Here is a 109,345-nt window from a genome sequence, read left to right on the forward strand (position 1 = left end):
CTCTCCCCCTTGCCCTCCTTCCCCTATGGGTGTCATAGCAAAATCACTACAAACTTAGCAGCTTGAACACATAAATATCTCACAGTTCTGGAGGCCAGAAGTCCAACAGAGGTGTCATGGGGCTAAGATCAAGGTCTCTCCAGGGCTGTGTTCCTTCTGGTAGTTCTAGAGGAAAATCTGTCTCCTTGCCTCTTCTGACATCTAGAGGCCTGCTGCACTCCCTGGTCACAGCCCCTTACTTCAACTTCAAAACCAGTAATGGCCGGGAGAGTCCTCATGTGGAAAGGCTCTGACACTGACTGCCCTTTTGTGTCCCTCTTCTGCTTTTAAGGACCCTTGTAAAGTACTTTGGGGCCACTTCAATTATCCAGGATGATGTTATCTCAAGGTCAATGAGTTAGCAACCTGGGTTAGTCACCTTTCTGTCACTGTGACAAAATTCCTGAGAAAACCAACTTAAAGGAGGAAAGGTTTATTTTACCTCATGGTTTCTCAGTACCATGAAGTCACTTGACTCTGTCGTCTCTGGACCTGGGATGAAGCAGGACATCATGGCGGGGGGCATGTGGCAGACCAAAGCTGCTCACTTCATGGAGATCAGAAAGCAGAGAGACAAAAGGGCACACTACCAGTAACCTCCTTCCTCCAACTAGGCTCCACCTCCTAAAGTTTCCACACCCTGTCCCAAAGTCCATTAAGCTATGAATCCATCAGGTTAACCCATTGATGAGGTCAGAGCCCTCATGATCCAATCACCTCCCAAAATCTCCACTGCTGAACACTGCTACATCGGGGACCAAGCCTTCAACACATGAGCTATTGTGGAGGGAGAGAGACATTTCAGATCCAAACAAAATAAACGGTGCTATGTAACCTCACACCTTCACAGGTTATGGAGACTAGGGTGGGTACATCTTTGAGGAGCCATTTTCTGCCTGTCACAGTCCTCCACAGTTTTCATCTGCACCTACCCTCTTGTTCTCTAGTTGCCAAGGAAGAGAAGTCCCCTTGTGGTTCCAGTTAATTCCCTCTCAGCCTGTGCTCTTTGGCTCAGCCCCACTCTGGAGCCTTGTTCCACCAGGTAACAACATCCTTTCCTCTACATGACTCTCACTCTCCACTGGCTTCTTCCTCCCAAATATATGGTGACATGAAGTCTCTTCCTTCCAAAAACCCATTCTGGTCTAATCTCTCAGTAGTTGTTACCCAATTGCTCTCCTTTCTTTATAGGTAACTCTCTAGAAAGAGCAGCCTACACTTACCTACTTTTCATTCATTCACTCACTTGGCCACCATGCAAATGAATACACACTGTGTGTCTGCCATGCTCTTGGGAAAGGGTCCTTGCTCTCACACAGCTCATAGCATAGTGGGTGAGAGAGACGTTGAGCATGTCATTTTTACCAAGTGTGCCAGGTGCAATGATAAGAGCCATCTAGAGCAAGAACATAGGTATGGAGGGGACAGTGGTGGCATTGAAGCTGGCAGAGCTCCAGGGTACTTGTATACCGAATGGATGACAGCACAGGCAGGGCTAGTCCTCTTTCATTTCTTTGTCCTCTACTCTCCATAGCACAGCTTCCTGACCTGGGGTCTCTGCAGGTCCTTGCAGCTTAGTGCTGCTAAAGCAGCTCATTTCTCAATTCAAACGCCAAGTCAGCCTTGTGTTTCCCCTAGCCGCTTACACTAGAATCCTGGCCAGGAATTTTTAACTCACTCGTATCTGGCTTCTGCCTCAATGAAACAACTCTCATGTGTCCTCTGCGGGCCTCCTACCGTCCAAATTGCACAACTTTTCACCCATAATTCACCAGATCTCCCAGCCCCAGCACTTGCTTCTTGAAATGGTCTTTCCCCTCACTTTCCGCTATGCAGTGTTTCCTTCTGCACTCCTGCCTTCCTTCTCTATCTCATTCCAGGTCTCTTCCTCTCTCTACTTACTTTCGCGACAAATGCCATCCACTTCCGTGGGTTTGTCCTCAGATCTGTTTCCATCTGACTTCTTTTGTGGGCTTTAAGCCTAAGCTCAGCCCTATCTTGGACACGTGACTTCCCCATATTCCGCACATTCCAGTTTGGCCTCAGCACTCTTCTACTTGATCCTCTGCTCATATTCCCTCTGTCTGAAAATGGTATCACTTGCCACCCAGTCACAGTAACCAAAAACCTCAATACAGGTTGAGCATGCCTAACCCAAAAACCTAAAATCTAAAATGTTCCGCTATCTGAACCACTTCTGGTCTGGAGCAGTTCAGGAAAAGGATACTCAACCTGTATCATCTTTGACTTCTCTCACCTCCAATTCCCAGTCACAAGATCCTGCAGATTCTTTTCGGCTTGTATCATCCCTTGCCTCTACTCCAGACACAGTCCTAATTGTTCTTTTTGTCCTCCACCTTGCTGCCCTGAAATCCACCTTTCACACATGACCCCCAAGGTGCTCCGTGACTAGCACCTACCTAGCTCTCAGTCATCTTCTGGTAGGCCTGGGTACACTGCAATTCAGGAATATCAATTTGTTTTGAGCTCCACACACACTGCATCCTGTTTTATGTACCAGATGCTTCTGTTCATATTGTTTTCTTCTCCTGATGGTTTCTTTGCTTCTCAGTGTTGTTTTACCACCTGTACATAATCCCCAAACAAGAGTTTAGCTTGGTTTTGAACATATATGAACGGAATGATACTGTATATATTCTCCTGTGCCTGGCTTTTTTCAGTCAACATGCTTATGAGACTCATCTTTGTTAGGTGTAGCTGTGGTGTGATTACTTATGCTGGGTGTGCAGTATTCTACCATAGATGGATATTTTTTATTTCCAGTTTTTGTTATTGTTGCTGGCTAAGACAAACAACTGAATATTTTTGTACCTCTCTTGGAGCGGAGACCTTCTTATTTCTCAAGGCTATCTCCATACCCAAGAGTAGATATGCTAGGTCATAGGGTAGGTATCACTTCAGTTTATCAGATAAAGCCAAGTATTCTCTAAAGCAGTGTATCAGAGTTGCTATTGGCACTATGACCTTGCCAATGTTTGGCATTACCAGACTTTTAAAAGGCTGGTGATATATGGGTGTGACACAGTATCTCATTGAGTTCCTACTGTTTTTCCTCTTTATTAGAATCTTTAAAATTTTTCTTATATATAAGAAATACAATATATTGGTTTTGATATACACAAAGTGAAATGGTTACTCTATTCAAGCAAATTAAGATATTCCCAATATCACACTCTTTTTTGACAAAAAATACATAAAGTCTATCATTTGAGCAAAGATCCCAAATGCAATCTTAACTGCCATCTTCTTGTTGTGTACTAGAACTCTTGATTTCTGTATTCTGTAATTTTCCCGTAATGTAAACTGATTTAAAGGTCTAGAAAATAGCCAGAGGCGTCCTTGTTGACTTGATACATACATCATTAGAAAGGTTTTTACACTCACTTAAGTGATGCTTCCAAGGTGAGAAAACCTTCTCTAGTTTGGTTGAGGTTTATGTATTACATGAGCTGGCATCAGAGTACTTTTTACTGAAGGTGTCTACTTCTAAAATAAAGATGCTGGATCTGTCAATGGATAGTAAATTCAGCTGGCCATTTCTCAGTCAAAAATGGAAACAAAGGTTTCTAATAAGATAAAGAACATGTGAAGTAGAGCCAGGAAAAGAAAATAAGCAATTAAGATGGACACCATGTACATTTCAAACACACAACACAGTTATATCCCTGAAAATAGAGTGTTACTGAGTTAATGTATTTATTACAGCAGGTCTTTAGTCATTATTGCCATGAAAATGTTTTCATCAAATTTCACAAAATCCTTTCAACTATTAGCTTTTTTTTTCATGGAGTAACACTGTTAATTTATGAAATATTTACAGAGTTTACAAAAGGCAAGAGAATATCTAATAAAATTTCTTATACTTACAAAATTCATACATTATACTACTATATTTGAGATGTCTTATTTGGTAGACCAATTAAACTATGGCATAAAATAATTTACAAAGATATATTTAATCTCTCTTAATTCATTGAAAACAAAACCATATTAGCTATAAATAGTCCTTTACAAATCACTGTAAAACACATTAATTGTTTTAACACTAGCTTTAGCTTTTACAAATATACTTACTAAATGATTTAGTTCAGATATCAAATAGAATTATATATTTAAAATTTCACTTCATACTATAAAACAAAATGTAACAAACAAACAAAAAAACCTGAAAAAAGCAAACTGCCCAGTACTTCAAGTAAAAATGTGTAGAACCAGTTTTTATGCACGCTTGGGAGGTGGGGAAGCCCAACACCATTTAAACTGAGATACAGAAACACAATACTTTCAAAAATATGCTCAACAAATGTACATCTGGGCATTCATTTGAAAGAATGATGCTGTAGCAATAGGCTCATACATCCAAGATGGCTAACCCTGCATTTTGGCAGATAAGCTGCATCGACTAGAGCCATGTTTGCGAAAATATTCACCTAAGCAGCAGAATACACCTGACATCCTTAAACAGTGCTAGATATGGAGTTTGCCATAACCTGAAAAATAGTCAAAATTTTCAGCAAGCCTGTGAAAGAATTTAGAGTAGAACTGACAAAGTTAAGAAAAATCAAATCATATTTAACTGGGCTTCATCATATAAAAATACATTTCTCTTGAAAATCATGGGAAAACCCTTTATATTCCAAAATAATGAAAAACTCATCTACACAGCTATTTCTCCTTAAGTCACCACTTAGGATGGGATAAAAGTTGGCAACTGTTTAAACCTGTTGCTTTTGGATAATGCTGGGGAGCTGAGCTCAATTTGGTTTGGGCAGGAATACCCATCTTTCACATTTGGGTTTATTTTAGATAATCCAAAGCAGCCACTACATGCAGTCTGAGGAAAACCACTTCCCAGACATACTCCCCCTCTGATTTAAAACAATGTTCCAATTAAGCCCACCAAATACATATTGTATACATAATATTTCTAGAGAGATAAATTAAATTTATAAGTTTATCCTTTAAAAAGTGCTTTATAAAGGTGTCAGCATTTTCCAGAACCTCCTTTTGGCTCCTTTCTTCTGATTGCCATGTGGACACTAGCTCTCTTATAATACATATTCTAGAAGGCACATATTCAAGAGTTTAAGATACTGTTAGTTCAACTTCTACATGGAGGCAGATGTTTTAATCTACTTTGTACAGATGTCCAAGATGAAAGCTATTTCTTTTACTCAGAGCTTAAAGGCAGTGCCAAGGATCCCCCTCAGAAGTGAGTTTGCACGTGGGGCATCATTTGTGATGGACTGGAAGGTGAAGTTGGGGGATCAGAAAGCTTGGCAGAGTTGGCAAGCTGCAGCTCCTCAAGCCGCTTTATGTAGTCGTCACGCAAGGCCAAGAGCTCCATGTAACGCTGCTCCACTGGATTTGGCTGCTGGAGAGAGCCACAGACAGGAGTTATGTTTTATGCCAGCTACTTTACATTTGCTGCAGCTGCTGCCTTCCGAACACCTTTTATCATGGGTTACCATATGTGCATACCTTCCTTACATACCACACCATCAATACCTAGGCAAAAGTACCAAGAATTCCAAAATACCCAGCTATTCACCAGCAAGAAATAACTGACGTATACATTTCCTCAGATGTGTATTGCATCTCTGAAACGTTCATCAACCTAGACATAGCTATGGACTCCTGTGCTGTCTGTCCCCAGGCCCAGTGCCCTCTTTTGCTATGAAGGACAACTCTTCTCAAGTTGGTCTTCCTGTGGAAATTAGTGACACTTTACCTATACAAGACTATCCATAAACAAAACTCAGTGTATATTACATTATAGCTCATTAAACATTAGAATATTGGTACCATTATATTTATTGGTTGACATTTTGACCCAACAGCATGCTTTTTTAATTTGATTCTTATTGAGGCCCACTGAAGGAATAAACCAGTCTATCTGCCCATTTCCACACTGAAGAAGGAGAACTAGCAGTTTCCAGGGCTCCTGAGTATCACCTGCAATGCAGTACTGAGTATCCTCGTACATCTGCCCGTGCACATAGGCCCCTACTTCTCTAAGGGCTCTTCCGAGCTATGGGGTCACTAAGTACAATAGAGTCTGTTCAACCTCACATGCTGCCAAACTGCCCTTGAGGTGGGGAATGCACTTCACACCAGTGGTGCTTAGCAGCTCCAGTTGCTCTGATCTTCACCGGAACTTGGGAGCATAAGACTTTGTTTGGCCAAGTTGAGGACTACACCATGGTATGTCTTGAGTTTGCATTGCTCTGCTATGTCATCTGTCCATGTGCTTACTGCCCATGTTAATATGTGGCTGGGAGCAGGAGCTCGCATACCCTCCACATGGGTATCACTTCTGGGTTTACGCTTACCAGCTGTTTAACTTGACCTTGTGTGCACCTCCGTTAAGCTTTCTATAAAATGGGTGAAGTGAGTTAAGGCAGTATCCCATGCAGTTTCATGGGAAAGTAGGGATTGGTGTTGATAGAAAGGCAGAAGTCACGTGGGAGTATAATGTGGTTCTCCTCAGCATGCTTCATTTTCAGACTTTCCACTGAGCCATAAATCCCACACAGCACACAAGTCATAAGATATGCAGCTCTGCGAATCTCTACATAAGCGTACACCTATGTAATCTCTACCCAGGTCAAGACACAGAACACAAGAACTCCCCAGAAAGTTAATGTGTCCGAGTGATCAGGGGCCAACTTTCTAGAAAGCTTAAGCAAGTTACAAAGAGATTAAGAAGAAACAGTAGTCAACAGAAGTGCCTTCTGTAAGCATATGTACTGACTTCCAGAACTATCCTGAATTGCACTTGCATTAAACTATCTGCCCAAACTGTGAGCACCAATAAGACAGCTGTGAGAACCTTGCACTGATGCAGAAAGCTGGTCTGATTTTGAATGCTGAGGAGAATGGTCTCTATCAGTAGCAGAATACCTTCCAAGACCTGCATCCCAGAGGAGTGACCATGCGCCCTGAGATTTAAGACTGTACTCATTTCCTTAATTGCCCTAACAAATTAATACAAACCTATGTGGCTTAAGACAACAGAAATTTATCCTCTCATTGTTTTGCAAGGCAGAAGCCCAAAATTCAAGGTGTCATCAGGTCTGGAGATTCTAGGGGAGAATCCTTCCTTGCCAGTCTCTTTCTCCATTCATCCTTTCTTCCTTCTAACCTCCCTCCCTCCCTTCTTCTATCTCTCTTTTCCTTTCTTTCTTTTTTTTTTTAATTGAGACAGGGTCTGGCTATGTAGCCCAGCTTCAGCCTCCTGGGTGCTGGTATTATAGGTATGTGCTACACACCTACCTTTTCTGAAATCACCCCTCCTTTGTCTCATGAGAATACCCATCATTGGATTTAGGGCCTACTCATTTGTGATAACTTATTTACATGTGCAAAAAACTAAGGTCATATTCCTGGTTTCTGGATGGATAACGGTCTTTTTTGTGGGAGGGGAGCCATTCAACCTCCTACAGGCTACCAAAGAGTGAATCGGCTAAGGCCAGGTGCAGCTGTAAATGCCCCACATTTCTACTGGGATTGGTGCCTCCATTGGGGCTGTGCTTGAAAAGATCCATAGGTTTGCAGAGGTCTCCTCCCAGTCCTGCCCTTCCCATACCACTGCTATTTTAGAGTGGGAAGTTGCAGTGTGTGGATTTTCAGAAAAGCATATCTGGTATTAGGGTGTGAATGCTTGGTGCCAGACCTAACAACCAGTCAGTGCTGCTCTCCAGTATCTTTTGTCCAGCTTTCTCTCTGTCTTCATCTTTGGGCCAGCTGCTGTTCTGGGTACTCAGGGTCAGTGAACAAAAAACCCCATTTTTATGGCATTTATCTTCCAGCAGAGGGAGACAAACAACAAACATAACAACCCTGAGTTAGAGCTTTGGAAAGTGATCAATACTAGGGAAAAATAGAGCAGGGTAAGAGAGAGTGGGGCAAGTGGGGTGACTTTTACATTCTAAATTGAGTATATGGAGTGAGCTTCATTGAAGAAAGAGGCTACTTTGGGGAAAAGGCTTGGAGATGAAGGAGAGAGCCAAGTGGCTATGTGAGTATCTGAGGAAGAGCAGAAGCCAGTGTGGCCAAAGCAGCGTATATGAGAAAGAGTTGTTGAGGAGACCAGGAGATGAGAAAAGTAAGGGAGGATGGAGGTCACCTAAGGCCTCAGAAACCATAAGTACTTGGGCCTTGAATCTGGGTAGCCAGTGTGGAGTAGAGGACAGCAGGAGCAGGAGGTTTGGGAAACTCCTAGGAGGTCTTTTTGGACATGTTGTATTTCATTTGCAGTCCAAACACCACTTACTGAATGAGGAGTTCATTCGTTTGACTGCCTTCTTACTATATCAAGTCTCCCCATCTGGGTCTGTTTCTGGGCGCTATTCTGTTCCATGTAAGTACTGACATAGAGTAGGGCAAGTTCTTCCACAGTATGTTCCCCCATAATTGTCTTGGCTATTTTTTAAATCTCCTTTTTCATATGAATATTAGAATTTAGAACCAGTTTGAATATTAGGATCAACATGTGTAATTGGAGAATAAAAAGAAATCAGAGATAACACAATCATTTTTGCAATGGTGTGACTGCATAATTAGAAGACTTGAGAGAGCAAGCAGAATATTTGATATAAAAAGATATTTCAGTCAAGTAATGGTTATAAAATATATAGAAGGCTGTAGACAAACAAAACCCCTTGGAAGAGAGTCATTTCTGAGACAAAATATAAGACAAAATGACAAGAAATGAAGTTAAAATCAAATGACTTTCAATATTATACCTCTACCTCTCACTTGGGAAATGAGCTGTGAAGTAAAGTACATGCAGCTCAGTATGGTACAGAACATAGGCAAGAGCTAGTTACAGAAGCATTTTAGGCCTGAAATGATTTTCATATTCATATGTCTTTTAACTTTTCTATCAGAAATGACTTAAATACCATACAGGTCAGCCTGTTAATATCTGATTGTCCCTGTTCTCATCCTTTACTGAGTTACTGAGATTTATGTCATAGCAAGGGCTAGTCGAGTTTGCTTTTAAAAACACACTAACTCTGTCTTTAGAAGGTTAACAGCTCATTATGGGGAGGGGCTGTAAGTTCTTTTGTATCTTTCACCATTGACAGTACAGCATTGTGTTGTGTGTGTTGTAGGTGCCCAATAATTGTCTGTAGGCCTTCTAGGTCACACAAGTGAATAACAATTTAACTTTAAAGTGGTTAAGTACATTCTTTTAGGTTTGTATCATATAATTTAAAAAGTCCTGTGTGACCTGACTTTAATCTATTTCTGTATGGAATAATGTTCTATCTAAGCAGATCTTTAAGAAAATCTCATGTACTTAATTCATAGCTTTATTATCAGATTCATCCCTGTGCACTGCAATCATCAGCTTAAGTGCCTGGCTGCCCCTGCCAGCCTGGGGGTTCCTTGTGGGCTGAGACCACCTCTTCCTAATCTCCATATCCCCTTAGTGTCTGACCCGTGGAACACTCAATATTTGGTAGATGAAAATATGAAGTCCCCAGGAACACGTGTACAGGAATGACACATTCAGAAAATCTACAGAGGGGGAAGATTTTCTTTTTTTGAGTTAATGCCAACAGATCATAATATACAGCAATTACTGTCTGAAAATATAAAACCTCGAGTGCTCCTATTTGGCCCAGTTACATCTTGCTAAACCCTATGAGACCAAGGGGATAAATCTATTATAGGAAGTTTTTCTAATGATGTGCCTTCAAACTTGCCTTATCAGAAACAACCAGTACAAAGTTGACTTGCCACCCAGTTGTCATTACTCTTATATATTCAGAATTGAACTGCTTGAAAATCCTTGAATTTTAAGAATTTCTCCAAGTACAAGTGGGTGAGAGTAGACTGCAGAATCTGTACAGAAATTGTCAATGCTTTCTAACTGGTAATGGTTTTAAAAAGCCATAGCAAATACAGAAAAGGCTTACTGAACAGGACAAACACAATGCTCATTTATAAACAATTTTTAATTGGAAAAGGAGCATGTCTTCCGTAACAGTGGTTAGAACCCTGGAAAAATCCCCATTTACTCTTCACTTGGTATTCTAAACACCACAACTACTGCTAAGCAAATTCCCTCAATGTGATTCTCAAATCCCAAACCAAACAAGTGAAAGTTCTCAAGCCCTGGAACCTGCCACTTTCCAAAAGAATACACATTTCAACCATTACTGAATTGCAAAAGCCTTTCATGCAAGCAGCAGAGATTGAAAAGAGGGTGCCAGCCTGAAATGGGCATTTCCCCAATGAGAAAGGACAGTACAGGCTGGCATGCAGCCAGTGCCTGAGTGGAATAAGTGATCTGAGAGCCAGATCACAGTCACAGGAGCGTGCAATTGTCAGCCCATTGCTAGTAGGATTAAAGCCAGTGCTCATGCAAGGATGGCCTGAGAGAACAGGTAGCTGACCACTAAAACTGCAGGAAAATAAGCAAACCTTTACAACATGCCATCACAAACACTGTAAGGCTCAGAACAAATCAATATGCACAGGTACTTCTGAGCCTTTACAAACAAGCTGGTTTTAATTCTGATTTTTGATGGAGTGGGGGTAGGAGAATGGAAAGCCCAAATGTCTCTAGTAAAATGTAGGGTCTTTCGCCTCAATATTCTGCTTCAATTTTTGATTGATAAATGTGCAGCTGAATGTACTATCCATTAACAAGATCCAGTACCTTTATTTTGTAGTAGGGACCTGATGCCCATTCACCTGGTACATATGCTTGAACCAGAGTGGAACTACATTTAATTCTTGTCCTGACAGGATCACCTAAGTCTACTCAGTGTAAAAAACTTTCTAATGATATATATATGGTGTGTAATCATGTGAAATGAATAAAAGAAAGCCCTGGCTGTGAAAATTCAAAACTTCCTAGAGCTTTAAAACAGCTTAAGTTATGAAAAACAATTGTAGCATTTGGATTGGCAGAGGAATTTAACTTCAAAATACATGGCTTAGCAATTTAAAAAAATTAAATTAAACTTGTGTTTTTAAAAAGTGTTTTTTTGAAGAACAGGAAGGCAAAACAGGTCTTGTTTGGGGAGCTGGTACAGTGGGAGAAGGGAGGATATAAGAAAAGGGTCTAGGAGGGTGAATATGGTGAAAATATTATGTACTTGTGTATGAAAATGGAAAGATGGGGAGGAGGGATAAAGGAGGATGGTGGAAGGGGCGAATTCAACTATATTTGATATAGTGTAAGAATTTTCGTAAACATCACAACGTATCCCCACCCAGAGCAACAATAAAAAATTTAAAAAAAAAAGAAAATGGAAAAATGAGACCTGTTGAAACTATTCCAGCAATGGGGGAGGAAGGATGAAGGAGAATGACGGAAAGGGTGAATTCAACTATGATATATTGTATGAACTTTTGTAAATGTCACAATGCTCCCCCAGTACAACAATAATATAAATAAAAAAGCGGTTTTTCTTCATGATTGTAAAAAAAAAAAAAAAAAAAAAAAAACAAAAGCAAAGCAAATAACATCTAAACCCAAAAGTAAACTTCAGTTATGTGGCTGTCTTTTACCAGTGCTACTTCACTTACTTGTTGCTTGATTCTAGGGTTCCATCTAATGTAGTAATTTACCCAGAGTTCCAAGTGGCGCATACTGGCAACTGGATATAAAACTCGATTGATTTCTTTTGTATAGAAGGGGTTTTTGAATTTCTCTTTACTGCTGTTGATCAAGGACCATAAAGAAACTGTTCTTTCTGTAACTTTCTAGAGAGAGAAAATAGAAAGCCTAAGTAGACACATACACACACACACAAAAGAACCATTTCGCAGCTTGTGGCAATATAGTATCAACCAGAATGACAAATTTCCATTATCCCCATTAATGGCTCAAAAAGCACCATGGGCCAGTGAGTGCTCATAAGCACTTACCAATATTTGCATAATGGCCTAGCTTGAGAGCCACTATTTCTGCCGGAAGACAGGGGCACAGGATGCTGTACCATTAAATGCAATTCACTGACCTAAGAAGACTATTCCCAGCTAGGCAAAACATTCATGAACAGATGGAGGGCATGCTCTTTTAAATTCAGTGAAAAGAAAAATTATTCTAAGATCTCACTGACTTTTAAAATTTTTATATTTGTTAGAACTATGAAATTTTAACCTGCATCTACTTGACAGCAGGTATTTGGAAATAAAGTTATTTTAATCAACCATCTAGATGATTAATCTACACATCAACATCCAGATTATCTGAAAACATCTAGATAACTGATTGCATCAAGTCTTCATTTTGAAACCTAGTGTCCAGGTTATAATAGTCATGCTTTTATTGTTTTTTTTTTCTAGCTTTTTACCAAATTTTCACCACAAACTAGAGAAAAACTGATGCTGAGAAATAAAAAGTACAAGAATTAAATTTATCAAAGGTGGTATTCGAAACTGTACCTTATAATGACTTCAATAAGAGCATAAGCTAAACCCAAAAGCTACAAAGAACACCCCAAAATAAATGGCTAAAGAAGTCTCTTTAACATGTCATTTCATTAATTTGAATGATAAATAATGACAGCAGTGTCCAGGCTTCTATTGAATCTCCCTAAAACTTCATTTACACCTTTCTGATGCCAAAATCTATACTGCATTATGTTTTTTGCATGTTACTTTATTTTTCTTTTACACATGCATGTAGTTTTAAAAGTCACAGTTTGACACTGTTTGCTATGAAACAAAGGAACTGTTTTTGATATTTTTCTGGCTTTATTGAGGTAGGATTGAAAAATATTGTTTAAGGTGTACACATGATTTTTATGGTTGATTTTTAATTTTTAAAATTTTTATTTACTTATTTTTTGAGGCAGGATCTCACTATGCTGCTCAGGCTGGGCTTGAACTCCTGGATTCAAGTGATCGATCTGCCTCAGCCTCTGGAGTGGCTGGGGCTACAGGTGCATACCATGCCTGGCCCACATGTGCTTTGTTATATGCATACACTGTGAAAGAACCACCACAATCAAGCTAATTATGTTATTTATGCTAATTATGTGACATGTTACCTCCTCCCATAGTTACCTTTTTTTGTGTCGAGAACACTTGAGATCGATCATGTTAAGAGAATTTCAGGTATATAACACGTTAACTACAGCTGCCACGCTGTACATTAGGTCTCTAGTGCTTGTCTTATAACTGAAGCTCTTTGTACCTTTGGACCACTAACTCCACTCCCCACCAGTCCCTCGTAAGTATTCTTGTACTCTAGTTACTACAGGTTTGACTTTTGTTTAGATTCTAGCTATAAATAAAAAAATTGTCTGTGTTTGGCTTATTTCACTTAACATGATGTCTTCCACTTCCATCTATGTTGCCTCAAATGGTGGGATTTCATTCTTTTCAAAGAATGAATAATACTCTATGACAGAATGGAATGGCACATTTTCTTTATTCATTCATCTGTGGACAGGCACTTAAGTTCATTTCCATGTCTTGGCTGCTGTGAATAGCACTGCAGTGAACGTGAGTGCACTTCTCTCTTCCATAGTGGGATTCTTCGATCATAGGGAAGCTGTATTAATAATTTCTTGAGAACAATGTTCTCGCATGCTTCTGTATTTTGGCTGCCACACATTCGCAATATATAGCATAGCACCAGTTAGCTCAGTGCTTAGCAGTAGACATCCATGATGAAGCAAATGCTATGACAGCTGAGCTGTTTCTTTCCTTTCCCTGCACACATTTTTTTGTTTTCCCTTGATTTCATAACTGTCTTGTTTTGCTTATTTTTCTTGGCATTTGTTTATTTTTCTTCTCAAATGTCCCTCGATAGACTCAGGGACCTGATATGTTCCTGGTTTCACCTTCGGAGGTCTCCAGCTCGCGCTGGTTGGCCTTGTGCCTGGTGCCTGCTCTCATCTAGGATCTCTGTGCTGGAGCTCTTGCTTCTGGAATTCTAAGCAGTCTTCTTTCTGGTGTTGATGGAGCACATACTTCAGCCACTTCCAAAGAAAGGGTGTGTTGTGGGAGGTAAATAATTCTAGATGCTATGCATGTCTGGGAGGATCTTTATTTTTCCTTCATATTTAGTTGACAGTTGGTAGCTACAGAAAGCTAGGTGGAAGCATTTTCCTTTAAAATTCTGAATGCAATGCTCTACTGACTTCTATCTTCCAATACTTCTATTAAGGAATCCAAGGTCTTCCTGATTTGTTTCTTTGCAAACACAAGTTGAGTATCTCTTAACAAAAATGCTTGGTATCAGAAGTGTTTTAGATTTAGGACATTTTCAGATTTTGGAATATTTGCATACGCATAATAAGAGATCTTGGGGATGGGATCTAAGTTGAAACGTTAAATTCACTTATGTTTCATACATACCTTACATGCATAGCTGAATGTAATTTTAGACTGTATTTTCATGTTCTTGCATTTTTTTTGAGACAAAGTCTTGCTATATAACCCTGGCTGGCCTCAAACTTGTGATCCTCCTGCCTCAGCCTCCTGAGTGCTGTGATTACAGGCATGAAGCACTACAGCTGGCTTGTAGCTGCTTTGTTTTTATTGTTACTCTTGGTTTTAGTGGGACTGGGGTTTGAACTTACAGCCTCATGTTTGCAAAGCAGGCACTCTACTGCTTGAGCCACACCTACAGTTCATTTTGTTTTAGTTATTTTGGAGATGGCATCTTGCAACTATTTGCCCAAGGCTGGTCTTAAATTGCAATACTCCCAATCTCAGCCTCTCAAGTAGCTAAGATTACAAATGAAAGCCACCAGTACCTGGCTGTGCCTGTGTTTTTGACTGCAAGTTGTCATGTGAAGTCAGGTGTGAAATTTTCTATTGGTGGTGCCATGTGGAAACATTTCATAGTTTGGATTTTCGGGTCAGGGATATTCAACCTGTAACCCATTCATTTTTTCTTCATCTCTGGTGTTTGGAAATTCTACAGAGTTCTTTTCATATAGGTCTGTTTTCATTCGCCCTGCTTGGTACTTTGTGAGCCTTTCAATATGGAAACTCATGTACTGCAATTCTGACAAATAGTCTCAAATTATTTTAGTGAATTTTCTGCTCTCTGACTTCCCCATTTTTCTCTTTATGGGACTCCTACTACTTGGACATTGGCACTCCAGAGCTGATTTAATCTTCTTACCTTCTCTCCATTTTTCTCTCTATTTTTATTCTCTACTTTCTGGGAGATTTTTTTCAACTTTATCTTCCAATTCTTCTGAGGTTTTTATTTGTGCTGATATCATACTTTTAGTTTCAAACTTCTTTTTCTGATCTCTAAATATTATTTTCAAGTAGTATCACATTTTTGGTATTAGCCTTTTCTTATTTTTTTCAGGATATTCCCCTTTCTTTCTACATGGGAACTATTTTTACCCAAGCTACTTTTGTCTTTCCTGGTTGTCTACTATCATTTAAGAGGATAGTGGTAAACATTTCATTGGAAGCACTGAGATCGTAAGGCCACTCAATTGTGATCTTCATTGTAGAGAGCCCCTGGTGGTTGGTATCTTTAGGTCCTTCTTAGGAAACTCAGTTTCCCCAGAAATGATTTTTTAAGTTGAGGCAAAAATTTACATACTATAAAATTCACCATTTTAATACTGTAGAATTCAGTGGCTTTGAGTTTATTCACAATGTCAAGAATCTACCACATCTCTAGAGTTCCAAAACATTTTTGCCATCTCCCCTAATGGAAAGTCCACACCCAGTAAGCAGGCACTTTTCATTCTCCCCTGCCTGTAGCCCTAGGCAGGCAATCTGCTTTCTGTCCCTATGGATTTGTCTACTAGAACAACTCATGTAAATGGAATCATATAATATATGGACCTTTGTATCTGCATTCATTTACTTCGAATGATTCAAGGTTCATCTACATTGTAACATGTCAGTTACTGTGGCTAAATAATATTCCATCACGTGGACATACCAGATTTTATTTAGTCATCTGTCCTTTGAGAGATATTTGGGTTGTTTCCATCTTTTGTCTACTGTGAATATATACGTGTACAAATTTTGTTAGTTTTTTTGAACATATACCTAGGAGTGAAATTTCTGGGTCCTATCATTCTGTATTTTACATTTTGAGAACTACCAAACCATTTTCCACAGCAGCTGCACCATTTTTCATCCCCATTAGCAATTTATGAGGTTCCATTTTTCTCCCCATCCTCACCAGCAGAGATGGGTCATTTGTGCTCCTACTTGTATGATAAGAACCTGCTTTGTGAACACTGGGGGTAAGCTGGAGAAGAGAGCTGGGCTGTCACAGGGCAGGATCTCTCCATTCACCCTCTCTCAGGAGAAAACCTACGCCAGTCTTCTGCTCCATAGAAGTATGGAGAGAATCTGGGCAGCTTATTTGAAATGGACCTCCATAATTTCTTCTCTTCCCCTTCATCGCAGATACCTGCCTGGTAGCATTCATCCTGGAGTCATCCAGGATTTCTGGGATGTAAAAGTGAGCCAATTCTTGGCTTCTCCACTGCTGGTTTGGTTTTCTCCTTAAGTTATTACCACTTATCTTTTGGTTCTCCAGTTTCTAAAAGTTTGTTGCTGTATCTTCTTTCTCCTTTTCCCTATTCTTACAGGTATGTGACCTTTAAACCTTCCCTTCACCAACATTTTTATGGAGTTTTGGGAAGGAGAACTTGTACACTTTTAAAGTCATTCTCACTCCTTGAGGGCTAAGTCAGTGCCTCACAAGCGATCATATCTTTCTTATTGCACAGCAGACTAGATGCATTTTGGCAAGGTTTTACAAAGCAAGATTAGCATTTGTACTCACTTGTCTTTCTCGAGCAGATTCACAGTTGAATAAGAAAGTACCAAATCGGCAACTATACAGGTGATCCAAAATTGTAACCAAAAATCGTTCATTGAATTCAAAAGCTGTAGGGAACTAGACAAAAACAAGTAAGAACTGAGACAAATCTTGTATTGGAGTGAAAGGATGCATTGTAGGAGTGGACGCCACACTATAGGGCTATGCAATCTGCACACACCCTCGGCCTTGTTTTGGGCACTTTATATAGGACAGTGTCAAGTCAAGGAATAAAGAGGAATAGGTGATAAGAGGCCAATTTTCTGGGTTATCCTGGTTATACAGTCGTTTAATTATTTAAGTAGTAAGAGTTAGCAGAAATGCCTACAAACAAATGCTAGTGTGCAATGCAAGTAAAAGACAATAGATAATTCTAGACATTAAACAGTAGCAACAATAAAAAATGAATCCCTACATACCTATCACATGGATTCAACAATTATTCATGCACGGCCAGTCTTGTTTCATCTGTGCTGCATTATTTTAGGAGCAAATCCCAGAGAGCATAATAAATGATTTAAACACTGAGTGTACTATCATCCCATATATTCCTTACCTGTTTTGACATCTGCCATACACAATCAATAAACTGAAGAAAAATAGGAGATCGGTCAGCATCTGCATGATTTTTATCACCATGACCTATTCTCTGAAATGAATTGATCAAGAGGATTTGTTTTAATTCATGGGTACAAAATTGAGAAAGTGCATAACCTACAAAATGTGACAATACAACTTAGCAATGTGCCTTCTAAATACCAAGTTCTTCAGATAGTAAATACTATGTTTCCTTGGACTATAGATAAGTAATAAATGGTTTCATAATAATAGAAATTAAGAATATAAACTTCAGGGTTGGGGATTTAGCTCAGTGGAAGAGTGCTTGCCTGGTAAGTGCAAGGCCCTGAGTTCGGTCCCCAGCACTGAAAAAAAAAAAAGAATATAAACTTCTATAAAATACCAATGAAACCTGACAAAGTGTCATCCCATGTGGCTGTTACAATTATTTCATGCAAATGAATTTTGTACAAGTCCTGGACAACTGCAGATAGGATGGACTGAATTATCCTGCACAGAATGGTACAATACATTGAAAGCAGTTCTTTCTGTTGTAAAGGGACCAATGACAAAGTTTCAAGGCTTAAAATCATGCCAAAATGTATGATTATTAGAATTAAAAGTTATTTCTCCATTGAAGACAAGACAAAACCCAAATCCTGACAATCATTTCCTAAACAATGATTGTTTCTACTTGAAAATCTTATTCACTCTATTTCTGAAATCTGGATGAAAGCTAAAAGGTGCCATAGCAGTGTTTCTGAAAGTGGAATCTATGGATCTCCTCGTGGGAATCACCAGGAAGCCGGTTTAAAATGCTTTTCAAAGGGCATCTGGAAACAAGACCTGAGACTATGTATTTCAGCATGTTCTTTTGATGATTTAAAAAATGTTTATCACTTTTTTTAAAGGAGAAGAGGGTAAAACAGTTCCTGTCTAGGGGTGGGTACTGGTGGGAGGGGGGAGAGTGTAAAGAAGTGGTGAAGGAGGGTGAATGTGGTGGATGTATTTTGTATTCATGTATGAAAACAGAACAATGAAACCTGTTGAAATTGTTCTAAGAAAGGGGGGAGGTGGATGAGGGAGAATAATAGACGGGATGAATCTAACTAAGATATTTTGTAAGTACATATGTAAGTATCACAATGAATCCCCCTGCACAGCTATTCTATGCTAACTGAAAAATAATCAAAAATGTGTATCAGAGAACAATCATAAAAAGCCTCAACTATGAGTCTAGTATTTCTATAAAATATATTTGGTCGTAACAGCCATACTATTAATAATGCTCAGAGAGAACTGAGATTTCAATGTCAGCATTTCTATGCAGACTCTCTGTATTAATATTAAGTGAAACTATAAATAATGCTATAAGTCTAAAAAGACTTTGATTAACCTAAGGCACCACACATTTTCAAACCTGTAAAGTGGGTTTTATTTACTCCTCAGATTTTCACCTTAGTACTGAATATATGCTTTAGCAACTAGTTTTTTTAATCTCAAATGGCAGTGATGTGATGTTTGTTTAAAAAAATAGCCTTATTGTTTACTTACAGATGCGAATTTATGCCCAAAACTTATCCATTCTTTCTGTACTAATATTTCGAACCCTTCGATGCTCCTGTAGAAACTGTCCAACATCAGCATGGCCAGGGACGTGAGCTGAGCGGTCCTGTCCCATCCGTCACTGCAGTGCACAAGCACCGAGCTCTTCCCTGAAGAAACTTTGTCTGCAACTTGAATAGCTCCTGTCAGAACAAGCTGCAGAGAGAATTGTGCAAGTCCATAGGGAGCATTAAGCTACTGCTTAAATTTGACAGCATAGTTTTTAACTCTAGACAAAGTCCCACTTTAAAATATCAATTAACATGTAGAACGTAAGAAGAAAATGAAGCACCAGGAACTGCAGGATCTGTTGCTCTTCTTGTCTAGAGAGACCACATTTGGATGTGCCTAGATATTAAAAAACAAAGCAAACAGCATTTCAACTGTATTTTCATGAATGTGACTGCAATAGTGTGCTGGCACTGACATAATGAAGTTCCACAAACTGAAGGCTTAAATAACAGAATTGTATTGTCTTATAGTTCTGGAGGCCAGAAGTCTGACATTTAGGTATTGGTAGGGCCCTGCTAGACTCTGAAGGAGCACTACAGGCCCCTTTCCCAGCATCTGGGAGTCCCTAGGCTTGTGGCAGTATAACTTCAATCTTCACTCAGCATTCTCCATGTGTGCATGTCTCTGTGTACAAATTTTCCCCTAGCATATGGACATCAGTCTTGTCCAAGCAGGGGCATACTCCCTAAGCCTCATTCTACCTGAGTTCCAAATAAGGTCACTCTCTGAGGTACTGGGGAGTCAGGACTTCAGCATATGAATTTGGGGGTGGACACCATTCAACCCACAACAGTGCTCATATTAAATAAATTACTGGCCAAACAGGTCTAGTCTGCACATTAATAGCCTGACAAAATGGAACTCACCTTTTGGACATTAAATTGACAAAATATGAACTCTTATTTGCCCCATGAATAACAGGATATTTATCCTAAAAATAAAGAGATAGCCTTCTAGTATAAATTTGAGCCTTAGTTGTACCACTAAACTCACATATATGGATTACTTCTATGTCATTTTTGATGATCCAGGTATTTACAGAGGTATACTTTACAAAACATAGAATTTATCTCTGGTAAGTGTGCAGTTCAATAAGATTTAGTAAATTTATGTAAGTGTGAAACCATCACCACAATCCAGTTGTAGAATACTCCCATAATTCAAAAACATTCATTGTGAAATCTCAGATCAACTCCTGTTCTCATCCTCAGTTCCTGGCAACCACTGATTTGCTTACTGTCTCTACAGTTTTACCTTTTCTAGAACCTGTATACACGTGGAATCAAACACTACATGATCTTTTACGTGACTTTTTTCACAAAGCATCATGTTTTCAAGGTTAATCCATGCTGTGGCATGGATCAGTGCTCCATTCCATTTTATGGACAAATAACATTGTATTGTGTATAGACCATATGTTACTTCATCAGCTGAAAGACATTTGGTTGTTTCTAGCACTTGTTAGAATAGTGTTGCTGTGAACTTTCACATATACATTTTTGAAGGGACACAGAATTTTTACTTCTCTTGGGTAAATATCTAAGAGTAAAATGGATAGATCACATGGTAAATGTATATTAATTTGTTTTTTGTGGTACTAGGGTTTGATCTCAGGCCTTATGCTTGCTAGGAAGGTGGTCTACCACTTGAGCCATACCCATGTTTAATTTTTTTAGTTTCTTTTTTTTTTATTGTTGTGCTGGGTGGGAGTACATGGTGGCATTTACAAAAGTTCTTACAATGTATCAAATATATCACACTTGAATTCACTCCCTCCACCATTCTCCTTCATCCCCCTCTTCCCCCATTCCTGCAATAATTTCAACAGTTATCATTTTTCCATTTGCATACATGTGTACAAAGTATTTGTACCATACTCATCTTCCTACAGCCTTTCCCCACATCCTTTTGCCTCCCACTGGTACCAACCACCCCCCTCAGACAGGACCTGTTCTGCCCTCCTGTTCAAAAGAAAAAAAATGACATTTTTGTTTGTTTAAGATAGCTACAAAGGGAGTATCCTTGTGACATTTCCAAAACTGAATTGGTTCATCCCCTCTATTTTTCTTTTTTTTCTACCTTAGTCTTCTTATGGTGGTTTCAACAGGTTTAAAAATTCTATATTCATTCTTGTATAGAGATTACATCAATCATATTCACCTTCTTAACTCCCTTGTTTTACCCTCCCTCTCTCATATCTGACCTCCCCTTAGCATAACCTGTTTTTCATAATATTGGTTGTATTTGTATCAGGTCTGTTTTCCACATATGAGAGAAAACACATGACTTTTGGCTTTCTGAATCTAGTTAACTTCACTTAAGATGATGTTCTCCACTTCCATCCATTTACCTGCAAATGACAAAATTTCATTCTTCTCTGTGACTGAATAAAATTCCACTGTATATAAACACCACATTTTCTTAATCCATTCATCAGTAGTGGGGCATCTTGGCTGTTTCCATAGCTTAGCTATTGTGAATAGTGCTGCAATAAACATAGGTGTGCAGGTGCCTTTACTGTCACTTGACTTACATTCCTTCGGGTGTATACCTGACACTGGCAAACTATTTTTTAAAATGGCTGTACTACATACATTCTCACCAGTAGCATATGAGGACTCCATCTTTTTAGATGATTATCATCCATTTCCATATATTTTGTCATTGTGAGTTAATTTTTGAAAGAATTATTCCATGGAGCTCTGAAAATTCTAACAGCCACGCTTACACATGTATTGTGATTATTTTAACTAAATCAAGGAAACTGAAGTATTCATTTGTTTAAACTAATTCAAGGAAAAGTCAAAGCATGTGAAAGATGTGACATATAGAAAGTTTAAAAAGAAATGTTACTTTAGTATTTTTACATAAACAATAATGAGAAATAAGTGGTTAGAGGAGTGATGAGAAAGATTAGGAGACCTAGGGATGACAAGTACTCATACAAAACTCATTGCTACTAAAATGACTAGTGAAGTTTATGTTTTCCAGCATGTTAAGTATTCTCCTTGCAATCCTGTAAATAATTTTAGTCTGAGGCACTTCTTAAGAAAGGGCTGTTGAGTCCAACCTAATGAAGTTGGGGTTCCAATGCATTTTTTACAAAGGGTAACTCTTGCCCAAGATCCCACTCTCATTCACAATAAAAAGGGAATCAATCTTTGTCTATTATTCTTTAAAAATTAGATGTTTTCCAATTAAGTATGAATATCTACAACAACTGCTGACAGGAACAGTTGCAAGTATCTAATGAACCTAAATCAGATTTTCAAAATCGTATCACTGAAAACTTAAATAATCTAATAGACTTGAGACTGAGAGGAAAAAAGGACTGTTATCAAGCACACGTGGTGATTCAGAGCACTGGCCCGGGAGCCAAAGGCCAGGATTTGAAACTTCATTCCACCACTTAGGATACCTCACTAGGGAGTCAACTGTGTAACCATGGTTTCTCTTGAATGCAGGGAGAGGAATGTCACATCCATCAGCTCATCTTGGACTAAAAGCTAATCTACATGAAGTGCTGGTGGTGAACACCTCAATGAATACTAGCTACCATCCATCCAGCAGAGAAAGGTGTCACTTTAAAACAAGGAGGACTCTAGGGCAAGAGTGTTGAAAAGGACAAAGTGGGAATTGTAAGCTCCAGACCCCACAGAGTCCTTCTTCTAGCTTGTTGAGGCTCTGTCCGTGGCCTAGAATGAGGATTTGGAAGGCACCCAAGAGTAGTAGTCTTTTTGCTGCAAAAGGCTTGCCCTGGTTCCATGCACTGAGTGGTGGGACTGTTTCACCAGAGTGCAGGTTAATGATGGACAGCTGTGCCTCTGTCAGCAGCTCCAACAGGGCTGAATGATAGAGTGGGAAGCTCAATAATGGTCACCAATGATGTCCAGGTCGTAACTTTTGGAACCTAGGAATCCCACCTTATACGGGAACAAGGACTTTGCAGATGCAAAAAAGTTAATGGTTTTGAGATGGGGAGATGGTCCTCCACTATCCACGTGGACCCTAAATTCCATGAGTCCTAGTAAGTGGGATACAGAAAAAGATCAAACACAGACAGAAGAGGGGAAAACAGTGTGACCATAGAGGCAGAGGTTACAGGGATGTAGTCATAAGTCAAGAAATGTCAGTGGCCACTGAGAAGCTAGAAGGGGCAAGGAAGGGACTCTCCCCTACAGCTTCCACAGGGAGCACAACCCGAGTGTTCCACCCCATCTGTGGGGCCCAGCTCAATGTTACACACATCTGCTCTGCTGCCTCAATGGCTACAATCTGACTGATGCTTGAGAAGCTCTGAGATAGATGTTGCCACATGTGTCCATCTGGACTCCCCAGTTTCCTCTGGTCTCATCAGAGAGCAGTGCCAGTTTCTTTCAGTTGCTTTGTATCCCCCTCACTATGGACAGAGGTGTAAAATCTAATAGGGATCTTTTACAACATTATCCACAAAAGTCCAAACTTTTGCATGTCATCTTTTTCAAATGGCCTTGCTTCCTAATTTCCTTAGACACCTGAGCCACTGAACAAGATGTGCTTTCGCCTAATCTTTCTTCCCTATCTGTAACTCAGAGTAGGAGCTGACCTACCTTGCCCATACCTCCTGTGCCTATGCTCTCTCTTCAAAACAAAGCTTTCCATCTTACGAAATTATGTATCTCCCTATTAGAAAAATGGGGAAAGCAAAAAGGACAAAGAAATGAAAATTATCATAGTCCTATCACTCACAAATAATAATGAACAAGTTGGTAGACAATTTTCTAAATTTCACTGTATACAATCATATCTTCCCTTTAATTGGGGCTTTTGAAGCCATTTTCACTGAACATTTACTAATGTTATTAGATACTATATTACACAATTTTTACCAACTGAAAAGCACTTTAATATATAAGTTTTCTTGTACATTTAGGTTATTTCCAATATTTTCCCACTATTATAAAAATCCTAGTATATTCATCTTTTCAGAACTGTGTGATTTTATTTCCTTTAAAAATACCTAAATGGAATCGTTTTGCTCAGTCTGCAAAACATGCTGAAAATTCCAAGCCTTGAAAAAACCATTCTCACAATTGCAATGATGACTCTCTTCTCCTTTAACTATCTGGCTTTGCAAAAAGAATAGTCAGATGTTCACTACTTAATGTCCTCAGCTCTCACCCCCCACCTCATCACTAGCCATCCATGGAGGTCCACCCTCCAAAGTCATCAAGGACCTCCCTAGTGAACTTTTGCCACGTACCACTGAGCCTTTGTTCTTAAGCTCTTTCCTGACATTCCAGGATCTTTTGATCTCCTGATTTCTCTCTTATGCCTCCTTCACTGAACTCCATTTCTTACATCTTGCCCTGAATACAAACATGGCTAACACTCCACTCCAAGTTCTGTGATCCTCTCCCCATATGTCCTCTCTCTTAGCCTGCTTATTAAAGGGCTCAGCCTGATTTGTTGCTCAATAGCTGAATCCAAAACCAACATCTCAGTCCTAAGCCTCTATTTGGAATTCTACTTTGCATGAAAATCTGCCTGTTAGACACCACCAGGGGATGGCTCGCCACTACCCCAGATGCATGTTGTTTTTCTTGATCATGGTCCTAAGCAGGCTGCCCTTCATCTGCAAATGGAGGCATCGCTCTCCCAGCCAGTCAGACCCACCCTATTGGTGGTATTCTACACTTCTTTAGATCCTACATCCAGCTAATCATCAAGTATCACATATGGGCCCTTCCTTGGAAATAACTCATGTCTGTCCCTTTGGTAGTCCCTCATCCCTACACTGGTTCTGCCTTCTCTGACTTCACAGTTTTCCCTCCCCTAGCTCTTGTATAAGGAGCTCCTAGAACATCTTCCTAAAATATGTGGCTATTTCCAAACCTCTGAGAGCTGCCTACAGCCTAATGTGACAGTCAGGGTCCCCGGACACCGGGTTTCTCCTAGATCTCTAGATTAACCTTCATCTATGGAAATCCCCACCCATTTTTAGAGACAGAGTTTCACTATGTAGACCAGGCTAGCCTTTAACTCTTGATCTTCCCGCCTCTGTCTTCCAAATAGTGGATTACAGGTATGTACCAGCACACTCAGCCTTAGAAATCCCTACTCTTGCTATCTCGGTTCCACTCATTCCCATTTCTGGTTTGTTTTGCCTCAGCTATCTTCTTTCTCTACAATGGATTCCTCCATTCCTCTGCTTTCTTCAAGAACTAGATCACATCACATTGATTCCCAAAGGGGCTATTATTCCTTCAGTTGACTTTGCTACAAGACCTACTTGGTACTGGATGCATGGTACTTTAAAATATTATGTCTCTTCTTATATATACATATCATCTCTTCTCATATATAAACCTCATTAGATAGAAAATGTATATTTTCCTTTTGTCCACTCACAGGGTCTAACATGATGCTTTGTGCACAAAAAAGTGTGCATTCCTTTTTTGAAATACATTTTATCTTAGAATACTATCAGCTGCACAGAAAAGTTGCAAAGGTACTATAGAAAGTCCCATATACTTAACCTGGTTTTCCCTCTTATTGACCTCTCACAGTACATTTGTCATAGCTATAATATACCACATTGCATGGCACATCTGTCACAACTAATGAGTCAATATTGATACATTAGCTTATTATTAACAAACATTACTTGAAAAGTCCATACTTTGTTCAGATTTCCTTAGTTTTTAACCTAATGTCCTTGGTCTGTTCTGCAATCCAATCTAGGATATTACAAACTGTTTTTGCAATTCATTTTTGAGGGTGATAAATTTAAAAACTGAAAGTTAGATAGGCAAAATAAAAATACTATCATAACCTCACTAGGAAACAATCTATCTTAAATTCACCTATTTACAGTAGGCTTTCTGTTTGTTTACAGAACTGAATCTTATCTAATGTGTTGGTTCCCTCAGATAGCTTCAAGTACTTGTACTTTTAAAAGACTAGAAGAGTTTTTATCCTTCCATCAGGATGAAGGATTTAATATATTAAAAGCTTTTTCTTTAAAATTAGTTTAAGATATGTTTCAGGAACAAACAAATCACCTCTTCTAGGTCCATGATGGATATGCCCAGTAATGATTAGATAATAAATTGGCATCATGAAACTATTTGCTACTGACAAGACTGAAAGAGAGCTCTCCACAAACTTTAAAACTAAGTTAGAATGATAGTATGAAGTCTTTACCTTAGGTAAACAAACTATAAAGAAACATAAACTCATCAAATGTAGAATCTTCTAATATAAACAGTTTCTTTTCCAGTTTTCAATTTTTAAATATTTAAGGATAAACAAGTAATTTCTTTTATATATGGAAATATTTTTAAAAATATATACTTGCCTTGATATGTTCTAACCAATGAGTAGACTCCAAACTGGACAACCAATGAGATTCTTCTACATTTGGATAAACAATGTCTTTCACTTTTTTTAAAGATTCCCGCATAACATGAATATTATGAATGTCTAAGAAAGAAAGTTCGGCGTTATGATATGCATCATCACTTTCATATCCTCCTCCTGTAGCCTAAGAAACAATAAGATTACAAACAATCAGTTGGGCTTTCTGTTTCATCAGTAACTTTTCAAAATATCTCAGAAGTTATTTGTCCTCCAAATGTCAATCTAAAATGCCTGAAATTTAAATAAATAATTGATGTGACTTGACTTCCTAACCAACACTAAGCCTCAGTAACATTAATCATACTTTCAGCTAAAAAAAGATGGAAGACTGGCAATTTCCTGGGGTGGGACTCTGAACAAAAGTTCTTTTCAAAATTCTCTATAATTACTGGCTCTTCTAGATCTGGAAAGGCAAGAACAGGTTCTGAAAGGTCCTTGTCCTCCATCAATTTTGCTGCTATTACAGTATTCTGGATGAGGGGAAAAACAGCCAAATTTAGGCAGCAGCAGCCACCCCAGCTTTGTAATAGCAATCACATAGGACATGATATAGGAGGTAAACAGGCTTTTCAGTCAGAGAGAGCAGGCCAATATCTCAGCTTCCACCTCTCCTCACCATGTGATCTGGGGCAGAACACTTAACCTCTCTAAGCTCCAGTGTTCTCTCCTACAAAACAGGGTTCACTCCCTAGGTATCACAGGATTAAAGGAGCCATACTCTACTGCAACAACTAACACCAGCCACCACTTAATGAGTTTCTATGATGTCTCGGGTATGATTCTTGTTTTATAAAATTTTATTTCATATAGCAATGCTGCATTTTGCAAATGAGAAAACAAACTCAGAGATGCTATTTCATTCCCAAAGTCACACAAGTAACAGGTGGAACTTAAGTCTAATCTGACTTCAAAGTCCAAACCTATCCCACTGAATCATGACTATCTTTCTGCTAAGCAAATACCAAGAACAGAGCGTTGTACATGGTAGGCCCTCAAAGAATACAAGGTTCCAAGAAGGAGGGGACAGGATGGCAGTGCTCAGGACGGAATCCAGGGATTTGCACATGCTAGGTAAAGCGCTCTATCTCTGATCCGCATTTCCAACAGCACCTACAACCATTAACTTGTCAGGGCAGGCTTTGTTTCACCTCCATAGCATGGTGAAGAGGGCCTATGTTCCATATTGATGAAAAGAGACAGTATGGTTTTGTTTAGGAACCTAGCTGCACTCTACTTAAATGTTCTGACATGCCACAGGACAGGTGGCCTCTGGCCCTTTAAGAAAAGGTTAGCCTTGTAAAGAGAGCAACTTTATGATTGCCTACAGAAAGAGGGCAGGGAAACACCTGCCTGAAACTGAAGAGGAAAGCAGAAGTCCCCAGACACATGTGCCATCACTACAATATGACTCTCTTCTTTTTCTTTATAACAACTGTGGCTTATACTATGGCTTATAGCCACAGTTGGAAGGAACGACAAGGTAACCTAGCGTTTTTGTTTTTTTTTTTTTTCCGGGATTAGTCACAGGGAAGGTTCCTAGCAGGAAAAGTATAGCTAGCACTTGAATCTCAAATCCGGACACCTATATGGCAAGCCAGAGGGCTTGTCCTCTATAGACTCTAGGCGAGAAAACATACTAAGACACAGATATTTCTTTAAATCTTGTTCTAAATAACATCAGTAGTAAGTAGACAGTAAACATTCACTTTGCTGTTTTTAAAGTTATTACCTAATACATAAGCAGACAAGTAGACTATATTCCCTCTTCCTGGTTATCCACACCTTGGGGAAGAATGCTAGAGATGTTCCTGTATGCCTGGCAGCCACCTTTGCAAACTGCAGGCACAGGGCCTGGGAAAAAAAGGGCCAGTTTATCTTTTGCTAGATCTGAAGCCTATAATGCAATGTCACATGTCACCCTCCCACAGACATATCACCTGCTTCTCTGCACATGTGACTTTTAAATAATTACTGTGATTTTCAAAGAGATGTTTGACACTAGTGCTCCTTTCATAAATAACTAAAAATGATATGTGAAAAATACAAAAGGAAAAACACATTAAGTTTCTGGCAAAAACCACATTAATGCAGTTCCATTTTAACTTATCACATGTACACATACTACAAAAATAGAAGTACCTTGGTACTAGATCTTACCAACCCCTGGGTTTTGTTTGTTTAAAATAATGTGATGTTGCTGGTTACATCTGGGGTTGTAGATTCCACAAGGAGAGAAACAAGGGAGAAACAATTAGGGCCAAAGAGAACAGAAGTCGTAAAGGGTAAAAATCAATTAGTCAAGCATAGATTAAGTTCCCCAAAGTTCACGTTCTCCATCTCTGGCTACTTTTGAAGTCTTCTTCAGTATTCTTTTTTCAACAAAAAAGAACAACCGAAATTACCCAGTACAATGATGTAAAGTTCCAAGAGCCTGTTGCTATGGATATAGACAACGAGCAGAGAGAGAATGCTGGGGGAGAAGGGGAACCAAGCGTGGTTTTAAAAACAATGACCCAGACTGCTTTAAGGTTTAGGATTTTTTCTTTAATATTTTCCTTCTTTTTGTTCCTAGAAGGACTGGAAACAGAAGCTTATTTTCCAAGTGTTGAAAAGGCATTTAAGAATTCTATTGCTAGAATAAGTTTTAGAGTTAACATAATTAAGGTATGCATTTCACACATTTTAATATTTTAAACTATTTCTAAATACTTCATTTTAAGGTTGCATCATATCTATTTCAGGCTATATCTGTACGTGGAAATAGTGTATTTCATCCATGTATCCACTCTGAATTATACATGAAGGATAACAGGAACAGAAATAAATGAAATTAAGGATAATCCAAGAAGACATTTAGATTTAATTTCTTAAATGTTTTACTTACAATTCCTAATTGACTTCTGTTTTAACTTCCTGATTGCTTTACAGGTAATTTCAAAATCATTTTTAAACGAAAGCCAATTATTACAAATAGCTAGTGTAAGAGCATGCATGGGGCAGGGGCGGGCAGCCCAGGATGAGTATGTAGGACAGATGATCCATGTGCAAATAACGAATAGCAGAGTCCCCTTCACACCCAGTCTGACACACCCCAGTGGAGACAGAGGCCACACAGATTCCATTTAGGGAAGGTGCTGCATCTATCTGGGCTGCTCAAGGACTTGCTTTGCTTTTAGGTTCTAGTCATGTGTTTTGAATGACTGAAGATGTCAGAAAAGTGGTCTTGGCATAAGCAAAGAATTAAAGATGAAATCTAAGCCTACAGCTGAAGACAGTAAGTCTGAAAGACAGAATCTGGGAGTAAGCAACTTGGTGCAGACCCACAGTAAGTGTTTGGTAGCAGCATCTGGGAATGATGGGAAAATCAAAAATACAAAAAGGAGAAAGCAAAGGTAAAAAACCTATCATTCTGGGGCTATTTGGTACAGGGGCAAACAGCTTTCTACTTTGCAGCAGCTTCTGAGGGCAATAGCATATAGTCACTGCTGTTTGAGGGGATGACCCTAATCAACTTGAAGTATATTTGATATATTCTGCTTAAGAAGACAAAAAGTGCTAGGCAAGCACTTTACCACTGAGTTACATCCCCACCCCTCATTTCATTTTAATGTCAGTTTTCTTTTTATTAAAACTACTTTCTATTTAAGAATACTAGTGTTCTTCACTATGAATTTAAACTTTCCACATGCCATCAAGTTACAGCTACTCAACAGGCTGAGGCAGGAGGATTGCTTATACCCAGGAATTTGAAACCAGCTTTGGTAACATAGCAAGACTCCACCCAAAAAATAGATAAAATATAAAAATACACCCATATGTTAATATACCATGGCAGAAGCAGTCACAGAACATACTGCACTCCATATGTTATGTTAAGTTCGTATCACATTATCAAATGCACTCACCTTGTTGGCCACTGCATTTACGCTGGGTCTTGCGTCGTAGATGGTGAGTTTAGAAGTTTGCCTATTAGTCTCTCTGATCACGTCCAGATATTTCTCATCATCTTTATTTCGCTTACCACTCATACCCACAAGAGGCTGACTGCAACGCACAATGACCATCTTGTTTTCTGGATGAATCCACGATAGCACCTATGGTTAGTTTGGAAAGTTTACGCTATCAAGCTTCAAATAAATAACTCAAACTAAAAATAAGGAAGTAAATCTGATTATGCTGAAATGAATACTTGCGCACTTACAGTTTCACAGTGTGCATATTGAGAAACATACATTTTAGCTCTTATAACTACTCAGAAACAATCACAACTGGTTGCTTTGCCAGTCTTTCTTTAATTAATATCACATCTAACAAAAATTAAATGCTTATTCCAAAAATGTTATGCCACTTAAAGGAAACAAAGTTTCTGATATTATTTTAATTTGGTAGCTTGCACTAGATTTGTTGTCATATGAAAACAACTTGAATAAAAAGTGAGACGTAAAGGAAATCATCTCTGATACAGAATGTTACTCATGTCTACAGGTCATTTCCCCAACACTCTCTATTCTGGAATCTAATGCAGGAGGAAAAAAATACAAGAGAAGTAAAGATTTTAGACTGCCAAGAGAGCTGCCAGTCTCCACGGAGAAGCTTGGATAGCCGATGCCTAGGAGAGCTCATGTGGTACACCCTCAGAATCAGTCTTCTTCAATTTACTCACAAGTCTAACCCATTTTATCCCTGGCTTCTCAGCTCACATGCAGCATATGAAAAACAATACACATAAAAAGTAGCTAATAACGCACTGTCCAGAAAACTACCCAGTGTACACTGCAGATGGGGAACTGTTCTGTATGTGAAACGGGTCTCTATAAAGCTGGTGAAAACAGAGGAGACCTAACTTCTCATGTTTTCTAGCATAGCTGGATAACTACAATAGACAGCAGTTAGTTGAACGTTTTGGAAGAGCTACTAGAGAGGATTTCATATGTTCCCAATGAATGATGAATGTCTGAAGTGATGGATATGCCATCATATCCTGATCTGATCAATATACAGTGTACCCCACAAATATGTATAATTACCATGTATCAATTAAGATAAACTGTGTATATATGTATCTACAAAAAACATGGGGAGCTGGGGTAGGGTAGGACAGTAAGTGACAATGTGGGACTGGGGTCAGGTGCCAGCTCTTCTGTGGCTCTACTCTCAGGCACTTAACTAACAGCCTCTCTGGCTTGCCTCTCCTCCTTGGTCAAATGAGGAAAATAGCAATGACCTCAGAAGGCTGCTGGGAGGACCAAAGAAAGAACACCAGTAAAGTAAGCTTGCATTAGCTTCTAGAAGTAGGCGGTAAAGTCAAGAAGGAATGAAGCATAACCACTTGGGCTCACTTAATAAAAGACCAAAAACTCTTATATCTCTAAGTCTAAGGCAAATGATAAACATGGATGTTCATAAAAATGATGTTTATTATGACAATGGACATTTGAGAAAAAAGATGACATGATAATAAGAATACTCCTTCACTCTCAGAATATTGAGTCCTTGTGTCATGCTAGAGACCACTTAAATGCCATTTTAGTCCCTGCCTAGGAGTCCAAAGCCTTGTACCCACCTCCTATGGCCCAACTCCCCCAGTGCCCACCTCCTGTGGCCCTTGTGTTAAGAGAGATCAAAGTCAGAAGATCACCTTTAAAAGAGTAAATTGCTACACATACAAGATTTACTGTTTGAGAAAGACCCTCATCAAATTTTAAATTTAAATGGGGTCATAGGCAAGACCTTCTGCCAATGCCCTCTCTTACCCCACCACCTTTCTCTCTGTGGTGCCATATTAGGAAATTCCACTCTTTTGAGTCATTTCATCTTTTAAGTTCTATTTTGACTATTTATTTATTTATTTTAGTGGTTTTGGGATTTTGAACTCAGGACCTCAGCTTGCTAAGCAGGCATTCTACCACTTGAGGCACACTCCCCACTACCTTTTCAAAAGGATACTTGCAGTACAGATGGATGGGTACAAACTAACGCTCATTTCAATGTATCAAGTACTATGAGTGCTGTTAAAATATATACTATTTTATATTAGTGTCATTAAAATTAATATTTAGAAGCCATAATTAAGATATACATAAAAATTTAGTCACTAAAAGATGTTTATTACAGCATGGTTTATAACAATAAAAGATTTTTTAAAACTTATGGCAATCGAAAATTGATTAAATAAATGGTACATCTACACACTAGTATATGAGTAAATCATATTTATCAATGTGGAAAGTTGGTTGGAAGACATTGCTAAGTAGAAAAAGTAGGACAAGATCTACATTATAGAAAAATTTCATTTTTTAAGTGAATAAATACATGCACAGAAGGAAGTCTGGAAGGATATGTAACAAAATGTTAACAGTGGTTCTTACTAGGTGGCAGACTCCTTTTTGCTTATTGGTATTTTCTAAAATCTCTGAATGAACATGTTCACTTATACTAAAGAATTAAGACGAACCTGTTTGAGAACAAAAGAATGTGAATGCATTAAAGCATGGAGATTATTTCTTTAACCATGGTATTTTATTATAGTTTGTATCGGATTTATGTGCAAAATAATGATATTGCTCATCAATTGTCTTTGTATTTTTATATGGGCTTAAAAAAAAACCTACCAAATACTAGTGGTTTCACATTTAAAGGCATTTGCTGGATGAAAGCTCTGAAACTTGCTGTCAGGAGTCAAACGGTTAGAAAGTATAGTGGAAAGAGCATATTACCAGGCCTAATAATATCAAATAGTAATCATTATAAATATAGAGAGGTGATAGAAAGCTTAGCCTTAGTTTTGTGTTTTAGGAAAATAAACTGAAGGTAAGAAGGACCAACCAAAGTAAAAAGAATCAATCAAATGGCTAGATAAAAGTTAAGAAATTCTATTTGTTCTGTAGCAGACTCTCATTCATTCAGAACAACAGGGACCACTGGACCAAGACAGAAGACTAAGGTCGTAGCTTGGTCACAGTTGTCCCATTTCCTTTCCTGCCCCATATCCCATGAAATTCACACATATAAAGACATACAACTTTGACACAGTAGACGCTCTATGAATATTAAGTGGATAAGTGAACAAAACCCATCCACAGTGCCCTAGCCCAGTTCTCTCTGTGGATAAGGCATGTACTAGCAAGACCTCTGGCTAGGGAGGGATGCAGACTGGCTTGGTAGAAAATCATGTCCAAATGTAGCACAAGAGGACTGAACTTGTAACCCAAGCTTCAGAAAGCATTGTATTCTAACAAAATGAGGTAAAGAACATACTTTCAAGTACAATATATGTATCATGAAGATATGAACTGACACCAATAATCAGAGAAGCAAGAGAATTTTAAAAGTTATAACTCATCTTAGGCTGACAGTATATAAATGTTTTTTACAAATATCCTTTGTTGTGGGATGGGGTTTGAACTCAGGGCTTTGTGCTTGCAAAGCAGGCAATCTGCTGCTTGAGTTACACCTCCACATCTCTGCTTGAGATCCCCTCAATCTCAGCCTCCCAAGTAGCTAGAATTACAGGCGTGAGTCACTGCTGCCCAGCTGCAAATCCTTTTAAGGATAAGAATGTCTGGACTTGGAAGTTAAAGGTAAGGTAATATTAAATCTTAATTTCTTCAACCTTTGCTTTTAAAAATCTACTAGTTTGAAACAAAACCCAATGTACTTATTATGACATACCCTGAAAACTAACAGAGAAAAAAACTCTAAATTTTTGGTCAACAAAATCTATGTACATATTAGAGTGCATGACATGTCCGTAAATATTTAAGGACTAAAGGGGAACTTGGTGAACTAGTTTCAGTGACACAGTAGGCACAGCGTCTGGAATAATGTGTTCTTGAATCCAGTATCAATAAGGCTACTGAGGCAGCTTGCAAACATGAGAATCAGTGCATCCTAGTAACAGCAAGGGTTCATAAAAGCCCATACTGACACACTCACATACAGCAAATAACATCTATTTTCCACCATTACTGGTCTGACACAAAGATGACAACTAGAAAGAGTTCTCCCTCCCCTCTCTTTCCTTCCTTCCACAAAGCACTTGGATTAATCATGATACCATCACCTGAACCCCCTCTCACAAAGAGCTCCTTTCCTGCCTGCCTCTCCACCCTTGATTTCAAACTCCCAGAGGGCAGGTATTGTCTTACTTCTTTTCCCTTTTGACAAGGTGCTTTGCCCTCAGAAGGCCCTTGATAATTACTTGTTGGAATGAAATTCCAAAAATAATGTTTCTCTGAATTACATGACTTTTGTTCTTGTGGAACAAAAGGCATTCTTTGACAGCAACATTAGTCATAGTACTCACAGGAATTCGGTTTCGTGATCTAAAAGTTGCAACTCTCCTGAGGTCATCATCTGAGGTACGATAGGGGACCACCAAAAGAGCTGGGTAAGTGTCACAGAGTTCATAGCACTTATTAATAAAAGTTATTCTCCAATGGTGATTGGGCAAGCCCTGCAGGAAAAAAAGAAGTCTAAGTGAGCAGGGCATAACTTCATCTTTGGATTTTTGTTAGGTCACTTTTCTTCTTTCTAGCATTAAGTATACATGCTTCTTTGACCACAGGTTGATGACAGCCTACCTATTTATAATAAGGATGTCAAATCAATAATCCAGACAGCATAAGAACATGGACAAAACATTGTGGTTTCCACATTTGAAACTATCTTTTGTAAATATAGATACTTCTGAATTGGAGATCTTCCTTTATTAGGCATCAACATATTTTTTACTATTAGTACAATACAAATAGGTCCAAGTTCATCTCCTACTCATGCACCCCTCGCCAACCCAAAGAAAAGTACCATGTGTGATGTTAATCAGTGTCTAACTGAGGGTAGAAAAGAGATCAGGCAACTTTTCCTCCCTGCTTAAAACAGAGTGAAAGCTTCAGACTGTTCCCAAGTGGAAAGAGGCTAGGATCATAAAGAAAAATCACAGAGGGGAAGTCAAAGAAAATCCCTCTGGGGAGGCTTATTTCGCCACCTCTTGTGAGTTTTTTAAAATAAGTCATTTGGGATCAATGACTGCCCTATAGTTTGTATGAGAAATATAATCGTTTGCATTTTAAGCAGACTGCCACTCTGACAGGTAGACACAGAAGATACCTCTCCTATCACCTACCCACAAAATTGTACCTAGTATGCACAAGGTCCAGAGGTGGAGGAATACTCTCTTCTCTTACTCACAAATGCACAAATACATACATGAAAGTGAGCTAGGTGGGTGTTTGCTTTGGGACAGACATTGTACCTTTTCTTTATGTCTGGCCCTATGTACCTTGGACTAAACAGATCTTGAGTTTGATGCTGAATCCAATTAGAGAGTTTTAAGTCCCATCAGAAAGTTTAAGAAAAAAAAGATTGAATATAATGGCAGTCTAGAACAAAATTCCTTCAAAAGTTCACATACACTTGCAATCTTAAAACAGAAACTGTTCAGTTTCAAGCTAGAAGCCTGGACTAAAGAAGTCTTACTATTGTCAGGAGCTCTAGAAATAAAGTAAAATACTTTGACACATAATGTTGCAGAGGTCTCTAAGACGTTTTAGTGGTCTTTCTTCTACCTCAGTAGCTGGTCCAGAACAGAGGTCATTAAAATGAGAAGTGTACACTGCTTTTGAAAACTGAATAATCTAAAGCTGACTTATGGAAACAATACGACATACCACCTCCCTCAAGTGTTCTAAAGCAAATCTCCTGTATCTAATCCCAGAGCATCAAATCTGCTTAGGAATACGCAAAGGACAGCTCAAAACTAAACATGGATGTCACCCAGGTTTTGGACATGGGAGTGGTAGGTAGGAAGTTCTTAAGCCTAGGGTTCTGTGATTTTACTTTACACTCACTACCTTTTTATTCAGAGCAACTGGGATTGATTTGGTTCTCGAAGCTCACTCGACAAAACTTCTCAATTATTTTAAGAGTTTTGTGGAAGAAGAATTAAAATTCCAATGCAAAACTCCTAGTTGTCCTACAGCTTTGGTTATACCAGAAGTCCAATTGTAGCTCTTGTTCCATAATTCACTTGCTTACTCTTGATCATCTTCACAAAAATGCTAGGAAAGAGCTTTGTCCCTGAACAGCAACCTTATATCAAGTCTCTTGCCTTTATTAAAGCAAATAAATATACATGACAGTGAGCTTTACATAACAGAGTAGTACAGGCAATTATAATGTACACTCATCAAAGCTTTTGTGGAAAAGTCACATTAGAAGAAAATAGTTCAAATTCATTTGAATCTGTAATTCAGAAAGAAAATATATAAATAAATAACATCAAGTCCCCAAAAAGTGAGGTATAGAGAGGTTTGACTTTTCTGTATCTTAAATATTTGACTCATTTCATAAACAATGCAAAACTTAGGCTCTTCATATATGGAAAGAAACAGAACTTAGTTGTCCAGCTTTGAACGCAGCTGGCATATGCCAATGGAATGAGCTTGTAAGTTACACAGTGATAGAATGAGCCACATTCCACAATATGTGGCCCGCAGAACTGCCATCAAAAGATACTAAGCCAGGATATTATTGGCTCGTAGAGTACGATTGGCGAGTATGCATGTTTGAGATTCAACACATAAACAACAGTATCTATCGACTTACCTGCCTTCTGTATTCTTCAACTGGATTATAAACAGTCCACCCATCCACATTAAACTTCTCTTCACTTAAAAATGCAAATAATGGCTAGAAAGGCAAAGAAAAGAATTTAAAGTTCAATGTGAAGAAATAGTCTATTAATAGTACATGCTTTCATTTTTCACAAAATAAGTTTCACCAGATTCTCTGACCATGAAATTACAACCAGACTTACACAACTGCTATTTTGAGTAATAATTACTTTTGAACATCAATTTTCTATGGCTACAAACCTCTCTTTTGATTTTTTTAAAAGGATGCTCCACAAAAAAAATCAGATTTCAACACCAAAAAAAAAATCTATCAATTTTAAACAATATTATCAACTGATTAGGTAAAAGCCACTAAAACAAGAAATTCAGGAATGATTATGAAACAGTATACCTGTCTCAAAAGAGTACAATGACATGTTTATCTATTTAAGGAGAGCCAGGATATCAGAAACTCTTAATTAGCTGTCCTCTGAATTCTGAATCAATATGCTAGTCTCTGTAAAATGACATGACACTGATTTTGTATCACTTCTCTTTATGCTTACTCTCGAGGGGCTATTGATGAATTTCCTTGCTTCAAATGCCATCTGTCCCCTCATGAACACTGCCTCAGGGGCACCAGGGGAGGGGGAAATGACTGGACTCTGAGGCTAACTCTCTGTCCCAAAGCCATACCCTTCACTTCACCTCACTAGTTCTGCTCTCCCCAGTCTGCCCATTTTGAGCTGACTGAGCTGAGAACTGTGCAGTCATTCTTGACACCACCTGGCTAGCACCCAGTCTAAGCCTCCGCCACCTCTTACTTCACTTGGTACAATAACTTATTTTTTTTGTGGTACTGGAGTTTGAACTCAGGGCCTCACACTTGCTAGGCAGGCACTCTATCACTTGAGCCAATCCACCAGCCCTTTTTTGTGTTGGATATTTTAGAGATAGGGTCTTGCGAACTATTTGCCCAGGCTGGATTTGAACCACGATCCTCCTGATCTCTGCTTCCTGAGTAGCTAGGATTACAGGCATGAGCCACGGGTGTTTGGCTTGGTACAACAACTTCTGACTGCTCCCCTGTTTTCATATTTACATCTCCCCTATGGCTTTCCATATGCTCCAGAGTAAAAGTAGGAGTCATTGCAATGGCCAATGTGGCTGTCTGCCATCTGGTCACCTCTCCCTGCCACATATTTCTGCTATGGGCCCTGCTCACCATGCTCCAGCTACACTGGCCTCCTGTGCTGCAACCTGGAAGCACCAAGAATACACCAGCCTTAGACCCTTTGCACTTACTGTTCTGTCCACCTGGAATCCTTTTCCCTCATGGTCTTCCTCTCTTACTTCTCTCATATCTCTGATCAAATGCAACTAATCAAGAAGACCTTCCCTGACATGTTATGGGAACCTGACATGTTACCCTTACAAGATCACACCCACTGTCTTTCCCCAGTCTTACTCTCCCACATTGATTATGAGCATCAGAGTTATTTTATATGTACTTGTTTACTGTTGGATCCCCCAGTGTCTCCTTCCTAGAATGCTGACTCCATGCAGGTAGACACTTGCTTTGTTCACATCCTCTAGACCTAGTAACTAGAACAGTGCCTGCTCCATGGTGAGCAGAACATGTATTTGTTGACTAGATGGCAACATGAAACCCTATAGCCCCTGTTACAATCCCTATAGTCTGTGGAAGTGCTGTGGCTGGACCTTTTGCCTTCATGTAGCTCCCTCCCCATCTATTTTCCTCTGTTAGCCTATCACTTTGAATGCCAGTGTTTCTCTCCTTCATTGCAGGCAGCTCTGGAGAAAGCTCACTTAGCGAGTTTTCTGTGTCTGAATGGCAAGAGGTTTAAGGTGAGAATTGATCAAGAACATACTGGAGCACTGTGTTCTCAAGTTTCTTGAAGTATGCAGCACCCTCAGCAGGTCTCAAGTGCTGTGTGGTCCACAAGAGACAGCATGTAGATCACACATTAGTAATGGCACTGACCTGGGTAGGCAATTCACTGAGGCTCTAGCCTGACACTGAATCCAGGGCAATGCTTAATTATTAAGTCACCACTGAAGAAAATAAATGAGCCCTTAATAGGGCTCATTTTATTAACAGAAGTTTCACTCAGATTTTTGGTGAGAACTAAGATATTTTGTTGCACTGCTTTATCCATAAACAATCTATGGAAAACACCTAATTATTCTCTTGGTGACACATCATCACTTTGAACATCTGATTCTACACTGGTCACTACCTTGCACGGGTGAATGCTTAATGTTGCTGAATACTATGCTACTGTCTGACATAGTTGTAGATGGCAGATGCTTGAGACATAAGAGTGGATGGCCAGCGATTTTAGAAGAAAACCTAGAATTTGCCTTCTGGAAATAATTCCTGGCCTCCACATGATTTTTGTTCCTTTGCTTTTATGTATTTGCATGTTTCTGATCAAGCTCAATTGAATATTGAAAACTTTAAAAAGCAAAGAAAATTCCTATTTGGATGAATCTCTTTCTAGAGACGAATCAAGGGCAGTGACGCTGTCAGTGATCTTCAACATGCAGGCAGCATTTTCAAGGTAAGTCACTATTTCTTGATCAGTGACGTTAAAGCACCATCTTATTTCCTCAAGCACTCTTTCTTGTATCTTGTGTGAAAATTACAATAAGTGTTATATAAGTTTATAAGTGCTATCAGAAGATGAAAATTATATTGCCCAAATCAAAACTATCTCTACAATTTCCTTAACATGTTTAAGAGAACTCAAGCATAAACAGCATTAATATTCTTGTCATTAGGGTGACTAGGCAACATCTCCACGATGGTTACCTATCAGGTGGCCTTTCTCATAAAATTACTTTTACAGTGACACTTCACATTGTGAATGAAGTCCAGAAGGAAGTAATAAAATGGCACCTTTTACCACTGAAACATGCTTATGACAACTTAGTGACAGAAACAGTTCCCAGTTTATTTTTGCTGTTAAGAGCCAGACTCAGACCTCAAATATTGTGGGAAAACATGAATCACATAACTGTCAAGTATTTCTCATCATGAAATAACATCGCAACCCATCTACTATTGCATCACAGCTCAGGAGGGAAAACATCAGTTGCTTAAAACACTATCTTCACCATCCAAATAAATTAGCTTGTAATTAATTACAGGAAAACATCTTCCAAAAGCATTACTGGCTAGTGTAAGCTTTCTATAAACTACTTGGCTTAACTGAAGCAAGCATTCTAAAAGAACTTATGGTCACATTTTCTAAAGTGGAATGCCAGAACTTACTTTCCAGCTATTTTAATTTTTCCTTTATTTTCTTAAAGATTCAGATAAGAGAACAAAGCAAGAAGTTTATAATACAAGCTCTCAAAAGAGTAACATGGAGGTGGACTATGTAAAAAAAAAACACTAAGCTTTATAAGGAGAGGCTAATAAAATGCATACATCTGTACATTATTATTAAATAGTGCAAAGGTCCCAAGACAAGTAGTGACTTGTAACAAGCCTAATTTAAATTCTTGCCTGAAAACCAATCAAACCTGAAGTAAATGGACTATTATCTGGAGGTTTTTTTTAACTGTCACTTATTTTCTCTTCTAGACAATATATTGTAAAGGCTTCAAGTTTTTTAGTACTTCATTAGTGGATTGACATTCCAACAATTGTTTCTTATATTACTCCAGGTGGGTCAATTTGACCCTCAGCTTGGGAAATGGAGGTCCCAGCTTGGGACAGCTGGTTGTGGAGCATTTCCCATTACACCCACCAAGCAGGGAGCTCTGTTTGCCAGAAGGGTAAGGCTAAAGTCCACTCTGTGAACCAGCCAAGCACTGAGTTCACTTCTTTGCTTTTAGAAACCAAAAGAATTTGCCCCGATTGAGCCATGTCTAGTGTTTTGTTAAGTGTTAGTGGTCTGTTGATAGTCAGTGAGCCTGTGTGGGTTCCTTGTGTGGTATTGTCCCTTCTCCAGGACTCAGCCTTGCAGGTCTGGGCTGGGCCCACTGCAAGATGGTCAAAAAGGATACCTGTGTCCCACCTCACCCCTACTGAACTAGAAATCTTTAGGGGGTGACTTCCTTACTTGCCTAGTCCTGGAAGGGCCTCTTGGAATACACCAGAACCCCTCGGAATTTGTATTCAAGCTATGTGGCTACCTGCTTTATTACTTTTATTTAAAGTTACATTGGAAAATTAGGGATTCACTAGAAGCTACAAATAAACATAAAGGGACATTCCATGCACCCTTCATCTGCCCTCTCCCAATGTCAACATCTTACATAAGTAGAGCATAGCATCAAAACTAGGAAACTAACAGAAAACATAAACTCTCAAATGCCCAGCCCTGGTTTCCTCAAGCGAGCAGATCTTCCTTTATTTCACTCTCTGTTCATATTCATATTTGGGCATTTCATCAGTTCTGATACCTACCAGTCAAGAGATAACACACATGAAGACTTAAAAAAAAAAGCAATCCTGTACATTTTTCCCAGATTATGATAGCACAATATAACGTTCCAAAAATGTTAAAGGACAAAGTTGAGATGAAAATCTCTCATTTCATGCTATGGATAAAAACAACTCTGACATAGAAAATATAATTTGTCATTTTAATTTAGCTACATTTAGCATTATTGTGTCCTGTGATGGAAAACTCTGAAATGACAACAGATTTTAGTTTTCATTTAATTAGCCATTGTTTTTAAATGGCAGTGATATAATGCACTGATTTGCTTAAAACAGTTAGATCAGATTTTTTTTTATTTAGCAAAATCTATAAATGTTGAGCAGCTCTTGAGTTTCCTTTGAGGATGGAGAGCTGTCCGTCACTGACCCAAGGATCCTCCATCTCATAAGCTCCTTCCTCAAAGACATGCAGTGTGGTGGCTCAGAACTGGAGGTTTGAGAGTCAGATTGGTCAAAATTCAATGTTGTTTTAAGTGGGAGACAGTCACAGGAGAAAATCATTTTTATAGTATTAAGAGGAAAAAATCGATTACCTATGTACATTCATAAGCAATTTTAAGTGATGTTACCATCATACAATAGCACACTCATTGAGGGAAATGATTTAGGAATATCAGCCCCTTTTTGTTATTTTTATCTTTTCTTTTCTCTGTACTGAGGTTTGAACTCAGGGCTTGAGCCACATCCCAGCTCTTTTTTTATTTAGTTATTTTTCAGATAGGGTCTCATGTTTTTTTGCCAGGGCTGGCCTCAACTGTGATCCTCCTACCTCCTCCTATTTGTAGCTGGGATTACAGGTGTAAACCACTGTACCCAGCCCACATGAGCCCCTTTATATGAAGCAAACCTATGTTTCTGAATACCTAATCTTAAAATTTCATGGAACCACTCATTGACTGCTTCTTTTCTGATTCACTTTGCTATGTTCTAATAGGGATTAAGTGAGCAATTATAAAATTGAATTTTTGAACTCTTTTTAAATTGAAGACCTATGTAAATGTTTCCATCTACCATTTAAGGATGTAGAACTACCTCAGTTTCACCTTTTAGATTACACTTAAGAAACAAGATCCTTTCATATAAGAAGAAATGCTTACATTAAAGTTGGGGGGAGAGCCAAAATTTTGAAGAACCATAGGAGGTACTGAAATTTGGCAAAGTCTGTATGTCTGACATCTTAATGCTAGATAATGCTTTCAGTATAAATATTTCATATTACTTGACACGTAAGTTCATATAAATTAGTTTGACACAATTATTCCAAAAACCTGACAAAAGCTTTATAGGTCAAAAGCAGTTAGCACATAAATTACCATTTATATTTCCATTTATACAAATAATTCTCCTGATTCTACCATTATACTATTTCTACTAAGTTCATAATCTGGGGCAAAATGGCTTAACTTTCCTGGTCACAGTTACCTTTATATATAAATATGCATAGTTATTTATTCAGGAAAGGACCACAAAATGTACTCGAAATGCATTTGAAACCATTTTGGAAGAAGGATTCTCTTCATATCTTGTCTACAATCTTTTCTTTTTATGGGATTGGGGTTTGAACTCAGGGCTACACACTTGAAACACAGGTGCTCTACCCATACCTCCAGTCCATTCTGCTCTGTTTATTTTGCAGATGAGGTCTTGTGAACTATTTGCCTAGGTTGGCCTTGAACCATGATCCTCCAGATGTCAGCTTCCCAAGTAGCTAGGATTACAGACATGAGCCACTGGTGCCCAGCTATACAATCATAATAATTTAAAGCTGACATGTCTCAGGGTCATCCACTGTACCTCTTTTTACTATAATTCTTTCTCCTGGCAATTTTGGTCTATGAAAATCCCAGTGATCACATCCAGTTCTACCACATAAACCTCTTCCCAGGCCACAGCTCAGGAACTACAGAATCACCTGCCTCCTAAATATCTATACCCAGTTGTCCCACAGACACCTGAGCCTCAACAGATCCCAAGTGGAACCCATCACTTCTTCCCATCTTAAGTCAGTGGTCCCACCATTGGCCTGGTTGGATTCTTCCCTGTCACCCCATTCCCCTCATACTATATCCAACCACCAAATTCTACTGATCTTACCATCTAGAACTTCCTGAAATTCATTTTCTACTGTCTCTCTTACTGCCCCAATTCACCACAGGCTGAGATGACTAACAAAGATCCCTAGAAATACTTTCTGTCCTGCCTCCACTCTTGCTCCCTCACTTACTCACCCTGCACACTACAGTCCAAGTAATCATTTTGAGATAGAAATCTAATCTATGTTCCTGCTTAAAGCCTATAAATAGCTCTCCAACCCCATATGCACATTGTGCCTGGACACTAGACCCTGTGTGGGTCCAGGTCCAGTCTGTCTGGCTTCTTCACATTTGCTGATTACTTCAGTTTGGCCTAGCCTGATTTCTTCCTGGTGAATGCTTCCAGTCATCTTTCAGGATTCACCTCCTATCGGAAGTGAATCCCCATAGCATCCCATGCACCACTGCACTGGAGGAGCGTTTGTGCATATAACCTAAGGAAAATGGCACTCCTTAGAGACAGGCAGTGGGTATTACCTCGAGATCCCTGAGCCTTGCCATAATGTAGGTATTCTGTAAATGCCTAAGCAAAAATAATGAAAAAGGAGAGGAACAAAGGAAGGTTGGCCCTATCAGACAGTGTAAAACTTCAACAGTTTAGACAATGTTACTGATGCATGAACAGAACAATAGATGCAGAAGAAAAACACTTAGAAATAAGATCAAGGAGAAATTCAGCATTAGATAAAGGTGTACGTCCTATAGGCAGACTAGTCAACAAATACTATTGCAATAACATGAGATCTATATAAACATTCTAACCCTGAATAAATTCCAAACTGGTTGAATATTTAAATCTTTAAAAAGAAACCAAAGTACTGGAGGAACACAAGATAATTCTTTTATAGCCCTGACTAGGGAAGACTTTCCTAATTGGGATATAAGACCCAGAAGCTATAAAAAAAAAGTATGCAGCACACAAGGAAGGGGTGAGGATAGGTAAGACACCTAAAAAACTAGCTAGCATTTGTTGCCCTTAACGCAGAGAAACTAAAGCAGATACCTTAAAGCAACTGAGGCCAATAGGAAAAGGGGAACAGGTACTAGAGAAAAGGTTAGATCAAAAAGAATTAACCTAGAAGGTAACACCCACGCACAGGAAATCAATGTGAGTCAATGCCCTGTATAGCTATCCTTATCTCAACCAGCAAAAACCCTTGTTCCTTCCTATTATTGCTTATACTCTCTCTACAAATTAGAGATAAGGGCAAAATAGTTTCTGCTGGGTATTGGGGGGGGAGGGAGAGGGCAGAGTGGGTGGTAAGGGAGGGGGTGGGGGCAGGGGGGAGAAATGAACCAAGCCTTGTATGCACATATGAATAATAAAAGCAAAATGAAAAAAAAACAAAAAAAAAAAGAAAAGAAAAGTATGCAGAAAAGAGATAATGCCACAAACCTGAGATTACTGTCCTGCTTCTATGGTTAGTCCTTGACTGGGGAGAGTTCCTACCAGTCCCTAACTGACTGTAGAAACAAAGTGGCTTACAATGAACCTCTGATTTCCTTTGGGGAGTCTGGTGTTTTGGTATGTGCTAGGCAGTGGGTATCTATGTGACTGGCTCCCAATAAATACCCTGGACTCTGTGTCTCTAATGAGCTTCCCTGGTTGACAACATCTCAAACACGTTGTTTCTTGGAGGAATTAAGTGTATCCTGTATGCTCCATTGGAAAAGAACTCTAGAAGCTTGCTCCCTGACTTTGCCCCATGCACCTTTTCACTTTGCTGGTTTGGTCTGTATGCTTTTGTTATAACAAATCATACCTGTGAGCAAAACTATATATTGATCCCTGTGAGTGCTGTTCATGAATCAATGTACTTGAGGTGGTGTTAGGGAACCCCAACACACATTCAATACCTTCTACCAAATAAATATTTAAAAATTCTCCAGAGCAAAACCACCACAGATACAGCCAAAAGACATATGGGGGCTGGAGTTGTGTTCAAGTAGTAGAGCACCTGCCTAGCAAACACAAAAAAGCACTCAAGTTCAGACCCCAGTACTGCTAAAAAAAAAAAAAAAGACATATGGGAAAATATTTGCAATCCATAATACAAGTCAATATATCTACTGTGTAAAGAATACCTAAAGTTAACAAGAAAAAGATCAAAAACCTACAAGAAAAATAAGCAGAAGATAGAAAGCATAGAAAAAAGAAACACAACAAGTGATTCACATCAAAAGATGCTCCATTAACTTATATAAGATACATAAGAAATGAAACTATCAATCTACATTTTCACCTATCATACTGCCACATATCAAAAAGTTAGAAGACACATTGAATTGTTATGGCAGGCAGAATAATGGTCTCCCAAAATGTCCATGCCATATCCCTGCAACTTGTGTTATGTTATTATATATAGTAAAGAGGAATTAAGGTTCCAGATGGAATTAAGGTCGCTATCAGTTGACATTAAAACAGAGAGTGTCTTGGATCGTCTTGGGTATGCCTAATATAATCATAATGGTCCCTAGAGTAGAAGAGGGAAACACTAATAAAAGTGGGAGTGGAAGAAGGAGAAGTAATGATGGAAGGCCAGAGTGATCTGATGTGAGCAGAACTGGACCCACTGTTGCTGGCTCTGAGAATAAAGGCTGAGGGCCACAATACAAGGAATACAGGTAGCCTCTAGGAGCTAGGAAAAGGCAAAGAAACAGATTGCTATATGGAGTCTCCAGAAGGACACACTCCGCTGACACCCTGATTCCAGCTCAGTGAGACCCAGTTTGGACTTCTCACCCACAGGCTACTGGTTTTTGAGCCACTTAGCCACTTAACAGTGATAGGAAGCTAATACACTGGAGAAGTTGTCTGGGAACAGGCACTGTGACTGGGAAAGCAAACCGGTACATCTACTATAAAGGGCAATTTGGCAGTAACAGTAATTCTACTTCCAAGCATTTAGACTAAGACATACAGGAACATAATATATGAAATGGCATATATGCAAAGCTAGTCACTGCAGAATTTATATAATAGCAAAAGATTGGAAACTATCAATAGAGGATTAAATAAATTATGACAATGTTAGCAGAATACTGCATAGCTGACAGGGTAAAGAAGCCCATTCATTAGGCAACCTCTTGGTAGATGAAAAAAAGCAAAATATAGGAGAGTATACACAGCACTCTACCATTAGGACCAAAGGGGCAGAGGCTATAAATAAGTTGTATGTACAGGTCAAACTTCCCTAACCTGAAAACTCAAAATCTAAAAAGCTCCATAATCTGAAACTTTTGGGGTATTATGTCAGTCCTCAAACATTTTAGATTTTGTAGATTTTAGATTTCAGATTTTCATATTATGAATACTCAACCTGTAAAGTTGATACAAATGTTCCAAAATCAGAAAAACACTAAAATTTGAAATACTCTAGTCCAAAGAAGTTTATATCAGGGATACTCAACCTGTAAAAAAGGCCTAAACTATTACTGGATAGATACGTAACTGACCTGATGAAAACTGTCTGTGGGGAAGGCATGGATTAGGGTGGTGAAGCATGGAAATAGAGTTATTTTGCTGTGTACCCTTTTAAACTTCCTGAATTTCCAATAAGGGGTATATAATAGCTATTTTTAAATTAAAATTTTAAAAATGCTTGTTGAATAAATGCCATCTAAGCAAAATATTTTTTGATGGTTCGGTTGCTAGTGGTTCCTATTTTTTAAATTCTATTTATGTTAGTATATTCACTTGGTCAATATTAACTAAGGATCCACTGTAAACAAGTTGTTAAATGGAGACAAAGACAAAGGAAACAAGGCAGTGCCTTTAAGGAGTTCGAAATCTCCAAAGGAAAGAGATGAAAAGGATACAACTATGGATCGGCTCAAGAGGAAGCCACAGTGAGAACTCCAAGGTTACTTCCTGATGCACAGGCCAGGGGGATGCTGATGACATTTGAGCTATCCTGGAAGGATAAAATGACTTTGGACAAGATAACGGCGATGACAACAAAAACTGAGAGAACACATGGCCATCAGCAAATACCTTGGTCTCTCTGCAGGAGTGGAGGAAGGTTAAAAAAAAATGGAGAGAGGTGGGGCCACTCCTTGGATGAGAGAGTTCAGTGGTTTGTGTTCATACTGACAGACAGGAAGGAAGAAGTTTCCAGGGCAAGGGAATCAGATAATCAGGGCTGCATCCCAGAGAGAGTAAGCTGACAGAAGGCATGTATAGGGCTGGAAAGAAGACAAAATGGAGTAGGAAAACCACCTGAAACACAGTTCAGAAGAGAGGGAATGAAGTCAGGCAGGGGAGCAAGAACCCCATGGATTCAGTAAACTTTAAGGAACAGAGAAAACTCCCATAGTCTTGATTTCAAATGCAAATGAAGAACAGGAGGAAGATGACATTAAGGAACACAGCCTAGTAGATTTGGAGGCAATATGAGAGTTATTTTAAACACACATTTAGGTGTCACTTAAAGCTCTGTAGTAGCTATGAAGAAATATGAAACTATAGATTTGGAACGCATGCTCAGAAAGGCAATGCTGGTACACACAAGAGTAAGAAAGACTGCTGAGGGGTAAGATAGAGCAAGTAGGAGAAGGGCGGACTTTTCTAGAAAACTCACATTTAGACAGCAGAAGGAAGCAGAGGAACCGGAAAAGAAGTGAGAGGTAGAAAGGAGCTAAGAGATTTAGGTCTGAAAAGCGACAGGTAAAGTTAAGTTTCAAAAACGAGGGAGATGTGTGTGGGAACGTGATGGTCTAGGTGGTATTATGAGACATCTATGGAACCTACCTAAAAGTACTGGATACAATAGAAATGGTTTTTCTTTTCTTTTCTAGTGGCACATATTAAATTGTACATACTAAGGGGTTTGTCATGACATTTACATACATGCATATGCTATACTTTGATCATATTCACCCCTTATTACTCTTTCTTATCCCCCAAACTCCCATCCATCCCTTTTTCTCCTTCCCTTCCACCTCCAGAATGTCCCCTTTTTACTTTCATAACCTTGGTTGTTTTGTAGAAACAGTTTTTAGATATGTACATTAATGAGCCTGTAAGGGAGGAATAAATACCAAGAAGACAAAAGCTAACCACAAACAAATACAGAGAGCAAGAGAACACACTGGCTTTCCTCTTCAGGACACTCGCACAACTGGTTTGCATGGCCTGTTGGGGTATGGGAGATAGCACAAGAAGTCCTGGGCCCACCCAAGAAGTGGTCAGATTGGAAGCCTCCTTCAAGGAAGCCTGGCCTCCAATAATGCTACCACTCAGAAGAAACATGAATGGGAAATAACTACTTTCAGGCTCCCAGAAAAACTTGTCTGTCCAGATGATTGATGCTGAGCAAGCGGGGGTGAAGGAAATTTACCACTGTCCCCCTAGGAATTTGTACTCACAAGTCAGACCTTAAGTAATTTGTAGCCAAAATCATAAAAAAACTGCTCTCCAAAAACATCAAGTGGAGAATTTATAATCTTCCCAAGCTGGTAGTGCCCCAAGATGTTTGACAAAAGAAAAATGTAAACCTTCTTCAATTCTGGTCTCTTGAGTATTTCTGCAGATAAAGTTCCAAGGAACAGGAGTTTTCAGGTAACAATCACAAAACACACCAGGAAACTAAACACCCTAACCAAGCCTTTTTTGTAGAAAAAAGCCACAAAGACTTTAGGTATTGTAATGATCCTACACTCACTATAAATTATGTTTAATGTGATTAAAAAAATAAAAGGGATGGAAAATCTGAATCAAGAGGAAGACATTATATATATTGGCCAACATATCTGAAAAGAGAACCAAAACGAACTTCTAAAATTGAAAAATATGATAATGGAAGGTAAAACTCGGCAAGTAAGACTCAGTCGATCAGGCATAGCTGAAGTAGAAGATGAAATGCAAGAAATTACCCAGTGACTGGTTGCCTGAGAGACCAAGATGGAGGATAGCTGACGGACGTTGCCAGATTTTCAAGGCAGCAAGGATCGGGGAACCCTGCTTTTTCTGCCAACTAAGATACTGTCAATACATAGGGGGCAGATAATATTCATTGACTGACCCTTAAATTAGCTTTTTATAGTGCATAACAGCAGGCACAGGGTCAGGCAACCACCAGCTCACCTGTCTGTCTGCTGGCTAGGAAGCCGCTTTTCTTTTTCTTTTTCTTTCTTTCTTATTTCCTTCCCACCAGGGTCAGTAAAGCAAAAACGTAACACAGAGAACTGTAGAAAGAGACCTGAAAGCATCTGGGAAGACCTGGACCTGCCAAAACACATGTAGACCCAGAACTTCTGACTGCCACCTGCCCGTGCTGTCCTGGAGCTGACCCATTTTCATCCGAGTGAGTCTGCAATCCCACCAGGTGAGTGAGATATTATCTATTTTGGAGGGAACCACACATTCTAGTACAGCTGGGGGGCCGACTGCATCCCCCCTGGCCAAAACTGGTGGCCAAATACAGAAGGTAACATTTCAGAAACCGGGAGCCAGCTGAAACTGACAGCCTTCCAAGAAAAAGCTCAATTCACAGGCTTTCCCTGTGAGTAGAAGGGGCTGGTGACTGCTCATATGCAGCTCCTCACATGACCACTTCTGAGAACCCACCCGCACCTGAGGGCCCATCCCACTAAGGAAGCCCAGCTCAAACACCCTGAGCTGATCCCCCACAAAGCTGTCCAACAGGGAGGGGTAATATCCATTGCCACACAGCCCAGCATACCAACCTTAAGAAGAGACAATGTCATGGTCAAAGCCTCTAAAGAGTGTCAGCACCTGAATGTGAAATCAGAGGAAAGAGTCCAGAACATTCATTGAACTGATATGTGTATGTGTCTGTGTGTGTATATGTGTCTGTGTGTGTATGTGTCTGTGTCTGTGTGTGTACATATATATATATATATACATATAAATTTTTATTTTATTTTCATTTTTCCTCCATTTTATTGTTACCTACCTCCCTCTTCCATTCTGTCCAAACAATTTGCTTAGACTTCTGTTGTTCCACTTTCCTTTCTCTCCCACAATTTTTTCTTTCTCTTCTTTCCTTCTTCTCTACCTTCCTTTTCTTTACCCTCCTCTCCTCTTCCTCCCTCTCCTCCCACTATCCTGACCACCTCAATACTCACCATCCACTGAATAGTCTATCAATTTTACATGTTACCCCATCCTTCCTATTAGTCAGCAATCCCTGACAATAGCACCCTCCCCTACGACTGAACTAAACCTTAACTAGGGACTTATTACCCTATAGCTCCCACGCCTCACACCCCTTCCCCCTCACTCTATCCTCCCTTTCTGCCCCCACCTCTAGCACTATCTTTTAAAATACCTAAGTATCAATCTCGACCCAAACAACCATTATCCCCCAAAATCCCACTGCTTATAGATAATATCACCAAGGGGCTCTCTATATATTATGTAAATAATTGGTCTGGCCTTGAATCAGTGAATTTGCTATTGCTAATTTATACCACCAGGTCAGGGAACAGCAATAGCACATCAACCCAGCTACCAACCAAGCCAGCCACAGCACAGTAATTAAGTTAAGGGAAATGTAACAGGTGATTAACAAGCCCAAGTAGCCAATCAATAACATAGGAGCACAGCACATCACAGAAACATGGGAAGAAGAAGGCAAGGAAATACAACCCATCAAAAGACTAACAATTTAATAGGTAATTCAGTGGAAAATGAAGAAACTGAACACCCAGGTGCTGACTTCAGTAGAATGATGATAAGTATGTCTAATGACTCTAATGAGGTCCATAAAGAGAAACCCAAAGAAGAGCTTTAAAACAAGCTCATAGAAACACACATGAAGGAGCTTCAAGAGAAGCTTAAAGAGAACATGCAAAAACAACTCAAAGACTATCAAGATAACACATATAAAAAACTTGAGAAGACAAAGGAACAACTAAATGAACTCAGACAGGACTTCAACAAGCTCCAAAATGAAACTAAGGAGATTAAGAAAAAAAGACATAAATGAAATAAAGAAGACAGCACAAGATATGAAAAAGGAGTTTAACAAAGATATGGAAAACTTCAGTAAAAAGAATCAAACAGAAATCCTGGAAATAAAAAGTTCCTTAAATCAAATAAAAAAATACAGTTGAAAGCCACTCCAGCAGACTAGAACCAGTGGAAGACAGAATTTCAGGGTGCAAAGACAAAATAGATATTAAAGAAAGAAAAGAAGAATCCTTAAACAAAAGACTAAGAGCTGTGAATGGAATATGCAAGAACTCAGTGATTCCATTAAAAGATCAAACCTGCAAACCATGGGCACTGAAGAAGGAGAAGAAGTATAAGCCAAAGGTATACATACTATATTCAACAAAATAATAACAGAAAATTTCCCAAATCTTGAGAAAGTGATGCCTATCCAGGTACAGGAAGCCTCCAGGAGACTTGACTGGACTAAAGCAGACATGACCAAAAATGAGCCTCTCTGCTAGCTGTTTATCATTACAACAGCTAGCAGAGAGAACAAGGAAAGAATACAGAAGGCTGTAACAGAGAAAAATCAAATAACATAAAAAGGTAAACCCATCAAAATAACAGCAGTTTTCTCAACAGAAACCTTAAAACAAGAAGGACATGGAGTGAGGTATTTCGAGTACTGAAAGAAAACAATTTCAGTCCTAGGATACTCTACCTAGCAAAGCTATCCTTCAAAATTCATGGAGGAATAAAAGTCTTCCATAATAAACAGAAACTAAAACAATACATGACCACCAAACCACCAGTACAGAAGATTTTGAAAGGAATCCTACACACAGAAGATGAAAACACACACATAACTATGAATGGATGGGAAATATTAAACCTCAAGAGAAGAACAGACAAGTACTCAGAGACTAGCAGAGAAATGGCTAGATACTCTCAAATCCTTAAACAACAAAAACAACTAAATGGCAGGAATCACCACATACCTCTCAATATTAACACTGAATGCTACTAGATTCAACTCTCCCATCAAAAGACACCATTTAGAAAACTGGACTAAAAAGGAAGATCTGACAATCTGTTGTTTACAAGAAACCTACCTTATTGACAGAAACAAACACTGGGTTAGGGTGAAAGGGTGGAAGAAGATTTACCAAGCAAATGGTCCCCCAAAACAGGCAGGAGTAGCAATACTTATATCAGATAAAGTGGACTCCGAATCTAAATTAGTCAGAGGAGACAAAGAAGGAGACTGAATACTAATAAAAGGAGCAATACATCAAGAGGAAATAGCAATTATCAACCTATATGCATGCAATGTCATTGCACCCAATTTCATTAAACATACACCAAAGGACTTAAAACCACATAGAGACCCCAACACAGTGGTAGTGGGAGACTTTAATACCCCTCTATCACCAATAGATAGGCATCCAGACAAAAATCAACAAAGAAATTCTAGAATTGAAAGATACCATAGATCTAAGGCATCAACAGACGCCTACAGAGTATTCCATCCTGTAATAGCAGCTCATGGAACTTTCTCCAAAATAGATCGTATCATAGGGCACAAAGCAAGTCTCAAAAAATATTACAAAATAGGAATAGCCCCCTGCATTCTATCTGATCACAATGCAGTAAAACTAGAACTCAACAACAAAAGCAACAGCAGAAAATAAGCAAATAATTGGATGCTGAATAAAACATTGCTCAACAATCAGTGGGTCATAGAAGAAATAAGAGGAAATCAAAAGTTCCTAGAATTTAATGAAAACACAACCTATTAGAACCTATGCGACACAGCAAAAGGAGTCCTAAGAGGAAAGTTTATAGCCATGAGAGCATATATTAAAAACACAGAAAGATCTCAAATAAACGACCTAATGATGCATCTCAAAGTCTTAGAAAAACAAGAACAAGCTAAACTCAAAACAAGCAGATGGAGAAAAATAATAAAAATAAGGGCTGAAATCAAGAAAATAGAGACCAAAAAAACATACAAAGAATGAATGAAACAAAAAGCTAGTTCTTTGAAAAAATAAGCAAGATTAACAAATCCCTGGCAAATCTGACTAAAATGAGTAGGGAAAAGACACAAATTAATAAAATCAGAAATGAAAAGCAGGAGATAACAACAAACACCAAGGTAATCCAGAGACTCATCAAACACTAACTGCTTTGAAAACCTATATTCAAATAAATTGGATAATCTAAAAGAAATGTCTAAATTTCTAGACACATATGACCATTCAAAATTGAACCAAGAGGACCCAAACAGTCCTATAACATGGAATGATACTGAAGCAGCAATAGAGTCTCCCAAAAAAGAAAAGTTCAGGACCTGACAGATTCTCTGCTGAATTCTACCAGACCTTTAAAGAAGAACTAATACTAGCACTCCTCAAAACTTCCCATGAAGTAGAAAAGGATGGAACAGTGTCAAACACATTCTATGAAGCCAGTGTTACACTAATCTCAAAACTGGACAAGGACACACAAAAAGAGAATTACAGGCCCACCTTTTTAATGATGCAAAATTTAATAGATGCAAAATTCCTCAGTAAAATAATGGCAAACTGAATTCAACAGCATATCAAAAAGATCATAAACCATGACCAACTCCGCTTCATCCCAGGGATGCAGGGATGGGTTCAACATATGCAAATCATTAAATGTAATATAGCACATTAACAGAAGCAAAGACAAAAACCACTTGATCATCTCAATAGATGCAGAAAAGGCCTTCGATAAAACTCAACATCCTTTCATAATAAAAGCTCTGATAAAATTAGGAATATAAGGAATGAACCTCAACATAATAAGGGCTATATGTGACAAACCCATAGCCAACATCATACTTAACAGGGAAAAACTGAAAAGGTCAGGAATGAGACAAGGGTAACCATTCTCCCCACTCCTATTCAATAAAGTCTTGGAATTCCTAGCCAGAGCAATAAGACAGGAAGAAGAAATAAAAGGAATATACATAGGTAAGGAAGAAGTCAAACTATCCCTATTCACAGACAACATGATCTTCTACCTAAAACACTGGAATACGCCACCAAAAAAAAAAAAAAAAAGAAAGAAAAAAACCCTCCTAGATATTACAAACAGCTTCAGCAAAGTAGCAGGATACAAAATCAATTTACAAAAATCAGTAGCCTTTCTATACACCAACAATGAACAGATTGAGAAAGAATATAGGAAAACAATTCCATTTACAATGACCTCAAGAAAAATCAAATACCTAGGAATAAACTTAACAAAGGATGTGAATGGCCTTTAACAAGGAAAACTACTACCACAGAAGAAAGAAATCAAAGAAGATTACAGAAAGTGGAAAGATCTTCCATGCTCATGGATTGGTAGAATCAAAACAATAAAAATGGCTGTACTACCAAAAACAATCTATATATTCAACACAATTCCCATCAAAATCCCAATGAGATTCATCACAGAGATTGAAAAATCAACCCTAAAGTTCATTTGGAAGCACAAAAGACCACAAATAGCCAAGGCAATACTGAGCAAAAAGAGCAATGCTGGAGGTATCACAATACCCATCTTCAAACTATATTATAGAGCCATAGCAATAAAAACAGCACGGTACTGGCACAAAAATAGATATGAACACCAGTGGAACAGAACAGAAGACCCGGTGATGAATTCATGCAGCTACACCCACCTAATTTTTGACAAAGGCACCAAAAACATAGAGAAAAGACAGTCCTTCAACAAATGTTGCCAGGAAAACTGGATATCTGCCTGCAGAAAACTGAAACTAGATCCATGTTTGTTACCCTGTATAAGTATCAACTCAAAGTGGATTAAGGACCTTAATATGAGACCTAAACCTTGAAGCTAGTACAGGAAAGAGCAGGGAACACACTGGAAGCAGTAGGCATAGGCAAGGACTTCCTCAGTAGAACTCCATTGGCTCAGCAACAAAGAGAAAGGACTGACAAATGGGACTACATGAAATTAAAAAACTTCTGCACAACAAAAAAAACTGTCTCTAAGTTGAAGAAGCTGCCCACAGAATGGGAGAAAATCTTTGCCAGCTATATATCAGCCAAGGGACTGATAACCAGAACATACAGGGAGCTCAAAAACCTAAATCTCAAAAAAATCAATGACCCAATGAAGAAATGTGCAAATGAACTGAACAGAGGTTTTTCAAATGAAGAAGTCCAAATGGCTAAAAAACACATGTAAAAATGCTCACCATCCCTGGCCATAAAGGAAATGCAAATCAAAACCAAACGAAGATTCTACCTCACTCTTGTTAGAATGGCTACCATCAACAAATGCTGGCGAGGATGTGGGGAAAAGGAACCCTCATACACTGTCGGTGGGAATGTAAGCTAGTACAACCACCATAGAAAACAGAATGCAGGCTCCTTAAAAAACTAAAAATAGAGCTGCCATATGATCCTAGGGATGTACCTCAAGGAATGTGAGTCAGTTTACAACAAAGACACCTGCACACCCATGTTTGTTGCAGCCCTATTCACAATAGCTAAGCTATGGAAACAGCAAAGATGCCCCACTACTGATGAATGGATCAAGAAAATGTGGTATTTTATATACAATGGAATTTTACTCAGCCACAAAGAAGAATGAAATTTTGTCATTTGCAGGAAATAGATGGAACCAGAGCTCATCTTAAGTGAAGTTAGCCAGGCTCAGAAGACCAAAAGTTTCATGTTCTCTCTCATATGTGGAATATAGACCTAAAACAAATGCAGTAATATTATGGGACGCTGGTCACACAGGCGTGATAGGGCAAGGGAAGGAAACTAAGAACTTGGATGTGGTTGATGTGCTTTCTGTACAGAAATGAATACAGAAATCTTAAACTGGCTGCGGTCACCATGGGAAGGGGACTAGGGAGGAGTGAAGAGGATTAGAGGAGATGAACCAATTGGGGTTGTAATACACATATGCATGAAAATATCTCAAGGAAACTCCCTGTTTTATCTCAAACTAGCAAAAACATCATGTTTTTCTTTTTATCTTTTTCCTTCTACAAAATCAGAGAACAGGAAGGTGGAAAAGGTCCTACCACCATAGGGAAAGTGGGTAGGAGGATGAATACTGCCAAAATATGTGTATGTATTTAAATGCAAAAATGATACCTGTTTAAACTGTTGCAGGAATTGGGGGAAGCAAGATAAAGGAAAGCAGTAGAGGGGCTGAATTCAAGTATTTGATACATTGTAAGAACCTTTGTAAATGCCACAATGTACCCACACCCAGCACAACAACAAATGAAAGAAAATAAAGATGAAAAACAAACTAAAAGAAAATAAATTACCCAGCATGCATCCCAGGTGTCAAAGGGCTGGTCTCCCTATTGATATTCTTTATATTTTACATATATTTTATAGTCTTTGATATCTACTCAATATTAAAACCATACAACTTTGAAAGGAAGGGGAGGTTAGAGTGATAAATGACTGTGCAGTTGAAGAGGGTAAGAGCTAAGCAGCTACCAGGTTTGATAATTTCTACTGTCTTTAGTCACTTTCAGAAAAATAGTTCCACTTGAGTAAGAGTGCTAGAAGTCCAGTTGCCATGCATTCTGGGGTGAGTGGATGCATGTAGGTGTAAGTGGGCAGTAGGTAGGCAGGGAATTCAGTGCTTCTGAACCAGAAAGCAATGTGTATGTATGGGGGTGGGAACAGGGAGAGCTCCAGATAGGATCACAGGTCCAGGAGATGGGCAGTGCAAAGCACATTCAAAGGCTTGTGGGAGATAGCAGGGGTGAGGGAGAGATCAAAGAGAATGGAAGGCCAAATCTTGGAGGAGGCAAGACGGAAGGAGATTAAAAACCTGATTAGTTCCTCAGTTAGCCCAGTTTACTGCTTATCCCAGGGAAAAAAAAGTCCTGGGCAAAAAGAAACTAGAAAACTAAGTCATACTTTAGTCCTTAGGCCACATGTATGCTGAAAGCAGGAATATGTGTGCAGGTACTTTCCATTTCAATTCCCATCTGAAAATGAGTTATTTCCTTTTGTCTGTTAATTCTGTAATCTGCCTAGAAAGTGAGAATTTAATGAGAATTTTAGCCTCATTAAAAAACTTAATGCAGCTTATAAAAATTTCTCCATTTCTGAGCTAAACAACAAAGTCACAGAATAAAATTCCCATGTGAATTCTCTATTCATAGGATAATTTCTACCTCTCATCCAAATAATCATAAAAGACATACACCTGCATTACTCACTTTACTAATCTTTGTTATTATTTTATAAATCAGCACATCTAGAGTAAGAGAGAACACAAGGTAGAAATGATTCAGTGTTTAAGTAAAACAACAAAGTTCGATGTCACCAAAGCCAGGCAAAAAGAAACGACTGATCTGATTATTACACATTGTACATGTGAATTGAAATGTCATGCTGTACACCATAAGTATGTACAATTACTAAATGCTGCTTAAAAACTTTAAAATACATTTAGAAAAAGCTAAGCAAAAGGAAATAAGCAACAAAGACTTAAAGCAAAGGCCATGACCAGTGTGACCAATGTTTGTGTATAACTGAGGAGGTGCTGTCAAAGACACTGCTTCTATCCTTTGGATGCAGTATACAGCACCCCATCCACAGCAAAGGCTTGGCAAAGTCAGTTGCTTCTCTCCTGCAATCTGAAGTAGCCAGAGAAAGTTCCCTCACCTGTGCCTATTTCTACCAACAGAAGAAGGTTAAATGCACCATCCTCCCAAACAAAACAAAAACTACAACTGCATGACTGCCAATCAGCTCATAAAGCAATAGGTGGGAAACAATGTGCTGCCCAAGCTTAATGAGAATGACACAGAAAAATGGGAGATGCAGAAACACAAATCTGAATGAGTCATGTTCTCCTGAAAGCAGTAAGCCCAAGCAGGGTCAAAGATCGAAGGAGGAAAATGGAAAACAACTCCCAAAGAATTCTTTTCATTTCATAGTACTCCTTCCCTTATTTCCCATTTCTAGTTCAGATGCTTTCTGGATTTAACACTCTGAAATCGAAGACTTTTGATGAGTCCTTTATCAAAGTACAACCTACGGTTTGTTAATACTACTACTAATCTTTATATAGTATCTTTCTTTTAAAGGGCTTAAAGTGTTCCACATGTTGTCACAATTACTTTATTAATAGTCTTGGGTGGAAGTGTATTGGGGTCATCATCCTTATTCCTTACACCTGCTGGGAAAATGGCACGCTAATAACAGAACAGCTGACATTTATTGGGCCCTTATCGAGTGCCAGGCAATGTCATAAGCACTTTACATTTAATCCTCACAAAAACCCTATGGGGTAGGGACTGTTATTATCCCCATTACAGATGAGAACACTGAAGCACATAAATATTATGTGACTTCTAAGGTCGCTGAGCAGGGAAGTGACTAAGCCAGATTTACACTCCCCGGCCCGTGCTTGTAACCACAAACTGGCAGGCCTCTGCAAACAAGTTCCCCTCAAGGATCTCCCCAGTGGCTGCTGAGTCTGGCACATAGGTCTTAAGCTTCACTTCTTCTAACTCTAGACTTCCCCTATATGAGTCTGCATCCCATGACTTCGTTTATAAACTCAAAACCTTTAAAAACAAGTCCATGTATAGCTATAGTTATAAATAGATTTTATTAACTTGAAATCCATTTTATCCTACATATTATTCCATTATCTAAAATACCATTTTCAAACTTTACTGACCATGATTAGGAATAAACAATGCACTGTGACACCACAATCCAATACATGTGCACATACACACCTGGAAGAAATGTTTCATGAAACCAGTTTACCCATATTATGACTCACACTCTTCATAATCCCTTTTCTATTTCAGTTAAAGGTGCTGGTTACAGCCTACTACACTGACTTTATGACTCATTAGCAAGTTGGGACTGACAGTTTCACAAACTCTCATCTAAGTTTTATATTATCTCTTATAGTTCCATTGAGTACAAAATGAACAAACAATAAAGGAAGTCAATGAACAAACTTTATTACTGAATGTATCACCCCAACAAACTATTTCCTGTAGTGCTATCACACTAAGTTCATATGTACACAATTTTGGTTTCTGCATTTAAAAAATTGTCATAGTATCTTAACAACTGTGACATTTCTAGGAAACATATCATTTACCTAAAACTAATATTGAGCTACATGCAATTTATGAGAATTCAGTACAATTTCTCATGTCTGGCATCAAAGCAAACATAAAAGCAGAAAAGTTTTGGTTGAAATAGAAACTGTTATCTAAAACTCATTTGTGTTGTATTGGATTGACATAATTCAGAAACAACCAGGTTGATGGTTTGGGGTGGACTCTGTGTTGCTCAAGTTCAATTCAAAGTTTAAACACTGACTTGAACACACTGAGTGGTGAAAATACTAATGGAGCAGGAGGCAAGATAGAGCCAAAGGGGTGGTCTGAAATAAGAAAGCCCACTCATAGTCCATTCATCCCACGGCCAGCTTTGGAGCCCAGCTCTCTTGTCCTCCAGACACCATTTCATGAACACAACAGCAAGTTTACTTCAGACTTCAAATGGTGATAAAAATCACTGAGCTAATCTGCAGCTAGGGTAAGTTTCACTAATATGAAGAGAGTGATATTTTTCAAGCTGGAGCCCTTTGTATTGTTCCATGCACTCAGGTATAGATTATGCTTCCAGGAAATGCCTTTTTGGCACACTGTCACATTCCCCACTGAGGCAGTTTGGAAATTTTTCTTCCCCTCCTGTCTCAGAGGAAGAACTGTCCCTTCTCCTTTCCAGAACTACCCCACAACTGGGGCTTGATACCATCCCCCTCTACCTTCTCCAAGATTCTATTCTAGAAAGGATCTTTTCTCCCTCTTGCCTTGAAAAGGGGGAAACTCCACCCATCAACCTTGTCCACAGTTATATGTCTTCACCTTTCTCAAATGCTAAGGGAAAAAAAGCTTCTTTCCTGGATATGGCTGCTAACCCTACTTTTTCTTTTTGTTTATTTTTTTTAAACCACCTACTTCCCTTTAAACTCCTGCAAGCTAGCTTCTGTCCCTTCCACTCTGAGATCATTTTCCTGGTCCATAAGAGTTCAACAAACTTAAACCAGGCACTAGACTAGGCTCTGGGAATACAATGATAATGACAGAAGGCTCCTCCTCCCTTCCACTTTCTTCCACCTGTTTCCCCAAAGGAAATCCTTTTCTGACTTCCCCATTCTAACAATGGTACCCCACCCTTCCCAACACTCAAGTCCCAAACCTTAGAGCCAAGTTGAATTCATCCCTCTTCCCCATCCTCTCTGACCAAAAGTGCTGCCCAGCTCTGTGGAGTCTCTTTTCTCAGGCCTTTATCCTGGTTCTGAACCTGCGGCCCTTGTGCCTGGATCTCTGATGCATCTCCCTGGATTCATTGGCTTTCCCCCGTTTGTTCTGCATAAGGTTGTCTTCATCCCTGTCACTTACTCAGTACAGTATGTCTGTACTTCCTGAGGCACAAGCTCCCCACCCCAGCAAGACTCTCCATCACATGATTCCAAATCTCCTCTCCTGTTCCAGCCAAATACCACTGGCCACTCTCTAAAACACCCTGTAATGAAGCTAGCTTTTCTCCTCTGTGTTGAGGGTCAGGTCTTATCTCTGCCCCAAATCCTACTTCCTCCACCTTCCTGGCCCACTGGAAATTATATCTATCCTTCAAGGCCCAACACTAACAACTATCAGTTCTACAGAGACTTTTCCAATCTCCTTCTTGTGAGCTTCGAGTGTACTTCCTCTGCATTTCTTTTGCACAACTGAATGCAAATGACACCATACTGGAACCATACATATTTGCCATGTCACTTCTGCCAGACTGTCAGCATACTGAATGGGGATAGGTATCACTCATCCTGCATCACTTATTCTCAGCTGCCCTCATTGTTCTCGGACACCACCTGACATAGGACTCTGATTTGTTTTATCTGCATATTGTATTTTGGTGACTAATTTAGACTTTTTTAAAATGGTAAGTTTTAGTAGTTAAAACTGAGATAATACAATTTTCCAAAATATCTGTATGAGCAATTCAGTTCACATTTTTTTCTCTGATGTGTCACTTGACTGACATCCTAAAGGAAGAAGTAGGGATTCTCAGCACAGTTATAAAAAAAAAATCCCTTTGTGGATGACTCCAATGAAAGCAATACAGAATTCTAGGTTCTGGTACTAGATCCACAACATTCAGAAACATCCGATCTGTTTGTTTCCATCACTTTCTACTAAAACTGAGCTCAATTTTAAAAACCTGTTGTTATAAAACTCCATGGATGAGAGAGACACATAGGTTGCAGATAAAAGGTGATAGCAAAATCAGAATGAAGATAGAAATGAACCATTAGATTTGGCCAGTAAGAATTCAAAATCTCCAAAAGCAACCAGAAATATAGCTAGATACTAGAATGTGCTGAAGGAATGAACAAGCTAAATATTCTTTCCAGAAGTTGGGCATTAAAATGAGAGATGAGATAGTAGTTTAAGAGGAAAGCTGGAATAACACTTGACTTTTAGGGGAATAAACCCATAAGAGACAGAAGATGCCAGACAAAGGGGATGGCTGATGGGTCAAGATCTTGTAGTTCAAACCTGCTATGTGAGCCATTCCTTAAGTTTCTGACAAAATAGGGCTAAATATGCATAAACCAACACATGATATGTTTCCTAACTGAACCTTTGTAAATTCAATCCTCACATTCATAATAATTAGAAGTTGTGTTCCTATAGAATTCTTTTTACCCTAATAAAGTTAAGAATATTAAACATGGAAATATTTTAAGTCACATGTTTAATCAGAGACTTAGAAAAGGTTGAGAACAGATTCAGTGATCTGCTAGCAATAGATTTGATTCAAAGCATTACACTTTCATCTGTAATGAACATGAGACTATAAAGTTCTCATCATGATCCTTCTTATCTCCATAGCCTCTGTGAAAGGCTACTCCTCTCTACCATGTACCAACTTCCTGCAACTGAAACAACTGTTGGTGAAATACACAGGCAGAGAAGTCTTGTCTCCCTAGAAATTCTAAGACCTTTAACCAAGTTCTAAACATATTAAAAGACAGCTACAGGAAGGAAAGCTCTTTTACTGTATGATCTCTCATCACCTTCAGTTTATTCTGCAGTATAACTGTTTTCTACTTAAAAGAAAGGTGTTCACCTCCAAGTGTGAGAGTCAAGCAGAGGAGGAGGAGAAAGATAAGAGGATGCAAGCAAGAAGCAAGGCATGATGGGGAAAAAAGCAAGGTGAGACCAAGGCAGAATGTGAAGATTATGTGAAGAGCAACACTCACATAGTCAAAGTAAATTTACTCCAATGGTTTGGTGAAAAGGAAAGAAAAGTTTTAGGTACACATAATACTGCATCATCGTTTGGAATAAGTCATACATTGTAACTAATTAAATGTAACAAATTCAACTTGCTGCTGGCTGTAGTACCACTACAGCACATTGTATTTTAGAAGTGCATTTGCTTAAATGACATTTAGGCTCAGAGGATCTGGTCCCACTTATAACTGGAGCACAGAAGCCTGGCATGCTTTGCTTGTTACTGCCAAAGTGAAGAGCAATGAACTCTGGGACGAGACCTCACAGTATTGTGCTAAGCTACCCCCATCTTCTCATCATCTCATAGGTTTTAAAGGGCATGCTCAGGGTTGAAGAGCACAGGTTGCCCCAGGTGAAGCTCTAAGGCTCATATGAGGTTCCCACTAGCCTCTGGGTCTCACCCAGACCAACAGAAGGGAGATCTACTGCCTTATGAAGTGATGAAATCATAGTTAATCAACACTCCTAAATACATGTTGCACCAGGAAATGCAAAGCATGGAGTAAAAGAAAGAGAATCCAGCATGTGGGCATTTTTCACAGAGGAGGCATGAGAGAACCTTCTGATGCTTAGGTAAGTCCTGGAATTTACCAGACTGTGGGCCAGAGGAAAGGCGTATTTGGTGAGGATCTCAAACATATCTCTTCTGCTGTGGCCTTCCTGTTTCAATGCAAACCTCAGGTTTCTCATATCCTAGAGGCAAAGGAGAAATTTGATGGGTCAGTCTTCAAATAAAGTTGCATTAATTAGTTTTTAAAAATCTATTTGATTAAGGAAGTAGAAGAATCACTTACCTAAAAGGGCAATTATTCTAGACTACTAAGAAAATTACATTGTTTTATATAATATTTTGAAATATCAAGTTTAAGAACACCTGAAAATATTCCCATTGTACCCATAAAAATAAAGACAAAGTGACTAGTGCTAAAGAGAAGGTAGAGATAAAAATAATTTTATAAAAAGAAAAAAGAAAAAAAGTTAAACCTTGCCTGGTACATCATCTACTGTGTCTATGTTCACTGTTTCCAAGGTATTTTGAATTATCAAACAGTATTTTAGTCATGCAATGTTTCAAGAGTACCTGCTATCAAATATAATCTCAACATTGTTAAACATGTCATTAAAAGACAAATGTTCTCTCCCTAAATGGCAGTCATTCTAAGCTTTTATACAAGTAATGTAAGTAATATATTTTTACTATCCAATTTTACTTTCACAGAGCTTTATATAAACCACATTAAAGTACTCAGGATTAGTAGTAACTTTACTTAAATTAATGATCAAAACCAGATTTTAAAGGTAGCTTCCAAGGACACATTTCCTTAATAGACAAGAAAGCCTTTGAAATGAAATCCAAATGAAATAAGCTTCTTTAAATATCAATTTGTATTCGATATGAAAATATAGTATTCTATCTTACTTCAAGGCTGGAGGGTTTTTTTTTAGGCTGTCTCTTTAAGGCAATCAATAACCATGTTGTGACTGAGTGCTGGCTAAGCACTGAGAACTCTTACTCTGCACCATACTTTCATTTCAGAAAAGCAAGCATTGTATTGGACACTTGGGCTATCTCAGGAGTGAGACAGGACCAGCCTCTGCCCTTTTAGATATCATAATATTCATATTTTTCAGTTACACTCTTAAGAGTACTTTTAAGCTTCATAATTCTTCAGCCGAAGGACCAGCAAAGGCTTTACCTATAAGGCAAGTGAAGTATGAACTAGACTCTAAGACCTTTAATGAATGACCTGACAGCTATCGCTCTGTATGCAGATGGCATCTATTAGGCCTTGCCAGTAGATGGATTCTGTGCTTCCTTTTTCTTTGGTTTGTTTTTGTAGTGTTCGGGATGGAACCCAGGGCCTCACATATGCTAGCCAAGAGCTCTATCTCCGAACTATGCCCCAACACCCATACTTTTCATTTTTAAAAACATGTTACTGAACAAAGTCCACCAACCAACTTTTATCATGTCCCAAGAAAGCTGGAGTGTTAGGTGTTGGTTCATGATGCAAAGCAATAATCATGCAAAGGGAAAAATGATTCCAATGGGATTAGATATGTTAACATAAGGGTTTACAAGCAGCCATAGGCACTACACTGGGTAGCTGCCAGACTGTCTAAGAAACTGTGAGAAACTTTCTTTTCTTTTCACCAGCCTTGGGCCACTGGTAACTCTGCAACATCATTCTCTTAACTACCTGGCCAGAAATTAGACTAGCTCCAAATAAATATTTATTCTAACGTACCAGTGCTTCAAACAAGTACTTTTCATGTTGCAAAGCAAAAGTGATTCAAGTAACTACTTTACGCCATTTGATTCAGATGCAGTTAAACACAGAATTATTTTTTCTTGCCAAGAAGAAAACTGAAGTGGAAAAAGCAAATGACTCACAGGTGGCAGATCACCAAATCTGTAACAGAAATAGGAGCATATTCTAAGAGGTAAGTTGCACCTTGTCTCCTCAGAGTTTGACTCATCAGGGAAGGGCACCTGGGAAAAATCCTTGTGGCATAGGATTCTCCCAGACTTTCAATCTATTTATCAATTGGGTCTTTTTTTTTGCAGTAGTGGGGCTTGAACTCAGGGCCTACACCTTGAGCCACTCCAGCAGCCCTTTTCTGTGATGTTTTTTTTTTTTCAAATAGGGTGTTGCGAGGTATTTGCCCAGGCTGGCTTCGAGCTGCCATCCTCCTGAACATTGCCTCCTGAGTAGCTAGGATTACAGGCCTGAGACAATGGCACCAGGCCTCAACTGGGTCTTAATAAGATGATGAAGAGCTGGTTAGTGAAGCACCATTTCTAAAAAACATGCACCTCACTTCCGACTTCAAAATACCAAGTAAATGTGAGTGAGGAGGAGAGAGAAGCTTCGCAGCACTATGGTTTTGCTGTGCTTTAGAAAAAAAGACTAAATGGTCAACATGGTCTGGTATATGGTCCACTGGGTAAAAATTCCCTTACATACTTTCTCTCTGTTGCTGGACCTTGTCCTGGGACTGAAAGCCACCATGCGAATGTTACTACTTGGCAAGCAGAAACCCTCACGTGCACAGCTAGGACAGCCAAATGTGTGGGGTTGTTCCTAATTGTTTGGAGAGAGAAATGCACTTGTTTGGAGAGAGAAATGACTATCTACTGCAGGTGCAAGCTGACCTATGAGAAACAGGATAGCAAGGAGGTTTTTTGGCAGTAGAGGGGTTTGAACTTAAGGCCTTGTGCTTGTTAAGCAGGCACTCTTACCATTTGAGCCATGCCCCAGCCCCAGAGAGTGAGTCTTTATCCTACCATGTTAGACTCCTCTTATTTCAACACCACATCTGTTACTGAGAAAATAAAGTATGATTCTTGTGACATCAGCGTTTCTGGGGAGGTAATTTTGTTCAAAGGTTGTGCTACAACAATGTTCTAGGCATCACATTTGGGCACAGAATAATTCTAAGAAGTATATAATATGCAACACTTGAGAAATATGCCTGGTGAGTTATTTCTAAGCCTTTTGTTCTTATAATAAAGTTAAGGGGTGAAAGTGTATTTGTCTATTAATTTGGAGGATTCATATTTAAATTCAAATTTTCCTACTGATAAAGTAGCAAACAGGATTTTTTTAAAGTTTATTATAATGAAAGTCACTTTAAGATCATCAAAATATCAACTGCATTCCAAGTGCTTTAATACAATCCTCCACTCCCATGAATCCTTGTGTGCAAAATGCAAAAACCTTCCTTCAAATAAAATCTGCATTATTCTAGACTCCAAAGGGTAGACAGAGCTGGGATAATACATAAGACATAAAGGTAGCTTGGGTTTTTGTTTTGTTTCTTTTTAAAGCTGAGGTGGGCAGTAGTGGAGAATTTCAATTCAAGTTTAATAATGACATAATCCTTTGGTTTCCAGTAAGTGTACTTTATTTGGTCTTTCATAAACTGGATTAAAAAATGTTTTGAAGATAGATTCCAAACACACTTAGAGGATGGTGGCTTTTAGAAATCACAGTGCATGACACAAGATAAAGACTTGGGTTTTAATTAGGGCTCTTCCATTAGTTCCTCAGCAGCCCTAGGCAAGTCTGTGGTTTGGTGAAGGCCTCGTTTTTCTCTCTATGAATAAAGTACTTGGACTGGCCAGGGGTCAGCAAACTTTAGCCCAGGTCACTTCTTTCGTAAGGTCCTCAAACCAAGAATGTTATTTTACATTTTAAAAGGGTTGAGAACCCAAATCACAAAGAATATGCAACAGAAATCCTACATGGACCACAAAGCCTAAAATATTTGCTATCTGGCCCTTCACAGAAAAAGCTTCCTACTGACCCCTGCACTAGTTTGATGGTTCTGAGTCACCTGAAACACTTGAAAGCATCCCAACCTTCTGGGTCCTAGGCTTCAGCGATTACCTAGTATAGCAAAGGTAGAACTCAAAGATCTACTTGGTGAGAAATTTCCCAGATGATACTACTGGAACAGATGACCTCCAAACTCCTTCTAGCTCTTTCTAGACTTGGGCATTATGGTACAGACAGTAGTCTTCTGATGCCCTGTACCTGGAAAGCAGGCTTCCTTGTGCGAAGGCTTATCCTACTGTTTACAAAATGGTTACTTTACTGTATTTGGAGTCTGGCTTTGCCACTTTTTGGGTCCTCATAGCAAAGCTCCCTAACTCTTCTGAGCCTCAGGCTCCCCATCTACAATATGTTCATCTATCAGGGTTGTGCTGAGGACTGAGTGCAAAGCACCTAGCATGTATATGAATGGTCAGAGATGTTCAACAAATGGTTACCCTAACAACTGGCTAAATTTTATTATCATTAAATTACTCCCAGCATCATCTCACAACAAAATATTAGACCACTACTTATGAAAACTAACCCAAAGGTATAAAGGCATCACAGGTAAAGACACATCCTGTTCACAGAGGGCAAAATCTCATCTATTGCTCCTTCCTTTCATCATATAAAGGTACCTATCTAGTGACACATGACATGAAGGGTCACCCAGGGAAGACTGGAGTGAAAGTTAAAACGACTTAAGAAATTTTATCTATAAAGTTTTCTTTCTACTCAGTCAAGCTAATAAACTGACCAGTTCCTTGAGTCCTCATGTTTGGTGACCACAGCGGGTCCCTTGTATGGGAGTTCTCTCCCCAGGCACTTTTGGAAATCCCAGATCTCAAGGAAAGAACCATTTCTAGGGCCTTAGATGAATAAGATGTTTTGGTGTTTTGAGCCCACGGTAACTTTCAACACTGTGCCTTTTTCTTTGTGTAAGAAAGTATTGAATCTCTTACTTTACAAGTAATATCTAGACCATAGGAATTTTCTCCTCTACTTGTCGCTCCTCCCATTTTTTCAATTCTTGAGATCACACCCAGAGGAACATCAAGTATTAGAGCAGAATCCTGCAATGGACAAAAAATAAAAAAGTCAGTATTTCTGTCAGCATAATGAAAACATCAAAAGCATGTAAAAAATAACCATAAGCTTTCAAGGTTTTTTTTTTACCACTTTATGATGAAAAATGTGATCTAGATCATATAGGAAAAGTAAAATGCATCCCCAAACATTTGCCACTGTGCATTGCCTAGGAGACTAAACTCCTAGGGTACATCATTTCAGAACCCTGTTAAATCACTCACAGCCTGTTTCTGTAGCTTGTCTACACAACATTCTCCCCTCCAGCTAAGTGAGCTGTTCCCCATTTTTCAAACACTTTGTCTACAATCAGGTCATGTGCTTTGCTCAAGGTACTGCTTTTGCCTAGAATGAGCTCTTTCCTAACTACCAAAATTCTCCTCCATGGCTGTACCCGGGGCTCAGCAAGCAGTACCTCTAATGAAGCTTTGCTTCCCAATTAGATCAAGTAAAATTAACTACTTCCTCCTCTGAAGTTCCACAGCACTTGAGTCAGATTCTGTTACACCACTTGCTTTTTTCTATCTTGTTACCATGAATTTACACGTGTGTATTTCCCCACTAGAACTCAAGCACCTGGAAGTAATATTTGTCTCAACTATAAGTGTACTTTCCAAAGCAGAAGAGCTTGAATGCACAGCTAAAGCTTTTCCAGTGTTTGCAGGTCGTGGGTGCAAGCGATCCGTGAGACTGCTGGCATGATAGAATCATGTTAGGGAAGTAACATCACAAACACTGTAACCAGATATAACCATTCCAGGACAAAGGTAAAGTACTTCTGTTTCCTCATGTGGCAACTCAGGTTTTATTTTTTTTCCTTTTTCTTTTATTATTCATATGTGCATACAAGGCTTGGTTCATTTCTCCCCCCTGCCCCCACCCCCTCCCTTACCACCCACTCTACCCCCTCCCTCTTCCCTCCCCCCAATACCCAGCAGAAACTATTTTGCCCTTATTTCTAATTTTGTTGTAGAGAGAGTATAAGCAATAATAGGAAGGAACAAGGGTCTTTGCTGGTTGAGATAAGGATAGCTATACAGGGCATTGACTCACATTGATTTCCTGTGCATGGGTGTTACCTTCTAGGTTAATTCTTTTTGATCTAACCTTTTCTCTAGGTCCTGTTCCCCTTTTCCTATTGGCCTCAGTTGCTTTTAAGGTATCTGCTTTAGTTTCTCTGCGTTAAGGGCAACAAATGCTAGCTAGCAACTCAGGTTTTAAAAAGCATCAGTAACTTGCTTAGTAAATATGGGGCAGGGTTCAGATTCAAGCCAAGGCTTGGGAACACACACTAAAGAGCCATAAAAATAGTCCTACTCTTTGAACCAATTCATTTCACTCCTAAGAACTTACAGCTACCACTCAACAACAGGACAAAACTATGCGCAGAAAGATGCTCCATGGGGTCAGGGGTGGTTATCAGGGTAGAGAATATTAGTCACTCAATGGAACAGTTATGAAGCTATTAAAACAATTGGAGTACCTGGGAAAATAAGTTTAAGTGGAAAAAGGCAGCATGCAAAATATACTGTGACTACGATAAAATAAATATTCATATGGATCAAAATAAGAATGACTGTAAAATTTTTAATCCAAAATGTTCTTTAATGTTGTTAGATGAGTTTGACAATAAAGAATAAAAATTGTTACAAGGTGGTTAAATTTTTGCTGTTTGAAAATGCCATTTGGGGGGAATACAATGATAGTGATTTTTCTTTTAAACCCTTCTCCTTAAAAGACAATAAAGAAAGTAAGCGTCTCTTCATGAAGTATAAATGTAGCTCTGGGCTATCTAGAAGTTCAAACATTGTAAGGCTGTGGCGCATCCATAGCACGGACTCAGCAGCCAAAATGAACAGACTAAGGATGCATGCTCCCCAGAAGAGCTTCAGGGGCACTGCTGAGTAAATAAAGCCAACCTCAAAGGGCCACATGCAGTGTGATTCCACCTATGCAACATTCTTTGGTTTGTTTGTGTTTGTTTGGTTGTTGGGTTGTTTGCATGGTTTTTGGAGACAGGGTCTCACTACATAGCCCAGGCTGGCTGTAAACTTGCAATCCTCCTGCCTCGGCCTTCCAAGTATTGACATTACAGATATGTACCACCATGCCAGGCTATGAAACATTCCTGAAATGACAAAATCATAGAAATGGTGCACAGAAAAGTGGTTATGAGGGGAGGAGGGTGTGAGTATGAAGTTCTTTTGTGGTGATATCACAGTTCCATATCTTCACTGCTAACAGTGGTTACATGGATCAAATGCCACAGAACTGTGCACAAAAACACATAAAAAGTGAATACATTTAAAAAAGAAACCTGGTAAAATCCAAGTACTGGTTAACCATAATGTTCCCAACAACTTTCTGGCTTTGATAAAACAATACAGCTATGGGAGATGGGAGATGGTGTATGGGTACAAAAGACATCTCTCTACAATTTTTGCAAGTTCTTATTAGGTTTGTAATGATTTCAAAATAAAAAGTCTAAAAGCTTATGTACAGTTATCATGAAGAGAAAAAAGGCAAAAACTCTTAAGATGGGAAAAAATTGGTTCAAATCCAAGTTTTGACATTTATTAGCTGAATGACTTTGGCAAGTAACTGCTATCTCTTAGCCATATTTACTTGCAAAGTAGGGATGATTAGGGATAATGGATTTAAAGTACCTAGCATAGTGCTTGTCAGTGGTACCCAGAAAACAATGAAAGTTGTTGTTATCATCATCATGATGTCAAAGAACATCTTAGGAGAGGGTGAATCTAAGATACATTGTAAGCATTTTTGGAAATGTCACAATGTACTCCTGGTACATATGCTAATAAAATAACATCTTTGCATAAGAAAGATATAATTGTGCTCTGCAAATACCGTGTATCAGTATGCTCTACCAAGCATTTGACAGATCTTTCTATTTGCACCTATAAGGAGGCATTTTTTGCTATTGCTATGGGGTGAGACGTTTCACTGCATGACTAAACTCAGTTTAATTATTACAAACATACTGTCAGGTATACATTATTATGCTTAGATTATATTGAGATTTACATGTGTCTGTGTCAAGTTTACACATAAAATACATAGACTAGATGCCATATAAAAGTCTAGTACTCTAATATGAACATGGAAGCAAATTTTTTTAAAGGAAGACAATTAAAAGTGTGAGGAGATCTTGTTGCTTATTTGTTCTGTACAGAGGAAACACAGACCACCCTGGCCGAACACAGTGTAGAAAATGGGCAGTGAGGGGAACTAGGCAGCTCCTGACCAAAAGCACCCACAGTCTAACGAGGCTACCTGCCATGTTCTTCCTGAATGACATGCTCTAGATGTGATAACTCAGCAGGCCAAACAGGAAGATCCAGGAATAGGAAAATTAGTTCAACTCTCTGGAAACCTGAGTCATCACTATCTGAGTATCATTAAATATTGAAAGAGTCTTAAAGTCAATTGTAACTCAAAATTCTGAGCCTTTGTACCTCTAAGTATCTAAAATAGTTGTGAAAGGAGTTTGATAAACAAGCACAAACAATGCATTCATTCCCGCCCCCCCAACATATACTAAGTATCAGGAATTGTACTAGGAGATAAGACACACGGACCCGAGTAGCACAATACCAGCTGGCAAGTGCCAAGAGTTATAAGAGTCCACACAAAGTGGAATGGGAGGTCAGAGAAGGGCAAGGCTGTACCTCATTGTTTGGATCCCATGAAGGTTCTGTGGTGATGAGCACATTCAAGGCACTCCTTAAAGGTTGGAATAACAAAGGGTGGAGGTGAGCCTTGCAAACACAGGTAACAGTCACATCAGCTGAGCATGTGGGTTTTGTAAAAACACAAGTAGTGCAGATTCAAGAGCAAGTACCCAGAATTCCCTGGGGAGTAGGGCAGGGCTAGGCTCATGGTGAGTGAGAAGAGGAATGCCACAATCAAATGGTGCTTTGTGCAGATTCAGTGGCAGCACTGAGCATTCTGGACTACCAAGGAGAGGGCTACACCCACTCCTGGACATGATAGAGGCTAATGCTTGAGAGGCTATAAGGATCTGAGAGTGGAGGGGAACTGAGGGAGGAAGCAGAGAAGATCAGCTGCAGAAGAATCAAAGATGACACAGATTTAAGTCCACATGTCCAGGATAGATGACAGTGGTCCCACTAAAAGATGAGCAGAACACAGGAGGGGGTTTGGCAGACACGTGGGGTGTGAGGTTATGATAAATGAACCAAATAAAGATATCTGGGAGGCAGCTAGAAATACCGAATGGGAAGAGATCCCAAGGACCACTCACACCCAAAAATGCCTGGAGCAAAATGCATGCCTTCTCTCTCTCCAGATGACGTCTTCCTCCTGGGTTTCCTATCTCAGTGGCTGGCACTCCATCCCCCTGGCTTCAAAAGCTACAAACATAGGTGTCATCTTTGATGTCCCCTGCAATGCTACCCTTAATCTATCCTTCCATGTCTATCTCTTAAATCAATCTCCATCTGTCAACCTCTTCGCAACTCCCCCAGCAACTTCTCTGTACCACTACGATGGCCACCACAGTGGTCCCTTTGCATCAATCCACTATTGCTCCCCTGATAATCAGCTCTGCCACAGCAGTCAAGAGGGTGGCAGCCTGGGGAAGCACATCTAAAGCTATGGTTCCTTTGTTACCCCTTCAAAAGCTTCTTGTAATTGAACTCTAAAAAGCCTAAACTTGGAGCATGAGACAAGAAGCTACTGGTCAACTGATAGAAAATTTCAGTAAGACTCAGGCCTGGTGACTACAGAATATATTGTATTCTTGAAAAACTGCTGAGAGAATAGACTTTAAGTTTTCTCACCACAAAAAAATGGTAAGTGTATGACCTTATATATATATGTTTATTAGCTTGCTGAGCTGTTCCACAGTGTACACATATTTCAAAACATGTTGTGCATGATAAATATGTGCAATCTTATTTGTAATTTAAGTTAGTTAAAAGAAAAAGAAATAACAAAACCCCAGATCCTTTATAGGGGCTGGTGAGGCCTAGGTTACCGGGCCACCACCTACCTCTCCTGTCTCATCCCCCCACCCAGCCACACTGTCATATTTCACTGGTCCCTGTGGTTTCATGTCCTCGTACATGCTCTCTCTGCTCCTCTGGCCTCCCCAGCCCCTGCCTTGCATCTAGGTGACTTGAGACCACAAGTCAAGTATCATTTTCTCTGGGCAATTTCCCAGACTCCTTGAACCCCTGTACTGCTCCCCTGTGACACTGGGAGCAGCACAGGAGTACAGGACAGAGCTTGTTACAAGTACTGCTGTGGCTATGTGAATAGTGCCTATGCATCCTATTAGAACTGTAAGCTCCACAAGGGAGAAACTGTCTGCTGTACTCCCCAGCGTATCCTAGCAAGTGGCACAAGTGCTCAACTTGCAGCAGGTTCTCATATTCCATGAGTAAAGAATGAGAGACTGGGAGTAGGGCCATAGAATTGGAAGGAAACTGGCAAATGATGAAGAGAGTGAGGACAGGTCAGGCCTGGTGGCTCATGCCTGTAATCCTGGCTACTCAGGAGGTGGAGATTAGAAGAATCGAGGTTTGAGGCCAGCCCAAGGGAAAAATTAGAGAGATCCCATCTCAACAAACAAGTTGGACTGGAGATGTGACTCATATGGTAGAGCACCTGCCTAGCAAGCATGAAGCCCTGAGTTCAAACGCCAGTAACGCCAAAAAAACCAAGCTGGGCATGGTAGACCATCCCTGTAATTCTGTAATTCCAGCCATAGTCCAAAGACAGCTCTGCTCAATAACTGTGAGACCATATCTAAAAAATAGTAAAGCAAAAAAGGACTGGGGGCCTGGCCCAAGCCTAGCAAGTGCAAGGCTGTGAGTTCAAATCCCAGTATCACCCAAAAGAGGGAAGAGAGAGGAGAAAAGAAGGGGAGGGGGGAGAAAGGGAGACACAGGAAGAAAGAACTCTGGAGAGTTCTTCCTAAATACAGATGTAGAAACTAGGAAAATAAAAGCAAACTACATGGAAGGCAACAGGCAGAAGTGGGAGAAGAGAAAAGCCAAGAATCAAGAATGCATGGAGAAAAGAATGCGGAAGGAGCGAATAGTACTGACTGCTGCAGAAAAGGCAAAAAGTGGAGAATTCGACCAAGGCCTTTCAAATTGAGCAGTGAAAAAAATTCAACAGGAAACAAAAGCCACACTGTGAGAAGCTAAGTAGTCAATAGTCCAGAAGTGGAAGCAGCGTGTGAGCCCTAGTTTTTAAGGAAGTTTAGCAAAGAAGGGGAAGAAAGAAGATGATAGTAGGGTAGCAGGGATGCAAGGTGTTTTAACATAAAGGGACTTGAGTGGATCTGTAGAGTGGCAGAGGGGTGCAAATGTGATGAAAAATGAAAATGTAAAAATAAAGGACAGGGCATTAAGACTCTGGAGGAGTAAAAGGAGAAAGCAAAAAGGTTTGAGGAGAAGCAGTGGCTTTGGAAAAGACAACCTCTAGTTCCTGCCTCTCAGATGGGAGGGAGGGAAGGAAGAAAGGACAGGCAAAACCAGACATCATTAGGTGGTCTGAAGATCATTTTGCATTGAGGTATTTGAGAGACAGTCTGATGGACATGTGGATTGTCTGACCATCTCAATCCTCCAAGTGCTATCTCTGCACTGAGAACCCAACCGGAAAGTGAAGATTATATTGACCTAGTCCTTCAGAGAAGGACCCTTAGTGAATAAAAGCTAATGTGTGCTCTGCTTTTAGGGAGTGTCCACAAAAGAACCATAGAATTCAACAGGATTCAAGAATGTTTGGGTAACACTCTGCCTAAAGAACCGAATCACTTGCTGGGTGTCATGGAACACACCTACAATCCCAGCACTAGGAAGGTGGAGGCAGGAGAATGGAAAGTTCAAGGCCAGCCTGGGCTACATAGCAAAGCCCTCTATTAAAAAAATGAATCATGATATTACCATCTTTTAGAGAAAAGCCAAATCACACAGTTCTCATTGACTTTAACTGAGGAAAAGATGCTATTTCTGACTTACCATCCAACCATAAAAACTGTCTAGCCAACATGTTTCTCGTACTGTCAGCAGATTAAATCTAGACCCAAATTCCACTGCGCAAGGTAATAACCTGCTCATTTGGAAGACGCAAAAGCCCATCTCTTCATTTTCTCATGCATCTCCTATATTCCATTCTACGTTCAAATGGGACGTGGGGAATGACCAGTGGTGATAAATGCCAACTTGCAGATGGCACTAATCCCTGGTGTAAAGGGGGAAGAGGAGACAAGATTTCTTCAGCTGGTGGCAGATCTTTATGAATGTTTTATCGTAAATATTTCAAAATAATGTTTGCAGTAGGTCAACAGTAGGATGAGGTGGGATGAACATGCATATTAGGTGGAGAAAATGGCCTGAAGAACAGCCCTGAGTTGAGAAGGCACAGGGTTGGTTAAGGGGAAAGTGAGGGCATTTTGTGGGAGCCAGAATGTGGAGCAGATACACAGGAGGGGAGTGAGAGGGGTATCAGGGAAGACCAGTCATGAGCTCTGTTGCAGAGGACCCTGCTCACCTGGATGGGGCACCTGAAAAAACACCAAGAGTCCCCAAGCAGGGCACTGGTAAGACTACAGGTGTGTCTTAGAGAGCTGGAAACAATGCAATGGGGAGAGGCTGAAGGTAGGGAGGCCTACCTGACGGCTATAATGGCTAGGACCAAAACTGGTGAGAAGGCCTGCCATGCGGGTGAGGTAGTAAAAGGACTAGAAGGATGTAGCAACTAGGAAGAAGACTGCAGAGAACACAGAACCAGGAGACAGAAGGGACTCCAAGGTGGCAGGATGAAAATTGTCACTATTAAGAAAAACATGAATACCAGATAAAAAGAGTTGAATAATTTCAGCTTGGTCATGAGTCTGGGATGCCGGGTGGAAAGTCAAGGGATTTCTAGCAGGCAGTTAAGAAGTAGAAAACTGAGGCATAAAAGCAAGGTCAATGCCAAGGGAGGGGGAAGACCAGGGAATGGGTATGGGTATTATCTGCCTTTGCCTGCCCACCAGGCTTGGATGAAAAAATATGGAAAAGGGGTTAGTAAACCCTAAAGAGCTTCATCAACTTAGGATGTTATCTGCAGAGAAGTAACTGACACAGGGAGTAGATGAAGCCATGTGGAAGATGGAAAAGAATGAGGCCTGGGAGCTGCAGGGCCTCTGGAGCAAGTACAAGGTGGAAGGAGCAAGAGACAGAGCAATTGGACTAGCTGGTCACAGAATCTTTTTTCATCAGGGCTGCACATCTGCTTGAGATATCTGCCAAGACAATGAATGTCCTCTTCAGGGCCCTCCCCGGCCTCTTCTCACTTTTTACTTACTGCCCCCACCCCATGTTCCACCATAAGCCACTCCCTTTCTTCTAAAGATTCTTTCCTCCTGACTTCTACCATGGCCTGCTCTCAGGAGCTGTTCCACACCTCTTTGGCTGCTGCAGTTTTCTCCATGGGCTCTTTCTCTCAGCACCACAGAAAAAGGTTCCTGTTGCTCAGGCTTCTCAACTCAGCTGTGTTTCTTTTTATGCTACACACTCTTCCTGAAGAAGAGTGAGTGGTGGTTAGAGTTAGGTGGTTTTTACTACTTCCAATCTATTCACTTTCAGAAGCTTCAGAGCCCCATTTCCAACTGTATTGGAGACATTTTCATCCAGTATCTGTACAGTTCTAAGTCCACTTCTTCACATTGCTGTCCCCACTGGGCTTACAACATACTCCTCCTAGAATGTCTATCTTGATGAATGGGAGCAGCTCTAATCACTCATGTGAAATATCGTGGAAGCCAATTTTATCTGGACTCTCCAACTACCACCTCCATTGGCCACTCAACCCCTCCAGAGTTTCCTGTGGCTGTTTCCTCTTTCCCATCTCTACCACAATGGCACCAGGTCCTTCTCACTTACCTAGAAAACTAAAATCACCTCCTAGTATGTCTTCCTACTTCCCCTAATCTATCATCCCTATTGTGACCAGCATTCTCTTTCTGAAATGCAAGCTTGGTTTATCATTCTCCATGCAACACACAGACTAATGAACTGTGACTTATGTGCCTAAGGCCACCTCTTCTTCCAGGCTCATCTCCTCCTGTCCCTACCACTCCCTTTACTCTCGATGGTCCAGCTTCCACATACCACAAAACCAGCTCCACAGCACAGTATGGAAAGAGTGGTGCGGATATTCTTCCCTCCCTCCTGTCAGATTGTTGCCATTCTTCATGACTCAGTTCAAATATTACCTCTTCTATCAAATACTCTACAGCTTGCCACACTGGGGTAATCATCCTCACCCTCGTAACCTTGCAATACTTGGTGTGCCACCATGACCTGTATCATATTTCACCACAATTACTCATTTCCATATCCCATGAGGGATATGTGATTATGCCCGGTGTTGCATCCCACATGGTGATCAGTGAATGCTTCTGGATAGAAGACATGAAGGTGTGAACGAGCCAGGGGTTCAGGTGCATGGGACTCTGGAAGGAGTGTGGTCTTCTTCACACTAGTCCACCACAATAAAGGGGATCATATGCCTACAGTGTCCCCTGCTGTGCTCACAATATTAACCCAAAGCCAGGCTCCTTGGCATTCTCAAGGTCACAAGGTGACTACGGGATTTCTGAACTCCATAGGCAATGCTGGTATTTGAGATGCCATGATTTAGTAGGGTCCTTGCTGGGCAACCCACTGTAGCCTTTACCCTCTTAGGAGCTCTAAGAACACAGGAGCCTGATCCCTCTGAGGTCCATCACTGAGCACCTGCTATCTCTCGATGCCTCAATAGCTAGGTGGGGCAGGGATAAAAAGCACTCAGCACTTGTTAAGGCCACAGACACAGCAGCAGGCAAAAAAGAAAGAATTTAATCATTCGTCACTATTGATCCAGCACCTTCAATGCACCAGCCTCTATCCTAAGAGCTCAGAGAACACCAGTGAACAGACAGACAACAACCAAGATGAACTAGAGAAGAATAAAGCAGAAAATAGTAGCAACTACTCAGGAGAAAAACTGAACACAGAAAAAGGGTACTGCAAGTGTAGCTGGGTGGCTATGGAAGGTTTCGCAGTAGTAAGCATTAGCAAACAAGCATGAAGAAAAGGCTGCAGGGATACAAAGAGTGAGTAGTTCCTTCACGGGAGGCTGGAGAAGGTTCTAGAGAAGACATAACTTTTGAGGTGGGTTCTGAAGGACAAGAACGGCTTTTGAAAGGGGTGTCCAGGTTCAGTGAGAATAGTATGTACATGACAGGGAAAGGAACAGGTTTGCAGAGTTTGAAAGCAGGATGTTTGGGGAGGAGGAACGTGAGTGAAGGCTACAGAAGTCAGAAGGATTTTGTGCATATAAAGAAGAATGACTTTATTCTGTAGGCAACAGGGAGCCAATGGTAGTTTAGGGACTGAGAAGCGATCTGGTCAATCTGTCTTTAGGGAAAATCTCCTTGGAGACAGTATGCAAGGTAGACCATGGGGAAGGACCATGCAAAAAAAGCTAGATTGAAGGCAGCCACTGTGGCAATCTAAGGATGTAACTATTGATTCTTGACATTTACACCTTACAAAATGGGAGAGCTGACTCCAATAATCAGACCACATACATCTGGACTCATCACCCCCCACTGCAGTGATTACATACCTGAAACAAACAGGTGTCCATTTCAAAATGCCAGTGAGATGACAGCTCTTTGTCAAACACACAAAAAAGTTCTCACATTTTGCAGCAGAATCCACAATGAATGTTCTTGTTTAGAACTTGGATAATCATTTAAATACTATTCCTTATGGGATATTTTTGGCTATCAGCTGCTTGCCTTTGTACTTGGCACTAAATGTTCTGGTCAACTGATTAAAATGTTTATGTAAAACTTAGTGGAAGAAGAAAGAAGTTAGTAGTCACTGGCAGAGGGGTATTTCATTCATACATTCAACACTAATCCCTATCCTGTAGGGTGCCACTGGAAAACAAAATAAAACTTGGCAAGTAACTTCCCAGTTATAAAAGTAATACATGCTCAATCAAGGTATTCTGAAAAACACTGCCAAGTGGAAAGAGGAAGACAAAGCATGCATAATTCTGCTCTGGATATCCCAAGTACTGAAACTTTTGGTATAGTTCCTTCTGGCCTCTTTTCTAGAGATAATTATATAGTTTTATGTAGTTGAAATCATACTGTAGGGGTGGAGGTGTGGCTCAAGTGGTAGAGCACCTGCCTATCAAGTGTGAAGCTGTGAGTTCAAATCCCAGTTCCACAAAAAAAAATCACATCACCACAGCAACAGCAAAAAATTGAACCAGGCACAGGTAGCTAGTCAACAAGCCAAGAGGCTCCAAGGTGAAAGGGACTATGACATTGTTTTAATTCTAATTTTTGATGATTCTTATATATTAACATAAAATCTCTCAACCTATCCCAATTGACCCTTGGGAGCTATGCAAAAAAAATTTAATCCCTACTCCAGAAAAGGGCACATCAAATATTCAAAGATATCTCTAACATATGCCCCTTTAAGATCAACATTTATTTCATTGATTGCTCATATGTCAGTACATTCATTAGTCTGGTTCTTTGAACTATCTCTAGTCTGTCAATGCCCTCCTTAAAACGTGGCACTTGGGTCTGAAGTCATCACTTCAGAAAGGCCTGCTGTCTCATTCTGTCCAGCCATTGTATTATCTTTCTGTTAATTCATTCTATAGGCACATTAATTTCTTAGTCAAGTATATCCAATTACCTGGATATTCAATAAAGCTTGGATCCCAATTAAGACAGACCCCGCCACCCTTTAATGATTCAAGTGATTTTTACTAAGCAAATGTTACCTATGCTAAATTTTGTATGATTAATTTTGCCCCAATATCCTAGGCAACTAAGATCATTCCAAACCCCAACTCCATTATCTAGTGCATTGGCTAGCCTGCTGCTTCTCACAGATTGAGCATGCATTGTATTGTGAACATTGGACAGGCAGGGCCTTGCATGGTAACATGCTAGTAATCACCCTTCTGGGCTGGCATTAAGCCTTTAATACACAGACTCTAACTCCACCTAAGTGTACCACTACCATTCAGCCCACGGGTCTTTATCAGGGACTGTTGTATGCCTTGATTCTATAAAAAGATGTCAATAACACTCTTAATGGTTTCTTTCATTTCCAGGTACTTAAACCATTGGTTTAAATTTATCAATTGTAGAATATTTACCAGTTGTTGCCAAGGGATGACATCCAGGTCACTGTTGTTAATTTCTAGAATCTTTTCCACTCTGGAAAACTAAAGCATTCTCTCATATCTAGTCTTAGAAGACTGAACTGATTCACATAAATAAAACGCCCAATCTCAGGTCCCTGTGGCCTGATCCATATACCCATCCCTGTAAGCACTCTGCTACAGGAGATACAAGCAGTGTAGAAGCTATAAGTGGGCTTCCAAAGCTAAGATATGGGAATAATAAATAACGTTCTTCAGAATTCAGAAAAATATCAAAAGACACAAACTAATCTAGATTAGAAAAATCCTAAAGAAATGGTTGGCTAAAAGCAAGAAAACGATGGCTAGAGCTCCCCAATAGTCTCAACATCTCCTGTGTATAATCTATGGATGGGCTACTCTTCCATGTACCCTGGGCCTATTCCCCTTTAGTCCATCCCACAGGAACGTATCTTTTTTTTTTCTATTAAATTTTTTTTTTATTATTCATATGTGCATACAAGGCTTGGTTCATTTCTCCCCCCTGCCCCCACCCCCTCCCTTACCACCCACAGGAACATATCTTAAGGTTGATGTGAGAAATGACAACCCACCCCATCTACCATAAGCTGTTTTGTGACAGCCACAGCAGCTACTCATTTTTGTCTTGCTTTCTGGTACATCGCTGCCCTATGTCATTCTTCCACCAATAGAACATTCCTTGAAATGTGGTGACAAACATTTCATGGCCATAGGTTGGAAAGATAAGAGTGGCAATAAACCATACCATAGTCATCCTACTCCTACTGCTACCAGTGCTTTGTAACTGGACACCTGGAAAGTTCTAGAGTGGTGGGCCTTAACCAGAGATTCACATCAGCACTCTCCTATGTGATATTTTAGAAAATGCAACTAAGCCTGGGCCATAGGCCTGAACATTCTGATGAAGTGAATCTGGAGCATCTGTATTTTATGTCAAGCTCTACAAGTGGTTCTTATCTGTGATTCTGGCTAAGAACCTTTGTTCTACACCAAAGTAACTTCGAATTAACAAATGGTTACAACTACCAACCACAACCTTACTATTATAAGAGATAAAATATATTTTGAAAATTTATTACATTCCCTACAAAAACAGGTGTTAGTGTTAAATGAGTTTTGAATAAGCAAAAAATTAAGAATTGAGAAGCAAATATATCCCCATGTTAATCTGCTCCAGTCAATCTTGCAAGGTAGAAGAGAAACAGTTTAGCATTATCTTTAACAGTTAGGGTCATCTTTATGGTCTTATATTCTACTTACCATTTCCAAACTTCTTAAATAAAGACGATAATTTGTGATGTAAACTCTTCCCTTAATGGGGCCATTGAAAGGACATATGTAAATAACTTCTTTGTCTAGTAAGATAAAAAAAGTACCCTAAAATAATGGAAACATATACCAAGATACACAACAAATGGTACTAATTTAATATAAACTATTTGGCTAAGAATAACTACAATAAAATTACTGAAAATTTTGAAAGCAAGCACTGGTAATGTTTTCACATTACCATGCGAGGTTGCGTCTGGGCAGTGGGGAAATATACAGGCCATGTCACCTCCAGGCATTCATTAATGGTGCTTCCCTGAATTTGCCCACAATGCTGTCACCTCCTGGGACAAGGTGACAAGAGCTGGAGAACAGAAGTAAAGGAGGGTACTGCTGCTGCTATCCCCATATGGTTGTAAAAGTAACTATTTGAGCTGTTTCAATCAGTGGATAGCAATTCATGTAGGACAGTATCATGAACTAAACACTAGATTGGGCATTGAAGTTTGCCAACCTCCAGAACCACACAAATAATTTTTTTTGAGAAAGGATCTTGCAATGTAGCCCAGGTTGGCCTTGAACTCATGATCTTCCTGCCTCAGCCTCCTGAGTGCTGGGAATACACAGGTGTGAGCCACCATGGTCCAGCTAACATGATGCTTTTAATAAGTGAATGTTAACAGTAGAAATGTGCCTATAGACTATTCTTTCTCTTTTAATAGTCCAGAGAAGAGTTCAGCTAGGTTCAGTTCAAACATTTAAGTGATCTAAAACAGAGGGCCAAAGAAGAATACATCTTTGGTTTAATCAAACAGCCAGAGAAATTCAATCGGAAGTCAATTATAATAGAATATATCTTTCAAGGGTGTCCTTGAATGTGTTAATGGTTTTTAATTTTTTTAAATGATTTTACAATCCCTTTTGCCTCAGGTGCTAAATAAAAAATATCCAGTCAGGATATTTTATGCCAGTTCCATTAGTTACTACCTCAGTTAAGGTTTGGGCACTGACATACAGTACCAAGATACCACATATGAAGACCACCAAAAGAAAAACATCTTTGCTCTTATCCAGAAACTGAGATGGACACATCCCACTGGTTTGTTTCAAGACTAGATTTATATGTCCAAGTGTGTGGACACAATAATTTTTCATGGTTTTTTATGGTGCATGGCTAAGTAATTCACAAAGGTACTTTGCGTAGGACCTTCATCAAGTTAGCACCATGATTTAGCCATTTAAGCTAAAAAGCTGGATCTTAAGTCAATAAACTGAAAAGTTCCCAAAACAATGGTAACCTAGTGGCTGCAAATACATTGACATGTGAGAGGAGGGTGTTGACCCTAACATGAAATTTGAATGCCTACAACATTAGCACTTGACTCAGCAAGCTGCCAGGTGCCTCTGTATTCTAAGCCAGAATGATACGGCCCTTCCAAAGTATCCATCTTCATCTTGATATGAACTTATCAGAAAAAATAACACATCAAAATGTTGCCTCAACATTACTAACTTCTGTTTTCTGGCAAATGAAAGGTATTTTCAACCAATGTGGTCTCCTATTATCTTGAAGAATACTTAAGCCTTCATCATTTTGATGTATACACCACAGACTGGAAACTTTAATATCAGTTTGTTCTTATAAGCTTAAGCCATGAGAATGTATAGGCCAGTAGGAGACTTTCAAGAGATAAGCCATGCTTTTCTTCCCAACTCCTTCTCAGTCTTTGGTACACAGACAAGAATATCACTATCCTTGTGACCATGAAGCTCATGAAAGAACTCTTATTTTTGTCTGTTCTTTTTTGGTGCTAGGATTGAACCCAGGGCCTCACGCATGCTAGGCAAGTGCTCCACCACTGAGCTACATCCCAGTCCCTGAAAGAACTCTTTGATTAGGAAAGGAATGCAGAGTTTTTGTGTTAAGACTTCTAAACCAAGGGAGCCTATTTGTCTCTCACTGACTTATACAGCATAAGCAGACTGGAGCCACTTGATCAGCTGCACTTCTCTGCTTCTGCAATCCAAGCATCAGGGATCCTTACCAGTAATCAGAGTTTCTCCTGGGAGTCGAGGAACAATGTCACTGAGCTCCAGATTGACTCCCTCTCTGGATGTCTGCAAACAAAGCAGAGGAATTAGGGGCAATAGCACTACATTTGTGCAAGGTCTTAAAGCAGCCTGGAATTCAGCAACTAGAAAGAGATTTTTTTAAAGGGAAAAAAGTAGGGAGAGATTCAGCATGCGAGAAAATGCAAACTGAAAAAGACAGTCTGGGCTGGAGGGTAGTTCAGCCAGTGACAGAGTGCTTGCCTAGCATGTGTGTGGTTCTGGGTTCCTTTAGCACCACAAAAAAAAAAAGAAAAGAAAAGAAACCCAATCTGGCAGTGACATATTACATATGCTAATTCTTGGTCTGAATTTAAATAATGTTGGCATACTTTTGAATAATATTAATTTTCAAACAATACTTTTAGACATTTTAACACATCTTTCAGGAAAACGATAAAATGCAAATAGGAAGTATACACTATAGATACACACACTATGACACCTTTCTTTTTCAATATTCGGTCATCTTTTGTGAAGCGTAGGAATAAAAACTTCAATTCCAGAGGGACTTAGCTGGACAACAGTACACAGTAATTGGCCAGAATCTTATTATAATGCTAGAAAACAAGTGCTAGGCATTGTAATATTGGGAGTCTTGTTTAACTAAAAGCCTTCCTTATTGTTTTACTTCCTCCCTTTCCTTATTCTAGACAAGAGAAAGGACTTTAGGAACCATTGTACAAATTCTCCAGTGACTTTACTATTTCTCTAGGTCTCCTGTTTTAGAGGTATTCCCTAGGCATGTGTCTCATCCAATCACTTCAGTTGTACTGCTAGGCAGGCAAAGTACTGACCACTAAAACTCACAAGTGATACAGATGTGGTGGCACATGCCTATAATTCCAGCACTCAGGAGGCTGAGACAGGAGGATCCTGAGTTCCAGGTCAGACTAGACTGCACAGTGATACCCTGTCTCAAAACAAACAAAAAACTTCCCAGGTGAGTGAAGTTGTCCAGTAAAGGCATCTTTGAAGTTATTCAAGGCACCCTAGTACACGGATACCAATGGTGGGCTGTGGATGTTAGTTTTATGATGTATAAGATACATCACTAACACCTGTTTAGGCAAAAGATTTTTTACCACTGTTTCTTTCCATTTTTTCTGGTTGTTTTCAAAATCACACAGCAATCATTTCATGTGTAAAGTTAGCAATGCTTTTCTCACAGGGGATTTTTGAGTATTAACTCAAACAAAATATATCAACACGGGTTTGTAAATTATTGGGGGTTATGCAAATGGCAAGGTTTATCATAAAATAAGAGAAATGTTAATTGTGTAATTAAGTAAGATATAAGCTGTCAAGGAGGGGGATTTTGCTGAATTTTTAATGGTTTTATCTTTTTTATTCAGACACAAAAGTAAAGTTCTTAGCCAATTCTAAACATTTTTTTTTGGAGATTATGTAGCCCCGCTGGCCATGAACTCCCTGTGTAGCACAGGCTGGCCTCAAGCTCATGATCTTCCTGCCTCAGCCTCTGAGTACTGGTATTGCAGATATGTACCACCATGCCCTGATGCAATTTTGAATATTCTTTAGTACTTGTAAATTATACATTTAACTAGGGTGGCAAGACAAATTGTTCCCAGCCAGAAATACCTTCCTCAAGGAGAAGCAAAGCCACATACCTTTATATAAATGGTTAGGACTGGAAAGAAATTACCATTCCTCAATACTGCCTCTCACTAACTAAAAAGAAGTATTGGGGCAAATGTCATATTCAGTTTACCTTTTTAAATACTATAGTTCAGAATCCAGGAGAGAAAGCATAAACCAATCCTAAATAAGAAAGAGAATATTTGACTAACACAGGATTACATGGGATGAACACAGGATATACTTTCTATCAGAGTAACATTACACAAGGACCTCTAACTGCATCCTTGAAGTCACTTTTAGAACTGATTCTTATACCGTAAAACTATTAAAAGAAACTATAATAAAAATATCCATAATTTTGGATATGGGAAAGGTCCTTGTAGACACCCAAAATGTAAAACATTGAGACATGTGATTATATAAGAAAAGCAAAAGCCAAGCATGGTAGTGCAGGCTGCAATGCCAGCACTTGGGAGCCTGAGACAGGGGATCATGAGTTTAAGGTCAGCCTGGCCTACAGGGGCAGACCCTGTCTCAAAAACACAAGTAACAAACTAAAACAAAAGGAACTTTGAACCTGTATATTTCAAAATAAAAAACACACAAATAAAATTAAAAGGCTGACAATAAACTATAAAGAAGATTTATAGCATATATTATAAAGAGTTAGTTATCATTATATAAATGACACACGTGAAGCAGTAAGAATCTTCCCAAAATACCCCAAAGGCAAATAGGCAAAGGACACAGTTACTTCACAAAAGTATTGGCATGGACAATAAACACAATTCCCAAAAAAAAAAAAAAAAAACCAACCTTGTTAGTAATCAAGGAATAAAAAAGAAAAGAAATCCTTTTGCTCCCTTCTGATTGCTTGAACATCCATATGCACTGCTGGCTGGGAGTATAAATTAACCTTTCTGGTGAATAAGCTTAAAGCCTTAAGGGGCCGTGAATAAAGCTTACTTTAAATTCACCCCATTTTTTCATTGTATGTTCCAAAATAAATCTTGTTCTGATTGCACATATTTCCCCTGGCTATTGTGAATCATTTCCTGTTAAAGTTGTATTTGTTTTAGAACTTTTTTATCATCATAACTAGAAAATAATGCCAATATTTAGGCAGGTGTAGCAGCCTGCTCAGTGCAGCCTAGCCTTCTAATATGTCTTTCAGGAATCTTTCTGGGACACAGGACTGTCTGATGCCTGAGACATAAGGTGAGGTACTTCGCACCACAAAAGTAAAGCCACATGAAAAGATTTATAAATGCAAAACTCACTTAACACATACAAGGTGTTCTAGTAAAGATATTTCTTGGAACAAGGTGGGATGATAAATAAAGCCACATGTATTAATGTAGTTATTAATAATATGTGAAAAAATAATGAAATTCAATATTCAATAAAACCCAAATGATTGCCTAGTATTCAAATATGAAGACAGAGAAAGGAAAGGGGGAGGGGGAGAGAGAGAGAGATCTGAAAACACAACTTACCCTCTTAATAGACTCATTCTCCAAGGAGCGTGAATTATACTTAGAAGTTGATGCAGAAGCCATACCGGAAACTCTATCGAGGAAGACAATATTATTAACTGAATTTATCTTGTAATTTCAAACACAGGTGACATCAAAGATTTAAATATTTCAACTGAGAGCAAACAGTACCATTTTATTGGCCCTACTTGCATACTAGGCCTCAGCAGAATGAGACACACAAAGAATCAAAGCATAGGCAGTATGAAAAAGAGCTCCAATAAAGGTTCAAGGAAGGCAGGATTTAGATGTCGTTTCCATCATATTCCTAGTTTTAGGGTTGGTAGAGGCTAGAGCTATGTCAAACTTAGCTATACTTATCAGGACTTTTACCTAAGAGTTGAGAAGATGTTAGGTCAGATACAGAGGCTGACAGTAAATGGCTATTAAAAGCCTGCTGTGGTGGCGCACACCTGTAATGCCAGCACTTGGGAGGCAGAGGCAGGAGGATTGAGAGTTTAGGCCAGCCTGTGCTATATAGCAAATTCCAGGTCAGTATGGACTACATAATAAGACCATGTCTTAGAAAAGCAAAACAGAAAGGTAAAAGGTTCAGGGAACACAGAAGGACAGAAAGAGGGAGAACTAGTAGAAGACATACACATATTCAGGACTTTCTATTCAGAGCACTCAAGTTGTCATCTAAAAAAAAACTGTTCATGTTTATCAATGTGTGACAGGCCCAAAATTTCCATACTTCTTAATTTTTAAAGATAATTTAGAGGAAGCCAAGCAGAATGATAAAAGGGTAGATAATTTAACTCATACTATTTAACTCATACTATTTTCCCCTTCAAGAATTTTGTTTTCTCCAAATTACGGCAGTTTAATGTGGCATGCATTTAACTGAAATCAAATTAGCAAGATTTGATTACATGAGTATTTTCTAGGGAAAATACATATTTCATTTAAATAATTCATGTTCCTCATAATTCAGACATAAATGAAAACATCATATTCAAAACATACACAAAACCATTTTAACATAAATATTGATTTAGACTGGTGAAGGTTATAGCAACAACAGGAAACTAAGTAATGATTTGGTTATTTTATTTATCAAAATGAATGACAGATAGGTATGAAGTCACAAGGAGTTAAATGATTTCTAATTCAAAAATATGATTGTGACTATCTATAGGATCTTTTTGCCAGGCTGCATTAAAATAACAGTTACTCCCTAAAAAAAAAAAGTATAGCATGGAGAATGTCAACACATTTTCTCATAAAATGATAGCTTCTTGGTGCTGGTCACTGTCCCTAAGGCCTGAGAGAGGTGACCAAGATGCAAATAAGGGCAGCTACCAAGACAAAGAGGTGAAGAGATGGAGAGGCTAGGGAAAACCTACAGGATTAGGATGGTCAGGCTGTACCGACAAGCATTCAGCTCTACAAAGGCAAGGCTTGACAGCATTTGGTTCATGGTTTGTACCCTGGAACAAAATAGAATTCTTAACTATCTAAGGGAGTGAATGACTGATTATGTGGAAAATATACAGTAAATAAACGCCATGACTGGGCCAATGTGAGTACTGGTGAGTTCACCAAATCCCAGAACACTGGAACTACAGAACTATCATTGCAGCTTTAAAATGAGTAATTAGCTGAGCACAGTGGTTCATGCCTGTAGTCTCAGCTGCTTAGGAGGATGTGGCAGAAGGATCACTTCAACCCAGGAGTTTGAGACCAGCCTGGACAATATGGTGAGATTCTGTCTCAAAAAAAAAAAAAAAGGAAAGAAAGAGAAAAGAAAAAAATGAACAATTAAGTCAAAAAATACTTCCTGATAAGATACTCAAATTAAAAACCTGAAACTTCTAAGAGGTAGGGACAAGCTAAACTTTACTTTCATAAAAGTAATTTTTAAAAAGATTTGTGATGTAGTAGCTCAAGCCTATAATCTTAGCTATTTGGAAGGCACAGATTAGGAAGATGGCAGTTCAAGGCCAGCCCAGACAATAAGTTTGTGAGAGCCCATCCCAACCAATGGCTGGGTATGGTGGCATGTGCCTATCATCCCAGCTACATGGGGAAGCACAAATAGGAGGATCCACAAATAGGAGGATCAAGATCGAGGCAGGCCCAGGGAAGAAAGCAAGACCCTACCTTGAAAATCACCAATGCAAAAAGGGCTGGTAGAGTGGCTCCAGTGGTAGAGCACCTGCCTAGCAAGGTTAAGGCCTTGAGTTCAACCCCCAGTACTGCCAAAAAAAAAAAGAGATTTATGAATAACTCCAAAATGAATTAAATTCATTATGCTTTGCACTGACCTCCAACCTTAATATCATGTCCACACAAAATAATCCATTAGTCTCAGAGACAGCAGGATGGATAAGACAAACTAAATAGAGCAAGCAAGCTGTATCTACCCTGAACTTATTCTTTCAACTAAATAAAACTATATATTGAGGGAGGTTATTCAGTAGAACAAAATTCTTCTTTAGTACTATCTAACAAGTGAATGTGTTAAAACCAAAGTGATTACTATCAAATCAACAGAAGAAATTTAAAATGGCACAGCACATGATCCACTAAGTCCTCACCTGGCTACTCTAGCTTGTTCGTAACTGTGAGAGAATGAGCACTTATGTTATCTTTAATCCTCGTGAAAACATTTCAGTTGAAAATGAATATAAAGGAAGAAAGCTCTCATTTTCCTTTTTTAAACTGTTTTATTGAGATGTAACTCACATACCATACAATTCACTCTTTTGAGTGTGTGATTGAAAAGGTTTTTGTTTATTCAGAACTGTGCAAGTATCATCACAATTTTAGAACATTTCCATCACCCCAAAGATAAACCTTGTACCATCACTCCACCCATCAGTCATCACTCCCCACCCCTCAATGCTACAGTCTCTTGGCTTTCTAGCTCTAAAGATCTGCCCATTCTGGGAATCTTCATATAAAGAGCATCATACAGTATGGGATCTTTATGTTTAAAGCTCCCACTTTTGGAGTTACAGATACAGCTGCTCTTAAAAGTTTTATCAAATATGAGCCTGAGAAACTCAAGAATGAGGGTGGTACCTGTCAACTCCGTGGTGAGCCTCTCTCTGGTGAAGGGTTTCAATTGATTCCTGAAGTCTGCAGAAGTCAGGACAGTGTCATGTGAAGAGCTAGATGGTAGTGCCAGCTCCATTCAAATCCCAACTCTACCACTCATGAGCCATCTGACCCTGGGCAGGTTACTTAACTTCTCTAGACTTCTGCTGCTATTTTACTTCATCATTGTTGGGCAAAATGAATGAGTTAAGAAGGGCGTAGAACCACTCCATATAGCTGTTAACAAATATCAGCATTTTTAATTGTGAAAGGATAACTACACTGATGCCCTAACCAATTCTTCTACAAGTTAGCCCTTACCTTAGAAATACTAGGGAGAAAGGTAACTATTACAACTATGTCTAGTTGTGACTGAACTATAAACTTAAAAAACTACATGACAATAATGGCTGAAATAGGACAATAGGAAGCAGTGTGGCACTGTGGAAAATGTCCTAGGTAGGTAAGCACTGGTCCTGGGCAGTCTCTAATTTACCAAACAAGGGAAGTTCATCCGTGTCTTCATTTATAAGGTAGCTATGTTGGACAATACGTAGTTCAAGAATAATTAGAAGCTATAGCGAGGTTTACAAAACCCAGCTGCCCTCTTGGTCTATGAAGCATTTTGCCACCCCTAATAACCATGTTTTAATCCCTTTTATTTAAAAAAACATTGATTTTTGGCTACCTTGGCTTTAAAGCAAAAATCGAAAGTTAATTCCCTATATATATGCTAATTAGGGGCTCTAAGCAAAGGTAGACATCCATCATTTTTGATTCCCCAAGAAACCTTTGGGATAACTTAGCCTAATCCTCTCAGCAGGCCTGAGAGGGTGTGTGGCAAGGCCCTGGAGCAAGTTAGTGCAGACCAGTGTAGCCTATATCTCCTAATACTGCAGCATCCTTTACACCTGGGGAAAAGTCTTTCAAGTGGTCTCTTGAAAGAAACCAGGTTCCAAACTCAGTTGAGAGGTTTTCGATGAAGACCCAAGGTTAAGAGAACTCAACCCAGCCGCTAAGCCCCTTCAAAACAAAGGTGGTAAGTGAATAAAGCAGACTGTTGAGTCACAACATGGCCTTCATGTCACTCTTTAAATTCAAGACAACCTCAATAGTCCTGCCCTTCCACCCTGTCCCTCCATCTCTCCCTCTTTCTAGCACTTAGTATCTTTCATAGAATTGTGGTTCCTGTCTACCTTCCTATTGGGATACAAGCTCCCACAGTAATATGAGCCCCCACTAGAATACAAGCCAGGCAGTCTAGAATTCTTGTTTTACTTACTCCTATATTTATAACACCTAGAACAGTGCCTTAATAGGTATTTATTAAATGTCCACTCTTTCACTTAAGCCAGGAATTCATGCAGACTTTATATATATATATATATATATATATATATATATATGGGGCTGGCAGAGTGCCTTAAGTGGTAGAGATGCCTGCCTAGTAAGGGAGAGAGCCTGAGTTCAAACATCAGTACCACCAAAAAAAAACCAAAAAACAAAAAAAAAAAGGTACAACAACAAAGTCCTTGGCTAATCAGGATGTTCACGGACTGACTGATGGCTTTGGTCAGCAGAAAGGCAGAGCTGATTTATTTCACTTTGAAACAACTTACACCAAAGAACTGGAACTATGTTATCCTCCACTACACACTTTCCCATGAAGCAGTTAAAGTACAACACCTCTCCCTTCATCCTTCTTCCAGACTAAGACACTTTTCACCTTTCTATTAAATATAACAACCATATTACATAAAACACCTGCAGGAGGTATGCCCAAAACCATTAAAACAAATGCAGGCTACATTTGCCCTTACTCTGAAAATGTAAAAGCAACAGAGTTAGAACGTAATTTTGACCCTGCCTCACGGGACCTTTGCTAGCAGAGCCTAAACACGGAGAGAGCTCTAGTTCTCAGTCACCTGATCTGAGATCAATGGCGCTTGCTGTGTGGTTTTGCTGTACTTTCTTGGCTACAAGCAAACTAGTGACAAAAAGCATGTGGCCTTCTCTTTTGATCCTCCTTAATGTGGAGGATGACTTCATCTTAGCATCTTAGTTAAATGCAACACACTTTCTGGAGGCTCCCTTGTGGCTGCAGAGGTCTACCCAATCTGAAATCTTGACTTATAACATGCCAGGGAGCAAGAAGTAAGGAACAAGCAGCCTCTGAGTTCATAATTCTGCTCTTTTGAAGGTTGCTCTCCTTACTTGGAAGTCTGTTTTGAAAAAAAAATGCCAAGAACTTAAAGCAGTGGTTCTCAACACCATCAAACCCAATACTCCCTTATAAAACAACCTTCGGTAAAATCCCCTTTACAAGCTTACAATGAAAATTATAGATACTATCAACCTAAACACAACTTAAAAATATATTGCCTTACTTCAGTATAAAGGAGAAATAAAAGGACAGTTGTTTTAATAAAATTAAGGTATTTTTCAATGCACTGCACCAAAACTCAGCCACCCCATTTCCAATTTGGCCTCTAGGGGGAGTGCTACGCCATGGGGCCCACTACAGAGAGTTCTCTTCAGTGCTTGGAGTGCCAGTAAATGAAAGATTTCCTAGATTCAACTTATTCTAACTTTTCACATTAAAGTCACTCTGACTATAGGCCACATAGGAGGAAAGAAAATGAGGACTACCGTGTAATGTCCCCAACCAAACCTACTCTAAAAACAAAGAAATGTTCAATATCAAGTCATTTTGAAACCATGAACACTATCAACCTAGTGTCTATATTTGCTTATTTGGGAGGAGGGGTGCTTAAAATAAACCATGACTTGCAAAAATAGGAATGTATCTCATTTTTATCCATTTTTCTTTGAACATGGGGTTGGCAAACTTCCTATACAGGGCCAGATGTTAAACAGCGTAGCCTCTGGGGGCCACACATTGCTGTGGCTACTCAGCACTGAAGCATGACACAGAAATAGGTAAGTGCGCTATACTCCAGTAAGATTTTATTTACAGAATCAGGCCGTCACCCCGACTTTAAACTGTGGGTTTCCAATCCCCATTCTGTTGCTTAACAATAATAATGGGCACACAACTTTGGGCAAATTGTTCTCTGTCTGTAAAATGGCCATGATGCTACCTATCCTCATGGAGCCATGGGGAGAAGCATAGCAAACATCAAGCCAAATGCTCTCGGATACCAGTTTCCCTCCTCTTCCCATAGATACTTTCCGCGCTTAAGCCATTCCTCACCCTAGTGCGAACAGGCCGCCGGACTGGCCATACAATCCAGTGTCTCTGCCTGCCTTGCCCTTCCGCTTACATGTTGTCTAAGACGGTCAGCCTCATCTCCGCGTTGAAGCAGTTTACCTATAAAGCATGCCCACTTCCACTCTGACGAGCACACATGCGACTCCAGGGAAACTTGCCTGGAATTCCTAACACAAAGTCTTGTCTCTTTACCTTCAATTCTAGCTCAGGTTATCTAGAAATAGACTTTCTCTAACAAACTTCTAGTGTAACACCCTCATGTAAATTGCTTACTATCCAAATAGCCAATGCAATGCACAGATATGAAAGCTTCTCAATTTGTCTTGCCCACTTTGAGTCTCAGGTATTAGTTGCCAATTCATTGAAAACTTTAAAATGCTAAACAGTATTTCATTTAGAAACTCACTTTTAACATTTTGATATTTATAATTCATCTGAAAGATACATCTACTTTTGCTTCTTTAAATATTGCAAAGACCTTTGGCTAAAACCAATGTAAACCAGACCCAGTGGAAATGAATCACTCTTTCCAGTGGTTGGTGATGGATTTGGGCTGATCCATTCACACTATTTCTTGGTCCTCTCATGACAAATGGCACATCTTCAAGACAGCTGACTGGCTTTAGCAGCATGAGCTGTGGCCATGGAGCAGGGTAACTTTAGAAATCATTCATAAGTTGAAATTGCTTTGGCAAATAATTTCAAAAGTCAAATACCATCAGGTTATTTTTTAATGTACAAAGGCTACCTAACTATGCAACAAACACTGAAGCAGATCATTAAATTCACTGTGGATTTTGTAACAGTCAAATACCTGCTGGTAAACAAAGTTTTAAAATAGGAACAAGATCAAGTTCCTGTCTACCTGCCAATTCCAAAACTCATGAACCCAGCTGATCTGCTCCACGACAAAAAAAAAAAAAAAAAAACAACCCAAACCTAAAAAAACCAAGCTTTGTTGAAGGATTTTCCCCACTGAGAACTATTCCCAAAAAACACATTTTATATTTGTTAAGTAAAATGCACCTTCTTAAGAAATTAAAATGGCAATTGTTGAGAAGTAAAAACAGGTAAAGAGTTATAACTATTACAGTAATGAAAATGTCAGTTCAAAACATCTGCTTCTGTTCCAAGAACCTTCTCAGCTCCAGGTTAGGGGACTCCAAAGAAAAGCCCAGGCATTAGGCAGTAATGACAGAGTCTCCCATCTGGAATTAGTAGGGGGAACTGAGAGGGAGGGAAGAGAGAGGAACTCTACACTGACTGTGTACAGTTTCTAGAAAAATAAAGAGAGGGAAAAAGGCTGCAGGTAGAAACCTGCCACTCGAACCAATTCCTCCAGGTACTTTCACTGGGAGATAGAAGCAGGAGCTTTTTGGCACTGGGTCCTTATTTACTTGCTTCAAGACACAGGAAGACTGGTCTCCCTGTGCATACATGTGTGCACACATTTTACTTTCTCTGTATGCTGCGCAGATTTCCAACATTTCACGCTATGCTGTACTCTCCCACCCATCATCTCTCTGTTAGATCTCTAGAGCTCCCCAAGAACAAGGACTATGTTTTCTGTGATGGGCAGAGTTGGGGCATACAGTGCCCAATGAAGAAATGAATACTGCCTTACCATCACCAATTTCCATGACTTTGGAGTAGCCTTCAGCCACTACAGTTACTCCAGCCTACCTCCCTATGGCTGATTCACATGTTTGTAACTCCCTTGCATATCTTTATCATTTTCTACATATGCATACAACACTAAATGTCAGGCCAATTTTATGTGGTTCTCAGCTTCCATGTAAAGGGATTGGTCCACATTCTTCTGCCCCTTGCTCTTCTCACACAGCTTTTCTGTGAGTCATAAATGTACATGCGTGGCATTGTGCTCCATTCTGCATAGTCGTCCATGGCTCCATACCTGGTTTCCCATTCTCCTCTCCATAGTCCTTTGAATTGCTTCCAGATTTTGCTATTATAAACAGTGCTGCTAAAAGCATTCTTAGAAATCTCTCCCATTCCTGGCACATAAGTGGAAGATCTGCAGTGGTATTTGAGGCCAGATATTCCTATAGCTTTACCTGATCTTGCAGCAAATACACTTTAAAAAGCACAGTATACAGAGAAGATAGCTAACAGATAAAAATTAGGCAAACCCACTTAAAATAAAATGAAATCCCAGGCTTGTCAACACTCTAATCCAAGCAGTCAGGCAGTGTATTAGTTTCCTAGGGCTGCTGTAACAAAGTACCACAGACTGAACAGTTTAGAACAGCAGAAATGGATTCTCCCAGTTTTGGAGGTGTTGCCAGGCTCCCCACCCTCTGAAACTTCTAGCCAACACCTAGTAGTGGCTGCAATCCTTGACTTGTGGCCATCTGACTCCAACCTCTGCCTCTGTTGTCACGAGGTCATGTACCTGTGTGTCTCTGTGTTTTCCTGTGGTATTCTCTCATAATGATACCAGTCATGCTAGATTAAGAGCTTACCCTTCTCCAGGTAAATTCATCTTTAAGTACATCTGAAACAAAACTATTCCTAAATAAAGTCACAATCTGAGGAGCTGGGGGCATTCTGAGGAGCTAGGGTTACTTCGCTATTATCTTTTGAAGGGACATAATCTACCCTATTATAGGTAGGAGGATGTCTACTGAAATTATTAACCTACAAAACAGTCATGTCAGCATATGATTACATTCAGAACAATTTCATTTGTCCACCTATAAGCATTCAGTGAATACTTATTAAATTAACTAGTACTGAAATATTGATACGGTTTCTTAAATAATGAAATGACATCAGGGCAATCATTTCTGAGATATCCTTTAGAGGGCTGGCAGGATGGCTCAAGTGGTAGAGCAGCTGCCCAGTAAGCATGAGACCCTGAGTTCCTAATCCCAACAAAAAACAAAAGTGAGACATTCCTTACTCAGCACATGTAATTACTTAATCTTGTCTCCAAGGAGATCAAAACCAGTCCATAATATATACTGGGCAATTACTCTGAACCACAATGAGAGGTTTAAAAAAACTGAGATAGGTCTTCAAGGAGCTAACAACTGAGTTGGGGAGATGAAGGACAAAGACAAGTTAGAAAGCAATAAAGATAATGAATAGGTGTAAGAAAATTAATAGGAATAAAGATAATAACAGAGGTGATAAAATATGATTGAAGTGAAACAGAACATCTCCTTATGGACAATGATCATAGTTTTCATTTAGTGATCACTGCTTACCAGGCACTGTTCTAAGCACAGATCAAGTCGCCTCATTCATATCAGCAACCTTACAAGGCAACTACTATTACTGTCTTCATATGACAACCGGCAAACATGAAGAACAGGAAAATTAAACAATGTGTTCACTAGTAACTGCCGAAGTAGAAAGTGAAACCAAGGCAGCCTAGCCCTCTTACCCACTAACATGTGTCGGTCATTCAAACTTTCCAAACTTTCCAATAGATAGTCAAATAAAAATGAAGACATTATGCCCCCTGCTTGAACAGGTAATAAAAAGCAGGTGGGGGAGGGGAGTTTCATTTATATAATAAAATCTGACGGTCACAAAGAAACAGTCTTCCCTTCATTTTAAAGATGAGTAAACAAATGAGACTTTTCTCTAAACCCTCATTTGTCCATAGTAACATTACCTATGTTATGAAAGTCTTTATTGAAGCTATATCAAAAAGAAGGAAATTTTATTACTAGTGAACAAAACAATCAATTCCCCATGAGGTGCAACTATGCTGTAATGAGACATGTGTTAAAACATCTATCAGATATATATAGTCAAATGAACTGTTCCAAGTAGTTCCCTTCTATGGGGTACACTCATTCCAGCAAAGCTGTTTCTGTTCAAAGTGTTCTTCGAATTCTTCCTTTAAAACTGCCTTTAGAGGTTAAAGTGACATGTCACCACCTTATGAATTTTAACCAAGTCTTAAACCAAACCAATGCTCCCCATAGCACCAGTACCCATCCTACTGAATACACGCGCATCATGGTGATTGTCGCCTAGAATCAAATGTTGAACCTCACTCAAAGATCGACACCATTGAGGATGTTTTTAAAAGGCACCATGATCTTTGAAGTCAATTCCAAAAAAGAGTTCCGAAAATGGGTGGAATAATTTTGATTTAGTGTTTACTATCCTGTAGAGCGGCTTTGGGGAATGCTGCCTAGGGTCTCTTTAATTGTTGAAAATGGTGGGCTTGATACATCTTAGTTAGTTCTAATTTATAAGAGCAGGTTGACCTTGGAGGTTAGCAGAAATCAGCAGCAAAAGCAGTAGCTTGCCCGACAGGCAGTTTGCCATAATAGAGGAGTGTCCAAAGAGAATCCCCAAAGACTGGCTTAATTAGGATCCTGGGAAACTCAGAGAAAGACTTGCAGTAATCCAGAAAGTATGAACCACAGTCATCTTCCTACTTAGGCAATTACCTATTATTTTAGCCATAAATACAAACAACTATTCATCCCTGTTACAGAAGGAAAGGGACTGACCTCACACATTTCTAGAACTTGGCATTATTGGCGGAGAAAGGTCTCAAAGATGTGGAAATAATAATCTAAGAAAAAAAAGACAGACATAAAAAAGGCAAGAGGATGAACTAAATCCAGTGTCAAGAGAATTGCAAAGAAGGAGATGAAGAAACTCTAGTTCTAGAACAAAGATACAGAAGAATCCAACAGAAATTTAATTTTCCATGCCTTTTGAAAATGTAGTATATGCTACTCTACACAGGGATAAAAAGAATTCTCAAGTTCCTGATGCAAATTCTGTTATGAACACTTAGGAGGAAAAGCTGGGGAATGGTGGTTGAGAATGGGTATGGATGTAGTACTAGTCAACTAGACTATGCATACCATCCTTCTGAAGACTACATCTGAAACATGGTTTCTACAAACATAATTCAGCATCCAATACTGATTTTTTTGAAAACTTTCAGCAAGGTAGAATGGCTCCTATGAAAACCTATAGCTGATATCACACGGAAAACTTTCTAAGGGTGGAAATAAGGCAAGGATGGTTACTCTTCTCACACATGTTCAACATTTTTTAGAGATCATAACAAGTTCAGTAAGTCAAGAAAAAGGAAATAAGCAACTAGCATACAGGAAGAAATAAAACTATATTTGTAGACAATGAGATTATGTATTAAAAAGTTCTAAGAACCCAAAGGAAAAGCTACTAAAATACATAAATTTAGAAAGACTGCATGGTATACAAGGTCAATATAGAAATTAATTGTATTTGTGTTATTGAAAATGAGCAAGTGCATATAGAAATATTAAAATTCCACTTGCAATAACAGAAAAAATTAAATATTAGGGATATACTTAACAAAATATGTACAAGAATCACATACTCACTGCGAAACACTGCTAAGAGAAATCAAAGACCTAAATGCAAGGAGAAATATACATGCTCAAGGATCAGAAGATTCGTGGTATTGAACTACAAAGTCAATACAATCCCCATCAAAATCCCAAAGGGATTTGTTGTAGAAACTGACAATATTATTCTAAAATTTGTATAGAAGGGCAAAGGACCAAGAATAGTCAAAATAGTCTTAAAAGATAAAGTTGCAGTTACTTCTACTACCAGATTTCCAGACTTATGTAATACCTCAGTAATCAAGACAGTGTAATTATGAAGATAGACCTATAGATCAACAGATGAGAGTACAGTCCATAATTAGACCCATTTTTGGAGGACCTAACAATGGTCAACTGACTTTCAACAAAGGTAACAGCATGATCCAAAAAGAAAATGACAGTGTTTTCTACAAATGATGCTGGACAATTTGATGTCCATAAAGAAAAAAATAAATGAATCTTGACCCTTGCCTGAAATAATATAAAAATTAACTTTAAATGTAACATAGATGTATTAGTTTTGTATTACTCCATTAACAACTTTAGCAGCAGTAAACACCACACAGTTATTACTTCAGTTTCTGTGGGTCAGGAGTCTGAGCAAAGCTTATCTGGGATTTTTATTCAGTTTCTCACAAGGCTGCAATCAAGGTGGTACATTCTCATCTGGAGGCTCAACTGGGGAAAAGCTGCTTCCAAGCTCATTCACATAGTTGACAGAACTCATTTCCTTGAGGCTGTGTGGTTGAGGGCCTTGGCATTCTGCAAGCTGGAGGCTGCTGGCAGTTCTTAGAGACCAGCTGCAGTTCATTTCCTCAACATGTCTGCTCACATCAGGAAGCCAATAAGATGACTCTCACCTCCAACGGGAACAATATCTTCTTTTAAGAGATTTCTGCTGATTAATGCTGGCCCTGCTCCAGGATCATCTTCCCTTTGATTAACTCAAAACCAACCGATCCAACCTTAATTACATCTGCAGAATCCCTACACATTTTCCATATTTTATAGGCTGCAAGCAAGTCACTGATCCCACCCACACCCAAGGCAAGGGGATACATAAGGTATGAACACCAGGTGTCATAAACCAGAGGGGCCACCCTAGGATCTGTCTGCCATAATAGATCTATACATAAGAGCTGCAACTAAAAAATGTTCTAGGGGAAAAACAAGAAAGTTTTTTGTGAACTTGGGATGGACAAATATTCCTTAAAAGACAAAAAAAGGGGGAATAAACAAGCCTTCATCAAAATTAAAAATCTTTGGCACACTTTAGAAGATGAAAGAACAAACCACAGGTTAAGGAAAAAATATCTGCAAATTACATATCTGATAAAAGACTTGTACCCAGAATATATAAAGAATTCTCACAACTTCAAACAAAACAATTTAATAAAAAGAACAGGCAAAAGAGTTGGGTAGACCCTTCACCAAAAAAAGATAAGCTGAATGACCAATACACACATGAAGACATATTCACTATCATTAGCCACTAGGAACAGGCAAATTGAAACCACAATAAGGCCTCCTGGTGCTTACCACAGGCTCTGTTACTCTGATTGTATAGAAAGAGGAGGCAAAGTAAATCTGCCCCATGTTCACCTCAGCCCCAGTCTGTATTGTGAATATGGAGACGTAGGGGAGCAGGAAAAAAAATGAAAAAAAAAATAAATAAAACCACAATAAGACACCATTATGCACTTACTGAACTGGCAAAAATTTAAGCAGGTAGACACTAACAAGTATTAATGAGGATATGGCCCCAGCAGAACTCTTTTACTTTGCTGGTGGGAAAGCAACCCACTTCAGAAAACTGCTTGACAGCTTCTTGTAAAGTCAAACATAGATACACTACACCAGGGCTATGTCTACTTTGTGTACATGAGTCCAAAGAACATGAGTCCACACAAAGATCCAAGCGAATGTTCAAAGTAGCTTTGCTCACAATTGACCAAGACTGAATCAACTCAAATAGTCATCTTCTATAGGAGGTCAGGAACTTCTGATACACAATGACATAAAAATGAATATAAAAAGCAGTATGCCTAGTAAAAGAAGCCGGCCATAAAAAACAGCATGTGTGGCCAGAGTTAGAAATGGAAGTAAGACTTTTCTGAATGTATCTTGCTACAAATTTGACTTTAAAATCATATCAAGTTTCAACTCATTAAATTATTTATCAAAAACTAAAGAAGAGAAATAAATGAACCTAACCATATTATCAAGTTGATCCCATAACCAGAACTGACAAAGCCCTGGTAAAACAAATCAAGACAAAGAAGAGGCACAAATAAACAAGAGTGGATGCAGGAATGAGAATGCACAAACGATTACAGAGGGGCAGACCTCAAGTGGCACTTTAAAACTGTCCAGGCCCAGCTGGCTCTGTGACCAAGTTCTATTAACATTCAAGGAACAGATGACACCAACCTTACACAAACTTCCAGAAAACAGAGGGAATACCCTAAAACACTTTATAAGGCCAACATAGTCAAGATACTAAACTAGACAAAGAGAGTACAGGAAAAATAAAACCAAATCTCATTGACAAATATAGCTACTAAGATACTACCAATTAAATCCAGCAGTAAGAAAAGTGACCACACTGGGTTCATCCCAAGAATACAAAGTCAGTTAATGCTACAAAGGCATATTAGAAAATCCTTTATGCTGGGCATGATGGTGTATATCCTAGCACTCAGGAGGCTGAGGCAGGGGAATTGTTTTTTTTTTTATTGTTTTATTATTCATATGTGCATACAAGGCTTGGGTCATTTCTTCCCCCTGCCCCCACCCCCTCCCTTACCACCCACTCCGCCCTGAGGCAGAGGAATTGTGAGTTAGAGGCCAGCCTGGTCTACACACTGTGATCCTGTCTCAAAAAAACCAACAAAACCAAAATTTTAAAAACCCCTTAAAAATCACCCACCATATCAACAAGTTCAAGGAGCGAAAAAAAGAATATATATATATATATATATATATATACACAAAATCATGAAAAAAACCATACACACACATCCATGAAGGCATAAAAGGGGGTTGATGGGGACCTGTATGGTGGTGCACACCTGTAATCCCAGCACTCAAGAGGCTAAGGCAAAGAGGATAGATCACAGGTCTGAGACCAGCATGGATAATGACAAGACCCTGTGTCAAAAACAACTTCAACATCTATTTATGACCCCCAAAATGCACACTATAAAAGGCGCATTTACACAGAACCTAAAGTAAACAATAGTTCACCAGGAAACACTGAAAACACACACCTCCAATACAGACCCTGGGCTGCAGCCCAGACCTTCTGAATCAGAAACTCCAGGCATACCGCCAGGGCACTTGTAGCGCTGCAAAAGCCTCAGGTGATTCTGATGCCACTTATTACTCCAAGTGTGACCCACAGATCTGCAGCAGGGCATCATCCAGGAGTTTGCTGTGAGCGACAAGGGAGGGCTCTCTTGCCTCTCGCTGAGGCAAGGCCTGCATTCCCTTTGGAAGTCCAGGCAATGTGGAACTCCAGTGAAGGTGGAGAAGTGCTCCTACAGCAGCTCTCAGCCGAGCTGCGGCCACACTCACCCAGAGGACTTTAAATGCCCATGCCCGTCAGTTTCACCCCGGATTAATTAAGCCTGAATGTCTGTGGGTGGGGCTCAGCAGCAAGTATTTAAAAATCCCCAGGTGCCTCTGACGAGCAGCAAGCGGTAAACCACCGGTCTGTAGCGTGCCCATAGACGAGGAGACTTCTATTTTGAGTCTCCGCGCCCCCTCTAAAGAGACAGAGAAGACAGACACCCTTCGAGCTCTTTGCCATTCCCCTCAAGAAAAAAGCACCCATTCCACGTGTATATCCACAGTGCCTTCTTAAGAAAGCTTACAAAGCCACTACTGAGAAGAGACCCTGTGGCCAGGAGAGCTGCAGGAAGGTGTGCCAGAGGCCGTGATGCTGACCTCACCTGGGCTCTGGTTCTGAGGCTGCTGCTTCCTAGATGCACTTCGACCTAAGCATTCTGGAAGAAAGGCAGTGAGGAGATTAATCACTTCTACCTCAAAGCCATGTTGTAACGACTCAAATGAGACATTATGTCAAAGCAATGGGCTAAGGGCTTGGCAAAGACTACGCCTCACAGTAATGTAAGTTATTACTGAGGCAGCTGGTCGGGCATTGACAGCCTATCTAATGAAATCATCTGCAAATCAAGGCCAAAAGGTGTCACTCAAAGCCGTGCTGTCTCAGACTGTAGCAACTGGTACTTGCAACTCCTGACCATGGGCAGTGTGGCTAGTCCAAATAGGTAAGTGCCATAAACACACTACACAAAGGAGCCCAACAGCTTAGTGCAAAAAAAGGGGACTAGCTCATAGCTATTAGATTGATTACATGTCGAAATGACAGTATTTTGCACGCTCAATAGAATATATAAAATTTGAAAGGGTGGAGGTGTGGCTCAAGTGGTAGAGTATCTGCCTAGCAAGTGTGACACTGAGTTCAAACCCCAGTACTATCAATTTATTTTTAATTTGTTTCACCTATTTTCTTATTGTGGCTAGGAGTAAGGGCATCCAGACAGCTTTGTCAACAAAGAGAAACTGTTTCATGACACAGCAGTGATGACAACCTCAAGGGAAATGACTGGAGTTAATAATAGGAAGAAAGGAAATGTCCTGCAGGATGAGACTGAGTCTCAACTGTGCACTAGATCTTAGCCAAAAGGCCGAGACACAATCAGTCTCAACTTTTGAAAAAAACTCCATACTCTCGCGCCAGCAAGGGACCCAGAGAGGTGGGGGCAGGCTCCTACAGGCCTCCCTCTGACAGCAGTGGGGCACCTGCTTTCTCTCCCAGATCCTGAACCACTGACATGTGCAAGCAACACCTCAGATCCAGGAAAGCCAAAATGGAATATTGGCTGGGATTCCTTAGATACTATTGGCCACATAGCGAGTGTTAATGGCAGTACCCTGCAGAGCAAATTTTGCCTATAAACAGCACTCACCAGGGGCATATTTTACATTATGGCCAGGGATCACTGGCATAGTACAGGCACATTTCTTATTTCAATAAAACATATGGGGCCAATTCCAGAGCTGCTGGAATTAAGTTCAGTCCCCCTTCTCCTAATCCCCACCTAAGTAATCTCAGGGCCATAAAGGAATTGAAAGGTCATGGAAGGGAATGTAAAGTGCCACCGCCCCATGCTGACATTATGTCAAAACCAAACCATTATCACTTGCTAAAGAAAGGGCACCACTGTGTGTGGTCAAGGCTTATACAAGGAGAGAAGAGCTGAATGTGTTACAAAAGTTACTTTTATTTTTGCTTTCAGTGATTGCTCTTCAACTTCCCCTACCCCTTCTCACCTCAACATACCAAGCAAAGTAAAAAGTAACCTATACTTAAACTGCACAAGCATGGTCCAAACATCACGAAGCTGGAAGAAAAGGGTGACAAAGCAATGTGTGAGACCTCTCCCGCTGCTGGCTCCAAACAACTTTCTTATTCATTTGCTATGCGAGTTCCATTTCAGGTTCCAAGCAAGGGGCAACGATCCCTAGACACACCACAGAATGATTAAAAGGAACTTGTCCAAATGATTCTAAGCTGCCCCTCCCCCACCGGGTCAAGTCAATGAATGTTTACTAAATGTCTACTGTGTGCATTGGGCCATGTTAGGTTTCTCACACCCAGAAAAATGTCTCAGACCTTAGCCCTCTTTATTACAAGCTTGGAAGTTGAAAAAAAGAAACTGAAATATGAGTTACCTATCAAGACAAGTCAAGGAACAGTAATACCAAGCTAAACATATGAAATTGCAAAGAGTTTCTTATAGTCATTTCAAGATACTGACAAATTCAAGTACTAAGAAAATGAAACTCAGGCCTCTGTAGTATGTGAGCACAAAAGGTGGTACTGACCCAGGGAGCAATCACATCCCTGGATCTCTTCTCCAGGGCCCGAATCACATTTCATCCTCACTTGGGAGCACAGACATACATCCAGTCTGGTATGGACTGGAAGCAGTAGGCCCTCAAGCTGGCTGAGGAGCTGCAGTCAAGTCTTGATTGGGAAAAAGGTAAGAGTCCCATTCTCAGACACTCAGGAAAGAGCCGGGAAAAACTCCCTGATGCAGGAATCACCTTGTATTTCCCTGGAATTGGTTCTACAGTACTACCATTGTAGGACTAAATGAAACAGAAACTTGAATGTAAACCAATGGCTTCAGGTCCATTTCAGCAAAGCAATAAAACACTGCATATTTCAATGCTGACAGAAGAGGGAGATTGAGGCAGAGCCCCACCTACAGTTATAAGGGAGATGAGCCAAGAACAGGAAGGACGGCTGCCCTCTTACACTAGTTCTCCAAATAGCAGTGGCTTTTATAACACACGAGTGCAATAATGGTAATGCTACACAGTTTACAAAGGGCTCTGACGCACATTTGAGACTCTGAAGAACTCTGGATGCTTAGCAGGGTGGGTTTTCATTAGCACTATCTTACAAATGCAAGAGCCACCAGCATGGAGGGAAAATGACTTGTTGGGTGTCAGTGTTAAGGAGAACTGGAACCTGAACCCAGTTCCAGAGTCCAAACACAGGAAGCTTCCTACCAACCTCACACAGACAGCAGGTTCATTTACTACTCACTGTTCCTCTGGCAGACACAGAAAGAAAGCACTCATCCATGATGCCAGTTTTCTGAAGAGATGCTTCCACATTCTTAAAAGGGACGAGACTGTCACAGTAATCACTATGGAAAAACACACTGCAAACATTTACAGTGAAAGACCATCCTCCAACTACAAAGCAGAGGAGTTCAAAGTAGGCCTCTCTTGTTCTATTATTGTTTGTGGTAACAAACAAAATATGGCCCCAAGTAATTTTTAAACCCAAGCAGCAAAGAGAATTTAGCATTGCAAGAACTGAGGACCCTGCAGCCAATTCCATCTGAAATCAAAGGCTCACACCAACAATCAAATGCACAGAAATGTCTAGAAAATATGGTTCACTGGATTTTCAAAAGTTTATTAGGACATAGCTAGGATCTTTTTTTTCTTGAAAAGTAAAAGTGTTCCACACAGTTCAAGTACATAGTAGTTAACTTTTGTTGTGTGTCTAAGATGTGTAAGACTATTCTAAGCACTAAATACAGATCATTCCCTCAGTCTTCCCTACAGCCCTTTGAGAAGGTACTAGTAATAATATTAGTATGTTCATTTTTCAGGTCCAGACACCAAGGTACAGGAGTTAAGTAACTCAGTCACATAAGTAATAACAGAGCCAGAATTCAAATCTGGGGAGACTGCCCAATCCAGAGTCCACATCTTATAGGCAAATGACAGTTCCTGTCCCCTCATCTGCCAAAAAGGAATAAATGAACTAAGAAACTAGAAAACAAAGAAAGCAGAACTTCAAAGAGCTCAAAAACAGGGAAGGAAAACAACTAAAGAATAATGAAAACAACCTATCATTCTGTTATAAAGTTGAAAAATCTTTAGAAGTAACTAGAAACTCCAACCTTTGAAATCATCCGGCCACTGGTTAAAAATGTCGCCCTCTCAGGGCTCCGCTTTTCTCTTTGTTTTGGGGCCCTCAATAAAGAGCAAGAGCCATGTGTTTTCACTGGTTTCTAAAGAGACTACATTTTGTTAATCCCCTTCTCGTCTTGGAGTACTTGCAACTTCAATCATTTTCAGAACCTGTAAAATTTGCTTGGAAGCCACTGAACACACAGAACATGAAATGAGTGATACTAAACGAATGAAGTTTTACAGTGAGTCTCATTAACGCCATCTTATTAGCGAGTGCTCGTGTTCCTAAGAACTTTAGTGCTTCTTGACTCTGGAGCTATCTCAAAATGAGTTAGTTTCTTTACAAGCCACACAATACAAGGATTGACGATCATTTCAGATAACAGGTTCACAATATACACCAACATACAAGATGAAAAACCAGTGTGTAAGGGAGCCTGAGAGTCCAACAGGCACTAGCATGAAATCGCCAACCAATACCAACCTCCACAGAGCCTTCTGTAGAGAGTGAGCTATCTAGCCGTGAAAACAGTGAGGGACTTGAAAATGACATCCCTTAGGTATTTGAAATCACTTACTATTTGCATTTAAGGGGGGCATAATACAAGTAAAATTGAAGCTGTGATCACTTATCAAAAGGCACTTGGGAAGAAGGTGATGATGCCATACAATCTCTTGGATTCAGATAGACTTACTTTTCGACTTTCTATGTTTAATGGAGCAAGAGTTGACAATCTAAAACTAGCAATTCAAAGTGATGCCCAAGCCACTCTCAATCATGCCCATCCTCTTTTACTGTTAATGTACACTTTCAGTTCTATTTTTTTACAGTGCTCACCTCTGCCAGAAAATAACACATCATGGCTTATTTTTTTTTATTGCTGCCACCCCATAATAAACTCCATAAGGTCTCATTAGTAGTGCTGTCTGCTGTCTTCCCAGCACTTGGGACACTGTGGGCACAGAGCTTAATGAGTGAATGAAACCACTAACAACTTGATATTATAAGCTAGAACTTTAAAGTAAGGAGACCAATCACCTAGTAACCATACTATAATCTGTAATCCCCAATGAGTGTCATCCACTTTCAAATAGTTGAGGCGCCTGCTGTATACACTGGTCATGCAGGCAGCACCACCAGTTCTAGCCTCCTCCCTGGTGTGAAGTCTCTTAAGGGTAGATTTGATTTTGTAAAACAGCCAGAAGTCATTCGGAGTTGTGATGAACACGTGATCCTGCCTAGTATATGGGATGGATGAAAGCAAATGTGTCTACAAAGTAACAAGCCTGATTGTCTCATTGGCTAGTGAACTGGTTTTGAAGGAAATCCAAACCGGCTTGAACTATAGCAAAAGTTCTGGCTCAGTCTCAAAATTCTAAGTAGCTACCTCACAAGTCATAAAACCGAGCTGTAATACTAAGATCCCAAACTAGGCAGACACCAACATACCTCCAGAGACTTGGCTTGTGGTAATAGCTTTGGCATGATGCTGCCTGATGCCCGGGTCGCATTAGTTAGCCTCCCTGAATCTCAGTTCTCTCATGCAGGAAACAAATGAACTGTAAACTTTAAGGTCCCAGTCAATTCTAAAATGCTATGGTTCCACTCTAGTGAAGATCTGCTTTAAAAACCAGTCACAACCCACTTCGTATCATATCTTGTATGCATCCATAAAGCCCACAATATATTTTGTGCAGCAGATTCACTTATATTTGCTTAGGCAAATACTAAAATTAGTTTTCACTTCCTGAACGTAGCAAAAGACAGTTAAGGGAGGCAACCCAGCCAAGAGTGCTTGCTAGTGCCTGTGCATACTTCCGACTGCGTATCAGGGAACTAACCGTTCCTTCTCAGATCTTCCCTTAACTGTTGCAAAAACAGATAACCCCCGTATGTGACACAGAAACAGTGATCCAGAGCGACAACCAGGGGTTCTCAGTCAGTGCCGGCCTGCTGCCACTCTGCAGGACCCACGGGAGATGGGGCGGGTGCCCACCCAGAGCGGGAGGGCCAGGGCGAGGACCGGTCGCAGCACGTCGCCGGGGAGGAGGGCGGCCGCCCGGCCCGCTTGCCTCTCCGGGACAGGGAAGAAAAGTATAAGCAGCGGCTGCGACGTCCGTCCCCCGTATCCCGCCCCTCCAGCCCTGATTCCAGTCCCGACCTTCGCCCGCCGGCAGCTGGGGACCTAGGGCGGGGAGAAGGGGGAAGCCAGAAGCACCTGCCTGCTGCTCCCTGGCCTCAGCCCTGCCCCGGGGACAGCGAAGGCGTTCCGGCGAACCCCACCCACACCCTCGCTGGTGCGGTGAGGCCCCGCACGACCTGCCGACTCGGGGAGCCCCAACTTCCTCCTCCCGGACCCCCCATCACGAGTTCCCGCAGCGCCCGGCTCAGAGCCAGGATAGCAGAGAACACGAACCCACCTCAGGCTCCGGGCGCCACCGCCGTTGCCAGGCTGCTGGGCTACCCGGCCCTGCTCCGCCCCCTCCGCGGCCCGCCCCGCCTCCGTGGCCTCCCAGCCCCCTGCCACCGCCTGCCGCCCGCCTCCCCGCCCTGGTTGGCGAGGCTCTGCCACGTGGTGTGGGCGGGGCGGGCGGAAGGTTCTGGGTGGGCCTAAGGGCTTGCTCCCTGGGGCCGGGCTCTTTACCCCGGAGACTGCTGGGAAACCCTCTTTCAAGGGTTGGGCGTGTAGAGGCACCTGGGAATTGTAGTTCATAATATGGGTGCCGGGTATGGGCAGGGCCAAAATGCCAGGGGCCACCCCTGTAAGGGAGGTTGGAGTCAGCGCCCAGCGGAGGCCACTGGGAAGCGTAGTCCCAGACCCCTGGTCTGAGTTTCACCATCTTCCTCCAATAAAGGGGAAATGCGGCGGGAAACAGCTCTAGATAAAACTTCAGCGGTTGTGACTAAGCTGAGCTATTATTGGGTTGATAAAGTTGGCTGTGTAACGTTGAGATACTTGTAAGGGAAAAGGAAAATTTCACTGGCTGGTGCAATATATGCAATCCCCAAACCCGCAGTATAATAAAAGCTGGGATTTCCTTCGTGCTGTGCCAGCACCTTCCCAAGGACAGTGCTAAGACTTAGTGAAAGGAAGCATATCAGGTCAAAATTCCTTCTGCTTTTTTGAGG

The 109,345-nt window shown here is 39.7% G+C and overlaps 1 protein-coding gene and 1 pseudogene across 6 annotated transcripts; one reads left to right on the forward strand and one right to left on the reverse strand.

Moving 5' to 3' along the window:
* Positions 1–3,732: 3,732 nt before the first annotated feature.
* Positions 3,733–108,719, reverse strand: Mtm1 (myotubularin 1). Of its 6 annotated transcripts, XM_074063392.1 has the most exons (16): positions 108,637–108,665; positions 89,146–89,240; positions 87,001–87,073; positions 83,839–83,911; positions 81,785–81,879; positions 68,155–68,265; positions 63,462–63,563; positions 37,031–37,114; positions 34,731–34,880; positions 30,331–30,519; positions 26,364–26,549; positions 18,962–19,168; positions 17,406–17,498; positions 16,814–16,927; positions 11,611–11,787; positions 3,733–5,434 (listed from the first exon to the last, which is right to left on the reverse strand). In XM_074063392.1, exons 3-16 carry the CDS (start codon positions 87,061–87,063, stop codon positions 5,267–5,269), a joined length of 1,812 nt encoding a protein of 603 aa, XP_073919493.1. In that variant the 5' UTR covers positions 87,064–87,073; positions 89,146–89,240; positions 108,637–108,665; the 3' UTR covers positions 3,733–5,266. The 6 variants fall into 6 exon arrangements, with proteins under 6 accessions (XP_073919493.1, XP_073919496.1, XP_073919492.1 ...); XM_074063395.1 differs by lacking the exon at positions 89,146–89,240 and having other exon boundaries at positions 3,733–5,431; positions 108,637–108,719; XM_074063391.1 differs by lacking the exon at positions 89,146–89,240 and having other exon boundaries at positions 108,637–108,719.
* Positions 100,211–100,327, forward strand: LOC141420161 (small nucleolar RNA SNORA51; annotated as a pseudogene).
* Positions 108,720–109,345: the final 626 nt, after the last annotated feature.

This window comes from Castor canadensis, chromosome X (assembly GCF_047511655.1).
Source record: "Castor canadensis chromosome X, mCasCan1.hap1v2, whole genome shotgun sequence".
NCBI classification, from domain to species: Eukaryota; Metazoa; Chordata; class Mammalia; order Rodentia; family Castoridae; genus Castor; species Castor canadensis.

Bases quoted from the DNA above. Each gene is read 5' to 3' on its own strand.
- Mtm1 (XM_074063391.1), bottom strand. From the start codon at position 87,063: ATGGCTTCTGCATCAACTTCTAAGTATAATTCACGCTCCTTGGAGAAT. The intron at 26,550-30,330 runs GTGAGTGCATTT...ATTGTTTCTTAG, and splicing joins TAAATGCAGTGGCCAACAAG to GCTACAGGAGGAGGATATGA. The intron at 16,928-17,405 runs GTAAGGAATATA...GTTTTTGTCTAG, and splicing joins TATGGCAGATGTCAAAACAG to TTCCCTACAGCTTTTGAATT.